This window comes from Argopecten irradians, chromosome 6 (genome assembly GCF_041381155.1).
Source record: "Argopecten irradians isolate NY chromosome 6, Ai_NY, whole genome shotgun sequence".
NCBI classification, from domain to species: domain Eukaryota; kingdom Metazoa; phylum Mollusca; class Bivalvia; order Pectinida; family Pectinidae; genus Argopecten; species Argopecten irradians.
In genome coordinates, this window is record NC_091139.1 from 34,367,778 (window position 1) to 34,472,148 (window position 104,371).

Below are 104,371 nucleotides of genomic sequence, written 5' to 3' on the forward strand. Positions count from 1 at the left end.
ACATATGTTAAGGGACATGGGCACTTTTGACGAGCTGTTGATGTGTATGTATCTTTTGCTTTGTTTTTGAACCTTAGTTCTGTAGTTGTCATCGAGATACATGTACATGCATGGTGAACTGAATATATTGCAGGATTCACTTACAGAGATACCTGTATGGTAAGTATACCTGCCTTTGATTACTTTTATTTTTGAAAATATTTACAGTATTTTCAACGCATGACGATTCATAAGATTTAATTATGCTTGATTAATATCAATTATTAAAAACCAATAAGACTTATTTGTTTACATTTTGACCGCATAGGATGGAATGAAAATCGATTTCCTTGAATTCAATTTCAGTTATTTCAGTTATCTTACAAACTTGCCTTATTAAATATTGCTTTTAATTATTTATGATGAAACCGTTAAAAACAACAAAATATAACAATTCATGTATGTCTTTGTTTCGGATTTAAAGAATCAATTTTGAGCAGCTGAAGTGTGTGTTATTAAAGTGTTTTTTTTCAATTGAGGCACACTATAATTATAAAAGTAAATATAATGGCACAGTCAACATACTGTAATACACACAGTCACTGCAGCAGCAAGTTGAGTTAGTGTATACAACTAGTCCACACAGTATTCTTAATTATCATCGATTCCATTATAGTTATCGGAGAAATGCATCTGAGACTATGTCCGTGTTTACACCGCTTTGTCAATATTGAATTATAATTACTAGTAGGTTCGACGGTTTGTGGATGTTTAATTGGTGTTTCATTTGTTTTTCTGTAGTCGGTAGATGACCCAATACACTGGAGATACGTTATATAAATAGGTCACCTGTTGGATGAAGGAGACATTTGGTGACAGAAGACATTATGGTGAAGTTTGGTAAACGTGTACTCCCAGGATATGTCAGTGAAATGTTAGAAGAAGAACCATACTGTATGGAGCACGAAGAAAGAATACAAGATGACGTATACGAGGTAGGTAAACACAGTGTAAATAAACAATATATTAGTTTGACATATTTCTAATAATCTGCAAAAACAAAACAACGAATGTCGTACTGAAAATAGAAAACTGAGATCTCCGATTTATCGAAAAAAACTGAAGTTAAAAACTGACTTAAAAAGAAGGTCACAATGACCTCGTAATTTATTTGTTGCATTTTAACATTAAGAATATAATAATTTTACTAAAACATAAGATTTTCAACCATTTGATAGCTTGCGATTGATGTTTAGTACTGCATGTGGATCTTGACAAGACCTGCATACGATGATTATATTCTTAAGTAACATTGACTAGGTCATGTGCATAAATTAGGTCATTCTATCCACTAATCATACGCTGTTTTACATGTACCATGTTTAAGGATGTATTCTTCTGTGGTTTCAGTCCCGTTGAAGTCTCGTTTCGACATAGATCAAAAACGTTATGAGATTTTCAAATACGATTTATCAATATCTGTAGCATGTGGCCTGTAGCAAATTTTGTCAAAAAAATTACATTTCTATTTTGAGTAGATTTTTTTACACAGTGATTTTAAGAAATGGCCCATTTGGCGGCCATTTTGAAATTGTGTCTTTTTTGGCTTTGAGTAGAGCAACCGTTTTCCCATTTATTACTTAAATTGTTTTTACTTAAATCATCACCGCGTCAGCATTTTCAGCTGTATCGAGTTAATTTTTGCTGTAAATCTTCACTGGGTTCATGTTAAGTAAAATATTGAACATTAATATGTGAAATGATACACTTTTGTCACTTTATTTCTACATTTAATGGTGATTTGAGCACTTTATTTTTTAGTCAAAAATATTGAAAAATAACAAATATTTAAATGGAGCAAAAAAGTAAGCACACGGACCCCCCATTTTTCTGCCTGATTTAGAAAGAACAACCCTTTCCCTATTGATATGCAAACTATTGACAAAAGTTTAATACCAGAACTTTTTCTATAAAGAGTTAAATTTGACAAAAATGGCTGAAAATGGTGTATTTTGGAGCTCAAAATTAAGGGGTAGGGGTAGCATATGTTGTTATTTTCAGAAAAAATATTACTCCTATTAATCATAACTGGTATATTTTTAATGAAGACTACTTAAAAATAAATTCTACAAACATCCATACATATCAAACACCTCATTAGGGAATTATGGCTTTAAATTCTAGTGTATGTGGTCAAAACGGCTAAATTCCAATAAAATCCACTATTTTGTCATTTTGGTATCTTTGAGTGACAATAGCTCAAAAACGAGCACACGGACATATGTGTTTTCTTCCATTTTCTTTCATGGTATGAACTCCTATTTCCAAAAATCTATATGAGAAAAAAAGTTTAATACAAGAAAATTTTGACTTCTCAGAGGAGTACATCCTTAAAGCAGGATGTTTCTAAATTATTTAGGCTTGTTTTAAAATGATTGTAAAATAAGACTAAATTAGGAATCTTAATTTTGTGGTACAGAGATGAAAACATTGTATTCTAATTTTTCGACCATTTCGAAGCTTTCTAGCACTTGATTTATATTTTGTCACGATCTACTTCAGATAACTACATCAAATGGTCACACTTGCTAGGTCACCTGCATAAGTTATGTCACATTCAATGGAAAGGTATCTTTTGTCAACTAAGTATCTTCTTGTTTTTCTATGAGTTATAGCTATTTAAATTTGTTTTAAGAGAAAATAATAAGTAACATCTACTTTGCACGGACGATGTTAGGATCTTTTTTTGTGCCTGCTACCTCATTGCATGTTCGGAAAAGGCGACTAAATCTTGGATCTCAATTCTCGTGGCAACCAAGCTAAAATATATTTGATTTCTGTCTCTATCGTCACATAGAGAAGGTTTCTTTCTCAGAAAGATTTTCCTATTACTACAAACCAGTTATTTTCAAGATAACACCCGCTTATAGTGAACGTGAACGCTAGATTTAAAATACATTATATTGTTTTTAAAGTCAGTAGTTAAAGGTTTCATCTTCACTCGCCTTTTGCGATCATGCAATGGGACAGCAGGCACAATTCTAACATTATACCTGCAGCGTAGGTGTGGCTTGATATTCTCTCATAAAACAAACTTAATTAGCTGAAACGCTTGCTTAAACATGGAAAACCCATAAGATTCATAGTTGACAGACGATACCTTTCATTGAATATGACATAATCAATTCCCATCACCCACTTCATGTGACCCTAAGATGCAATAATCTTAAGCAGATCATAACAAAGTCCAAATAAAGCTATAAACTAACTAGAGCTATGAAATGGTTGAAAACTAAAGCATTTTCAACTAAGTAACCACAAAATTAAGATTCCAAATTTAGTCGCCTTTTACGATCATGCAGAAGAACAGCGGACACAATTATAATATCCTACCTTTAGTGAAGGTATTGCGTGAAATAAGCTCATAGAATAAGCTGAAATAATTTTAAAACTTGCTTTTACACATGGGAGAATAGAGGATGCTTAGTGGAAAGATGGTATCATTTATTAAATATGACGTAATTTATGCACGTGACCTAGCCAATGTGACCCTATGATTTAATCATCTTAAGCAGGTCATGTCGATATCCACATGAAGCATTAAACATTAAATTCAAGCTATAAAATTGTTGAAGAATCTTAGTTTTCAGGAAAAAGTTTTTAATGCTTAAATGGAACAAATAATTAACTAGGTCACTGTGACATACTTTTTAGAATTTTCATCAGTTTTCTGAACTTAACTTCACAAACTCAATATTTACACGTAAAAACTTAAAAAATATCATCTCTTTTCTAATATTTAGTTAATAAGGACTTAAACAATGAAAATGTAAATTTTCACCCGTTGAATCCATAAAATTGCCATGAGCGCAGAAAAAATCGGATATTCTAAATAACATACAATATGCAGCTGACTCTAAGGTATCTTCATGCAAAATATTTTGCTTATCACTGAGTGGTCGTCAAACGGTCCAAAGTAAAACCCCTCCTTTCTTGATAAGTAGTTCACGTGGATTTCTGTCTAAAATGGCATAGGCCAAAAAGTGCAAACGATATTAACAATAGTTGTATGAAATAATCGTGGTTGTAAATCTGCATGCAATATAAATTTGAGTATTTCAACCTTTTCGAAAATTCTTCCAAAATTTGTAAATAGGCGTATTTTAACAAATAGCTGAGTGTTGAAATATAAAAAATAAACATTGGTTCAATATTTATAATTTCCTATTCTGTAATATAACTAAAATTAAAGCAATAACAAAACATAGGTTTCTGTGTTGAGTAGAGTACTGTTCTAGCAAAATTGCTAATTGCTAGCCTAAATATGTGTGCACTACGTAGCATCATTCGTCATGTCTACAATTCGAGATGATATCTGCTTTCTCTATATTTAAATGTCTTTTCTGGTGACCGAAGTAGATTTATTGGTTTGCTGTATGCAATTTAAAATGTCCTTTCTGGTGATAGAGGTAGATTTAATGGTTTGTTGTATGTAGTGTAAATGTCCTTTCTAGTGACAGAGGTAGATTTAATGGTTTGCTGTATGTAATTAAAAATGTCCTTTCTGGTGACAGAGGTAAATTTAATGGCTTGCTGTATGAAGTTTAAATAACCTTTCTAGTGACAGAGGTAGATTTAATGGTATGCTGTATATAGTTTAAATGTCCTTTCTAGTGACAGAGGTAGATTTAATGGTTTGTTGTATGTAGTTTAAATGTCCTTTCTAGTGACAGAGGTAGATTTAATGGTTATCTGTATGTAGTTTAAATGTCCTTTCTAGTGACAGAGGTAGATTTAATGGTTTGTTGTATGTAGTTTAAATGTCCTTTCTAGTGACAGAGGTAGATTTAATGGTTTGTTGTATGTAGTTTAAATGTCCTTTCTAGTGACAAAAGTAGATTTAATGGTTTGTTGTATGTAGTTTAAATGTCCTTTCTAGTGACAGAGGTAGATTTAATGGTTTGTTGTATGTAGTTTAAATGTTCTTTCTAGTGACAGAGGTAGATTTAATGGTTTATTGTATGTAGTTTAAATGTCCTTTCTAGTGACAGAGGTAGATGTAATGGTTTGTTGTATGTAGTTTAAATGTCCTTTCTAGTGACAGAGGTAGATTTAATGGTTTGCTGTATGAAGTTGAAATGTCCTTTCAAGTGACAGAGGTAGATTTAATGGTTTGCTGTATGTAGTTTTAATGTCCTTTCTGGTGCCAGGGGTAGATTTAATGGTTTGTTGTATGTAGTTTAAATGTCCTTTCTAGTGACAGAGGTAGATTTAATGGTTTGTTGTATGTAGTTTTAATGTTCTTTCTAGTGACAGAGGTAGATTTAATGGTTTGCTGTATGTAGATTAAATGTCCTTTCTAGTGACAGAGGTAGATTTAATGGTTTACTGTATGTAGTTTAAATGTCCTTTCTAGTGACAGAGGTAGATTTAATGGTTTTCTGTATGTAGTTTAAATGTCCTTTCTGGTGACAGAGGTAGATTTAATGGTTTGCTGTATGTAGTACTATTCATTGAACCTCATTAACCACACGTACGACTTACTTGATACTTCAGTGAGAATCGTTTGGAAAATCACTTCAAAGGTGATTTACATTGAAACTATTTCACATATGTTTTCAGAAATCAGCCAAATTATCTACATAAAAAATGCAATGTACTGTATTCAACACAAATACATTGTTATCTCCCAAAAACACACATACGCGCTACATTTATCATTTGATGGATTTATATTTCACTAAACTATCATTATTCTCTTTCTTCCGTTGACCATGTTAATTCTAGTCGTTATAATTATATATAGAGAGACAAATTTACAGCTCGCTTTACCTCGCTACAGTGATGAATTCAATAAACAACACTGCATCAGCCTTTCTATATGGATAGGTTGTATTAACAAAACTTGGCTATAACGAACTTCTGTGGATAAATGAAATCACTTCGTTATAAACATAGTTCGTTATAAAAATAGTAGAAATTTCATATTTGAACCTTCACGAGGGATGAATATTACTTTATTATAAACACAGTTCGTTATACATATGCAATACAAAGTTCTTATGGGAACCTGGTTATAAACGAGTTTTTATGTACTTCTTTTTTATAGATATAAACTTTATTTATTTTACATCGATTACGAAACAAGTTATACAACTTATGCAAATCACTCTTGACGACCCGGATGTAAGCGCGCGAGGGATCTTAGTGTGGGAGGAAACCGGAGTGCCCTAAGAAAACCCACGCGATCGGGCAGGTGACCCCTAACCTTTTCACGTCCATGCCGGGGATCGAACCACGGCCGGCTAGGTGAAAGGCGAGTGGCTTAACCACTACACCTCCCGATCACCCAATTTTTATGTACTTTGTGTGGTTAAAAGACTACGTCCTTCTCAGCTTAGATTCTAACGGCTATTGTAAAATAGTCAAAACGTACTAGTCTTCATAGTCTCTTTAAAACAAAGAATATATTGGGAAAAAACTCATTGCGTTTAATTACGATTACCAGACAAACATTTATTTTATTTTATCGGGTAAGTAGAGAGTGCTATGTTGCCCATCATATTATGTAAGCGCGGTAAGTAATTCCACTTTGCGACTTTTTACTTGGATTTCTTTCAAAAATATTAAAGGAAACGCCATTCAATGCTTCAAAATCATTCCGAAGTCATGTCTAGCTGAAATTCCACAGCACGTGATGAAAATTAAATTATTGTTTTTTATTAATTTACGGGAAATCAGTGCAGAACGTTTTAAAAACATGCATGTGATTCTACCATTTATTATTTCCCCATGGTATGAAAAGCAAAACAACAAAAATAGATCGTTACATTGGCATTCTGCACATAAACAAAGCAATATTAGTATATTGAGATAGTGCTTGTCCAATAGAGTCTTTTAATTACCTTCTGAGAGGCAAATTAATTACTTCTGTAAATATTTGTGTAAATCATTAACGCAGTCGAGACAAAACACAGTGACTGCATCACGAAGCCGTGTGAATATTTAGAACTAGTTACGTATCATCCTAATTCTTATCGATTCCATTGATGCTTTAAAGTTATGCATGTGAGGGTGAATATACGATCAGTCTTTACATTTGTTGTTTCAGCATTGGCTTATAAGTTCGATCGGGTTTAAAAGGTTTATTGGGCGTGCTTTAGAGGTGTCTATTTGGTAGTAGACCTCCTACTCTCGGGGTACATTATACATAGGTCTTGAGTTGATGCAGACCACATTTTGTGAGGACTGACATTATGGTTAGGTTTGGTAATCGAATACTCCCTGGCTACGCCAGTGAATACACAGAAGAGATCACAAACTATGTGCAATATGAAGAACGAGTCAAAGATGATTTTTACGAGGTGAGTTAATATAAATTACATCAATGGAATTTATTTCAATACTATGAAAAAATGAAATCAGCTGAAAGTATTTATAACATAAAATGTTTAAGATGTTTTAAAAGCGAATATTATGTCACGCTATGTAATAAATTATGATGTAAAGAAGTAAAAGTCCCGGTGAATTCTGCTTTACGACAATACGAATTTACCTTAGATGTGAAGGCATGGTTATTTCTTAAACAAAACGCTTTCGCAGCATTAATGGATATTTGGAAGGAAAGCTTGGGAAAACCTGATTTACTGCTTGTTTTGACGCCAGGTATAAAAAGTACTTGTATATAGATATGTTATAATACTAGACGTCTCATTTAGATTGTGATTTTTCTCATGCTCAATAAATTGTAATTCAATTTATATTCTGTACACCAAAATACTTTGAAGAATTTGGCTTAACGATTTTAGCAGATATGACTCAGTGGCGTAGGAATATGAAACGCCATGGGGGGGGGGGGGGGGGGGGGGGGAAAGGTCCTCAATATTTTGTAAACCCCCCCCGCGCCACACCTACAGGAGGAGATTAATTCAACTCCCAAACCATATAAAATATGCTTTATGTACATTTTTCATATATCACTAAATTTAATCCTTGTACACATTTATAGACAGTGGGGTCGCTAAAAGGAAATTGGCCAAATTAGCGTGTGAGCGTGGAAGGCGCAAGATTTTGGTGTTTTATTAGGGGTCTGAGGGTGACCCCCGGGATGAGTTTTATTTTGATGATTTTGCGATCGCCCGAAAGCACGAGAAATTTGGTGTTTGGGGGGTCCGGGGGTCTCCCCCGGGAAAAAATTACGATTTAGAATGGCTTAGATGAGTTTTACGATGCATTTTGATGAATTTGCAAGCGCCCAAAGGCGCGTGAATTCGGTGTTTGGGGGGTTCGGGGGTCTCCCCCGGGAAAAAATTACGATTTAGAATGGCTGAGATGAGTTTTACGATAAAGTTTAATGATTATAAAGCGTTCTTAACATGGTAATTTTTCGATTTAAAGCTACCTGCATTTAGAAATGATAATTGTGTCGTCATAACATTATGGAACCCTACTCGATCTGAATATACCGGCTTCACACCATCGGTACATTGTTGTGTAACAGAAAAAAATGAATTAATTGTCTCGCTAAGACATATAAACAAATTGATCTTTTAAGAGACATTTTTTAAATAGTACATAGAATCCCTTGATGGACATTTTTAGTCTAGTTTGTGTGTATTGAATTTTTACAATTTAAGGTTTGACATTATGTGCTTGAACCTTTTAGGAAATGCGCCGCGCAGCGGAAAAAAATTCTAGAATGAAGTACGAAAAATGTGCAGGAGGACCCTTTTTTCTTTCAAATAAGCTTTTTTAGAAAATTTCAGTCGGCGAAAATGGGGGGGGGGGGGCAAAAAGACATGTTTGCCGCCCCCCCCCCCCGTCCTGGGGAAGGGGGGGGGGGGGGGTTGCCCCCCCCCCCCCCCCCCCCCCCCCCCCCCGCTTCCTAGGCCCCTGTGACTTGACCAGAATAAGTTGTAAGGTCAAGAAAAAATGCATGAAATGTAGTATTATCTCATTTCAAAACATTCTTGAAGACTACAAGCATGATCTGTGTATTTAAAAGTCTTTTTGAAAGTTCCTATTACTTCCACGGAACCACTAACTATTACAAAGGCAAATAGTTGGAGGGATTACTTTGAAAGTTTCTATTGGGATAGCAACGAATATTTGAGAGATAACCATTATTGTTGTTTTACATTAGTTTTAACAAATAACCATTATTGTTGTTTTACATTAGTTTTAACAAAGGTCAAGTTTTAAAAATCTCAAACATAAATAGCTAGCGCAAGATCTCTACTACACAATTGTCATGCAAGAGGAAGATTCAATGTGCTGGCACAGCTATTTTAATGTCGGGAACATCTCTATAGTTGTTACATTATAATTGTTCTCAATTACATGGCAACTAAAACTACAAATTGGGAACAAATGAATCATGGATGCACAAAATATTTCAAATCCAAAAGTTAAATACCTTTACACATAGTTTTAAAACAATCGACGGATTTGGGAGTCAAAAAGGGCGTAAAACAATGTTCCATTGAATGTTTAACAAGAAATGTAATGTAGACATTCAAACTACATATTTAAGCTATGCCATTTTTACGAAAATGTAAAATATGAAACCAGTAAAGCCATCAACAATCCTTGTTTACGTCATGTATAAATAAATAGACCCATTTCCTTTTGGTGTTTTAAAAGTATCTTAGAGGTTACACAACAGACACCCTCTCAAAATGGTAGCCGTCTTGGTCAGTAAGCTACGCTGAAGTAAAAGATAGACCACATTCTCCAATAAGAGTCGTAATCATCAATGCTTTAAGCCGGTAATGGGACATTAATAAGACAAAACCAATTGCTTTCGTCTACAACGTGATGGTTTGTAGATTCATTTCGATAACGGACCATAAAACTACTTGGCTATATCCAATTAATGATACGCTTTAGATTGTTTTCATGTTGAAGATAAGATAAGGGTATTGAGCAATTATTTCAGTCACACACTAACGGCGGGTATTATCGACGTTATCATCAACAGTTTTATGTAAGATTTATGTGTATCTCGTGTTTTTACGACACCTTCATTTATGTTACTAACAATTGTCGTCGATAATAGAAAATTACATTTGTACATGACATTGAAACACTTCTGGGATTGTCTTGTTTGGTGCCTAAGTGATGTGTATTGAAACATATTGTAAATGTTATATTATCGTATTATCTGTGGAATTGACAAAACACGAAAGGTGATCTCGATTTTTATCATCACGTGATCAGTGTCATGTTTCTGACGTCAGATGCTGGATCCTGTCAGTACGGAATGCAGTTATCTGTTGTAGCTAAACAATATTGACAGATACTATTGATGTTCTACAGAAAACACAATTAGAGATACTTGTTATTTAAGCCCATTGTTTCATTAAGAAAGAATTGTTAAGCTTAATCAATATTTCGTAAATGAAGCATTAATGTAAATGATCACTGAGTACTTTAAGTACATTTTTCCGGGTCAGTGTGTTTAATTACCATTACATTAAGGTCTTCGTCATTCGGCACTGTACCCATAACTTAGCGGTATTACAATGCCACAGAATAGTCCATTGTAATTATTCTTGTGGCAAAAGGTGCATTTAAAGCTGAAAAAAATAATTCAACAGAAATCCACAATCGGTTAGCTTCATTTAATCATCCTTTAAGTCGATTTTGTCGTTAAGAAAGAAGCCGGAGTAGCAGAAACTGTTCGATCGACTTAAATCCTGCGGACACACTATTATATAAAAAGAAAACTATTAATCGTAAAGCTAGCTATAGACTTATCTCCCTTTTTATGTATGATTACATAGATGTGTTACAAAGCATGCGTCATGAGTAACAAGCCAGCATGGATTATAGAATTCGGATGTAAAATGAATGCATCAACTACAACCGATATCCGGATTTTAATTAAAATGAATGCGTACTAACACTAAGTGCCTAGTATTGACAGTGTAAACATATTGATAAAATTAATTACTCAGCTATATTTCTGTCTATTAAAGACATTGTGTGTATCTAAAACGTGTCTGGATAATCAATACTAATTAGACCAGGTCATGTATGCATTTCTGTAATTAGAACAACAGGAATATTTTTCCATTCTACATAGTAAACACCTGGCCAATCGGTAACCCTCGACATTTCCAGTAATCATTCCAGTTCAGGGAGTGTGCCGAAGGTTCCCGATTCATCTGTATGTACGATGCCAACTTTTGAACAAACATATCTTCTAATAGATTTATGTGTTACACGACAACAAAGTTAGAGAAGGTAAAATTAAAGATTAACATTTATCTCTCTTACTTACACAAATCTCTTTACCGTTTTTGTAGTTACATAGTTTTTTAGAATCTGTTGTTTCATATATTCTTTTTTCGTAGGTAAAATTGTAGGTTTAAACATGGTCCTACGAGCAGATATTAATACAATCCTTCAAAAACTTTCTCATTGATAATCTAAAAGTCAAATAAAAACACATGACTTTCATTATTTTATAAACGGACACGATATATAATTTCTCTGATACCGGACCGATACATTATTCGCACCAGGGCGACACAATACTTTTTAAATAGATCATAGACTCATATTATTTCTAAATTTTAATTCTAATATTTACCTTGTCGTTCACATGGGTTGGCTAGCGTAAGTTAATAACTAACTTTCCTTAAGAAAAACATTTTTTATTAAATTTATCTTGCTTCCATAGCCAATACTGAATAATTTATATATAGAAGGACAAAACAGCGATACAATATGTCTTAAACTTGTTAGAGACCAATTGTTTTTAATGGTATATATACCTGCTAAATAATTAACCAAATATACTTTTACTTATGCGGAGTTATCTCCAAACTTCCTCCAATATTTGATGTGATTTATATTTCAAAACATGCCCCGTTTACTTACCAATTAACCTTGCCTGCACTACGACACGACCGCCAATAAACCAGACAGATAACAGTACACTTAAATTCTAGAACTTCCTCCATGGATCAATAAAGCTGTTTACACTATTAAAATCCAGACAATAAAAGCTGTTAAAGATAGAACTATGGAAAGGAGACAATAGGTGTATGTGGTCCTCATTATTGGAAGGAATTATTTACCATAAAAACGTAATTACGGGTGTTTTATAACAGTTGTTTGGTGTAGCTGGCGGCGAATATTTGATTTTTTTACTGTTGGTAGCTGACATTAGTATACCAAACTACTAGCCCTCATGTTTAATTCCGTTTTAAGCCAAGTGTTGGAGTTTATGGGTGTCTCTAAACTAGCGTCACGTCAAATAAAAGATGGCGGAAATGACATTATCACTGATGGACTTCACAAAGTGTTTGAAACAGGAAGCGTTGCTTGGTCGATTACAGACAGACCATGCCACATCTTTAAGGTAATATTGTTCATTTCAAAATATTAATTTCAGTATCTTAAATATTGTAAGGCTATGTTTCTGTTAAATGTTTAAAAAAAAACCATAGAACAATTAATGAGATGAATGAAAACACCAGAGTTTGGAGGTAAAGAAAACGATTATTTAGGGTTAGTCCATCTATCTTCGCTAGCTATTAAGAGTTATTTTCCGTCGAAGAAGCGTAGACGGATGGTAAGACTTTGATAGCGAAGATGGAATACCCCGTTATGTTGCTGAATTCAGGGTAAGCAAAATATGGAAATTTGTTCAATAATCATGTTTCAATTATATCTGTTTTTGAAATTGAGTTGGAATATCAAAATTGACGATTGTCCACCTATGACCCTACCTTATGTAATCTTTGATGACCGTTAACTTATATTTATACAACGATTACGGAACATATGTCAATAAAGACCAAACTTTTTCAGAAATATTTAAAAAAAATACATTGAAGCGATCACGACGAAGGTAGGAACGTTGAAGCCTTCCATTTTCAACACATAGTCTATTATCCTCTTGACTTGACACAAATATAAATATCAGGCGTAATGCATGCCGTAAAAAACAATTTTCGTATCGCATTTCATTCCTAATACCTTATTTTCAATGCAATTAATTTCACCATTAGTAGCCGTAAATGTTGACTGCAATATCAATGTACTTGTGATTGAAAGTATTTTGTGTTGATTTATGTCCACTACATAAGCGATTGATTAATAACAGGTCCTTCAGAGTTACGTTTCTTTATTTAACTCTGTCAGAGTTACTTCCCTTCCTTTCACTCCGTCAGAGTTAATTCCCTTCGTTTCACTCAGGTAGAGTTACTTCCCTTCGTTAAATTCCTACGGTTTAAAATGAAGGGAAGTAATTGATTGATCAGGGCTATGATATCAATTATTAAATGCAATTTCGTTTTCCCGTATATAACCGTTTTTTTAGAATACATATAAAAAGATATAATATCTTGTATTAAAAACATTCTTAAATTACTTGTTGTCTATACTGAAGCACAATTAATCGTTTATTTTTTTTTATTTTAATTAAAAAAAATTGCTTGCATTTAACGGTTTACCTTCGAGAATAAGCTTAAACCCTTAAACATTTTTCATTATATTCAATCGATTTGATTCTGACAAATCAACAATTACTCGTAACGCTGGAATTATATTTGTCACCCTGAGGTACCATTATGGTGTCGAATGGCCTTCGCTAATCCTACAAGGGGGAACGGCATTAATCAATATCCAGTGTTGATGGCTATTCAGATTCATCGATTTCTAGTAAGGTTGGTCTATTAAAGTCACAATATCCGTAACTAGCCACAAAAACTTTAATGCCGATATTTTTACTATTTGTAGAAATAAATAAATAATGATTTGGTAGTACTGGTAACTTTGGTACAGAAATTATTGAAACAAACTGCTTATACTCATGTCTTCATACTAAATCGGTTGACTTATACGTATCATTGCCGAACGGAAGTAGGAAATTCATCGCCTTTTCTCGGGAGAGATCGGAAAGATTTCATGTAGCAACGGTAGTCACGTGGTCTTCTCGGCAAAAACGCTACAATGTCGGATAACTTCTGTTCGTTTAAAAAGCATAGGCTAGAAGACAGAGTGTTAATCATTATGGTCTATTGGTTTTTGAAGAAAAATATGACAAATTATATGGATATCTTAACATTATATATACACAATGTATATGCATATGGGCTCATTTTTTTGTCCGAAGACTCACTGCTAATGGCTTGTTTATTAATTAAACTATTTGTTACTGATGCTTAGTTCGGTTTATCGAAAAAGATTTTTTTATATTATTAGATGATGAATGTGAAGTTTGATATTATTTTATTGTTTAAAAAAATAAGCGGTTTCAATTTCATATATCTACCACCGATAGCTTCAAATGACTTGGTTCCGTCATAGATATATACAGGTAAGTTACACTTCAAATGCAGTTTAAAGGTTATACGGGTTTATTGATATAATACGAAATAAATCTATTTCAAGTTGTGTTATTCAGATTTATATTTAACCAATCGCGAGGGAGTATGTTGTCACACCTCGTGCTTACACACGCACGTGTTCCCATTCAATATCGGAGTAATGCAAGGTCAGCTGGTGTTCCGTCATTTAGCTAGCACATCGAGTAACCATAAGTAGCATAGCTAGGTAGTCATTGCATTCGAAACATGAATATTAACTATCACAGGCAAAATATCTTCAGGCTAATTAGCCTGTAAAGAGTTTGGCCTAAAATTTACTTGAAAGTGACCCGATATTGATGTCAATTTCGCATAACCAATTCCTCATGTAAATTTCAGACCAATTTCAGGCCAATTTCAGGTCAAATACCTTGAAATTGACTTTTTTGTTCTTAGCTGAAATCTATACCCGAAATAGACCTGAAATTGACCTGTCACCTCAGGCATGTAGCACTTATACTCCTTATCAGCAGGGGTGCTTTAGGGTAACATGGAATGGTCCAGAAAATCTAGATGAGTTCAAACATAAACAGTTATTAAAGTAAGAACTGTTACAAATATGGAATGTATAAAACCGTTTATATTGGTTTTTCGTGACAAACAGATCCTGACTTCCATCCGGACGTTACCGATATCTAATGCATGGTAAACACATTAACGTTATCAGATTAAAGTCGTTACTGTGACAGGGTAGGAAATCAATCAGTCCAGATAGTCAATAAAACATATAAGATGATAATATGGCAAACTATTGTAACCAATAAGGAGTTATAACCTGTGGGACGTACCGCATTGGTTACTGCTATAGCATGGCCGGCTAGATTATTTCGCGATTTCGTGTGTTATTGCAATGACCGCGAAATTTGGACGGCGAAATGTTTATAAGTTGATGAAATATATTTATCATTATGTGTAGTCGAATCGCAAAGTTGTAGAAAAGCAGAAATATAACTTTCCCCTTTTTTATACAAAATACCGAAATATTTGACCCGCTAAAATAACCGGCTGTACGATATCTTAAATAAAGACGCGGAATTTCGATCCATAATTCCACTTGAATGGGCAGAGTATGAGTGTGTCGTCTATTTGTGTGTTTACGATGTGCACGGCTGCTCTAGGTTATGGTTATTGATGTCAGTTAATATTGAGAATCTCTGTAACTGCAAGTTCGGATAATCCGACACTGATTTGAAGCCGGTTATGAAGTCATATAAATGTATCCCGGGATCAAATATCTATATGAAGTTATTATTCAATTTAACGTGTGATTAGTTCTTTAAGGTCGCTATACTGGTATGTACTAGAATCCGGATCGAAGTCGTTATTTTAGCCGCTATCCTGACTTTGAATTGTAAAATAAGTTTGCTTATAACATGAAGATTTCAATCTGGATTTTACTTTTGCGCGCTAAGGAAATAAGTCATTTCATGAAATCGCAATTGAAGTGAACACTGTATATATACATGTAATTTTAAGAATTATTTAGTTATTTAAAATAATTAATACTATAGCTCTACGCTAGGATGACCTTTCAGTTTTTATAAAGTTGAAAGTTAATAATTTATGTAAAAAAAAAGAAACCAAAATTGCATAATTCATCCAATGCAAGAGTCATCGAACAATTATGTGGATTTTTTTTTCTTTTTTCTTCCATTTTTAGATCGATCCGCGCTTACATCGGACCATCAAAAGATAAAAGTTGTGTAACTTGTTTTGAAATTTATGTAAAGTTTATAGACTTCATAGAGAATATCGACTCACATCAGTGTTGTTCTCTTCATATTGTTATGCATATTCTTTATGTAACTCCAAATCACTATACAAATTGTATAGCCAGGTAATATTTAGTGACTGTGCAAACAAGATCAAACGATAGCTACTGACGCTGATGTAAATACATTAGATAAATAAACGTTGTTGTCGGAATCTCCCAAGAAATTTGATGTTAGAGTCAAACACGCACTCTTAATGAAAACATGTCACCCCAAGTCACACTCGAGTTCCTCAGTACATGTGTACTAAGTTACGAAACCTCACCTTTCACAGCAGACCTCCTCCCTTAGGATTACTACAGACACGTGAGCTGATGCTGATTGGTGTAACGGATGTTTGACATAATGTCTTCAAACATTACAATTCCCCATTGATTGGTGATGCTTCACATTCAATAACGCGAGGTCACGTGAATGGACACTTCTTAATGCGTTTGATAAACTAAATATACAAAATAACTAGAAATCGATAGATGTATGTGTATATTCCATTCGATTATATAAGTGCACCTTTAGAATAAAAACTTAAAAGGAAATAAATAAATATAATTTTAATGAACCGATGCAAGTGAACTTTATTTGCATTACGGGGAAATCAAGTCTAAATACCGTTCCTGTCAGCAGTCGCACGCTAATATTCTCTAAAGACATTCTAATACATGATGGTCGCGCGAACAGAGCGAGCAAAATTAGCTACATCTGCAAGTCGACGGTAATAATTTCGGAATTTGTTTAACAATAACATCCGCCTGGGAGTTTAACCAAATCGTTATTCTGGATTATTATCAAATAGTAATATGTTATACAACATCGTCCTAGTGACCTAACAATGAGGCCAGTAAAGTGATTATAAAACACAGATGAACATTTATTTGTTTCAACTCTAGATATTGCCTTCACTAAAACTGTAATTATATAGACCTAATTTCAGATTATTTATTTATACAAAAGTCTTGAAAATTGCAATATAAAAAGGCGTATATAATGCCTTATTGTTCAGTAGTATTAAAGCACATAGGATCAATAAAAGCAATTAAAATACAAAAGTATAAATTGTTTCTTTTCATCGATCTATGACCTGGGGGTTTTAAAACTAATTGCTAAAAAAGAATGAAAACCATTGCACCATGTAAGGTACGAATCAATTGTAAGGGATCGCTTCACATAAGCCTCCGATGTTACCAAAGACTAACAGTGGTTGATTTACAATGACGTTATATATTTCTGTATATAAACGTTCGGCAAACGTACATTGGAGCGTGGCACAGAAGTGTCTATTTACAACATTCTCGAGTATTTGAGTTAAAGTTGTCTCCACATAACGACTTCCAGGTCAAATAAGTTATATAAACAATGTTACGACTGATGTAAACAAAGGATCCATATTAATCCCTTTTCAAGAGAAGCCAAGCTAATTGAAACGTAGATATCAAATATCTTTTGCAATTTTTTTCATCGGTTTTTTACGAGATCGTTCCGATGACCTAGGTCAGGGGAATTCTGCACTTGTGAAGACATCTACAACCTGAATAACTGTTCTATGTAGACCACCGAATGAGCGTAAATGTTTTAATTAACATAAATGTTGATGATATATGTACGCATATGTTTAGTTCTAATGGTATCATTGCGCTGAACCGAAAGACAACTATTCATAGGGTACAATGGTCTTACTGTCCTCAATATCTTTGAATGGCGTCTATGTTTATCCATACTATACATCGAACGTATAGGCTACTGAACTTAAGACACAAACTATTGAATAACTAAACCAATTTCTGGAGTAATTGACTTGATTTATTCTATCCTAAACTATGAATTTAGTATATTCATAATCGAAACTAAAGGGAAAGAAGTGAATAACTTAAACCAGGTAAACGCACAAATAAGATGACCGAGGGGAGTTATCAATACAAATACAAATGTATATAAAATGTTGTTTTTTATTGGGGGGGGGGGAGGTTCGTTACATACCTATCAAATCTAGAAAACTCTCAAAGATTCGTTTGTGAAAATGCAGATCGATATAAAAAATTGTTGAAAATACAGCAAAGCAAACCCTATAAATAATGTGCCAGTTCAGAAAAAAGTGGACAAATAAACTGTTTGTATTAGTTACTAATTAGTGTATCCACTTTTCATTCCATGTTTAATCCCTTCATGTTTGTCCAATAGTGTTTTCATGTGTTTTGTTCCCTGTACCGATTTTTCGTTCCTTAATTTGATTGCTATATATAAACGATCTCTTTAACTGATAATTAATAGATCAGTACCAGTTACGGAGAAGACTTGAGTAATTGATAAAGTAATGGGTCCGTCGATATTCATTAAACATATCGTTCTGTTATTTGTTGATTTACTAGCGCGATGTGAAGACAAACAAACATTGAGTGCTGGTTTAAACCTCGATAAGACAGATGGTCCTATTGGTAGGTCTAGGTGCTGCTAGCGGTCAAACGGATGGGTTCAACAGCCATGTAAATATAAAGGGGTTGGCAAAGTTCACAGATAGACACATAATGGTATTGTAATCATTAAAGACTCGTGTGATCGGAGATCGTTTAAAGATTTAGACCAATGAGTACACAACGTTACAGAGCGAGACTGCAATCGATAATCGGTGAGGCGCGTTCGCGCAGATTTCTAAACTTATTCCAAAAGGGAAAGTGTTCTCGAGGGGATGAAGAGATTAATTATGAATTATGTAATATGAAAGTGACACCAACAAAAACCCCTACTTTTGGGACAGATGGGGATAAAACGTCTATCCCGACGACACATGGAGAAGTATGTCTTATGTCAGCGAGTCCGTACAGGATCCACAAAGTGAGTACCAACGCATTGGAATGTTGCATGTCTTGTTGTGTGTAATGGTTGGCTGTCTCTGTGATAGTCGGGATGTAAGAGGCAGCTTTCATGCTCAAGACGTCAGCTGAACAATTGTATTGGTGGTATTCAAATGTTTTACTGAAGATTGATAAAAGACAATGTATTTTACTGGATTTGTATTGTGTTAGAAAGCTTTTGAGAACTACAAAGAAAAATAGTTACTAATAGGTACGCAAATAGCTCTTGTTTTCTACTCATCTTTTCATCATGGCTTGATTCATTTGTCTAGCATGCTTTGATTAATCTTAATGCAGTTGTCTATCCTTGTTTGATTGATCTTAATACATTTCTCTATTATCGTTTGATTATTCCTAATTTCTATATTTTGCTTTCCCGTTATGTACCGCGTATTGCCCGCGGGCAATACGATTTTTTTACATCAGAAGATGTCTTATGCGAACTATCCATGCAAACCATTACCAAATTTAAAAATTATACATGCTTTACACTGTATGCTGTTTCAAATACATGCTTGATAGCTGGTAAATAACTGAGTTACCCACTTACGATACCAAAGTATGTTCACATGTGCTAATTTTCATTAATTTCAACCTACCATCAAACTAAAAAATAAATTGCAAATGAGAACTTAACATGCCTGGAATAAATCTATGCCCCCTTTCCAAATGAAATACTTATTTTAATGAGATATAGACTCCAATGACATTATAGTAAATATTTTATACAACAATCAGCTGTTGCGGAATATCTAGAATTTATCTAGGATATCATAGAAATGCATGATTTTGCTTCCCACAGGCCATACCTTGATGGGGTTAAAATTCAGAAAATTACGGTATATAAATAAAGAATATCACTTGGAGTCTTAGAAAGGAATACTGGATGATTATTAATGTTAATGAAACATACAATTCTAAAAGATGCTGATAACATTACTAGAAAATAAACTCTTGACAGACATAATATAAACATAAATATGTAAATATTATTTCATTCTGCCATAGCATTCCTTGTCTTTATTATGAGTTAACCAGCCATGTCGTCCAGAAAGTATTCAACTTTTTCCGCATTCATTGTCATTAGATATGACATTTGCTTTTACACATATGATGCTTACTGTATCTACTTCATTGTCTATCAACACTTCATTATTTTGAATAGATTCGATTCTAGATTTAAGATATCGAACGAATATTTTATGCATTACACTTATGTAAAGCAATTATATTTTTGTGTGTTTTGTTCTTCCATTTAAGGCTTGCACTTCAGTGTATTCATTTTAATGAGTGACAACATCTAGGATTGAAAATCAATCCCTGGCGAAGGCCATTAAACAAGCAAACATCACCTGTGATATACACACAATGAACAGGTAACCTTAGTCGGTGCCACGGCGATTTAAGGACGTTCAAAGATAAAATGACAATATCTTTATTTTAACATAAACATAACACAGTCGTTGTTTTCGTCATGTTAAACCAATTGGAAAATATTCAAAATAAGTGTGCCGGAAACAATAAGTGTGATGGGTCGTGAGAGCGGTAAAAGTCGATGATATGATAGGACCTCAACGACAGGTAACATGTAAAAGTTTGCGCATTGCATGAAACTGCAGAAGAACTGCACTATGCTATAATGTTTACGGTCTTTGTCTATCTAATATATAAAGGAGAGTCATTGTTCCTTGATGAATGGGATGTTCCTTGATGAATGGGATGGGAAATTTGAGTTTTATCACGGCTGCAAATCTATTGTTCTTAATACTGAAAGTTCAATTTTCCTTTTAATGAAATATTTAGTTACTAGAGCTAGGATTGAAAAAAAAACTCATTCATGTTCAAAGAATATCAAACTGTTCACGCCACGAGAATGGATTGATGGATTGAAAGTTTGATATTTTACACTTGGTCTTTGTCATAGTAATACACCGTATGATGATTGTTCAATAGTGGATGTAATGAGCATCTCCGGGGAATGGATTTCTAAGAAAAGGGAGTCATACAAGAATTTAGGAATTTATTGAGATCATAAAATACAGATTTAGGATGGTCTTAGCTTTAATAGGTTTATATGGAATGGATGACATGTGCTACGACTATTCCTAATTTGATTTTCAGGAAAAATTTTTTCACGAATCGAAATATCGCGATACCGCTGTGATGGTGATATGAATATGGGGATTTCTAGATACATAAGCAACACGGGTAAATAATGATTTACCGTCAATTAGTCCAACCTTCCGGTGATACTGACATTAAAAAATCACGTCCAAACGTGATGTCACGTTTCGTCTCAACGACGGCAAAACGAATTTTACTTACATCGTTTTCTATCTCGAAATTGTCATTATTTCGAGGACAAAATTTTCACCTCACCAATGTGCCACAAAAATTCCTAAAATGTCCTCCCACGAAAATTACCGGCTAAACAGTGTCTAAATGTCATGTTGTGCAATCCTTTTTAATCTTACAGCGACTTAATGGTTTTTATGCCAAATTATTATCGACTGACTACGATTTAAAAATTTCGCTATCTAGGCTTGTATAGTTCTACTTTGGCTGTTTTTATTAACTTTTTTTTTAATTTACGGAAATTAACTTTTATAATTTCTAATAGGTTCTGAAAAATCTGACATTTTATCGCAACGGAAAAATTTGCTTTACGTTAAAAGAAAGCAAAATTTGGATCATGATTTGGGTCTTTTATATCAAATCTTAAACGACAGGTCGTACTACAAATGTGTTATTTTATAATAACATTGTAATGTGAATTCTTGTTGATTTTGAGAAATATTTGAACTTAAATATCAAAAGCAGACGAACATTTTTAATATAAAGACTATATACATTAGCATTAGCATGTTAGCATTTGCTTTCCTCTTGTAATCGACTATTCATTATCATTTATAATATTTATAAATGTGAAAAGGTCGTTTTTGTATCACTCTTGAATAAACAAATGCTGTAATTAAGATCTTTATAGGTATTAGTTTAATTTTGAAATCTTTTATAGATTTTAAATACTAATTAGAAAAATAGAAATCACATATATAATTACATACATTTTATGGTGAAATCCACCTAAAATTCCTAGCTAACAAAATATGAACATTGGTGTTATACACCAGAGCTGGATATTGCAGTATACTATACACGAAAACGTTGCGGAGAAGTGTCTGTTAGATGTTGTGATTTTGTGCCTGTGTTTGCACCACACTTAACCACAGCCTAGGGTATAACGGGGTCTTACCAGACCGACTGCAGGTCATTCAAGTTATATAAATAACATTAACACTGAATTAAACAAGAGATCTACATACTTCGTAAATATAACTCTTTAGTAAAAACACCAAAAATCTACATAAACATTTGAAGTTGGACAAGAAGCGTTACAAGATCTATCAACAGTTACATTAAACATACGTCTGTATCATACACATCGCTCCTTCTTGGTTATTACCTGATAAGTGCAGACAAACGGATGTATAGAATAACAAACTTGCCTCGTTACCGTCTGGTCATAGCGGCTTGATACGTAGAACGTTTGATGGTATTACCAATTCGACACAGTTAACAGGAAAAGTTCAAGGAAACCTATGTTGATATGATCCACTTTTTAAGGCGACGAAAACTATCAAAACTTACCTGTTTTGTCAGTAAGAAATTATAGGCTTATTTAAAAAAAAAGTTTAAATAAACTGTGGTATACCCTTACAATAGCCATAAAATTCGGCGTGGCTTCACAATAGTAATAAAATGCTCCTTGCGAAATAAACGAATATGCACTGTTAAAATATTATGAGAGAAATGAGTTAACATTCAGATGCTCTACCGCCGACATAGCATAAATGATATTCATCTTTTGAACAAATATTGGTGTTTAATTGTGTATATATGTCTAATTAACACAAAGATAATATACAATGATTTATTTCGCCTTTGGTACATGCACAATCAGTACTTCATTCGATATAGGATATAGTGACACGGAATTTTTTCGGGATGTAATTAATATTTTTCATATTTTTGACTTGAAGTAAAATTAGACGCTCAAATTTTTCATTGGTGGTAATGGTGTAAAGTAAGTAACTTTTGTGACTGAAGAAAAATACTAAATCGTCTGCTCCTGTTTTTGATTGTGATAAAATACTATTTGTCAGCGGTGGAGCATCTTTAATTCTATCAATTAACCCATACGAATGAAACTCAAGTGATGGGATGAATAACAATCATGTCACCTAAAGATGACTTCGGACCTCAAACGTCTTTCTCTCATGAGAAAATCCGAAGCAATGTAAAGTAACCATCAGGGATAGATGAGCGTTCGTCGCAACGTCAAATGACGTAACGCGACAATGTCCCTTCTACACGGTCATCAGTGACGAACATATTTTTTTGCAGGATTTCATATCATAAATAAAATTGATTTTGGGGAACGCATTTTCAAATTCAAACCAGTACTGAAGAATGCAGAGTCTGTTTAATAAGCTATGATGTAACATTCGTGTAGCAGATCATTTACACATGCAAAATGGCGGACGATTACAATGTTGAGAAGAACACTGTCAAGATTACTTTGCAAAGATAGCGGTGAATTGCGGCTCACTCTGAGAACTGTTCAAACGCGTCGTGAACACTGCTTGCTAGAAAAAGCTAAATATCGAGAATAAACGAGCGGTAAATATTTTTATTGTTATAGTTCGTCCACCAATAACTGTACCACATGTAAATTAATCCAGTAAAATGAGATCTGTTTAAATCATCACAAAGTAACTAAATCTGCTTTACTGCATATTTCAAACCTCTCACAAAGGAAACGTGTGGCCAATAAATGTCTTGCTACGACAGTTGACTCCACAATAAACCCCTTTCACGGCCATTCAGGATTACTTGACCATGAAAGGGACTGAATACCCCATTCATGACCAATCAGGATTATGACATGACCATGAAAGGGGCTGGACATGTGTGTCAACCATGGTAACAAATGCTGTAAGAGAGGAAAGATAATCATTACCCACATTGTTCTAATGATTTAATTAACCAATGCTGACAAGATTTTAAAAAATACAATGCAATAAGAAAATCATATTTATTTAAATATACATCAAAAAGCTTCAATAAATTATTATATAATAGCAAATTTGTATTGTAAGGAAAAGTTTTAACTCCTCATGAACCTTTATATTAACAAATGATGCATGGGTATGATATATATGCATTTCAACAATTGAAAGCACAGATGGAACTAATCTTGAATAAAATTTACTTACATTTAAAGTTTCCGACAATATCTTTTTTCATTAACTTATTTTTCTGTAATCGCTGAACAGAACATGATAATAATCCAACTGTTTCATATTGTACATAATCTCCTAAAAACATTTTGATGCAGCATTTTGCAGAATCAAAATTTTTATCTCTACACATAGCAAAATTCCTTGTGCTCCTTACGATGGACAATGACAAACGGATATAATAATATTGAGCAAAGAACTTCTAATACTGAAAAGTGCTCACAAACATAATAGGTACAGGTAAATCAAAACAGAGAACAATGGGAGAGTGGGGGTATAGGGATGGTAAGGTGTGTATTTTCAATCAACCTGTCTTTTTGTTCGAGGTTAAGATGCATGCAGTAAGTCAGTTATTGCATGATTTCTCGTCACCCGGGACTTATTACCCCCTCGCTTCGCTCGGGTGCAATAAATATAAATATAAACTTTATTTATTTTACATCGATTACGAAACAAGCTATACAACTTATGTAAATCACTCTCGATGACCCGGATGTAAGCGCGAGGGATCTTAGTGTGGGAGGAAACCAAAGTGCCCGGAGAAAACCCACGTGATCGGGCTTGTGACCCCTAACCTTTTCACGTCCGTGCCGGGGATCGAACCTCGGCCGGCTAGGTGAAAGGCGGGTGCAATAAATCCCTTACTACTCGAAAGCCATGCAATAACCTATACTTGTTGGTTATTCTTAAAGTACTATTAACAGTTAACAATAATTTATTATGACCGACTTCTCTTATTATATTACAATTTTGTGGCTCCTTGTAGTAGTGAGCCAGTTGGCCATTTTATATTGTTATATCTCTGATATATGCCGCCAAAGACAATATACAGCACACCTCACCTGATCACATATTCACGACGAGTAAATCATTTGTCCCAACCCTTTTATGCCGAGCGCTATTATTCTCTTTATTTCCTCCAATTTGAAGATTACATAAATAGAATAACATACATGTAATACAATATTCAACATGGCTTAATCTGTACAAAGAATAATGTAAGTGATGTGACAACTAGTTGAGTAGATGTACAAACAACTATTTTGTACTATCTATAGTGCAAACCATTTTATAGAAAATAGTGTGCCTTGGCCAGTGGACAGACGCCACAAGGGCGAACGCTCAAATCGATGCCAAAAGATGACAACTGCTTCAGTAAAATACACTTGCATATGTATTTAAGGGTAATTATAGTAACTACAGTAATTAAAATCACTTGCCAACTTTTGTTTTTCTGCTTTTAACCCAAGCAATTTTTGCCTTCTTGTCGCATGACCCATATCAGCCATTTCGGCATACGTGTGGCTTTTGAAACAATTAGCATAACATACCGATAACGAATTAAAGGGTGTGTGAAGTACAACTTTGGAAAGTGGAAAATACTCATAGGAAATGTCACCGGGACAAAATCAACAAAGATATCTTGTTACTACATTGTAGTTACCAAACCGGGTAGTTTTCTACAAAATATTTAAAAGGTTTAAAGTATCTTTGTGAAATACTCTCAAAATATCTTAGTGAGTACGAATCCACTAAAAGTATAATTGAAATAACCACTACAGCTAGCCGAAAACATATTTATGTGAGTGAAAAGGTAATAGTAAAGCATGTAATTATAAAGTTACTATAAGAATTATATTAACAAAATAATCATGTATTTGACCAAAACACATTCGATGTTATCATTTTGATATTCCCAAACTTGTTCCTTTCTTTGAATGCTACATTCAAGAAGCCATCTCAGTTGTATCTTTCTATGAAATGTAAATCTTTTCGTTTGAATGGAAGAGGAAATATGAAAAACGTCAACAACAAAATCCCTCTTTCATGCAATTATATTGTATTTGCCTGTTACGTGATCAATGTCACGCAAAATACTAAGATAAAAAAAGATCAGACCTAAGCCACAGTGAAGCTTTACAACCATCAGATGTGTACACAATTGACTGCAGTAAAACTTTGAAGAATATTTATGAAATCCCATTAAGGTATGAACAGCCGGTGTAATATAGGCCAATCTGGACATTGCAACTTCTATGTGATATCGCGGCGTGTCGTTATCTGAAACATCATGATTTAATAACTTGGCTTTGTAACGAGAGTGAGAAAACTACAGGAGATATAATATGATTGTACCACGGCACGGTGAGAATCTAACAGATGAGCTTCCCGACTTTTAATTACTTACGGAACGGTGTACGTTGTATTCGTATGGATATAATTAACCCGTGGCACTACGTCCCTTGAAGGAATTGAGTCAGGAAGGACACACAATTGCTTCAATTTAAATCGTGTTTTTGTGATTTAGATAAATTACAGATTACGTGGTGAAAAAATAGGACGACGATTTTTTCTGAGAGATAAAGCGACAACTTAGTAAGGGGAATAATTTACAAAAACATTAATGTCATTAATGAACAACTTAATAATCTAATTCATGTTTAAGAACTTTCGAGAAGTTTCCGCGATGTTCTCGATCGATAATTCTGAATGTCTTTAAAATATGGATATGTGACTCGTCAAAAATCAGCTTCCGTTGAATAAGCGTAACACAGATATAACGGGGTTCATTCAGGGAGGAGAAGCTACCTGTGCGGGTCAAAGGTCACGCTATTAAAAGAACCTCTCTCAGCGTGCCTCTGTGTATACATTACAGGTGGAAATTCGTCAATATAACACGGCCCACAGCGGAAGTGTTAAAACCACCATAAAAGAAATGGCAAAAGATAGAACTTCTTTTATCAAATGGATAAGGACTAGAAATAAGAAAAAGAAGAAAAGAACAGACGATGAAGACGAGTCCAGTAGAGGAAATCTATCATTGTTGGATGTAAATAGTCACGGGTTTACAGACGGTGATAGTTATAATGGATCATGTTGGTCTCTTGACAGTGACACATGCGTTAACGCTACTAAATTCATGTGTGTAAGTATTCAGTATAATTCAAAGCTTTTGAAAATATGCACAACGTTACTTTGTCGGTTGCTCGCTGTCAGTTATTTTTTTAATATATTTTAAATATAGGATTTAGGTTATGAAAGGTACGTAATGGCAGAAATTCGACGCAGGGTGGTATCTATTTACATGTACAGTGTATTTATATCTATGACTACGAAACCATTAACAGTATACTACAATATGCAAGGTGTGAATAAAAGTCATGGTCTGTTTATTGCACTCTAAATAAATCCTAATACCTTTTATTTGTGGCGACGCTTTGTTTATAAGATCAGGTTTATGGCATTATCAGACACAGACGATTGTATATACCTATATGTAGATTGTATTGACATTTCTGTCGGCATTCATACAGAAAGCATGAACGTCATTATTTATTCACGTGTATCCAGTAAAATTTCGGATGATTTACTCAAGCAAAACACACTGTAAAGTGATCCACATTCAGGCTTTCCACCAGGCGATAAATTACTCTGGTTATTAATTTTTAGTAATACTTTGATGTTTAAATGTATTTTAAATTTTAATGTAACTCTCGTCGACCCCCGACTGTATCACATTGATTTGAAATCGTGCATGGTAACACTGCAAACGTACATTATAACCCCAAATAATGATAATAATAGACTTTACTTAAACTTGATTACATAGTGAGCTTAGCAGCTCATCTCACACATGGTCAAGATGAATATAAAATATATAAAATATACAATATATACAATGAATAGTAGATGTACATTGTAAAGTTAGCTGAAATAATAGATTGCAGCACTGCAATATTATTGAGTACATTGTAAATATGAAAAAGAACATCGTAACACTGAAATATTACATTGTAACACTGAAATATTGCATTGTTATTTTATGAAATAATACATTGTAATATTCTGAAATAGTACACTGTGACTAACCCTGAAATATTACATTGTAACACTGCAAAATTACATTATAATATTCTGAAATAATACATTTAATATTCTGAAATAGTACGCTGTAATCAATTCTGAAATATTACATCGTAACTCTGCAATATTACATTTAAATACTATGGTAATTGTAATTATGAAATTGTACATCATAACGCTAAAATAGTACATTGTACAGCCAAATTAGTACATTCTAATGCTAAAATAGTACATTGCAATGCTAAAACAGTACTCTGTAACGCTGAAATTTATCTGGCATGAACACATCTACAACCATTATGTACACAGTATAACGAATGATAGGTGCGGAAGATGAAGAAGCACTATATCAACTTAATAAGAGGCCTCTTATCGATAAGACTAGATTCGAGAGATACTCGAGTATATTGGTTTATAACTTTATACCATTACACTACTAGTGCAACACCTCAGCCTAATGTAGATGGGGCACTGAACATGTAGCATTCCCGCCAGATATAACACGAGATGTACATCATTTACTACGTTTTTAAGTTATCTTTGTTAACGTTTATCAGTATTTTGTACAATTTCTTTTAGACATGGCATACATATACATACATACATATACTGTGGCAAATTGCCTGCCAATAAAGGTGCAGTTATTGTATAACTAGTATAAAAGCATGCATGGTACAGCTTACAAAATTGGATTGTTCAAGGGCTGAATAGAATTTAGCCGGACGGTATTGAAGTGTCAAAAGAGTTCATTGGGAAGACTGGTTCTTTTGACAGATGTGAGTTTTGTTTGATTTGATTTGTTTTTCATTGTCGTTGATTAAATGAAACAGTTTAAGATTTATCTCTTATTGTTTAAAAAGCTAGATAAGAATGACAAATGTGTGTTTCATTTTGATGACGTAAGACACGTACCTGTAAATAAAACTATGTACCTTTCTGTAGACACAAAATAATAAAAGTAATGATACATTCTTTTCGGAACCCATATCTCATGAATTTAGATATGGTGTTACATTGTAGCGCATATCTCACACATTAGCCGCAGGTAATTCTGAATAAAGGATATCAGTCAAAAGGAGGTACGTGATAGAAGGCAAATTAAACTAGAAATATTTGCAAGCAAAAATTAGAATTTTTGAAATAGTTTGTATAGGGCTTAACCGCACAATTGTGTGTTGCTGTAGAGGGTAAAATTGTTAAATGTTTTGAAAAAAATATACTGTACACATAAACTTCATTATCCCGAACTTCGGCAAACCTGTAAATCTTCGTTTCAAAGTCTTGGTGGTCAAACTTCGACGTAAGAATTTTAGTAATCTGGTTTCGAGATAACAAGGTCCACAACTCAATATGACACAACAGTGAGATAAAACGTCGTAATTAAAAGAAATCTCTTTGAAAACCAATTACCCGGAAATTTAGTTCACATCTGGTTGATTTAAGTAATGTATTAATTTGAAAAATCGAAATATTTGCTTTTAATTCCAAAATTATTGCGTTCCTAGCGTAAAATAAATAGAACATATTAATACTGTTTGGATAAACTATATATTTAATTAATTTAAAAGATTGAGTCTATGGTTTACTGGTATGACTAGACTTTATTTGAGTACAGAAAAAAAAATCTAGCATAAAATGCAATCAGGACTTTGATGATCTAGCTGGAGAGGGATGATAAAGGCATTGTCTAATTGGAGATAGAATATTACCTCATTGTTTGCTGTTCTATTGTGGCATCCACTGTAAACTGTCATAGATGAGAAGTGTAATGGAAAAGCAATATGGACCGGAAGGATTGTCAACAAAACGTGTCGTTCTAATAGAGATGTTTTAGCCACAAAATGGGATAGAGCTTCCCCTGAGTTTACACAGAGATCTGAGATAATATATCATGTTTTATCTAAAACGTTATAATAACATTGTTTTTGTGTGCTGGATACTTCTGTCTTTAATGGTTTTGTCCACAATCACCCGTAAGCTTTTTAGAACTATATTCCCTAGCGATCCAATGCAATAAAGACTTAGTCTGGTTACGTTATATCAAAGTATTACTTGTATTAGTCATATCCTAACAGGTAATATAATTAATATCTTTACAAAGGTGGGCTGTCACGTAAAATCATACAACGGAAATCGGAATATCTTTTATTCTTTTATTTTATCTGATGCACCATCAATTGTAGTTTTACCAATGTTTTCTCCACAACTATGACCCAAGCTTCATGTCAAAATATGGAAGGACTGACATCAAAAGCTTAAAGTTGCTTTAAGTGTTTCGAGCTACTACATGGGGATGTATTTAAGGCAATTATCTAAGACATTTTTGATAAGCACTGCACCGATTGATTTTCCGGTGAACATATTGATTTATTCTTACTAACATTTGTACAATGGTTGTCGGCTAGTACCACGAGACAGTTTCGGGACGCCAGGATCAGTCATTGTATATCTTCCCGAGGTACCACGAGGTTCTTTGTTGTAACACATTTATACATTAAAGAAGTATCATCAGCTAATGAGCATCATGGTCACATATCGAAGTATTTGCAATTGAATTAAAGTACATGTATTACTAAACAAATTGATAAAGTGAGTCATCTTTTTTCTTAAAAATAAAAACATGTAGTAGCCACAATATTAAATATTTTGTTTTACAAAAACAAGTTTGAAACTAGAAGCTAATACAATCATACTAAACGCAAAAGTCTGCTTTATTAATCTAATTTTGCTGAAATAGAAAGTAAGTAGTTATTTGAAGAGGGCAGACAAAAGAAAGTGAAAGAAAATGATACATTTGCACAAAACATTCTGCTTTAGGGCATTCATAAGTACGCAAGTACTGTGGTGTTGCATTTGTATCGTACCGGTATGTACGCTGTATGGTAACGACTGTGTTTATGTTACAGTTTGCTGCCAAAGGGAACTTGTCAGAAGTCCAAAGACTGTACAAGATAGACAAGAGTCGGATCTACATACAGGACTCTCGTGGCTTCTCAGCTCTACACCATGCTGCTGCCAACGGCCATCGTGATGTCGTTGAGTTCATCGTGACAGCTGGGGCTGGTAAGCCGCCATGTCAATTCAAAAGACAGTATAAACTTCGGTAACCTTCAGCACTTTCCGTTAAAGAGGAAATACTGGTTACGGAAAGTGCCGAAGGATCCCTATTGCATGAACGTAATTTCGATACATTTATGGCGAATCGTTGTTCATTAGCATTATATATTATTACTTTTCAACTTGAAGAATACTGATGAATTATGATGACATTGATTTTAACATCTAATCGATTTTGTAGAGGTTGTCCAATCATGAAAAATTAGCGCATTCTGAATAATTGCGAGATAGTTTACAAAAAACTATTGCAAAAGTATTCTAGAGCAATTTGTTCTGGTACGAAAAACTTTAGAATAAGATTACCGCTAACAGATCATACTTATGCACTTGTATATAATCGAAAGTTTTTTTACACAGTTAACATTATATCGTATGGTTCTGTTTCCTACAATGTCTGGTATTCAAATATGCGGACGTGAATACTTTTCTTCAGATATAAATTTACAAAACAAGAATGGGGACACGTCTCTCCATGTGGCCGTGGATGGTGACCACACAGATGTCCTCAACTGCCTACTCAAACACTCCGCCGATACAACCATCATCAACGAGGTGTTCATGGCGCCCATACATCTGGCGGTGGACGGGGCCAAAATAAAGGCATTGGAGGTTTGTGGTTCAATCATATGAAAACGATTCCTTAGCGACTACACCATGTTCAAAAATGATTTTAGCTGGAATGATTTGTTGTCAGAGTAGACTTAGTTATTACCTTTCGCTACAGAAGGATGAAAACAATAGGTTAGATTATACAAGGATTCATCTTTTATTATCAAATCAATTGCAAGACAATACTTGATGGCAGGTTGTATAATATGGAACGTCATAGCTGTCTCGTATGGTTCAAATGTAATATATAAATTTGTTTTTTTTTATATTATATTATAGTATAATCTTCTGCTGTTTAAGGACACTTTTATGTATCATTTTATAAACTATTAACGAATTTGGCAAAATTATCTCAATATGAAATATTTCATAATTGATATAATTATTTTTAATTTAGATTTGAACCTGAAAACAAAATATCTCAATGTGTATTATTTTTAATTAATTAATAAAATTACTTTTAAAAATACCAACACTATAAACAGAAATAAAGACACATTGGTTACATGTTCTTGTATTGTTCGGGATTAAATATATATGAAAACGAAATGAAATATGGGATTTATATTTTCAGACCTTGCTGAAATTTTCCGCAGCTGACATTATTTTGCCTGGAGAAAGTGGTTTTACTCCTCTTCACTATTGTGCGTATAAGGACAGTGATGAATGTGCTAAGCTGTTGGTAAGTATTCAGTTTTCCAGAATAAGAAATATGGAAATTACAAATGGTTTGATTTGCCTCCCTCCTTTATTTTAAAACCTGACCCAATTTTGACCTTGACTAATATGACAGTGATCTTTATAAATGTCTGATTCTTCTTAGATTGATTATTCATGTATTTCCTTTATAATGATGGTTTTTTTTAATATAAACATTATATACCTGTAATTTTTTAATCTGCAGTTGCAGTACGGCGCCCGACCATGCGTCACTTGTTCATATGGATTTTACCCGATTCACATAGCTGCTAAATCGGCTGCAGCAAAGACCCTGGAGGTGTTAATCAAACATGGTCTGTAAATCATTTCTATTTCTATTATATTCTATTTTATCATTTAAAATCTATTTTATTTAAAACGAGGTTTGATGCACATTAGATCGAACGTTATGAAAAGGATTTAGTTGTAACGTTTTGATATAAGTCAACCGTTAGAATATAATAAAATTCGGATAAAACAACTGAAAACAACAAAATCAGAATATACATGATCATTTTTTTCCAGTAAGAAATATATAATACATTCAAACCTTTCTATAAAGATCACTTACTGGACAAAATAAAAACGGTCTTCATAGCCAGGTGGTCTTTATAACCAGGAAGATAAAATTGACCGTTTGGGACCCTGAGATACTGTTCTTTTCAATGGTCTTTATACAGAGGTGGTCGTTTTCAGGAAAGATTTGAATGTATCTTAAACATAATATCGTCAGAATAATTGTATAGCAGATATATACAGGAAAGAAACCTTCGTATGGTTTTGTTATATAAACGCACTTAATCTGTGACCATTCATTTTATCGTTTAAGTCTATATACTCACTGTCACGTCCCCATGATAAACAAGTGATTGATTTATTTAGTAATTGACATTCGTTATAAAATTTCAGTGGAGAACTTGGGGTACACAAGAGAACAAGTGTTATCTTTCACCGACAAGGCAAACAACATGCCCCTCCATGCCGCAGTCAACGGCGGTGACATTAAGGTACATGTACTACCTTAAAGCTAATTATTCATTTTACCATGTTGTTCAGCATATGTTACATGCAGTCAAGGTCAATATTAAAACTTCAAAAGAATAATAAATTAAGCAAAATACAAACATTTGGAAATAATTGCATGTCTGGAAAGCTGTATCAAGATATTCATTCTATACACACCAATCTCTGTGTTTTCTCGTTTAAAATATATGAGTTTCAGTAAAGTTTCAATAAGCCTCATATATCAGTAAATTCGTTTCGGTATCGCAAAAAGAATATTTGCTCACAAAACATCTGTTATTCATTTACATGTAATTGAGATGCTAATAATTGTTCGTTTTGATTTCCGTACTTAATATTTTCTTCATAATAATTTTCAGGCAGTTAGAGTGTGTATAGTTGCAGGGGCTGCCGTCGATGCACAGCAGGTAAACAGGCAACATTAAAACGCTTCAGAAATTGACTTTTCAAAAATCCAAAAGCATAATATTATATCTATTAAAGCAAGTGTTTTTTTGTTTAATCGATAAGATTCATGTGCAGTGGGATATAACATAATAATGACACAAATATAACTACATATTATGTATATCCAATTCATTATCAATTTGGCTTCATCAATAAATCCGATTGATTTTCAACTGAAGGTATTTTTTTTTAAATATATTATGTTTTCTTCAAAATGATATATCTAAAATATTTTTTCACCTATAGGAGGATAAGTCGACGCCAGTACATTTTGCCTGTGCCCAGGGTAGCGTTGAGTTGATAAAGATAATGCAGGAACTACAGCCAGAGCGTTTCTCTAAAGCATTAAGGAGTTGTGATGTACTGAAGATGACGCCCTTACACAGAGCGGCACTCTTTAACCACGTCAATGTTGTAGAGTATCTTTTGCAGCAGGTGTGTAAGGGTCTGTAGATAGTACAAAAGTAATTATATGTCCCGACATATTACCACAAGCCCTCCACCTCTGGGTCGCCTCCTGGGCTTTCCTCCTCCAACAAACCTGACACGTCCTTAAATGACCCTGGCTGTCAATAGGACGTTAAACTAATAAAACCAAAGTTTTCATTGGCATAAACGCTATTTTGTTATATGTTTTCCATTAACTTTAACTTTAATTTAAAAATGGACAATATGAAAAATAAACAAAATCCACCAAAAAAACACTATCTTAATCGCACGGCGTTATCTAAACGATGTTATATAGATATACACTAGATTTTAAAATTTGGTATTATATATTTCCAGGGAGCTGATATAGATGCCCAGGATTCACAAGATAGGACGCCACTATTGATTGCGGCGTCAAAGGGATGCTGGAGGACTGTTCAATGTCTAATTGTTAACAACGTCAGTATCTCAAAAACTGATCGGGAGAACAGAAACTTCCTTCACTTAGCAATTAAGTTTGGTGGACGTCTCAATGAGTTCGGGGCAGGATTACTAAAGGTAAGTGTAACGTTACTCTTTCCCCTTTATTTAACCAATAGTTGGTAAGGCGGCTGTATTTAATACATCAGGGGGTTGTTTCTCGTCTGGAGCATCTGTATTCATTGATTATCCGTTGTGCAAAAAAAAAAAAAAAAAAAAAAAAAAAAACCAAACAAACAATCCTTTATATTACCATAAAATTATTCGATATTGATTGTGGTTTTTTGGTTTTGTTTATAAGTCTGAAATTTTAATGTTTTTGTCATGATTGTTATTTTTTGGAGATGCATACATATACATACATATACTTAAAAAGAAATTTGTGTATAACGTTGTTGAAATTCTCATTTGAGATGAAGGGACTGATTGATTTATTGAATGATTGATTGCTTGAATGATTGTTCGGGCTTAACGTCCTTGTTCCGGTTATAACCGTACCTAGGACATGAAGGTTTACTATTTCGTTATTGTTTTGACGTTGACCTATTTTAGGATGTGAAGAACCTCCTGAATGAGAAGGATGACTATGGTTGTACTCCTCTCCATTACGCATCCAGAGAAGGTCATCTAGTGGCTATAGACGATCTCATCAGCCTCGGAGCCCACATTAACCCCAAAAATAACAACAAACAGTCACCTCTACATTTCGCTGCAAGGTTAGCAAGCAATCACAGCAATTCTTCATTGTATATATAAGGATATGGCATATTTCATTGTCAAAATTCAATGGTACATGCATATTACTCCCATTCAAATTTATTTTAAAAACAAATCGTCGCTGAGCATAGCCTTAAGTTTTGTAAATTAATGGTTTTGGAAAACAACTTATACATGTATATCGGTGAAATATATGTCTGTAGGAATATATATCGATGAATTATATCAATATTTGATGCTTTACTTAATATTCTTTTCGGTCAATACAAAAGCATACGACCACCTTTGTGTAGGATTGATATAATTACCATTCCGTGAAAGAACTGTGTTGACATTCCATATTGCTTATTATTCAATCATGGACACACATATTAAGAAATCAACAGAACAGTCTTTTAATGCATTACTGCAATAGAATGCCTCATTCTAAGCATTGACTTTTGGTACGATATGTTTATAACCTGATGCCACTTCACCTATCGCTATTAAACATTACATTATTTATGGTCTATTTAATATCTCCCCTTTGTGGCCCGCTAGGTACGGTCGATACAACACTTGTAAAAGACTGCTGGACAGTCCTCAAGGAGCCAACATAATTAATGAGACAGATGGTGAAGGGTTATCGGCCCTTAATTTAGCGTCCTTGAATGGCCACACCAAGATAATTCACCTGTTAATGGAGAAAGGAGCTTACGTAACCAGGTCAGATATTAGAACGCTGCCTAAGTACCTGTGAATATATATGAATGTATAATTCCAATTGTAATACTTATTCTCAAACAAAGCATTTGATATCAGCATTGCCATGCTTCTTATTGCTTTGAAAAATCGTAAAAGACATTTAGTAATGTTGTTTGGCCTTAATAAGATAATTGCTTCTTGGTTATATAAATCATAGCACAAAACCACTGAAATTTCCAAAATGTCTTAAAATGATTGAATTTTGTACCGAGAAATTTTTATTTTAAAGATACAAGAAAATAAGATTTATCAGATCTTGAGTTTTATGGATGCGTGTATTGCCGAATGACTCTCAGTAAACATACTGTTTATTATATTATATAGAGACCATGAAGGGAACTCTCCGCTCCATATGGCAGCGTCTAATGGTTACACAAAGACGATTAAGATACTTCTTGGTGTACACTCCAATCTTCTGGACCAAACCAACCAACGCGGGGTAAATCCACTGAACCATTTAATTAAACACTAATAAACTGAACCATTCAACAAAACGTAATACAACTTTTGTTGTTAAATTTACTATCATTTCTCAAATAATCCCGTGAAGGCACTGCGGAAAGATATTGCAACACAAATATCCCTCATTTATGCAACGAGTGTAACAGTATTTTGATATGGGAATCAATCATTATAAGGACGAATTGATTTCATCTTTTCGTTGCATATTCGACGAATTGATTTCAAATTATGCTCATGAAGGTTATTTTCTAGTGAAAATCTTTTTGTGTGATCAAATTAGTGTCATGGTTTGCAGACTGACAATATCAAATTAATTTTGACTTCAGGAAACAGCACTTCATGTTGCTGCTAAGGAAGGGAAAACGTCGTCAGTTGATTTACTGTTAACGTTAGGGGCAAAAATGACGTGCGATAATGAAAACAAAACGTTCTTCGGGATAGCGATGGAGGCTCAGGATACTGACGTAGCTCTGACAATAGTCCGACACGAACGGTTGGTATATGGTTTAATATATCAAAACATTAAAAACAAAAAATAAATAAATAAAGATATTACTTCTCATTTGCATTTTGATATAAATTCTGTTGCTGCCAAACTATTCACATTAGATATTACAACTTGACTAGTTTTAGACAAAAAAACCCACCTTATAACAGTAAAGTGAACAAGTTATACAAGCCTCTATTTCTGTTGTCTTTGATTTAATTGATCAAACAAAACTGTTTATTTACTTGCTCTCGAATTATCGATATTAAGTTTAGATAATCGCTTTAAATATCAAAGAAACATAATTTAACAAAGCATGACAATTTATTGACTCGTGCCCTATCCGGGCCTCTAACTCACGATCTATGGCACCCAATCGCCGAGCCAAACATAGTTACGCTTCTGCCACTGCGCCACATCAACGTCCCCACGTCAAAGGGGACGTGGATACGTCCAAGGGGACGTTGCTTTGGCGCAGTGGTAGAAGGCGCAGATATGTTTGGCTAGGCGAGTGGGTGCTTTGTTTAATTGTGTTTCTTTGATATTTGATAATCGCTTTATTAATACATTTCTGTTTTATTGCTTTCAAAATGTTCTTCACCTTCAGATTAATATATATATATATTTCTACCACAATAGGCGCTGTTATTCAACTCTCAGGGTATCAAAAAAAACGATGCAGCTGTTGATTAGCAATTTGTTTATACCATACTTGGTATAAACTCTGTACGCATTCTGATTGGCTGGCACGATGAACTTTGACCGAACTACGTCTTTTTCAGTGTCGTACAACCTTTTGTCAACGTCATCAATAATCGAGTGACGTCATGCTATGCTGTGATATCGCCGCTTGACACCAAAACTGCTGTTGGATTGCGTACTTATCCTCGTCGAATTTTTATCTGCTAAAATCGGATATTATTGTGGTAGAAACAGGTCACACGACTCGTGGTTGTTGGATATGGAATTTATTCCACACTCGTAAGTTATTTTTTAAAAGTTACAAAAGACACTCGCTAAAGCTCGTGTCTTTTGTAACTTTTAAAAAATAACTCACTCGTGTGGAATAAATTCCATATCCAACAACCACTCGTTGTGTAACCTCTATACATATCATTGTGACCATTATTAAAACATTTTTTTAAAATTAAATATTCCATTACAGATGGCGTGAAGCAATGTCTTTGTGTACAGGGTCTACCTGTCCAATGTATGGACTCGTCCAGTATCTTCCCGACGTCTGTATGGTACGTTCTCGTGTTGCTGTAAAATGTTTAACCGTGTTCGACATACATATATTTCCTTGATCGTTTAGAAAGTATCCAGGGACCTGTGAGTTTAATATGAGACGCACCAAAACCATGGATATTTCAAAATGCATGTTTTAGATTTATAAAATGTTCCTATATGTTTGATGACTTACACAGCAATAAGCATGGTGGTATTTCATGAACAATGTTCGATGCAGTTATTTCCCAAAATCATGTTAAATGTTTCATTGTGTTTATACTTTCATGTAATGTTAAACCATATAATATGAATACACTCACTCTGTAATATACAAATGTATTTCAATAAGGCGGTGTGTAGAGGCAGATTTGGTAATTGTTTATGTAATATAGACCTAATTTATGCTAATGAAGTTCTTAATTATGGATAAATAATATCACATTTTACCTCGTACAGGTTGTTCTGGACAATTGTCTTATACGGTCAAATGAAGACGAAGCAAAGAATAGCTTTTATGTAAGTAGATACGTACATGAGCTGAGCTGTTGCAAATATAGGAATTGTTTGTCGAAAAATTCTGAGTGTCAAGTACCACCCTCTTTATAAATGTTAGTAAGTCCATATCTCATCCCAAATTGGTCATTGAGAATATCACAAAGGTAGCATATGAGACTTTAAATTATTGTGTCGATACAACTCTTATCTGAAACACTCGTAATAAGACACTTGGTATATATCATTTCAATAGAATGTGTTTACATTTATGTTAGAAAAGTCTGTGTCAACACAACGAACGTATATGGCAGAGATAAGACAAGAAACTGTTTGTGCAACTAAGCATATAACAGATCAATGTTAGGGATATTTTTGATGTTAGCTTGATTTAAACAAATGTGAAACACTATTTTCAAAGACATAATATGCACAAAACTCTAAATATATAAATCAATTAAGACCAGAGAAGTAACACTGATACTCAAATTTAATACCGATAAGATTTTAAAATGTGTTAGATAGTCAATACATCAACAGTGTAAATATGAATATGCCTTAATCATTCTCATCTTTATGATAGGTTTACTTGTTTCAACTTCATTTGACGTAGGTATCAAATTTAAATGTACATAAAATGAAATGTTCACAGTAGACAAAACGGCACCATATCTTACAATGACATCATATACAATCGCCTTAATTCTAATGCTTGATAAACCGTATAGATGTTATTAAGGCTCTTTTGTTGTACCATGATAACATATTGTTTACTTTTACCTAACAGGTAGAGTACGACTTCTCCTATCTACAAGCACCGATCAGCTACGTAAAGAAAATGGCCAAGGAAGAGAAGGAAGTCCCTCCGCTCTTTTCGTTAAATGTAACTGATTTTATTAACACACATGCGCTAATTACATTTTCTTTTATCATATATGATACAATGAATAAGTTTACCATAAAAAGACATGGATTAATTAATGAACATTTACTGCAAATACTAGAGGATGCAATGCAGTCTGCATAATGTTTGATTCAAGCGCTATTTCGGATGACATAAAACGTTCAACAAATTAATTAAAACCTTCATTAAATCAATGAAACATTCAAATTATGAACTTTTTTTTCTGAATCCTTACATGTTTTTTTTTTTTTTTTTTTTTTTGCATTAAATCGAACTGACCTCAAGATAAAAATAAAATGTGAAACGTAAAAACGTTAAATGCTTTTCTTCAGCACTATTCACTTGATTTTGGCACTATTCACCTTTGCGCAATATATTCTATACAATTAACTTTTTGTAGGCTATGGTGAAATTTGGACGTGTTCAGTGTCTATCCCACCCTCTGTGTAAGGCCTTCCTAAGCATGAAATGGTACGTACTGGTGTCCTGTATTGTCGTAATATATTCTCATTTCTCGTCAACATGATGCACTTTTGTTCATGCTAACAGTGGGATATGCGGGTTTTATTTCCTTCAAAAGAATCTTGCCCGCCGACTGCATCAAACGTCAGTTTGATTAGATACTGTTCCAGAATATCATTTTTGTTGTGTTGTCGAAATAATCAATTATTGTTATTCAGTAGTATGTTGTATGGTGTTAAGTACCACAACAGAAACAGGATATACAGTTTACATAGGACGATTGTATGTTTTGCGAAGTGAATTTTAGCTTTATGCTGTTGTAATATCATCTCTTTGTTTGGTGGTTTAGCTATAAATTGTAATTTCCTCTGACGGGAGAGAGTACGATCTATATCTACAGAGTAACGTATTGGTGTTGTATTTGATATACAGTACCTCGAGTTTAATCATAAATATTCCACATACCATTTGTTTCTTCGCAATGATAAATACAGTTTAACATCCTCATCTTCTTTCTCGTTTGTCATCATGCAGTGTGTTTAATTATATTTTCCTTTTACAGGAGAGCGTATGGTCTATGGTTCCACAGTACAAACATGGTCTTATATCTGATATATCTCGGACTACTGACCATGTTGGCTACCACCACAACCCTCTGGTATCCCTCAAATGATTCCAGCCTAAACAGTACTAATGTCAGCATAACCGATCAAAACTCTCATCCTATAGAGGTACCACCGACAATATTCTTTTGTATTTTTTTTCATTACATTTTGTCGTCAAAATAATAGCTTAAGAAGACATTTCAATTAAAAGGTGTTCCATATACTATATAGTAATTGACTAGTTCAAAGTAACATTAATGTCGTCATCAAATTTATCCAGAATGTTGTATTTCCTTTTTTGACCCTCTGAAGTATATTGTGAAACGTTGAAAATCATATTATCATTAACATTCATAGCCAAAACTGTATAGTGGTTATGACGATCATTATTTAAATATGTAATATTTATTTTCTGTTTTCAACATGCAGATCCATGCCGCAAAGAAAATGTGTATATACATAGTGGTAGTATTCACGGGTATCAACATATTGAAGGAGATGGCCCAGATGTATCAACAGGTAATTACAATCTTATACATAAAATCCAATAATCGATATAACAAATATATCACAAATAGCAATATTTGTTTCCATGCCTATTTATATGGACTTTTTTTCCGTAGCTCTAGACTTCTGATCTTTAGTGTCATTTTTTCAAACATCTCACACTGATTATTAAGAGGCGGGATTATAGTATGAGCGATGGCTGTCTCGTCACTTTTCTCTTTTAAGTTTGGAGGCTTGGCGTACACATGTCTAACAGATAATTTTAGTGTATTTTTGTTTTTTATCCTTTGTAGAGGATGAAGTACTTTACAGACATAGGTAACGCCCTAGAGTGGGTGTTGTACATTACTACTGCTATCTTCGTCATACCCATGGTAACCGGAAATACGTATAAGTTTCAAGTCGAGGCTGGTGCAATCGCGGTGTTCCTGGCATGGTTCAACTGCCTGCTTTTCCTTCAAAGGTAAAAAAGATTAGTAATACTTTATACCACTATATTTTTGCTAGATACAATATGCCGCGTTTCGCGATTAAATTGAGAAAACATATCTATGAATGAACAATTGTAAGCAAAAGCTATCGATAGCGAATGTATGCATTTGCGAATATGTTGCAATAACACAGACGAATTAAAGTATTAGCGAAGTGTTTTACATCGATGAGAAAGACAACGATCACAATGATTGAGTATAAAATGATGAACTTAATAAATGGATAAGTTTTGTACATATTTCCCTGGAAAGCCGTACTGCAAACATTGTCAACAAGATAGGAATTTATCAAATATGTTTGTTGTACAAAACACTTTAAAAGAGCATATATAAATCGAAATCTGGTTTCTGTATTTTTATGAGATATTCGTTACATTTTAAACGCCAACGGTCGACCTTGTAATTGGTCTCATTTTAATGTCCGATATAACCAATATTGACCGTGAATGAGTATTCATGATTTTTCTTTTATGAAGATTTGTATCATAAGAAAACACATTTTAGCGAAGCTTTACTATTCTGTTTAATAGTAGTTTATCTTAAACAGGTTTGACGTATTCGGGATATACGTGGTAATGTTCCTGGAGATCCTGTCTACTCTGATACAAGCACTCAGTGTCTTTTCCTTGCTCATCGTTGCCTTCGGATTTGCATTTTTCCTTCTGATGAGATCAGAGGTAAAGTGATTTCCATAATATGGCTAACTAAACTAGAATTTGAAAAAAATAACTTTAGGTTAGCTGCAAAGTACCTTACTAAGATCGACTACACAAGTTGTAATTCTTACTTACACTTACATGTATGTATTGTTACACATGCACTCCTTATAAATTACCTAGTAAGCTCTTTAAATGTCAAATACCTCTAATATCGTTTGCGAGAAACACATAGAGATATAGGTTTTAACAACCGTTGAATGTTAATTGATCATAGATCGTGATGACGAAAATGAATTCAATTTAATTATCAGAAAGTTTCGGAATAGGTAATCTGCGAAAGTAAAGTAAAAAGGTGTTGCATTTCAAAAAGTAATATCGCTAATTTTTTCTATAACTTTATCAGAGTAAATAAATAGTATTGTCTTTACTTACTAGGCCTCGCATGCGTACTCTAACCCCGGGATGGCGATCCTGCGGTCTGGGATGATGATGTTAGAGTTAGACTACATGACATCCTTTAATGATCCCCTGACGGACGGGGACGACACCACCTTGGGGTTCGGAGGTCTCACCATCTTTTTCCTCGTAATGTTCGTCCTCCTCATGCCCATCCTCCTCATCAACCTCTTGGTGAGTAAAAAAAAATTACATTGAAATATTTAGATTGATTTACGTTAGATATGTTGTATTAGTTATATTATGAATATTTCAAGAGCTCTGGTATTTATCAACTATGCAAATGGATATACATGTAGAGGTAAGGGCCATACAGAAATAAGAGGCAGTAGTGCTGTATTTTACCTCATCAAGGGAGATAACCGCGACTTCCTTACAGTTAAGAATATACATTGCATTAGATGCGATCCACTATAGCGCGTTAAATGTCTAAACTCTCCATTAATGTTTTAGCCATTTCATAATTTTTTGAAAATGGAATCTAAAGTATCAGTCTGACCAAGGTCCCAGGAAGAGTCTATAGAAACATCTAATAAGATTTTATTGTTTGTTTCCATACAGATCGGTTTGGCAGTCGGTGATATTGAGTCAGTTCAGAGTAATGCTACACTGAAACGCTTGGCTATGCAGGTATAACTATTTTACGTGCTACGAGTACTATAATCCACATTAGTTAATTTAGCACGCGATTTACTTTCACAAATTATGTAATCAAATACAATTTCGGGATTTCTGCGAATATATATTTACCTAGCTAATATCAAAAGGTCTATTTAAGCAATATTCTCAATATCTTTTGGCTTTTGAAGTCATATACAATAAACGGACGCACATTCTTTTTTTTAACGGAAGGACATTCGCGTCTATGAAAAAGAATGTCCGTCCGTTTTTTGTCTATGACTTCATAACCGCAAGGGATATTGAGAATAATGCTTATAATTTAATTTGGATAACTCACTCAGCTACTAATTAGGCATATATTTCCATGATTTTACTTACATTTACAATAAAAATGAGTTTAAATTTACCCGCGAACCGTTTTGTATATATGACGTCATAATACTTGACGTACGATTCTTTCGGTCTATGGAAAAATAACCTCAAAGATCTAACCAATAGAAATGAGATTAACATTTGGAATTAAATTATATTTAATTAATTTTTAAACCGGCGAAATTTTGGAAATTATAAAGATAGTAGTCGCGAGTTACAACGAAACTTTGTTTATTGGCAGTATGCTAAAATAATACACATTTCTTCCTTTCCGGTTTTAGGTGGAGTTACATACAGACCTGGAGAGGAGGTTACCGAAGTGGCTACTACTGAAAGTGGACAAAGTCCAGTACCGACACTATCCTAACAAATGTGGGCGTGGCATGGCGTCTGTGAGTACCACTAAATCTCGTGTAGTATTTACTGTAGGCAACATTTCTCATTTCAGAACATTTTATTGTCAGATGCTGAAGACAATAGGGATTTGGTATTAGGCAACATGCCTATATACTACAGCCATTCCTTCTCTCTACCGTATCTCATAACAGTGAAAATTAATGTTTTCATATCAAAAACGACTGTTCAATTATACCTTTTCATTTGTCATTTTATAATCACTTTGGTCCGTTTGCATAACATTCTAAGCAAAATTTGTTTTAACCAGGCCTAGAAGCTTGCAAAGTGTGTCAAGTATTAGTTGAGGTAGACATCGGTATGGCGTTATTGCCCGCTCACTCAAACGTCTCTGACATATCCTGTAAAGTAAAGTTAGTTCTTGGATATAGTCAATTGAATCGCTAAATCATTATTAATAAGACATCTATCATTATTATTATTAACAGTTTGTTAATAATCTATCCTTAACTATTGTTTTTGAAAAGCTTTGGAGTAAAATGACATGGAACAAAGGTGACGATTTAGGATTAGACGAGACGAGGAGACATGATGCATACCTGTATACAGAACTCCACAAACAGAAGCAAAGGTAGGTATATTGGTAACGTTTATTGTTGTATCATGGTTAATACCTGTATACAGAACTCCACAAACAGAAGCAAAGGTAGGTATATTGGTAACGTTTATTGTTGTTTCATGGTTAATACCTGTATACAGAACTCCACAAACAGAAGCAAAGGTAGGTATATTGGTAACGTTTATTGTTGTTTCATGGTTAATACCTGTATACAGAACTCCACAAACAGAAGCAAAGGTAGGTATATTGGTAACGTTTATTGTTGTTTCATGGTTAATACCTGTATACAGAACTCCACAAACAGAAGCAAAGGTAGGTATATTGGTAACGTTTAATGTTGTATTATGGTTAATACCTGTATACAGAACTCCACAAACAGAAGCAAAGGTAGGTATATTGGTAACGTTTATTGTTGTATCATGGTTAATACCTGTATACAGAACTCCACAAACAGAAGCAAAGGTAGGTATATTGGTAACGTTTATTGTTGAATCATGGTTAATACCTGTATACAGAACTCCACAAACAGAAGCAAAGGTAGGTATATTGGTAACGTTTATTGTTGTATTATGGTTAATACCTGTATACAGAACTCCACAAACAGAAGCAAAGGTAGGTATATTGGTAACGTTTATTGTTGAATCATGGTTAGTACCTGTATACAGAACTCCACAAACAGAAGCAAAGGTAGGTATATTGGTAACGTTTATTGTTGTATCATGGTTAATACCTGTATACAGAACTCCACAAACAGAAGCAAAGGTAGGTATATTGGTAACGTTTATTGTTGTTTCATGGTTAATACATGTATACAGAACTCCACAAACAGAAGCAAAGGTAGGTATATTGGTAACGTTTATTGTTGTATCATGATTAATACCTGTATACAGAACTCCACAAGCAGAAGCAAAGGTAGGTATATTGGTAACGTTTATTGTTGTATCATGATTAATACCTGTATACAGAACTCCACAAGCAGAAGCAAAGGTAGGTATATTGGTAACGTTTATTGTTGTATCATGGTTAATACCTGTATACAGAACTCCACAAACAGAAGCAAAGGTAGGTATATTGGTAACGTTTATTGTTGTTTCATGGTTAATACCTGTATACAGAACTCCAGAACATGTACGTTTTGTGTTCATGGTTAAAGCAAAAGCAGAAGCAAAGGTAGGTATATTGGCAACGTTTATTGTTGTATCATGATTAATACCTGTATACAGAACTCCACAAACAGAAGCAAAGGTAGGTATATTGGCAACGTTTATTGTTGTATCATGATTAATACCTGTATACAGAACTCCACAAAAAGAAGCAAAGGTAGGTATATTGGTAACGTTTATTGTTGTTTCATGGTTAATACCTGTATACAGAACTCCACAAACAGAAGCAAAGGTAGGTATATTGGTAACGTTTATTGTTGTATCATGATTAATACCTGTATACAGAACTCCACAAAAAGAAGCAAAGGTAGGTATATTGGCAACGTTTATTGTTGTATCATGGTTAATACCTGTATACAGAACTCCACAAACAGAAGCAAAGGTAGGTGTATTGGTAACGTTTATTGTTGTATCATGGTTAATACCTGTATACAGAACTCCACAAAAAGAAGCAAAGGTAGGTATATTGGCAACGTTTATTGTTGTATCATGGTTAATACCTGTATACAGAACTCCACAAACAGAAGCAAAGGTAGGTATATTGGTAACGTTTATTGTTGTATCATGGTTAATACCTGTATACAGAACTCCACAAACAGAAGCAAAGGTAGGTATATTGGCAACGTTTATTGTTGTTTCATGGTTAATACCTGTATACAGAACTCCACAAAAAGAAGCAAAGGTAGGTATATTGGCAACGTTTATTGTTGTATCATGGTTAATACCTGTATACAGAACTCCACAAACAGAAGCAAAGGTAGGTGTATTGGTAACGTTTATTGTTGTATCATGGTTAATACCTGTATACAGAACTCCACAAAAAGAAGCAAAGGTAGGTATATTGGCAACGTTTATTGTTGTATCATGGTTAATACCTGTATACAGAACTCCACAAACAGAAGCAAAGGTAGGTATATTGGTAACGTTTATTGTTGTTTCATGGTTAATACCTGTATACAGAACTCCACAAAAAGAAGCAAAGGTAGGTATATTGGTAACGTTTATTGTTGTTTCATGGTTAATACCTGTATACAGAACTCCACAAACAGAAGCAAAGGTAGCTATATTGGCAACGTTTATTGTTGTTTCATGGTTAATACCTGTATACAGAACTCCACAAACAGAAGCAAAGGTAGCTATATTGGCAACGTTTATTGTTGTATCATGGTTAATACCTGTATACAGAACTCCACAAACAGAAGCAAAGGTAGGTATATTGGTAACGTTTATTGTTGTATCATGGTTAATACCTGTATACAGAACTCCACAAACAGAAGCAAAGGTAGGTATATTGGTAACGTTTATTGTTGTTTCATGGTTAATACCTGTATACAGAGCTCCACAAACAGAAGCAAAGGTAGGTATATTGGTAACGTTTATTGTTGTTTCATGGTTAATATATATGTTCATGAACTTGCATTTAAGATATTCGATTCTGGCGTTCTAGCTGTTGTTTAAAAGTTTTACCTCTAAAAATCGACTCGCGTGCTTCATTTAGATAGCATTAAATGGGCACAAGTTTCCATTAATTATTACAAGGAATAACAACATACCGCAATCTCACAAACCAAACACATGCTGATCACATAGAATAATTGACATGCTTTGAATAAAATTATCTATGATGTTTAGATTACACTTATGTAGAACAATTTAAAATCCAAACCAAACCAATGCTAATGAGTTCTTTATATTACAGAATGAAGGATATGGGAGCGAAGCTAGAGAAGCAATACGATCTGTTGCGTCTGATCGTTCAGAAGATGGAGATAGTGACAGAAGAGGATAATAAGGATGAAGGCGTCAACAATACCACCAGTCTGGAGAAGATCCACGGAGCCAGCTTCAGTGCGCCATTCATCAAGAAAAACCTTATACGCCAGAATGCCATCGTCTCTCATTGGAAAAAGACCTCGGGCAAGATTACAGAAAATAAAGAGGAAGAGTGCTAGTCATAATCACGTTGGTGAGGTCAAATGTATTTAAATGTCATATAAAGATGCATTTAGTCCTATATTCGTGTTAGTATCATTGTGAGATGAAAAACTCTACCAAGATATTTAACCAAAACGTGTAGTAAATTGATAATCAATATCATCACAAAAACATGTTGATGTTATCTCTTTGACCAAAGTAGACGAAATATTGATCATAACTATTTTGATGATAGTATAAATGTATGTAATATTTACTGTGTGCAAAATTAGTCATAATTCTGTCTCATGTGGCTCCTTTACAGCATAGAACGTTTCATTTATTCATCAACTTCATGAATTCCGTCTTCGATTGTTTACTCCAAGAAAATTTATTCTCCATATTCAATAGATGCTGGTTCGTCATGCTTAATTTTACATCGATCATAACTATAAAATAATCACTTCCTCGTAGGATTCTTCAAAGAGCTTATATATTGTATTAAACATGTGTTTCATTGTTATGAGCAGTTTATTGTGCTGTTTGTTGTTTACCTCTAATAGTGTTATTGTTTGTTACCTGTTATTCGTGTTGGCTGGTGATTTTCCAGAAAGAACTACATGTTAAACGAACCAATATTGGTGGTGATCTTATTTGGTTGCAATTTTAACTTTTACATTTAATGTTTGAATAGGTTAGCAAGTCTCTGTTTGTCAGACACAAATATTGTGAGTAAAATGTATTGAGTGATATTCTGTGTTTTGAGGATCCATTTCATGTATGATATTATTAACCGCGTTGTGAATTTCATAAAATTTAATGTAAAATGAAGAGAATTAATGAATTGATATAACTGATATCAAAACAACCCTTTACCTGATTCTGAATTCCTTGTTACAATGTCTTCAATGTATGACGTCACGGCATTGTCCACAAAGCATACATTGGTAAATATAAGACTAAAAAATTACTGGACAATAACCAGATATTACTGGACAATACCCAGATTATGTGATAAAGGTCTCCCTTTCCAAGATGAGATTCCGTATTCAGCAAAACAAAACTTAGCCGATTGACAGCCTACGTATGAAATTACTATGGCAGATTATTATGTCTCATTATTCCTTGCTAATTTGAAAATATCGAGGTTTCGTGCCCTGACACAATCCGTAGATATAAACTACAAAGGTGTGTTAGCTATTCAGATAGCATAGTTATAATATTTTGCTATGTTCTAGATTTATTATCTGTATTTTCAGACAAAATATAAAGTTGCTTCTTTTGCAAACACAGTGTAATAATACCATGAACGATAATGCAATTTAGGTATTGTCAGCTGTCAAACGCATGACATTATTTTATGTTGCAAATTATCAAGATATTTCTTATTACTGTTAACCAAATGTTTTTAATTTATGACCGCTGATTAATATACACATTACTTATATTAATACGCAAAAGTTAAATGTCGCGACCTTGTGTTGAAATGGAAATTATGAATTTTCAAAGTCGTCGTTTATTCCATTGAAGAACAATATGTTGTAGTAGATTTAATTTACACAAACTAACTCGCTCCCTTACCATTGGCTTATTGCTGATTCATATTATACACTCAAAAATCAAATCCATTTTGTGATAAATTGGCTTCAATAGAAAATTTAAAAAAAGAATACTTTGAACACGTTGATACTAAAATTTTAGACATTTTGTAATTTTGATATTTTTGTAATATTGCATTATTTGCGTTATTACTAAGGGAAGTAACTGTTCTAGTTCTATCAACCATTATAAATCTATGTATATATACAAGGGAGTCGACTGCATGTCTTGCTTGCTTTATATGCAAAAGAAGAGATTTTGTTTTATTTTTTCTATTCAAACATATCACTTGTGTGATATCCAATATCAAATCGAATATATTTCTCTCGAGGTTCAGGTCTGATTTTTTTTAAAGAATTTAGCGTATATCTGTAATTACTAAAGAACAAAGTATAAAGATAAATATATTATCTCGTATTTTCATTCTTTTTTTAAATTAAAAAACGTGTACAATGATGAAATATTATGCACATTCACATGTCTTATCTAGAGCGTTTGTAATCAGGGGTACATGTCGACTTCCTTGTATGACACGTTCAATTGTCAAAAAGTTAAAATTCGTGAAGCAGAGATTGGGAATAAAAAATGTAAATATATGTACAACAGTTGCTTTGATTTATTTGTTCTTATTTGGAGTGGATCTTCATGATAAAATGTTAACTTCAGTAGTAAATACTGGATGCAAGTTAAACGCCATAGAGTTTTAGCCGGTGTGTGGAATTAGGGGTCATGCCTATACATATGTAAAATGTAACCAACGCAAACTGCTGATAGTGGACACAAATTAGGGGTCATGGTTAAACATATGTTTCATGTTACCAACGCAAACTGCTGATAGTGGACACAAATTAGGGGTCATGGTTAAACATATGTTACATGTAACCAACGCAAACTGCTGATAGTGGACACAAATTAGGGGTCATGGTTAAACATATGTTACATGTAACCAACGCAAACTGCTGATAGTGGACACAAATTAGGGGTCATGGTTAAACATATGTTTCATGTAACCAACGCAAACTGCTGATAGTGGACACAAATTAGGGGTCATGGTTAAACATATGTTACATGTAACCAACGCAAACTGCTGATAGTGGACACAAATTAGGGGTCATGGTTATACATATGTTACATGTAACCAACGCAAACTGCTGATAGTGGACACAAATTAGGGGTCATGGTTAAACATATGTTACATGTAACCAACGCAAACTGCTGATAGTGGACACAAATTAGGGGTCATGGTTAAACATATGTTTACATGTAACCAACGCAAACTGCTGATAGTGGACACAAATTAGGGGTCATGGTTAAACATATGTTACATGTAACCAACGCAAACTGCTGATAGTGGACAGAAATTAGGGGTCATGGTTAAACATATGTTACATGTAACCAACGCAAACTGCTGATGGTGGACACAAATTAGGGGTCATGGTTAAACATATGTTTACATGTAACCAACGCAAACTGCTGATAGTGGACAGAAATTAGGGGTCATGGTTATACATATGTTACATGTAACCAACGCAAACTGCTGATAGTGGACACAAATTAGGGGTCATGGTTAAACATATGTTTCATGTAACCAACGCAAACTGCTGATAGTGGACACAAATTAGGGGTCATGGTTATACATATGTTACATGTAACCAACGCAAACTGCTGATAGTGGACACAAATTAGGGGTCATGGTTATACATATGTTACATGTAACCAACGCAAACTGCTGATAGTGGACACAAATTAGGGGTCATGGTTATACATATGTTACATGTAACCAACGCAAACTGCTGATAGTGGACACAAATTAGGGGTCATGGTTAAACATATGTTACATGTAACCAACGCAAACTGCTGATAGTGGACACAAATTAGGGGTCATGGTTAAACATATGTTACATGTAACCAACGCAAACTGCTGATAGTGGACACAAATTAGGGGTCATGGTTAATACATATGTTACATGTAACCAACGCAAACTGCTGATAGTGGACACAAATTAGGGGTCATGGTTAAACATATGTTACATGTAACCAACGCAAACTGCTGATAGTGGACACAAATTAGGGGTCATGGTTAAACATATGTTACATGTAACCAACGCAAACTGCTGATAGTGGACACAAATTACATGGTTAAACATATGTTACATGTAACCAACGCAAACTGCTGATAGTGGACACAAATTAGGGGTCATGGTTATACATATGTTACATGTAACCAACGCAAACTGCTGATAGTGGACACAAATTAGGGGTCATGTTTACATATGTTACATGTAACCAACGCAAACTGCTGATAGTGGACACAAATTAGGGGTCATGGTTAAACATATGTTACATGTAACCAACGCAAAAAGTGGCAAATTAGGGGTCATGGTTAAATATGTTACATGACCACGCAAAGTGGACACAAATTAGGGGTCAATGGTTTAAACATATGTTTACATGTAACCAACGCAAACTGCTGATAGTGGACACAAATTAGGGGTCATGGTTAAACATATGTTTAGCATGTAACCAACGCAAACTGCTGATAGTGGACACAAATTAGGGGTCATGGTTAAACATATGTTACATGTAACCAACGCAAACTGCTGATAGTGGACACAAATTAGGGGTCATGGTTAAACATATGTTACATGTAACCAACGCAAACTGCTGATAGTGGACACAAATTAGGGGTCATGGTTAAACATATGTTACATGTAACCAACGCAAACTGCTGATAGTGGACACAAATTAGGGGTCATGGTTAAACATATGTTTCATGTAACCAACGCAAACTGCTGATAGTGGACACAAATTAGGGGTCATGGTTAAACATATGTTACATGTAACCAACGCAAACTGCTGATAGTGGACACAAATTAGGGGTCATGGTTATAAACATATGTTACATGTAACCAACGCAAACTGCTGATAGTGGACACAAATTAGGGGTCATGGTTATACATATGTTTACATGTAACCAACGCAAACTGCTGATAGTGGACACAAATTAGGGGTACATGGTTTATACATATGTTACATGTAACCAACGCAAACCAACGCAAACTGCATGTACCAACGCAAACTGCTAGTGGACACAAATTAGGGGTCATGGTTATACATATGTTACATGTAACCAACGCAAACTGCTGAAGTGGACTGCTGATGGTAACCACGCAAACTGCTGAATTGGACACAAAGGGGTCATGGTTAAACATATGTTACATGTAACCAACGCAAACTGCTGATAGTGGACACAAATTAGGGGTCATGGTTAAACATATGTTACATGTAACCAACGCAAACTGCTGATAGTGGACACAAATTAGGGGTCATGGTTAATACATATGTTACATGTAACCAACGCAAACTGCTGATAGTGGACACAAATTAGGGGTCATGGTTATACATATGTTACATGTAACCAACGCAAACTGCTGATAGTGGACACAAATTAGGGGTCATGGTTAAACATATGTTACATGTAACCAACGCAAACTGCTGATAGTGGACACAAATTAGGGGTCATGGTTATACATATGTTACATGTTAACCAACGCAAACTGCTGATAGTGGACACAAATTAGGGGCCATGGTTTTAAACATATGTTACATGTACCCAACGCAAACTGCTGATAGTGGACACAAATTAGGGGTCATGGGTTTATACATATGTTACATGTAACCAACGCAAACTGCTGATAGTGGACACAAATTAGGGGTCATGGTTAAACATATGTTACATGTAACCAACGCAAACTGCTGATTAGTGGACACAAATTAGGGGGTCATGGTTAAACATATGTTACATGTAACCAACGCAAACTGCTGATAGTGGACACAAATTAGGGGTCATGGTTAATAACATATGTTTTCATGTTACCTACGCAAACTGCTGATAGTGGACACAAATTAGGGGTCATGGTTAAACATATGTTTACATGTAACCAACGCAAACTGCTGATAGTGGACACAAATTAGGGGTCATGGTTAAACATATGTTACATGTAACCAACGCAAACTGCTGATAGTGGACACAAATTAGGGGTCATTGGTTATACATATGTTACATGTAACCAACGCAAACTGCTGATAGTGGACACAAATTAGGGGTCATGGTTATACATATGTTTACATGTTACCTACGCAAACTGCTGATAGTGGACACAAATTTAGGGGTCATGGTTAATATAACATATGTTACATGTAACCAACGCAAACTGCTGATAGTGGACACAAATTAGGGGTCATGGTTATACATATGTTACATGTAACCAACGCAAACTGCTGATAGTGGACACAAATTAGGGGTCATGGTTATATACATATGTTACATGTAACCAACGCAAACTGCTGATAGTGGACACAAATTAGGGGTCATGGTTAAACATATGTTACATGTAACCAACGCAAACTGCTGATAGTGGGACACAAATTAGGGGTCATGGTTAAACATATGTTACATGTAACCAACGCAAACTGCTGATAGTGGACACAAATTAGGGGTCATGGTTAAACATATGTTACATGTAACCAACGCAAACTGCTGATAGTGGACACAAATTAGGGGTCATGGTTATACATATGTTACATGTAACCAACGCAAACTGCTGATAGTGGACACAAATTAGGGGTCATGGTTAAACATATGTTACATGTAACCAACGCAAACTGCTGATAGTGGACAGAAATAAGGGGTCATGGTTAAACATATGTTACATGTAACCAACGCAAACTGCTGATAGTGGACACAAATTAGGGGTCATGGTTATACATATGTTACATGTAACCAACGCAAACTGCTGATAGTGGACACAAATTAGGGGTCATGGTTATACATATGTTACATGTAACCAACGCAAACTGCTGATAGTGGACACAAATTAGGGGTCATGGTTATACATATGTTACATGTAACCAACGCAAACTGCTGATAGTGGACACAAATTAGGGGTCATGGTTAAACATATGTTTACATGTAACCAACGCAAACTGCTGATAGTGGACACAAATTAGGGGTCATGGTTAATACATATGTTTCATGTAACCAACGCAAACTGCTGATAGTGGACACAAATTAGGGGTCATGGTTAAACATATGTTACATGTAACCAACGCAAACTGCTGATAGTGGACACAAATTAGGGGTCATGGTTATACATATGTTACATGTAACCAACGCAAACTGCTGATAGTGGCAAAATACATGGTTAAACATATGTTACATGTAACCAACGCAAACTGCTGATAGTGGACACACAAATTAGGGGTCATGGTTTATACATATGTTTACATGTAACCAACGCAAACTGCTGATAGTGGACACAAATTAGGGGTCATGGTTAAACATATGTTACATGTACCAACGCAAACTGCTGATAGTGGACACAAATAGGGTCAAACATATGCTGCAAACTGCGATAGTGGACACAAATTAGGGGTCATGGTTAAACATATGTTACATGTAACCAACGCAAACTGCTGATAGTGGACACAAATTAGGGGTCATGGTTTAAACATATGTTACATGTAACCAACGCAAACTGCTGATAGTGGACACAAATTAGGGGTCATGGTTATACATATGTTACATGTAACCAACGCAAACTGCTGATAGTGGACACAAATTAGGGGTCATGGTTAAACATATGTTTCATGTAACCAACGCAAACTGCTGATAGTGGACACAAATTAGGGGTCATGGTTAAACATATGTTTACATGTAACCAACGCAAACTGCTGATAGTGGACACAAATTAGGGGTCATGGTTATACATATGTTACATGTAACCAACGCAAACTGCTGATAGTGGACACAAATTAGGGGTCATGGTTAAACATATGTTACATGTTAACCAACGCAAACTGCTGATAGTGGACACAAATTAGGGGTCATGGTTAAACATATGTTTACATGTAACCAACGCAAACTGCTGATAGTGGACACAAATTAGGGGCCATGGTTATACATATGTTACATGTAACCAACGCAAACTGCTGATAGTGGACACACAAATTAGGGGTCATGGTCAATTATACATATGTTCATGTAACCAACGCAAACTGCTGATAGTGGACACAAATTAGGGGTCATGGTTAAACATATGTTACATGTAACCAACGCAAACTGCTGATAGTGGACACAAATTAGGGGTCATGGTTAAACATATGTTACATGTAACCAACGCAAACTGCTGATAGTGGACACAAATTAGGGGTCATGGTTAAACATATGTTTACATGTAACCAACGCAAACTGCTGATAGTGGACACAAATTAGGGGTCATGGTTAAACATATGTTACATGTAACCAACGCAAACTGCTGATAGTGGACACAAATTAGGGGTCATGGTTAAACATATGTTACATGTAACCAACGCAAACTGCTGATAGTGGACACAAATTAGGGGTCATGGTTAAACATATGTTACATGTAACCAACGCAAACTGCTGATAGTGGACACAAATTAGGGGTCATGGTTAAACATATGTTACATGTAACCAACGCAAACTGCTGATAGTGGACACAAATTAGGGGTCATGGTTAAACATATGTTACATGTAACCAACGCAAACTGCTGATAGTGGACACAAATTAGGGGTCATGGTTATACATATGTTACATGTAACCAACGCAAACTGCTGATAGTGGACACAAATTAGGGGTCATGGTTAAACATATGTTACATGTAACCAACGCAAACTGCTGATAGTGGACACAAATTAGGGGTCATGGTTATACATATGTTACAACCAACGCAAACTGCTGATAGTGGACACAAATTAGGGGCATGGTCATATGTTACATGTAACCAACGCAAACTGCTGATAGTGGACAAATTAGGGTCATGGTAAATATGTATGTAACCAACGCAAACTGCTGATAGTGGACACAAATTAGGGGTCATGGTTAAACATATGTTTCATGTAACCAACGCAAACTGCTGATAGTGGACACAAATTAGGGGTCATGGTTATACATATGTTTCATGTAACCAACGCAAACTGCTGATAGTGGACACAAATTAGGGGTCATGGTTAAACATATGTTACATGTAACCAACGCAAACTGCTGATAGTGGACACAAATTAGGGGTCATGGTTAAACATATGTTACATGTAACCAACGCAAACTGCTGATAGTGGACACAAATTAGGGGTCATGGTTATACATATGTTACATGTAACCAACGCAAACTGCTGATAGTGGACACAAATTAGGGGTCATGGTTATACATATGTTACATGTAACCAACGCAAACTGCTGATAGTGGACACAAATTAGGGGTCATGGTTAAACATATGTTACATGTAACCAACGCAAACTGCTGATAGTGGACACAAATTAGGGGTCATGGTTATACATATGTTACATGTAACCAACGCAAACTGCTGATAGTGGACACAAATTAGGGGTCATGGTTATACATATGTTACATGTAACCAACGCAAACTGCTGATGGTGGACACAAAACATTAATGTTAAACGCTGACAGTAATGGTAAATGTGTATAATTGATACATGTACATAATGAAGCAGTGATATGATGTTAACATTGAAGGTAGTGTGAAAAGTTCGCGAAACATTTAAACAGGTCATCCAGATCGAGCTTGAAAAAAGGAAAAACACAAACAACCGAACGAAGAATATTCGTTATTTCTTTGTTTATCAGTAACAAATTCTTATTCATACGTTCCAATATCAAAGATTTGCTGTCGAATTCATCAACATAACGATAAAAAAGGCATTTGCTTCAGTTTGAGGAGTCAAATTTTATACATTAAATATTTTGTACAACATTCAAAATAGGGACGAGTTTTCTTGTTTTTCGTGTACGGATATTAAGACATATTCCTATATAAACATATAAATACCCAAATAACGTCTTAAATATCACCGTTTATCGTGACATTACATGTTTATTATACAAATATTAATTACAGATGATAAATTCTTATTTACTCATCCGTACATTTATCAAATAAATATTTGCTCATCCGTGATGTGTATGTCATGACTGTTTATAATAAATAATAACACACGAAATCTGTCGTAAAATGATCTAGTATATCACGAGAACGAGTAAACCGCGGGGTCATGACCTGGCGAGCTGTGACGTCATACTACCATTACACATGGCGGTTACTTCCACTTCAATGCACCTGTAATAACTGTAGATTGTGCATGTACTTTAAATACTATTAGTAAAAATGATATTACCTAAAATCATTGAATGCAACAAGAAAAATAATGTTTTAAAGATATGGTGATTGCTAGAGGTCTGTCTAGCACAAGGATGAGCTCAACAACACGTAACCAAGGCAAGATTTATTTGATGTATTGCAAGGATAGAGAAATGACAAAACCATACCTCAGTTTCCTAAAACACACAAGACACTCTCACACGCAATACACAGCATACAGGGTAGGCGTTTTATTTATTGTGTTTAATGCTAAAGTTAAAAAATATGAAACCAAATCACAAAACCATTTCTGAAAGTGACATTTATGTTCCCTCTTTAATATTATAATATACTTTTAAGTACAAATATTATACACAGACTAAAAGAATCTTAGTATATACAAAGGTATGACCAAATAAATTGGAGTTAACGTACATACTTGTCTTTGTTTGCATCTGTATCGTACGTAACCACCTTGGATCTCGACTGCATGTGGACATCTATATAGCTACGTTTACTTAATGTGGTTTTCTTTGTGTCACGTCGTTTACAAACACGATCACCAGTAAAGAGGTAAACATTATTTTGATACATAATATATAGTCTTTGGTTGTGCCAGCTCGTATTTATCCACTTAAAAATGGTCACATAAATACAAATACAGAACATTGGACATTGACCTGGAAGCTGTGAAGTCTGTATCTTATGAATCGCATAGCATGTCAATATGATCACGAAATTTGTGACAAACATGGCAGATTTGTAAAGCATTAATCATTTATAGTAATATATCGGCATTTAAATCTATTCTATTTCGATTTCCTATGTGGAAAATAACCGGTTTTACAGACAAATACGAGAAGAGTTAACTGTGCATTATAAAAGATAAACAAAATGCATTATCTAAACTTTAGCTTTACCTTTGGCACACATTTCATTGGAAAGTGGAAGCTAAAAATTGATGCATTCATCAAAACCAAAACAAGGAACCGTTTGCAAATGTTTATACTAATAATGGTTATACATTTTAGCATTGTTTAATATTCAGACTATCTAAATGTAGGCAAAATAAACAACAAATAAACACCTTAGATGGTGAATTATTTTTTGCAGTCCAGTTTGAATTAGACAAATTCCAAACTAAAACGCGTAAGGTTATATTTGGTGGTGCAGATATTATATTTCGCTTCGAACTATGCTTACCACTATCAGCAATATTGCTTGTTCAGCATCATGAACAAAGCCTACAAGGATAAAAGATATGTATGGGATTGTTTAATGTGAATAGTTTGGGTGCATTTCTGTGCGAACATTTGTCAAAATTGATGGAGTCTGACTTTTGTCGAAGCAACACTACACGAATATGTCCTCTCTGTTCGTACTACATTATACCGCATCCTATATCATATACCACGTAGAAGTTAATGAATGGTTGTTGAGTTATAAATGTTGACCAAGTGAAAATACCTCAGTGTACTTACCCTCAGGCCACGGTACATTAGTATCTACTCATTCATAGTTATACCCTATAATCGTACTAGATCTCGTGCCTGATCGACCCTAATCTGTACTAAATCTCGTGCCCGAGGGCCGTGACATTTCTCTCTACAATTGTAACGCCTCGCTGGGAAAACAGTATCTACCTGAGATCGGAGGCTTCATAACTGTCGAAATGTTGTAGCTAGCAGGTGTAAGATGGAGGTACTGATGCGAGGGTTGTAGTATAAACAACCTTAATGCATTATAATGATAACTGAGGAATGAAGATGTAGCCACAATTACCACCATTTAAATGGGTGACATATTGTTCGGTTTCCGATTTGATCTTTATAGAATTTAAAACAGGTACATGTAGCAACCACGATGGTTGTCTTTTTTTTTACTTTCACAGGGATGAACGGGTATCGTAGTTATATTTTGGTATATTAATTATTTTTAATTTCACATTTAAAAAAAAACCTTTTATATCGAACTGTATTGAAAAACCTTCATTATTCAAAAGGAATGGCATTTCATATTCACAAACGACTTTAATGTCTAAAAAGTAGCTCTTGAATTACAAATCAATTTCATCTTACAAACGCAATTGTAACAAAATGTCGTAATATTAATGCGCTAATTCTGTTGGTTCTTTTAGTTATCAAAGCCGACGTTGACCTACATGTATATTCGGGCTTTTACTTTTAATGTCTTTTTACGAGTCGAAAGACACCACCATTAGTTATTCTTCGATATTCTGATCCGTTTTATGAAAGTGTGATTCTGGTTCAAACATGTCGAGCTCAATAATGGTGTCAAAGAAAATTCTTTGATCTATTGAAAATCATTAATATATTATTTGTAGACGGTCTGATTTTCTTTCCAGATAATAATTCAAAACAAATATTATAGTATCTATTTACAATTTCGCACGTTTCATTTATTTTTCATTGCCATTTTCTAGTCTTTTGCACAATATCGTTTGCTTTATAGCTATTGTTGCGATCTGCAGGTGTTGGAATCTTTAAAGATATCAGTGGAGTCCTGGTTTATCTCATAAAACGTACCTTACATCCTTTTGTTCCGGGACTACATGGCCTGGAGCACATAAAAAACCCTTAAAACACAAATTTGACCAATTTCTGTTTGATAACGTATGTACTGTAGGTGTTTTCATCAATATTCACTGTTGTATAAATGTAAGAACAATTTGCTTGCACAAAGGTATGGATTAAAAGTGATAAGCGATAGCAGCTGTATAGATAACATTCTTTTTAATAAGTTATTTCAATACAAAACATAAACATGCATAAAACACGGTTATCGATTGGAAATCGATCGGATGATAAATAAACCTAATTTTGAGAGGAATGTTAAAAGGCCGTATCCATCAATTTTGTCAGGGACTGGAGATTGGATACGGGACTAACTGGTCAGCGGATCTATCCGTGTTTATAATGTCAGTTGTGATGTATCGAGGACATCTGTCACGCGTGACGGATGTAATAGTCCCGCCTGATTGATCACGCATGCTCGGCGCCAAAACATACATGATATGTCGGCCACAACACCTCAAGTGTCCACCACGAGACGTCCACCCGATTTGGGGTTCATGAGACATCTACCCTTATATCGAGCTTCCTTATCACGATCAGTGTCTATACATGTGACGCCTCGTAAAAGTATCAAATTCTAATTTACAGTTTCAACAAAACGATCTGTCTGTATCCATGTCCATTAACGGTGTTTTGGAATTTTACAAACGTGATTACTTTGTAAATTACACTTCTTATCTTTCACACAAATATCTATTTATAATTTCTTCCACTTAAGTACCTCACGCAGCCATCAACACTTTTAAAAATATGTTTACAATCCTCTATCATTTCACCCAACATCCGACAAAGTCTTTCGTCCTATTGCTTGATTCGCGTATTATAACTCACACAACTCCACACGAGTTCTCACATGGCATCTATCAGGTCCTTATATGAACTCATTACTTTTCCACTTGATTCGCGTTACCGGGGACTTTTTGGTCGGAGGTGTTAGGAGAGAAGATGTCCGTGATCTGAACTCTGTTGTTTCATCAATGTCAGCTATGGGTGCCAGATGATTGGAGGAAGACATTGGAGACCCCGGCCGTAGGACGTCATCCAGGGACATGTTACTTCCGCTCATACTGCTGATGTCCGAACTGGAACTATGAACCTCAAACAGACACCGTAACTGTACAATGGTGGAGCGAAGGTCAATGAACTGCTTCATCAGGGATTTATCTTGTTCCTTCATTTCCATCTGAAACACATTAAATATAACGGTTGGTAAAAAATCGTGTTTGTCCATTTTCAAATGAAACCAAAAACATGATAACGTTTGTGACGAATGATATTCGGTTCAAAGTTACTATTCCATGTGTTTCATACTATATTGTACGTTACATAGAAATATTTAAAGGAAGACAATTCACAATGAACTACGTTCATAAATAAAAATATCACGTGTACATATTTCATGTTATTTTGTGGCCATTTATTTCAGAAGTCTAAACATGATCAGCGTCAGATATCTTAGTGTTGTAAAACAAAGATTTAAATGTCAATATAAGTCTAAATAAATATAATGATAAAGATTAGTTAAAGGTAAAACACGTTGATACTGTTTTGTAGCTTCATGTTTTACTATTATGTAAACAAGAATACCATTTCCTTTAGATAAGATAATAAATGTGAACATCTTGTTATTATGCCATGTTGCAGAACGAAACTTTGATGATAAAAGTAAAGATAACCTACACGTAAGTATGGCGTATGCTTCGGAATGCAGTAAATACAATGTAAGTGAAAACATAAGCACTGATTTCTCAGCTAGTCGTCTAGAAAATACTACCTTAGTGTAATTAACACGCTTCCATTGTTATGGCGGTTAAATGACTTTGTAATAGACAGATCATAGAGAGAAAGGTAAATAAATGTTCACGTTTTCTGTATTAAATATCGTCATGATGATTGTACAACTGAAATGGTCGACAGAAGAAGGGGAACTCAGTCATACATGTCCAAGTAAAAAAGTTTCAGTACGTAAATAGAAACCTAGAAATCTGAATAAATTTGATGGTTTTTCAAAGTATGTTGTAATTTCCGTTTTAAAATGCAATCATTTTGAGGTGTGCAGTGGATTTCGTTGTTCACGTTAATGTGCAGACCATCAACATAAAGTCGTTATCATATCCTCACAACGAGAAACCCTTTTTGTAATTCTAGACGCTTGTGATAGGAAATTCATGCCTGGATGCCGATTTTGTTAAATCTATGTGACTCTATCATCACATTCACTTTGGTGGTTTAAGAATGCTTTCTCGCGGGCTTCCTGATGGTGAACTATCAGCATTATCAAGGTCAGGATTGTCGCAAACAACAGCATGCGTTTCTTTAATGTTTTTAAAAGATCTAGGTTTCATTTACAAATTCCTCCCAGGGGGGATCTCAGTAAACATTCACGGTCCTCCCAAAGAATAGAGTTTGGTGTCCCGTTTATATTCCAACAATGACTAAAACGTGATTTCATTTCCAAGCGATCACAGATGAATAAGAATAGTTCACGCGTCTATTATATTTGAAATAACATCGTTAAATTAAATCGTTATTGTTACTGGTAGATATAAATAATGTCACTGCCTCGAGTAACATTCTTGATGACTTACCAAAAGAAATCATCAAGTTTAGATTTATTTAATCACAGCCGTAGGATGGGATGGAAATGAAACCTTCAGTAAATCATTAAGGTAATATCGTGCGTCTTTAAAAAAAATTAGATAATTGTGTTTTAAAAACTATAGGTGTAAAGACTGTTCTTATTCTCAAACTAGCCATCCATCTTGAAAAAACTGGCACTATATGACGACATTTAGGCCAGTGTATGAGTTAGCATCCTGTAACAGGTTATTTTTGTTCATCCCAAAGTAGATTTGTACATTAAATATAAGACTATTTCGGGATCACGATCTATATGACGAGTCATCTGTTTTATAGTTACCCTCGTCAGATTGTCATCGAATCTCCAAGATACACAAGTTTTATTTTGGTGATAACAGGGTAGCTATTGTCTTCTACTCGGTCAGGAATTCGCACATTCATACCATTTGGCATTGTTTTGATATGAAATGATCTACCGTCGGAGTTTTACAGTCAACGTCACACCGTCACAACCAAGACAGGTCCAATGTACCGTGCACTTCAAGCAATATTTATAAGTTTTCATGAAATCAATCTTACGTGATGGTATTATAATTACTAATCTATATTTCAAAATCATATAGGAGTTACTACTTTAATGCAGAATCTACGTGTAACATTTAAGTGAAAATAACATCACTGGTTGGTATTCAAAAACTACCTTTTGATCTGATAAATTCGTTTATAATCTACACGCAAAACCCTACATTTGAACAATTTGAGATAGGTAGTATTTAGTAGAGAACGTTCAAATGACCTGCATCACAATATTGTACATGTTTAAACGAATGGAATGGGTATACCGATATATGTATTAGCATATCGCTGGGGCTAATTTTCTTATTCTTATACTTAACAAATCTTAGAAATGTGTTAAGTCCTCAAGTTAAGATTATTATGAGATTTGCTTTAAGTTTTTTTTTTTTTTTTTTTTTTTTTGTGCACTCGTAACTACCCTCTATTACTGAAACAATTACGCCCCAATAACTTACATTCTAGGGGTTCCGTTTGAGGTACTTTTTCAAATTATCTTCCAATTTATATACAACCGAACTATATCCGATACCGGCCGTGTATGTGTTTTCTGCTTGAAGACCAGTCATTTGACACTAAGATTTCAAGTACAGTAAATTGGACCGGAGCTAGTTAACAGCGGGTGTAAGCAATTCATATACGATTTCGGACAATGTAAAATCGTCGTACATTTAAATACTTTTAGCCATGAAAATCACTATATATATAGTATGTCAAGGTCTTGACATGGGATCGTTGTCTCTTAGGTCGTGCCAACATATTCAATAAATCATTCACCATTTGGACCGAGAATCATCTTTACTTTTATATGCACAGATCATGCTGCCAGAACATACGCATTGCTATTTCTACGGCCTTCAACGATAAAATTGGTCGTAAACTGCGACCACATATATTTGTCTCGTTGATGCGGTTTATGTACACCAATGAGAGCTATATATTGTTGAGGTTTCCATGTACAACTGTAACCCATACACGAACGACTTTGGTCATAAAAACGTTTGTTAACATCTGTGAAGTGTGTTTTATCGTGTGTTGGCATGTCTGAAGTCAGAATGTTATATCTCAGACTTTACATGTGTGGTTACGTAATTGTCTTATTGGTATATGTTAACCTTTTTCATGTACAGACTGTGTTGCCGTTTTAGTTCTGACAAAAAAAAATACGAAATTCTGTCATAACCGAGCGTATTGAATTACAACTGTGAACAACTTGTGTATAATGATAGTCTGCCTCGCCATCTCCATACAGCAGGAAGTTTGGCTTAAACGGTGATATTACATATACATATGTTATTGCATTCGAATAGAGGTTAGGATTACATAAGGCCATGTCAAGTTAAACCAACATTCGGATTATCCAAATAAAGATTAGAGTCAACAACAGTGTTTGCATTGCCGAAGTGTACACGATATTGCGGTTAAGTATTTGAATAGCTCGGTCTGGCTTGGCATTTGTTTTATTTACAACCTGACGTATATTAGCTAAAACTGTTATTTACTCTGTTCTGAAATACTCTCAAGCTGCCCTCAAGACATTAGCGTGTTCTCAACAACCCATAAATATCACCCTGATTTCAAATCATGTCGATGTCAAGGTCTTCATTTTGTTACAATGTATTTTATGTGAACTGCCTGCCAAAGACCGCAACATTAAATTTATCTTCGGATCATTTTCCAGGATACGTTATCACAAGTTGATCTTCTTGATTAGATAAAGATATATTTAGTATACTTTGTTTTTTTACTTTATGCATTACATGTTTCTTAACTATTTCATACATGTGTGTTTTTAATCCAAAATTTACTTATGATGATATATGTTTTCAAACATTGATTGAAATTATATAGTTACAAGTATATCCTGCAATGCATACACATTATTTCTGACGCAAGAGTGTGTCCAAAATGATGTGTTAATCACAAAAAAATCCTCCCTTTTTTAAGCTATCTGTAAAAACTTACAATTTCCTGTTTGATCCATTTGAGTGCCGTGTCCAGATCTTTCTCCCTATTTTCCGTGCTGTCTTTGGTCGGGGTCGGTTTGTACTCACGATTCGCCTTGGCGTGGTACAGACGCTGGACGTAACGTTTAGGGAGTCGGACGGCGTCCTTAGTACACCCCAGAGGGGTCTCGTTAGACCCCAGGGTGGCAGCTTGGAGACAAGGAGGGACCTGAATGGTATCGTAATCCTCACCATCAGCGCTGATACTGATCTCAACGTCACATTTTATGTCCGATCTCATGGCGATTGTCTTAGTGGAAACACAAGTACTGTTCCAACAAATGTGTATATGTATTTTTAAGGCGTTGTTCGTTGCTTGTAGTATCCTGGTAGTAGCACGTTTGTGAATGAACAGGCCAAGCCCAATAGAAAGTCTGAATGAAAATATGTCAGCAGATAAAAAAAATCTTATCTATGGTATTGGCTATTACGCAAGAACATGTAGGGCGAATAAACCGCGATTATTCATGTTCAAATATTGACTTTGTAAAATAATCCAATATATTTATGTATAAAGTACGATTTGAAGGCTTATGAAAATGAGTCCGTGGTATTGAAGCACCATCAGAGACAGTGGCCAGACTATATCCAAACACGTGTAGTACAGGTATGATCAAAATACACACAGACCGCCTATTTAACTACTACACACAAAGTGAGGCGGGACCTATCATCAAGCAAAGCTTTAAAAAAGAGGCGTGCTCGATTGACAAGACTATGTCATTGATGTTACTTCACTCGTGTAAAGTGATTACAGAGTTTAAGATCGCCGGTATACAAACACATTGCCCATTTGCAAGGTACGATTAGATATATACTGAATATCACGTTTATTGTAACCAGCGGCTCGTGACGTCACGAACGGGGGCTTCCTCCTGACGAATCGTATACCAGTACTTGCCTGTATAACTGTCACCTGAGGGTCATTAAGTCCGCTATCATCACACATCAAAACGATTTGACATGTTTGATCTTTATCATTTTACAGGTAATACATGTGTTAGTGTTCGCCATGGTTTCACAGGTAAGGTATCAAACGTTTCACTAGGAGTGCTACATACATATTTAAGTAATGTATATAGAAAAAATCAACAACATCGATAGAAGACATAACTAATTAATATTCAATTCTACTGACGGTAAAGGTGTAAGATTATGCCAATCAACTATTCATTATTTGGTCGCCATAGTAACAACAGAAAACTGATACACTGTAACCCCTTAATACTTCCATACCTATAGCTATTTATTAGGTTTATACGTCTTTTAAATTAATTACTTAAATTGTTTTCACCTGTTGACACCGGCTTGGGATCTTAGTTCAAACTAAACACTTAGTTAACAGGTTATAGCTGTTACACTTCAATTATCAGGTGCGGAATTATCCGAATTGGTGTGTACATATCCGATCTCTCTTAAACGGATACATGTATGTATATATACATGTACATACTCTTTTTATCTGTCGATGAAATACATGTAGACGGATCGCCAGCTGTCAATAATACTTCCCGATTACCAAACGAAAATAATAACTTTCGCATTCTAATCTAAAAAAAAAAATATACATTCAATTTATATTTCTGAAGGGAACAGTTATACGTACAAGTATAAGAAAATACTTCCAACAAACAGAGGAATGAAACGGTCTTTACTTCGGTTATACCGACATATTGATAAATAACATTGGACACATCCATTTTTTACCTTGGACTACTGAGATGCTAAATTCCAAACCAGCTTTAATTAATACATTATAATTATATTTCCTGTGAATAGCACAGTTTCTATAAATTTTAAGTAATATTAGTATAATAATTATGTACGGGTGTGTATATAGTTCAAGTACGTGTTAATCTCGTGCCTACATGTACAAGTACAATGTATGTATATTATATCAATAATACACTCATGACGTTCTAATAAAATCGACTAGAAATTTATTTGTATTTCATAAAATGCATCTGCACAACGTTTTACAACGATTTGACGCAAAACCTACAGATCTATGCAAATTTCAGATACATGTAACTTCATGTGGATCACTATGAAGGATTTGTTTGTTTGTTTGTTTGTTTGATTATTTTAACGTCCTATTAACAGCCATGATCATGTAAGAACGGCCTCCCATGTATGCAGTGTGTAGCGTGTGTGAAGTGCGTGTTTTGGGAGACTGCGGTATGTTCGTGTTGTGTATTGTATAGTGGAACTGTTGCCCTTTTTAAATAGCTATAGCACTGAAGCATGCAGCCGAAAACATAAAACAACACACCACTCCGGTCACATTATACTGACAACGGGCGAACCAGTCGTCCAACTCCCTGTTTGCTGAGCGCTTTAAGCAGGAGCAGAAACTACCACTTTTATAGACTTTGTATGTCTCGGCCAGGGGACAGAACCCAGAGCCTTCCTCACAGGGGCGAACTCTCAACTGAAGGCCAAAAGTGAGGTGCCAAGGGAGGCATTAGGAAGGATAAAGTCAGTTAGGAAGAAGAGAAAAGATAAGATCCTAAATTTAGTCGCCTTTACGATCATGCAATAGGGACAACAGGTACACAATTCTAACGCCCTACCGGCAGAGCCAATTATGAAGGAAAGTGATATTCTACCAAAATGTCACAAAATGTTGTAAAATCCGATGCTTGCCAAGTATTTTACATTTTGTGATACCGAGGGTATAATATTACTATCCTTCATATCCATATATGAAAAAAGCATTTTTCTCTCATATATTGACGTTTTATTCCAATTTTACAACTATGATATGACGCCATTTTGAAAAAGATTCGAAAAAACGTGATTGGAAGTCAATTTTGCATGCATGAGACATGCGTGATATTTTTAACGCAAATCCAGTTGTTTGCCTCTTTTCTAGTAAAACCTGCCTAGTTTCTGAGAAAAAAGAAAATTTTCCCAAGAAAATAGCATTTTTTTGTTGACGCCGTGATGTCCCAGGGCTGTATTGCACGGGTAGCCATTAAATACAGCTACATACACTAGGAGTATATTGTGTAAGACCAGCTAGTATACCCACAGATAAGAGAGAATAATATGTTGTATTACAAGACTACCCATCCAACACAACCTAGTGACGTCACCGCATTAACAAGAAGAGTTAAAAATAACCCACGATCCTCAGGTAACTTGCCGTCGCGATTATGTCTACTTTTGTATTATTGCTTCTTTAAATTTCTTATCAACATAGCGGAGTATCTTCATCGATAAGATGTCATAATATAAAAATGTCAAATTATAAGAGAAAAATCATCTTTCATATATGAATATGACGGATAAGGATATTCTGCTCTTGGGAACACAAAATGTAGTAACAAAATGTCGTAAAACCCCGGTTAAGTTTCGGGTTTTACTACATTATGTGACACTCAGATGGAACATCCATATCCAATCGAAAGTAAGATTCAATGCTACCATGTATGTTAATGTTGCAACCAGGACAATATTACTTTGTGAACTCACATTGTCCAAATGTGGAGTTCCACAGGGTAATGTCCTTAGGCCAGCGTTCTTCTTTTAATAAACAAACTTATATAAATAAATATGATGAATTAGTAAGGACCTTAACATATGTTCAAGTGAAAATTTCAAATATATACAACATTTACAATTAAAAAGCATAAAATAGAATATGTGTATAACAAAAAAAAAAGTCTAATTCTACCAGTGAGGGCAGACGTATACCACCACATACATTGTACCGCCACATTGATCTTAACAAAGTTCCATAAACGAAAATAAAATGATTCAAAAGACGTGCTCATCGTTTCAGAAAAAAAGCACGGCAGTTATATTATTACGAAACATGCAGTCGGTAACCCACTATTTACTATAACATTTACTACTGGAATACAGGATAGTTATGAATGAACGTGAGAAAAAGCACGAGTGACACGTACACATCAACTGGTGTGAAATTACTCTATTCAAAACCTATCCCCGCTTTTATGGAAATGTAATGTTATTCATTCAATTTAATGGAAATAAACGACATCAGTCTGGTTACGGGGTGACCCTGTCTGGTCCAACAAATAGCATATTGACATAAGAAACTATGTACTTAACGTGTCGTTGTATGTCCTACGCACCGACACCTAAGTCATTACTATACATTGTACCGCCGGGAAAGATAAATACTTCCACCTGGGCCATCAAAGGGTCGGCCAAAATTCAAAACGCTTCATTTCATTAAGTCTTCAGGTGGAGATCAAATGTCATTCGTATATTTAAAACCGACGTATTTGTTGCTGCCAGTAACATTGTTACCGACATGTCTCTTTTTCCTATGATTTAAGAAGGATATTACATTCTTGTAATTAGACCATCTGGCAGTGAAAAAGAATATAGTTATAAACTTCTGTTATTTGTGTAATTTGAATTTCCTACGAAGCATAACGTAGTAATGTACATCATTATATCGTTACTACAACTGGAGAAAATAAAGCTTGAACTACTTTGAAACTAATAATTTCAAACCAACATATCAAACACCTATCAGTTTAGGATATTATCTAAATGCTGCCTTGTGTATCATTGATAAAGAGCGTGTTTTTAGTTTCGATTTGCACATACACTGTACAGTGAATGACGTATTTATGATGAACGTGAATCACCGCTAAACAAATTGGAAATATATATTCTATATAACCCTAAGCTAATAAAGGACTAATATAGGTTTAATTGGAAATGAATACGACTTGATTTTACTAAGATGTCATTCATGTCTTAAACATGACATTGGTTAGTTTAGTAGACTTCTTGTCACACATTTATTAAATGTGAATAAAAAAAATCTTGAATTTTGATAAGCCTCAGTTTATTAAAAATCATCAAATAATGACGGAGGTCCTCGCATAATGATATAAATATGTTTATTTACTGTTTACAAATGTAACATAAGCATCGGCCAAGGTCAAACCTAGGTGTATATCTACTTGTCGATACACAAAGCTATTGTTTTATCTGACAGGTGATACAGATACCTGTCAATACACAAAGATACCTGAGCCATATTTACCTGTACAGGTACAATACCTGGTTATGTCAAAGCTGCCGACATGGGGCTTCAGATAACAGACCCTTTGTTGTTCCGATTTCACGCGGAATTCAACGCGAAGACAACAACCAAAAAGTGTCGAACAAAGAGATTGTCTGTTCTTGTATTTTTCCGAAGGAGCTTAAAGTATTTAACTTTTCTGTGAGCCCAAAAGATTCTCTTTAAGATAAATCCTGACCTGTTGAACTGTGGATATGCCTAGGTGTGTTCTAATTCATATATGCACCGGAAAACTCCCCTCTGCTTGTATGTAATTTGTATTTATGTACGTCACATGAATTAGAAATCTCGTAATCCGGATAATATACTCTGTAAATAGAACATTAACCGTCAATGGGTTTTACTTACTTGTATTTCAGCACTTCCGGTTTACATACGGATCAAGTTTATTTACTTTCGTATTTATATTTAGGCGTCAAAACACACCAATGCCTATCGCACACCTTCTATATCTACATGTACTTTAAGATCATTTAAACATATACCTTAGATCATTAAAAGTAATGAATAAGTCTATGCAAACGTATGGTTACTTTTTACCGAGAATACTCGACCCTCTGGCAACGAAAATGTAAATGAAAATGAGAGAAAAAGACTAATTAAGATACCAGATGTCAAACTGAAAATTGAATATAGAAACAAATAATAAATAAAAAAAAGATATGCACAAAACCTTACGTAGAAAGGAAACGGAACGCGTCATATAAAAGACATAGAACAAACAAATTGATTGGTACACATCTGTTGTTTTTGACCAATGACAACAAATTTTTATAACTTTGAATTGAAATGCAAACGGCATTGCTGACTTGTAATATTCGGAACTAGGCAAAACAATGCTGATTATTTAAGCGAGCTAGCCTTGTAAATTGTGCATCATATTTAACCCGACAACAATTATCATAAGAAAACTTGGAACCAAGGGATCAGTTCAATGTCAATATGTATCCCTTCATTCAAACGAGAAACATATAAAACAAGGCGTTCCAGGTGATCAAACGGTATCTGTTCCAAAATGTAAGGCAAACCTTTCATAAAGAGGAGTGGAGGTGATAATAATGAAAGACGAAAGGAATTGGAGTTGTGTAACTTAGGTGTTGTTCGCCTTCGATGAATTTATGGTATTTTTCTCACTGCTTGAAATTCTCTCATTTGTTTATGAACTTTATGCACCACAATAATACCGTTGCACAAAATAGATATTTAAGTTAAAAAAGCATAAATACCTCTTCAAAAATGGGACCTATGGAATTTAAATGATTAGAGTTGGTTTGAATATACCAGCTACGATTAGAGTTGGTTTGAATATACCAGCTACGATTATTGGACGACGGCCTTCCCTGGATGCGTGTGTCAAGTGTCTGTGTTTTAGGAGGGTGCGGTATTATCATGTTGTGTCTCTTTGTTTGTAATGGTGGAAATTCTTGCCCATTCCGTAGTACTGTTTCACTGAAGATGCTGCCAAAAAGACACCAAACAACACATCCCACCCGGTCACATTATATCAAAACCGAAAAAACATTCGTCACATTCCCTTTATTCTTAAAGTGAAGCAGGAGCAGAAAATACCATTTTTATAAAAAATATAAATCATCTACGCAAGGGGACGAACCTAGAGCCTTCCATCTAGGATTGAAAGTTCATCTCGAGGACATAAAGAGAAGTATCAGTAAGGATAAAGAGAAAATTCAAAATTAAGTCGACTTTTACGATAAAATGCAATGGGAACCTTCAGTGCAATGATTTCATTATCGATATTTGTCAAAGATCAAAATGAAAGGTACTGTGATCTAGAAATTTCCTTTTAAATGACAAACTTTATACAATTTACACCAGTTCTGTAAAACATATCATGATTTAAAAGAAGTTACGTCTATAAAAGCGATAAGAAGATCTAGATCTGTGCCAATCGTACGATCACGGTATATCCGGATATTTTTGGAGTTGTGAGAACGCCAACAAGGGTTATAGGTTTGCTATGGACGTCTGTCTATGGTGGAGCAATTACACCATTGTCTTGATGACACCCATATCAAACACATTCAATCAGGGAGGGATGACTATCAAAACCTATTCGATAAATAGGAACTTATCTTCTAAAGTAACAAAGCATTACAAATTCTTTTATAATGTAATCAAAACAGAAAGGTTAATTGACCAAATTTAATTAACCATTTCAGTGAATGATTTGACAAAAACATATTCATTTAGATAACTATATGTACTGTACCTGATCAATATATATTGACCAAATTAATCAAGACGATGTTAGCTTGATTATCGATATCTAAAAGGGTTTAATGAACTTTGGAAGAAAAAATAAAACATAGACTTTAGTACAAATCTGCCCATCTCGACATAGATCTGTTTTAGTTCACGTACATGGTATGTCTTCTATGTAGGCGTAGCGTGCTGTACTTTAAGATTAGCAAGCAGAAGTTGGCGCGCAATTTTACATATAAGATTTTGTTTAAGTTTATTTGTTTCCTCTATTTTCTTTCCTCTATTTTCTTTCAGTTTTTCGAAATTTATCTGTTTACTGATCAATGCAGAAAATAAATGCCCTGCAGGCAAGATGTTATAATTGATGTCCTCATTGGATATACAAATTTGGGGTATTATCTTTTCCATTTCCCCTCTAACTTATATTCTTCTCCCAAACGTCTTTTTGATCTTGAGTTGAGCCCCTGTAGGCTTTGGGTTCTGCCCATTGGTGAGACAAGCCATAGTCTATTGACACCAACGTCTGTACAAGAGGTAGGTTGTTCTACATAGAGCTCAGCATAAAGGGAGTAGGACGACTGGTTCGCCCGTTTTAAGTATATTGTGACTGGGTGTGGTGTGCTGCTCTATGTCTTTGACGGAATGTTTGGATGAGATAGATCTATGAAATGAGCAAGACTTTCACTGTTGCTAGTGGATACAACACGAATATTCCGTAATCTCCCAAACATTCAGACATTTACGTACGCACCACATGTCCCATGCTATATCTACGCCTAACATTACGACGCAATTAAAGAAGTCTTCATGTTTTGGTAAATCAAGTAGCACTCATTAATGCGTTCACCTGACACTGTCTAGCATATGCTTGAATAATTCTGAGTTTGGATCGCTTGAGCGCGTTAACATTCAAAATAAGTTAATAAAAGGAATTTTTTGTTGGACTTCATAAGTCGCAGATCTGGCAGCATACAAACGTATTGAAGACAGTCTTTGGTATAAGTAAAAATGACTGACGGGGTAGTCGGCGAGGCTGAAGTGTGAACATTAGACAAGAACCAAAGAAGACAAGAGCCCAGAATAATTTAAAGACGATCACGAAACTCACCGCTTTCTTTTGGAAGGCGGATAAGTTTTAACACATAACCTCAGAAACGATTTATTTTCGTATTTGGACGTAAACATATGTTGCATCTCGACATTTGTTGAATATCGCCGCTTTTTTAGAATTTTTAATGCGGCAATATACACTGCACGAAAACGATATTATTTATTTACAAACATGCTACGATTTGAGTGACAGTTTTGTTTTCATACATCACAAATATCAGTTAAGGTAATATTTCTGCTGTGTAGTGTAAGTGTAAATATTTCGTATTTATTTTGTAACGTACATGTAGTCATGTACACAATACATAGAACATTTAAAACATTACGTACTTTTAGAAATTGTCAAGGTGTCAGAGAGTAACGGTTTTATCTTATTCCAAACGCATAAATAGTTTTTTCTTCATGAAATAATGACATTGAAATATAATTCATCGTTGAATAAAGGTTGGTTAATTCCATTTATTTATGGGTTCTGTCTTGCAGATTGGCCTTTAGAAGCGTACCTGCTGCTCCTATTGCATGATCGTAAAAAGCGATTAAATCAAGGACCTTATCTTTTCTCTTCTTCCTATATGTAACTGACTTTGTTCTTCCTAACGTCTTCCTTGACACTGCCCAACTTTTGGCTTTCTGTTGCCTGGTTGCGACACACCAAAGTCTATAAAAGTGATAGTTTCTGCTCCTGCTTAGCGCTCAGCATACAAGGAGTAGGACGACTGGTTCGCCCATTGTCAGTATAATGTGACCGGGTGGGGTGTGTTGCTTGGTGTCGTTGGTAGCATGCTTCAGTGATATAACACTATAAAACGGCAAGAGACCCACTTTACAATAAGACACAACATGAATATACCACGGTCTCCCATAACACGCACCACACACTTCACACACGCTACACACTGCATACATGGGATGCCATCCATACATGATCCGGCCTGTTAATAGGACGTAAACCAATCAAAAGAAGCGTTAATAGCCAATAAATAATGGATTTTATCTCCTTTCAAACCGTCTTTATTCTTCGAAATGTTCCCTCTTATACGTCCTAACTTTTGGCCTCGAGTTCGGCATTCATCCTTGGGGTAAAATTGCCTTTTTCGTCATAGTTTACAACCACAGTAGTCTCTTCTTTTGTTTAAACTTCAGCATGAAAGGGAGTGGGGACGACTTGTTTTCCCATTGTCAGTATTACTAGACTGAGTAGGGTGTGTTCTTCAATATCTTTGACGATACTGAAGTAGGAATATAAGTCCCACTGTTATATCAGGCGGTATTCCAAAACACCACGGTATATCAGGCGGTATTCCAAAACACCACGGTATTCAAAACCCTCACTCCCTTACTACACTCAACATATCGCATGCATTCCCTCCTATGTATTTATATTACTTCGTAGTACTTATTGTTTAGGGCTTTACTCTAAACCAACAAACAAATTCCGTACTGGCTAAATCGCCACAGAAAGTGCTTTCTTTGAAAGGTTTAAAAGAACATTCATACATGTGCAAATTTGTATGAACACATACATGTATATGTAATGTACATATAATCATTTTAACGGAAGTAAGTTTACCCTGAAATTGTGAATTATACGACGCCTGCTATACTAATATCGAAGATAAGAAAAATGAAAAATTAAACGAGGTACCACACTACCATAAAGTTCCATTATTGATAACCAACTTCTTTTCAATTACGATTTAATTTCATAAATGATGCTGACGATTTGAATTCACATAGTTTAATCACCGCAAAATTATATTCAATCTCATATCAAATAAAAACACTTTAATATAAAACGAAAAAAATACATAAGCATGAGGAAGTTGTGCGGCATGAAAGGCGAAATGATTCTATTTGACAGTTAGGACAATACTAATATACAATGTGTGATTATGGTATGCTAACCATCACATGTACATAGGTCCAAGTACGTACGAAATTTGTTGATTTGTCAAAAGACAACTCGTACCGTATAAGTGCGACAGACATGAATTGGAGAATTGACAGCGATTAGGACGCCATTGTCAATGTTATCCCATGATAAATATCAAAACAAAACTTAACGCTGCCTCCGTGACAGGAGATCGCGATTCTTGTCATACCTGCACGGAATAGGTCCACTATAACACGTTAGTTAATCCAGCCAGGTGTCAGTAGAGGTTGTCGGGTACTTCAGAAGAGTTCTGTCAGTGCATAAACACTAATAAACCACTTTCTGTAAACATTTTCTAAATTCGTTTTTCAAAGATCACTAAATTAGCTGAATGAATGTTTTCATGTCTATTATATTAGCATTAGCCGGTATTCAAAATGTTCAATAACTCGATGAAGTTTATGGAGGGAAATGAGTTCTATATCCGGGAGTGAGTAGGTTTAATTACCCGTAATTGGTAAATATTGACGAAGCGGTCAGCTTTTATTTTTATTTTTTTTCTTCAGTTTTTATAAAGTAGCCTATTTTATCGAAGATCTTTATAGAAGTTTTAAAGGGTATTTCTGAAACATGTATTGTACGAAAGGCTTGTTTAATAGTATATGTAAAGACATGCATACTTTAAGATATAAAACGTGAATAAATAGAAAAAAATTGATGAATAAATAGAAAAAAATTGATGCTATTTATATTACAGTCACTTTGATGTTAAAATAAACATGTTTTGTTACGCAAAGTTTATGAATCAAGGTTATATGAAGGCCGGAGAGCCAGTCAGTCATAGAAGTAATACACTATAACTACATATAAACCTAGAAGCAAACCAATGACAATGAACAAGATTAAAATTTACCAAAATGGAATTTACATGAACTTTCTAATCGCCATTCTTAAAAACCCTTTTATGCTGTGGCACCAACAACATTTGAATGAATTTAATCTTACGACTAATGAGTTGCATGTATTTACATATAAAGAATCAGGTTATCAATGGAAGTTTTTAACATTCAGAGAAAGGAATTTATGTTATAACTAAAACTTAGATATAAAGACGCATACCAATCGTATGTACATATTTTATATGTATTATGAGGTTTTCATTTAGTGTCATTCGGTAACTATGGATAACAAATGATTCTTGATCTCGGGTATAACAAGTCCTACTTAACACACAAATTGTATTCCAAATTTAAGTACACATTGATAATGGAAAAGCATTGATGAAATAGATATGATTTGATGTATAAACTGTGTTCAATTTATTTTTGATAAATAAGAAGAAAGCGAAATTGAAATCCATGCAAAACTGAAATAATGTTATGGATAGAAGACATAAGAGTATTAAAGGAAAGTTATTTTAATGGATGATCGAACCATATTTCTTATTCAGCCATTTCACCCCATAAATAATGACAAATACCGAGATAATATTATCTAAATTCTACTTGATGACATCTTTATATAAATAACAGATACTCTTTTATGGCAAACTTTAAACATATCGTGTTTCACGCACCATCACCAACACATATCGTGTTTCACGCACCATCACCAACACATATCGTGTTTCACGCACCATCACCAACAATATCTTATTACGATGCATTAATGTTTATACTGATTTGTACAGTCGTGGTTCCGGTTCTCAAAGACGAAAAGACAATTACGGATATAGGTATTGTTTTATCTATAGCCAATCGTCTGGGGGTGTAAACAGTTCACCGAACACGTGGGGACAGATCTATCAACCCTTCTATCAAATCTACCGGCGCATAGACGTCAAACTTATATTAATAATTATTGCCATCAATGCATGTTATTAATCTATAAACGTGTTACAATGTTTAATTAAATAAGAAAATCAATACTTAATGATTGTGATATGGATCTTTGGAATGTGATTATTATTCTATATAGTGTTAAATCATTTCATGTCAACTCTATTATGTCAGCCGAGATCTTGATTATATTTAATCTGCAACATAACTTGTCATACAATGTACCTGCTTATTGTTACATGGAAATTGGATGGCGAGTATACAAGTGCATGAAATTTAAAAAAAAGAAGATATCGTTGCGTTGCATGCAAAGAAATGAGGTAGCAAAACCTTGATTGATATGCACTTTGCAACGTCAAAACCTTTTGAAATCATGTTAATGAAGTCATGTGCTACAAATTCACGTGTTCAAATGCAAGATTAAAAAAATAAATGGTAATCTAAGGATATAGATATAATGATCACGTGAAACTTGTTTTGGCTGCATTAAAATCCCACTTGTGTAACCGATATTCTTAAACTTTTCCCTGGATATATTTCAAATTGTGCAGGTACATTTGGACCTCTACTTATGGTTTCAGAAGGTATGCGTCTAATTAAAACAAATCATACAATTTGGATTTCAATTGAATAATATTTTGATGCTATGCTGTGTAGCCGGTTAAATTTGCAAGAAAGAGATATCCGCGATTTTGCGAGACATTACTTTTGTCAGCGAATTTTATCATCGAACTATTGAAAAAATGGGAAGATATATATATATAAAGCTAAACAGCCAAATCCCAAATTTTCAAACCCGCTCAACTTAAATATTCATGTTTTGTCAAAATTGCGAAAAATTTAACCCGTAAAAATTTTCAAGCAGTTTTTTACTTTATTTGGGAGTAGTCGGCTACATATCCTGGTCAGCAAGTTTATCATGTGCATGTATTTGATTTCAAGTTATTGTGCTTCCTACGATGGCCCGTTTGAGCCTGTCAAATTACAACTACGTTATTGAATAAATTGTACATTTATAAATTGACAAAGTGTACATGACCATTTACTCTTTAGAAGTTGTACATTTATAAATTGACAAAGTGTACATGACCGTTTACGGTGGGCAGGACAAGGAATCGGCGTGAGTTATTGGGAGACTAGTGAATTCCAACTCTTGACTTTGAGTTCAGCTTTGATTAATATTGCAGCGATAATGTGACAACAATAAATCGAAGACCACGTCCACGGATTGTTTTCTATATACAGACAATTATATCTGCTGAAGACATGTTTTCAAGACAACATCTAAGTTTTACTTGTATGTTTATGCGTTTCATTGTTTGTAACATTATCGCTGCAATATCAATCAAAGCTGAACCTAAGGTCGAGACTGGAATCTAAAACTACCCATTCACCTGTCTCGCAATAACTCACGCCGTTACCTTGCTCTGCCCACCGTAGATGGTCTTGTACACTTTATTAATTTATAAATGTACAACTACTTAAAAGTAAATGGTCATGTTCTATAAATGTACAACTTATTTAATCAGGCAGTTTTAATTTGACAGGCTCAAACGGGCCATCGCAGTTTCCAATATTTCTTTCATTTACTTCAACTTGATTTTTGGGTATACATGTTGTGACATAAAGTAACTTTTCTTGATATCTAAATAACCTAAACAATCCATTTATACTGAATTCCCTCCTTCCCATTTGAGATCAATAAATGTTTGCTTTCAGTTCTCTTATTACAGATGGCCCTTTTTATCACAAATGAAACTATTGTCAATAGATAATCTTGAATACTTGAATAAAACGTAGCAGAAATAGACAAAGAAGAGATGATAACCATTTAGAACTTGCAGCAAATTTGAATCATGTTGAAACATTCCCAATGCTGCTGTTTATTCCAATTAAAGGCTTTGCGAAAATATTCGTTTACCCAAGAATGCACTTTATTGTATATGTTAGCAGTCAAATCAGATTCTTTGTCAATAAGGACGTATTATTTAAACAGAATTTTAAACACATTTATTACATGTGAAAAAAAATAAAAATTACAATGATGGTCATTTTTCCCCTTATAAGTTTTGTGAAAATATCATGTAACCTAGGAATACATTTTACTGTACAATGTATAAACAGTTTAATCAGATTCTCACACAATAAGGACATATTCTTTTGTCAACCTTATAAGGGCGCATTACTTAAACAGTTTAACCTTTCCCGGATTTAAAACAGGAATTAATTGTAAACAAGTGTATGTGAAGTGATATAACGAGATGTCACATGCACTTGTAACATTTATCTTACACCGGTACATCTAACATATCTGATAAAGACTCAAACACAATTGATGGCATTTACAGATAGGTGTAAGCTTAATAAACACTGGTAATATAACGGATCAACGTCTTGGCTTTGTTTTATATGTGATCCCGATAACACCAGTTACAGTAGTACAGACCGACACAGTCCGTGTACTGTACGATTAGTTGTGGACTACACGAAATCTTATTGACACAATGGAGTGTGGGACTGATCTCTTCATGTCAAAATATGTTTACTCAGTATGATATAAATTCTTGTAATCGCCACTTGAACCAACCATTTATATTTTATAAAATGTAATAGATCAGGAGCGATCAGTGTTAGAGTGCATACCGGTAAATAAGCATTCACGAGAATCAATTAATTACAACAACTTCATGCGAATTGATTGATTTTTGGGAATAGAGTACAGAAAAATCTTAGATATGTAAACTTTGACAGTGATGTATGTACTGCAAGGTTGTAAGGGCAAATTGTAAGGATCGGAAATAATCGGAATATGAACTTGGTATTTTCATAAGACAAATCCGCGTGATCTATGGTTTGCTTTCCGTTCGTTTTTGTGCCTTGGTCGATAAATTCTTTGTATTCTGCTTTGTCATTGAAAATTATTACAAAAAAAATGAATCTTGGTACGATTATTTCCATTTATGAAGCTCTATCGTTTCGACCTTCCTGTCTTTTTGGTACATTGTATGTAGTTTTTGTATACCGTATAGCCGGCTATTTATTTAAAAATTTTCGCAATTACAATTGTATAACTAAATCAAGAAAAGGAGTTAAGCGGGATTACTTTCGTGATCTGCCTTTCACATTATACATATGTGTATATGACTCAATAATTCCTAAATATTTCACTGGTCAAATTATCACGATCATAACATTGTCCCGCTAAATCGCGAACATATCTTTCCCGTGAAAATAAAAAGCTGAATGCGATATTTATTAATTTGATCTACGTTTATTTTTATACAATATGAAAAATGAAGAAGCTTGTAGTCGACGAAAAATGAAGAGAAATTCTGCATATGAAACTAAATGTACTTTTGTCTCGCATCCCAGACATAAATCACCAAATAACAACGACAAACAACTTGGAGAGGCATTTAATGTAAATTTTTAAAAAAAAGAAAAAATAAGTGTATTAAAAGGAAATGACACATATTTGTGTGTTTTAAATTACAATGTATATAAATGAAACGTCACAGCCACAGTAAAAGGCAGCAGTATGTATATCATGCACTTCCCTTACCAGTCAGTATAATTAGATGAATAAATTACGCCTTTTCTGGTTACAAAGAAAACTACTGCGACAATGGTGTCAGAGAAATTCGTGATAGGTTAAGGGAATTGTTTCCCAAGTTAACCTTTGATAAGCCGAAGCCAGGTGTAAGATGCCCACTATACAAAAATACTAGGTCTATTTGAAAGGAAAGTGGATATACATTACAACTTTATGCATGTTGTTTACGCCTATTTTGTAAAATAAAAAGTAAAATGAAATAAATATGATAAAAATGTTTCTCTCTGATCCAGGCCAGGTGCATTGAAGACAAACAGACTCGGGGCTCTGCTATGTTATACAGGCTAGATACACATAGTCACGATTATTGGCTGTCTATGGTGAAAAAGCATTTAAAACTTGCATTTTATTACATGTAAATCTAAATGTACACAGGTAAAAGTGCAACGCACGAAATACATGTTTGAAACGCATAATTTTCATGCGAAATTGTCATGAGTGTATTAGCTGAAAAGAGCACATCCGTATATCATGCCTGTATGTTTATATATCTTATTTTCAAATTTTCTGTGAAATCAGATGTTATTCGAATTATTATATAAAACTTAAAATTTCAATTCACAATTATCATTAAGCTCCATTGATCGCAAATTTGCTGAAAATATCATAGACAGGAAAATGGTTCACAGATGAAGAGGGAAGCCTTCTAATGACTTTACAATAATCACATTATTTTTATTCATTATATTTCCAATTACAAATGTTGGTTGAAAGTAGAACCACGAAATGAAGCAAAATTATTGGTAACTGGAGTGTTTTGCCTTACTGACACCTCGGGAGAATATATCATTTCGACATACTCTGAAATGAAAATTAGTCTTATAATCCTTTATAATTTTCAACCTCCATCTTTCCTCTGTGAATTTGAAGAATTTGCGATCGTCTTAGATATTACAAACAATCCTCAAACTGAATAACATATTTTAATTATGTTTTTTCTTCATTACAGTATCATTGCGTGATCTGCATTGTATTTATCTTGCTTATGTCAATATGTAAACAAAAGCTATGATAAACATTCAAATATTTATTTAATGCATTAACGCCTAACATTATGGCCGGGGATATTGCCCATATAAGTACTGCACTGACCACGTATGCAGTGAGTAGGATTGTAAGTTGTCTGATCATTACGTACCATATATGTACCACCCACAAGGAACAAGTGTTACATTTTTGACACAGTTGTGGAAACTTAGGCCTGCTTGGCATGGCTGACTTTTTATAGAGTGTTGATTAGATAACGCTGTGTGTGTGGGTTGTGTACATAATAACTGTGTCAGTTATAGGGCATGTACAGCTATTTTATCCATCGGATCCCAAAGATAAGGAAGTGCATTTTCTTAAATGGTAGTTTTTATACCACGTAACAGCCGACACATTTGTGATTGTTTATCATTAGGGCGCATACGTAATTTAAATGACCGTACTATAAAGCCTTTTACATTGTTATTTTATATCAAATATATACTTATTTTTCATGTTTATATCGCACAAAAGACAAATTATTTATTATTCAATTGAAGGTCGCATACTTAACATAATTAACATCACACTGTAGTCTTATATTATATTTTATTTACAAGTATAAACATTTTATTTTAACGTAAATATTTTTTTGTCAACTGGAGGATTATATCAGGTCATAAAAAACAAAAGAAATGCAAACTTTATAAATAATGATTAAATTAAAACAGTAATCATATACAGCCAAGATAGACAGAGACGTACTGAAGTCATTTCACAGGTAATTAACGAAAATACATAATGTATGTTATATATGTTGTTTACTATAAAACAGACAATAACACTTACTTATCTATCTAAACACATCGTCACCCCGAGTTGTTTATTAGAAACTAAAGGCATATCAAATATCTAATTAAACTTTTGACAACTGAACTTTAACGTCCATTGGTCTTTTCAGTTTCGTAAACATTTCGGGGGGTTTGACCTCGGATTCAAGAGAGATCTCTGACCCCTAACCAACACGGACCTCCATAGGAACAATACATTGACTTCTAGCTACCTTCATAACCTGTATTACCCTATAAGGACACGTTATGTATTCCCTGTGACCTTGGATGTCATATTAATGCGGACATTACCCCTGACAACAACGACTGAAATACAAAGCTTTGGCTGAAAGCAAACGACGCTGTTATAAAAAAAAGAAAGAAAAAAAAGAAACAACCTAAAAAGCCTCCAAAAAACACAGCATTGATTTCATAAGGATTATGAATTCAATATTTTTAACAAACTTCACTTTGCACGAAACAACACATTTGCCATTGTGATGTAGAAATGAATTCATATTTATCGCAATGTATATATCGGACTCAGACTACATATCTGAAAAAAAAAAGATATTTTAAGATTTTTTTCTATAGATATATGTTGAGGAGATACACTAATTATAACATAATATTCTTTAATGCTAAAACATTTTTTATACATAACTGTAACTATAACTACCATACCGGATTTATTTGGAGATGGCTAATAAAGTCTTTGCCTGATGGCAAATCAATTTGCATCTTATTTGCAATACAATTTGTTGAAATAAAAATAACACATTTAATACATTTTAAAACTCTCGGATTACTTTTTTAAACATTTTCTTCATTGCTCTTCTGTTATTCTTTTCTGTCCTTGGCATAAAGGTTGTTCATATTGACGAGAATATATTACGTGTCAAAACATGAAAATAAGAAGACCGGCAAAAATGTGAAATCAAAAAGAAATTTATAATAAAATCGGTTTAATAAAATGAATTAAAACATCGCACGGCGTTTAAAGCGGAAAAAGAAAAAGAAGAGTTTAGACAGAAAAGTAGGCCAGCTTCGAAGCAAATAGGTCAGAGTGTGTTCAGAATGATTGAAATCTTTGAAATATAATGAAAAATCAAATTTAACAAGTTTGAATACTTCCATTTATATTGGATTGTAAACTGAATGTTATTTAAATATTCTCTCTTCACAAATTACAAATAGAATAGTAAAACAAATTATCCTATGTTTTACAAATCATTAACCGTCAACCATCGCTTCAAAGACATAAGCGCGTTCTATACGAGTACTACTATATGCATTAAGAAACCACAACGGATTTCCCTTTGTCATCTTCATTTACATAACAATAGGAACAAAGATTTGTCACGTAACTCCGACCTATATCAATGTATTTCCGCATGTCAATATTATATCATCTTAACCACTTATGTGATTTGATATATTGACATTCTGTACACATAACATCCGCAAGGGTGTGTCCCATATATTGTCCAATATGATGAGGAACTAGCGGTCTGGGTAGGGGGCACAATATGTATAACTTATATGTGGAGTCACGATGAAGTGAACACCCACCTGTATACACTAGTTCACCTGTATCACCACAGGTACTAATTAGCTCTGTACGATATCACGGTACTGATGGATGAGGAATAATTAAAGGGAGGAATGTTAAAAATATTAATTAAAGAAAGGATAAATACGACAATCAATCAATTGAAGCATTCAACAAATAGTTCAAACTCGGGTTAAAACAGCATGACTCTCATAGCTTGAACTTTACAACAAAGTGGATAATAACTGCGACTTAATTCGATGCATAACTATGACAGGGAGATAACTCGCGTTTTCTTGTGTCTGATAATTACAGAGAAAACTATGTACTCACTGCTACAAGTATAATGCAATTTAATGGTGCAAACAGTTAAGTGCAAATTTAGCATGTTGTAACTTAATCAATTTCCTTTCTATAAAAGTATCTTTTCTCATAAAACTTTCATTTAATTTTGGGGACATTAAATAAAATGTCGGGGAAATTATAATTTGTTACAATTATAAGAAAGATGGAAATCTTTAGAGATGTTTAGTTTAACCCCCTTCTGTCAATGTCCTCTGTTTGTTATGATATAAATTGTTTCCTAATTCCCATCCTCCACAATGATAGAAAGCGTAAAAGCATAATTTGTTATGCTCACTTAAAGTGATTAAACCGACAGGTATTTGCCCTTCGACGAAGATTGTGTCATTAGGTTGGCCGATGAAGGAAAATGACTTATTCTTTTGAATATGAATCAGAAGAACCGCTATGCTCCTTTAATCCTTTTAACATTTTATCATTATTCAGTACTGTGCATACCCAGAGGTGATTTACAGTCTATAGAACAATTTGATTTCAATCAACTTCTTAAAGTTACATTTAACCAAACAGGCGGTGCATATTGATATCCACTTTTGAATGACAATGCTTTTTCTATGAATGAGATTTATTGTTTTGCCTCTTTATATGGCATTCAGTTAAACAAGTCTTTGAACCACAGAGTGAAAGGACATTAATGCTGTTAATGAAGATGGGAGCCGAAATAACAACAGGAGAGGATGTATTGTTTTCTTCATTATCACCATTGATTTTTTTCAAAAAGCAATAACCAGCACAATTATTAAAAAGGCATCTACTTGGGCATACCTGGTATTGTAAGTAACATAGTAATATCAACAGAATAAAAAATAAATGTTACAATATTTGTTTTCACAAAATACGCAAAGCATTATCGGTTTGATATAAAATGTTATATACAATCAATTCCGCAAAGTAAAATAACAAAACTTTCTTTATTAAGTAGAATGTTTTGTGTAACAGCCTTGAACATCAATGATTGATAAATCAATACTTAGTATAACCGTTATTCTTCTGTTATGTCGTTCGAAAACTATGGAATAAAGCTTTTGACTTCGACAAAACACAAAACTGATATCAACTTACTCACATGGGATTTATTTGAAGCTTTGCAATTAAAAAGAGGTTGCCAATTAACAACTCGAGTTCCTTATCTGGTATAACACAAATAAATTACCGACACTGAGCGCCAGAATAGAGTAAGCATAAGAAGAGACAACGTCGGTTACAAGTCAAAGGGAATTAACTCTTCCCTTAGCATATACAAAGCAAACTAAATTACTGAATATATAAGAGAAATTAACCACATACTGTATATGTTTGTGATTTTGCGGATAGGAATTTTCGTGATAATCACAGTATGCAAGCTATAGAATGAAAAGGAGTACTTTATGAGAAGCTATAAGAGAATATGACAACTACAATATACGTTTACAGTAGGCCCTGTGTAACACAACATACTGTATAGCCGTGTATTTTTTTAGTAATTTTTTTCGCGATTCGATCGTAAAACGGGAAAACCTTATGTTAGCATTTTCATTTTTTTTTAATTTTCTCAATTTGGATTAAATGGTATACATCATTCAACAATTTCTAAATATTCCGCGAATCATATTTTGCGATCATAGCAATGTCCGTGAAATCGTGACATTATCATCCCTGTGGAAATTACTGGCTATAATATAAGGTACTTGATCATAACCTGAGACTACCTTTTAACAATAAAGAATCAATTGTGTCAGTTAACAGTCCTGCTTCTCTTATTGTGGGTATCTGCGGTTCACTTTCATGAAATAAAGGTATGTAACGCTCTGAATGGTGTAATTCGTTTAGGACTACAATACTCGTGGATTGTTGGCGTTCAATAGGTCACGACTTTCATAACTGATAGTGATTTCCTTTAACACGATTCTTACCAAAACCACTGGTTAGTTAATTACTTTCTTTATGCATTATTCTTCCTTTTAACATCTTCATGTTCAAAGATTTGGTACAGAAGGTAACTAGGCATTCCCCATAGAAAAGTCATCAACCGACGAATATTACATTGTGTCCACATACGTCATCAATTTACGTCTTGGAGTGAGGAGCGCAAGTGGTGGAATGCTATATACCTAAACATTTTTTCGGCTAATTCCTAAATCTTCCTTCCTCATTCAGAAAAATTCTGTGAATTCAAATTAATTCTATTAGGGGTCAACAAAGGGTTGTGAAAGTTGTCACGATAAGGCTACAGGCAACCGTAAAAAATTCTACCAAACCCAACAAAATACATAAAAGTCAAGTAATGAGATTGAAATCAACCGTAATTTATATTGGTTCTGCCATATGCTTTATATTTCTAATCAACGTTGTAATGTATTATCTTATCGTCGATACTTTGACCGCAGGACACAACTTCTGAAAGGACTATTAAGCTAATGTCTCTTTGAAATAAAACTTTCATCTCTCTTAAAAAAAAATCGAACGCCAAGAGCTCAACTCGAATTGTTTTATCAGAAAATGAAGAATCCCTTGATGGGACACAAGACATCGGATTCTCTTTAGATTTATTTTGGTCTTGGTTTCAACAGGAGCATGCTCATTTTCCACAATTGACTACCAATATCTATCATTTTACTAGATATGTAAATCAATCAATCACCAGATAATACAAATACATAACTACCTTGATCATTATTATGACTTATTATTGCGAGCTACGGTGTTTACGAATTTGAAATCAACTACATATATCATGAACACATACTTTTTTTCAGTTAAAACAGTGTAAACCATTTTAATCACTTTATGCACATAACATTCAAGCTTGGCAGGTTTTGTCAATATCAATGAATTCTATGATGTGATAAACGAGAACTCCTGCGGCAGTATGACGCACTGACCTAAATTATCACATTGCATCACAGCGGAGTTACATGTAGCATTCGACAAACATATTCAGTTAAGACATCAAACGAATCTAAGCCATGGGACAGGCTCCACATTCGCTTTAAAGACAATAATTCTTAATAGTATTATCGGGCAAGGTAATGTTGCATTTGAGTTTAATGAATACCGCGGTAGTTCAGTTCCAGCAAGGATTTTTACCTTTTAAATTTTATGTTAAATACGTGCGATAGGTAAAATGTTATCCATATAATGACGTGAGATACTTATTTCCGTATCAGAGATAATAACTACAGGGGAAATACTACGTAAAATAACGAACATCTCGTGTTTAACCTAGATTTCAGTGGACATGCAAAACGACATCGGTGATATCTGACTGCATTTTCCACGTTCATAGTGAAATAAAGGTATGTTAATATATTATTTCGTGTTTCAAGTTGTGTTTTCCATGTCGAAAATTTATTTAAATATGTACATATTTATCCATGTTTGACGGAATACGGGCGACTTTTGTAGAGGCAGTTGTACCTCTTCCAAGCGAGCCGTTGGTTCCCTTGTCTTTTTATATAGTATATAGTACACATGTATACACAGCAGACTTTCTCACAACCTACGTTACAAGTCCCTGTGGTGTGACCCGTGTTAATAAATCACATGACTATAAGTAAATGTAGTTGCCGTCAATTTAGGTTGTCAGTCTGTCTGTAGACACAAAAATCGACTGCCGCACCCCCTGGACTACTGGAGGGATTTGAACGAAACGACAATAATCCTTATACAGTGTACATGCGTGTAAGCGTGTTATCAGTAACAGGACTAGACACACCCACCCTTTTCAGAGTGATGCCTCTTTGTAAAACGATTGAACAGCTAGCTATCCTCCACTACTAGAAAATTTTTAGAGAAACTTGGTGGAAATCATGCTTATCCAGGAAGACGTGTGTTATTTATATTGAAACGAGTTCCCTCAGCATTTTTCAGCAGAGTTATGGTCCTTTGTTTCCAAGTTACCAACGGACGTTTTAAAAATCCGAAATCTGTTTATCATGTGTGCAAGGTTGGGTGGGGTATAAGTTGGCCTTCTGGTCGACTGTTTTAGTTGTTTGTTTTACAATTTAAAACACCATATTATAAAAAATGATCCCCACATGCAGTTTTTAGCAGGTTTATGTTTTTGATAACAATCGGTATGCTTTTGAAGTGCGGTCTATTTAATACCTACTATATATAACTTATTCTCGCGATATGATGGATAGCTACTCAAACGTTTTAGCTGCGAATTATTTTCCTGGCGTTTGCGTACCCTCATCGATACGTGAAATGTTGTCATGTGCGTAAACAAATTGATTTACAGTTTAGCAGATGACAACAAGCAGCACAACCAACTCGGTCACATTATGTCGACAAAGAGAGTCAGTTGACCCACACTTTATTGCTTGACGTCAATCATCATTGCGATCGAGAATACAGTGCATTATTACTAAATATAATATAAAATTAAAACCTGGGAGTGGTTTGTATTGTTCTGGATCCTTTAAATTCGCATTTCTCAGTTACAATTCTCATCAGTTTAATGATGTTATGATTGACTAGTAAATGGATAATGTTATTCCCTTTCCCAATACTGATTCATATGATATTTTAAAAACAATACTGCTGGTTCCAGTGTTATTGCATTGTCGTATAGCGAGTGATGCCGGGACGGCCCTCTGTTTGTCTCTTATTGAGTACAAAACTAAAAGCTGGTTTACATACACATATACATGAATCATTTAAACACCTAATGAAACATGCCGCTGATGTCATATACAGTGGGTGGAATTATAACAATGAATTCAGTTCAGATACTGATAATTCGTTTGTTTTTTTTACAAAATATTTTTCCACGGAAAGGTATCAGCAGTCAATACTTTTTATCGATCAATGAATTATCGGGATATTTTATGTTAACAATGTTTTGAATTTACAAGGTACTGGTTTGGATTGTTTGATGTAACGTCCTATAAACAGTCATGGTCATTCAAGGGCGTGTCAGGTTTAGGAGGTGGAAGTAAACTGGAGTATCTGAAGAAAAAGCATCTACTTGCTGTCAGTGCCTGGCAACTGTCCTACATTGGTCTTGAACTCGCTACCCACTTGTGTGAGGGCTTGTGGTAGTATTTCGTGACATTGCGGTACCACAGGGACCTCGTCGAATTAGAACACATTGCAAGAAGTCATTAAAGACAATTTTAAACATTATCAGAAGGTAATTTGGCATTGATTGAAAGGTGAACTAATTTTGAGGATGAAATAAGGCGTTTCGTAAGAGTGAGCATTCTGTTCATTCCTATAAACATTAGGAATCTGGTAGAGTCAAAAATCTGAGCTAGATTAAGGTTATCATAAAGGAAATACTAGTACATGTACTGTATATGCGGTAACTTATACTCATTTAGTAATATTGACTTCATACCACACAGGGAAAGAAAGAAATGTCAACAAAATTCAACCGTAAGACTTTCCCATAGTTTTCATTTACTAAAAGTCATTATTACGTTATTTAATTCGCCGACAGCCACCAACTATGTCACAATTGAAGCTAAAACCTCATTCAAATATATATGGACATGGTAACAATACATGCGTTAAAGAAAATTCATATCTAATAAATCTTCGATTGTTTTTCCATTAGTTGTTTTTTTAATGAAGGTTCGATACATAATCACCAATACATGGTTTATATATCTGTAAGCAAGTATTAGTGCAGAAAACTAGGAAAGAAAAGGAGATGACCAGTGGGTATTTGGATTATGTTTTTGTTGATCTAGCTTCTTCTGCATGACCACACGAGAGTTCATACTATGAATAAATGAATAGATGTCACAGATAAATGCATTGCTTTGACGGTGTAAACAAATAAGTTGGACAGGCTTTGAAAACTTTATTGTTTCATACAGAATGGTTACTTGGCCATATAACAGAATGTCGTACAAACAATATACGAAACTTAAACTGGAAATATGAAATTTCAGCTGAAAATACCAAATGTTAATTTGCATTTCTACAGTATTAACTTAACTTTTATATCATCAGTGTTTTCGCTGAAACTTACCTCGTCTCACATTCAGTAATACAACCCAAAGCTGTTTGATATGAATCAAAGGTTAATATTGTCTGCCAAAAGCGTTACAGATATGCCCTAATACAACGTGCAATTGAAAAGTAATTTTCTAGACACGGCCTACATACACTGTAATGTTGTTTTGTATTCAATTGACTCAGAGCGTATACATATGGCATCACATCAATTAACTTTCTGGAGAAAAACAGAGACCTAGATTGAAATACTTCGGCAAGGAGTAATATACAATGAATTTCGACAACGTTCGACAGAGGGAACCATAACCCAGGTCATTTAACACGAATCTATTTCCTTATAACTGCTCCTGAAAACGACGCTGCTGCGGAGACAACGCAAATAAATGCATATCAATGTCTACAGAAAGGGTGTATTGGAGCATTCAGTGCCATCTCACTTGTTGTCATCCAAATTACTCACATGCAAACCCAGCAACGGCTACAATAACGATTTTTATTATACAGCGTCCCCATGTGGGTTTCCATGTGTTACTAGTGCAACGAGAATGTGACGCCAACAACCTTAAATCTACAGAAACGAAGACTGATCAAATCTATTATATTTACTTTCATTTAAAGCTGAATAAAGATACAAGTTTGAATTCCAATAAGTTCGGTAATTTTGAAATACGTTATGTGTTGTAAAATGTTATAGTCTATTAATATGTCTGTCAAGTGTTTGATATGTTTCTGTTTAATGCCAACATAGTTATGACCGATCATCCAATCTCTCATGTATTTAAGATAAATATGCACCAATCCAGATTCTCAATATCTATTCGACGTTTACAAATCGTGTCTAATGCTTCCCCCAACTGTCACTATATCCGCGAGGAAAATATCCCCTACTCACAAAGTCAACATAATTGAGATTACTGAAGTCTCATGTCCATATCACACAAACCACACATTCATACGTTTGTTAATACTTTCAAGACAACCTCTAAAAATGATATCAATTGCTGTAAATGAAGAATGAAGATAGAATAACCGCTATTGGTCTAACGCGCATTCTTTCCATTTGGACTATTGCCCAATTAGAATACTAACATGCAAAAGGCATGATTTTAGATAGATTGTATACACTATGTAAACTGATAAGGATCAGACTAGAACAAAGAACAGTATTTAGAGAAATTCGTTAGCAAAGTCGTGATAAGAATCTAGCATTAACCTTATGGGAACATGATGTATAGTTTACTTTTATTGCAAAACAAATAAACCAAGGCATCGAGCGATAAAAAGGCACGGTATCCACGTGTGCGTGTGAAGGACTTGGGAGGAGCAGGATTTGTCTAGTAGAACAATAATAAAAACAGCAACACAGCCTACTTTTTCACTAATAGGAATAATCATACAAGACTGGCAGATAAATATAAATTTGTATATACACATCAAGATGAGGCCATGGAGAGCATGCACGCAATGATTGTAAAACATTCTTACTGAGATTGTTTTTTTCTAAAATGCGGTGGTTGTAGAAGTGGCATGCATCTAGTATCATTTTAGATTCAGAACTATAACTAAGGGTGTTTTTCTCTAAAATAGATAATCGTTGATCAAACATCATAATAGAAGGAACCATTAGAGATTGCATCAGACAACTCTATCGTAATTCTAGGACACTTAAATGGTGCTAGTATCCCTGTATAATTACATTCTCTTATAACTACTGGCGACTACAACGAAACTTTAATGAAGTTAATCATGACTTAAGTATATGACCTTCAATGTCCTTGTCAATGACATGATTCAATGCAATGGTCTAGACATTTGGTCAGAAGTAACGTCGAGAGCCAGTATCGCCGAAGTACATTTTAAATCAATATATTTCAATTATGACTTTAGGCAGCAGTTTACAAACTTAAATATAGAATCAAGGAAATTCACTGAAATATCCCTAGTTCACATTTGACATATCCATGGTAAAACTTCATCCGAAATCCTGTTATTACCATGAGTTCGACTTAACAAGGTTCAAATGAAGAAAATTACGAGCAACTCAAAGTTATGTAATAGACAAAAAATCGTTTGAGACACAGAAAATGGTTGTAACCAGGTTTCATTCGCCTGATGATGTAACAGGCACACGGTAGACAGTACATATATCTCCTTACATGCCAATCCGATTTAAACCTAATGACAGGGAGACTTGGTCTCTGCCGTGACGTGGTGCGGGGGATCTAGACAATCATAAGCACTGGTCACGAAGGCTTGAGAAACGGGATCAACCTCTAGACAGTTATACGCTTTGTCCATACGCCATATAGCTGATACATAGAAGAAATTCTTAGCACGAAACATGCATTTGTTTTTCATTTTAACAAGTTTTTCGTTCTGTAAGAATTGGATTGAATTTTGAGTCCCCACATGAAACGCAATAGTAGGAACTTCCATATAGCCGGATACTTACTAGGGTCTTTTTTTGTTAAGTTAATCTAGAAAATACTATATTAGCGGTTTCTGGCTTTCAGGGTATGTACGATTCAACTCCTAGATATTTAGTGGATCATTGTTTTATGATCATATCAATGTCCCGCGAAATCGCGAATACATCCCCGCAAAAATATCCATCTATACGAATACCTATAATATAAATAATGTATAATCTGTCAAAATCGTTTTCTAATAATCACTCTAACCAGTAATAATTTGCAACCCGTTATATCATTATTTTACCACAGAAGTCTGAACAATAAACAAAACAAACCCCCGATAAATCAATAACTCCATTGAATGTGTTGTTATCATAAATGTTCCAACGGAAGTTACTAGTATTTAATAGTTGTTTACGCAGTGTCAATATAATGACGAAATCAACATGTATAATAAATAACGCTGAAATGACACAACGGTTTTAATTGGTCCTGGTTAGGGACCATTAACTCATCTGATCCTTAGAGAGTTATCAATCAAATCGACGTGATCGGAGGTTTATAAGTCTTTGGCGTTAGTAATCATGGTGCTGATCATTAATTCATCAACGACAATGTTTTCTGACCATATAATATGTTTAAATGAAAAAGAATAACGAGTGCAAATATTGCACAACACATTTTTTAAATTACAAATCGATAACTTTCACTTCACAAATACAAAATGTACGTATGCACTCAGTCACGTTCGCATGGGGTTTGGTATAAATATATAAAGGACAATAAATCCAGTTAGAGGAAAAACCAACTATGGTATTCGTAACAGTGTACTTTATTGTTTATTGCAAGATTTATATATGCTAAAATAGGTCGACTTTTAACTTATTTCTGACTTTACACGCGAGATACAATTTGCAGAAAGCACTAAAGGGAGCGCGATTTCAACAATGAGGCAACACGGATATGCAGCAGTCTCTAAATCATGCAAACATCCATACAACGGAACACGAAGCCGTCTTAAGATCACTCTGGCTGTAAATAGTACGCTATAAAATGGGCAAGAGTTCCAATATTACAATGAGAAACAATACCCCCAGACTCCCCAAACATACAGATATTCACATATCGAAACACATTGCACAACTTAGAGGTATTCCTTAAATGACTGGTAATAGTAAGTTAACCTATTAAACCAATTCGAGGATCATCACCATAATTATGGCTGCCTTTTTGCCACTCAATCATCATTTGAGATTTTGACTTGACCCGTATGGAACTATGATTTCTCTCGTACTTACATGTCTGTTACTGGTTTATCTCCTACGGTATAACAGTTAGAACTGTATTGCATGGTTTTCGAACTAACACAGTCACGTGATTTGATTATGTCATTGCAAATAAATATCAAAGAAAACAAAAATCCGATAAATCAATAATTCTATCGAAATCCCCGTCAGGATTTAAAATTGATTTCAAAATATATTAGGTTTGAAGAAAAGAGCGGTAGATATGATATTTCTTCTGAAATGTTAACACAGTCGTAGGTTTCCTTTTTTATTCATGGAAAATTCATTTTCAGTCACAATATTCTTTAAAGATAAACCGTTTTAATTGTTAGGATTGTCTAAAATGGTGGAGTATATGCCAGTATCATGTATCAAGTTACAATATCAATTCTTAGGCTTGGGAGAAAAATATACTTTTCCACTTAAAGGTACATGTATGAAGAATAGGGATATTCCATCTGATTGCCATATGATATGATAAAACCAGAGACGTACTGAAAGTTGATAAAGATGAGAAGGATCACTCTTTCTAGCATTATTCGTATTACGTTGGGCACACCTTTAATTTATTGCATTCGTTATCATTCGTTATATTATCTGTGAATGACAATTTAAAATTACATATTAATCAATTGCAATATTTGTTCATACCTTGAAAAAACCGATAGATTTTGAACGAAAGTTCCGTATCATATTTCTCAGTCATATTCAATAACGAGTACACAAACTTTGTTACGTATGTGCTTGTTAATAGTTCCTTTCATCCATCGCCCTAATCCTTTTGTCACAATGTGTGGACCTAGGGTGGCCCGGATGTTTATACAACTTCTAATTGCATTTGTAATTAACCAGACATGACTGTTGCTGTCAATGTCCTTTGTACATATGCTTGATTTACAGTTCTTTCTTTAGTTATCAGTGTTTGCTCTTATGCACCAGGGTACTGATCAATCGGTACACTTCCCATAACGTATTTAATGAGTTCCAGATTTTCCTCGTTTGTATCCGGAACCAATCCTGTGCTTCCTTAATCGTCAACATTTCAAAAAGAAAATGTATAACCTAATAAAAAATAAAGGGAAAGAAGGAGTGATGCAAGGAGACGATAAAAATGATAACGAGGAATAATTGGAAAAGGAAAGTCTGTTGTTTCGTATAATTGGTAATCCCCTTTGATGTACTGTGACCATATTAGAACGCTTGTCAATTAGACATACAGACTAAGATACAAAGAGAAGGATTTCTTAGTGCTGTTTTGCTAAACGTCTCATCAACAGCTGAGGTTATGCTAGAATCGTGTCCCCTTCACCCCTTGACAACATATGAAAAGTTTATGTATTTATTCTGAGAGCTGTTGTTTGTCTCCTAATGATAGTAGGAAGCTTGCCTTCTTTATAGTGCCACATTACTGAAACATACTGATAAAGATATCAAGAAGTACATCAAATGGCTAAATTCTGAGTATAAAGCAAGATCAGAAACTAAAATGTACCACATAAGTACAACTATATGTACAGTACAGCCGGTTATTTTCGTTTGGATGATTTTTCGCTATTTCGCGGGACATTGCTACATTGTATAATCGCGACATATTAAGTGGTGGTTGAATTATATATACCTTTAAATCCAGATCGCGAAAATTTGAAAACGCTAAAATTTCATTCAGCTTAACGGTATTAGGTCCGATAACAGAGTCAGAAGTAAAGTCTTCATCGGATCGGTAAACTATAAAAACTGTGTTTGACTAAGTAGTTATTGACTAAGGCTATGTAAAGGGGTAGAAATAGGGCGAATGTAGTGTGAAACAAGAAAATAGTAAACCAAATTTAGTCACCTTTTGCTGTCGGCCAAGCATGATTTAAGATTACGCCCTCCATTCATGACAGCAAAAATTGTACGCAATACAATTAAAAATCCGATGTGTTAAAATGTGTGAGATCTATTTTCTGAATGTCCCTCTAAGAGATAACAGATACTGCTGTAGTGTATTTTATTTGAAGGGTCTATGTTTTGTCACTGTGTTATGACCACTTTCTACAAAGGCTATTGTGTGATTTATTGTGGTGTGATGATCCTCTTAGTAGAATTTATCACACTGGGAACCCACTTCTGACCTTTCAAATGGTTCAGAATAAGTCACACCTTTGATTATTAGCTATACACAGGGACCAATATCGACATAAAAAGAGGTAACAATGGGACAATGTGTTTTACAAGTATTTGATTAGATGTACGATTGTACGGGGTAATTGGAAATTGGCAGTTCAGGATTCGTTTTGTTTGAACAATTGAATTAGTACACACGCCACGGCAGTGTTATAGTCATAAACCTTTGAAAAAAATTGTCATAGAATTCATGACATTATATGACATAAGGGAAAAATTTACAACTGATAATGTACAGATCAATATTTCCATCCTTATACATAAAGGATCTACGTATGTAACTGAGAGATTCTACCGATTTTATGTAGCAAAATATTATTTTCATACCTTTCGGTATTTTAAATATCATGAACACGTATAAAAGCAGATGGTTTATTTATCAATATATTCAATTTCCCTTTCCACCATTGGGGCTTGTTAAAAGCGATCTGGGGGATAAGGTCCACGCGTACTTTACATGTTACGTAGACTGGCCACCAGGCCCTAAGTTGCTGATAAGACTTTCTCAGCAGAGTTCTTTACTAGATTATTTCCCCCTTGTTTTGAATCAGGCATATAGTAGAGACAAAAATTATCAAGCCAAATTTTAGTGATATTTTAATATTCTAGAGTCTGGTGGCCAGTCTACATGTTACGGTACGCTGGTGTGTCTGACTAAACCGCCAGGTGTTAAATTCATATACGTACGTGCCCTATTACCGCCATACACTTCCGTTTCGTCATCACTCCGTGCTGTTTGCCTATCGATACGTTAACACTGGTAATACCACACACTAATGAGCAATGTAAACACACATACCTTCCGTGTATATTGTTTTAACTTAAACACATCCCTAGCAGGAGGGATAAACGAACACTTAAGATGCTTCTACAAGTAACACAAACACACAAGGAATAAACAAAAGCACAATATAACAGATAAGGTTGAAGTATATGCAGTATCCATTAGTTCTCTCGTGTGGGCATGAAAACAGATAGTATTGAAGCATTCTATTTGGCTTTCTTTGATATATGCCAATGATAACATAGCGGTATGTGTCTGTAGCACTATTCAATTTGTCAGAAGGTTGAGCACTTTGATATATTGTGGATTTTCTCTCTGTGTGCTTGTATATGTTCCCTGTAACCCAGCTATGAAAATAATTACAAAACATGTCGGAGACTTGTTACGTCATGTAGATTCCATATGTATTAATTGATGTATTTTAGTTACCTACTTATATAGAATTTTACTGTAACATTACAATCTTCCCATTCTTGTGAATTCCAATGAATCGTCTATTCCTTATAAATATTCTACTACCTTTCTATCCTCCAAGTTCTTCCTTATTCCCATAGCAAACACCATTTGACACTTCAAGTATTAATATTTTAAAGTGCATTCAATCATTATTATGTCTATACGAACACCAACTTTTGTTTGCATATTCATAATACACTGTTGTATGAATTACATCAAATTGCCTTTTTAAAATAATTGTAATAAATAAAGTTTTCGCAAAATGAACCTTTCTTACGAAATTTACGAGAAAGTTAATCGTCAGTTGGTTTAAATTATATCAAAATTGAACAAAAACCTTATTTCTCTTGAGCGGTGTTTATACGCAAGAAAATTAAAGTACTTTGGTTGGGAAAACCAGCGTTAACGCGGGTAAATATAATATATAATTCCTTTCCTATTCACGTCTTATTGAAAATTAAAAAAAAAATTATTATCAATGCTCAGCAGATTGGGCGTTAGAATTACATCTGCTGTTTCCATTGCGTGTTCGTAAAGGCAGCTAAATTCATAATACGATCGTTTCAATTCTTTCTAAATAACTTTTATCTTCTTAACTCTCTATTTGACACCGCCTCACATTTGTACTTGAGATGCGCGCTCGTCTCTGTGGTAAACAATCTCGGTTGTGACACTGGCCGAGACACAATGGAGTCTATAATTTGATAGTTTCTTCCTCTGATTAATGCATAGCATAATTGGAGTGGGACGACTGGTTGTGCCCGTTGTTATTATAATGTAATAGGGAGGGTATTAGTCTGTGTCTTTGGCGGCATCCTTCAATGGTATAACACTATAAAAGGAAAAGAGTTCTATCATCACAAGGAGACACAACATGAACCTACAGCTATGGCTAAGTAAGAATAAAAAAACCAGGTTGATATAATATTTAATCAGATTTTGTGATTTAAATCAATTTTTGATGAGCTATTTTTAACTATGTTTCTTTCAGAAGATCGTATGCTGTTGCAACGTATCTGGGGCAACATGCTCGGTCGATTCATATTGTACAACGTTTTTGGCTGTGCATATACGTACACCTAGAGGGATAACAGAACAAAATAATATGCTCCTGGGTGAAATCTTAGTCTTCTTTACTGACAATACAGACATGGAAATCCTGTCATGTCCAAGATATATCGCAGCCATAGATGAGAATAAGTTGCAGGGAATGAAACAAATCACTATGCAACTAAGCAGCGACAGATCGAAAGGCATTTTTTTCTTTCGCAGAACACTCGCTGATCGTGCTGGTCTCATATTTCTAGAATTTTGTTCCTATTTTGCTCTTGTAGTTTTAGTCTATAAAACTGATTTTGTGTTTGTTTTATATTTCTGTATTCGAAAGATCTAGTTTAACAAAAGAAACGAACGCGTATGTAATTTGTTACATTATATTTTTTCAAGGAAATCAAAAATACTAACAAAACATTTGAATCTTAAAGACAAAAAATGGAAGGATATTTTAAGGTCATTATGCATCAGTGATTAGCATCAGAATTCGAAACAAAGTATGTAAAAGAAAAAACATACTTGACGCCAAGAAACATGACAATATAAAGAGCTATTATTATTTTCCATGTATTTCTGCTTTATTGATGGATGTGTTCAGTAAGCTTCAGTTATCAATATGGTTTAGCTATATAAGCGTCGCTGACAAGTGACGCAATGACAGACCAGCTGTATGTCGCAAATATAATTCAACAGAACTTTTTTTATATCTTGTATAATGTTGGTTAATTCTTATTATATAAGGAAAAGAGAAATAGTTTATTAATAGACGACAATTTCGTCTTAAAATTGTGTATACGGTCGGTCTAATACTGTTGTAGGAAAGGCACCGGTGAGAGGTCCACTGCTTCATATGTACTTTTAGCTTAAATTAATTAAAGTTTAGTGGTTATTGATTACGCTGTACTTTGATGAAATTAGTTGATCAAAGTAAAGGTTACGTGTGGAGCACATTAAACTAGCAAAAATGATGACTTATAATAGATTATTTGTCTTACGTAACTAATTTCCCCAAGAGGGATCTGCTCCTTTATGATGACCCAAGCGGTATTGCTGTGTTGTCGACCACAATGGAAAAATCATACATACCAGACACGTGCACAGATGACTCGGCCACCAACGTTATATATAGCTCGTCTGAATGATCAAATTGGTATCGAACGCGCCCGCCACGGGTCTTACACATTGTGACCGTATCGAACAGCACCTCTCTAAAACAATGACTGTGCTATCTACTCCGACAATCATTTATATAAATGAGTTAAGCTCTGGGTCACGCGCGTTGTTTTCTCTGATCCTAGACTACAGATGTCAAAATCTGTGATTAAATGATACCCCAGAGACTTTACCTTATCCCATAGATAGGCACAAATATGATATCACTGTTCTTATGAATGTTATTACGTGTTATATATAGGGTGCTATCTAGTAAAGATAAGACTCCCCGAGGCAAATTATAGCACATATAAATAAATAAAAACATCATTTATCGATTAATATTATTTATCTAATAAACATCATTAAAGCAACAATATCAGATGACACATGTCAAATGGACATTACCTACTTTATATTGCATAAAGGCCTGTTGGTCATCAAATATTCCGTACTGGTGGTGAAAAACAAAACTAGCACCAACATAAACAACAAAATAATGACCAAACTTTCAAATGCGAGGTCAAAATATAAATTAACGAGAGCCGTTCCTTCTAAGGAACACAGGTCATCAACGACAGTATTAAGCAATGGTTACCATTGAAAAGCCATGCCCGTGATCAACAGTATCGTACACATATAGACCCGCTCATATACGAATATGTGTTGTAACAATCGTTTTAATAAACTGATTGTCTTGCAGTTTGGTGCACCGTACCTACATTAACATTTAATCTATTCTTTTAAGACGACTTCTTTTAATATAATGTAGTTTTTCCCCAAACGTCGATCAGATGATTCCTACATATATGAGCTGCATGACTGATCTGACTATTAATTTCTCTTGATATTATGAGTAGAACGTGTGTTCATATAAATTTTGATAAAATTCAGCATGTCTGATATATATAATGTTTTGTATGTGTGTCGATCATAACGTCTATATATGCCCAGAAAGTAACACTAAAACGATTTGTTAATGGTGTGGCTCACAAAACACAAAATGAGTTTAAAAGTTGTTTTCAAAGAGCTTTAACTGGAAAGCTGTTGTAGGAAGTGCGCCTTTTAACGCCTCAACGCATCTAAATGTGTCTTCTTTGAATCGCCATCAGTTAGAAACTCTAGATTTCACACTTGTAGAAGATGAGCTCAACAAATATAACATTGGGAGATTAAAAGTCAATTAAAGACAACAAAGACTATACACACAAAGCAGCTGAATGGATAACTCGTCTTGTGAAATGTGGAGGAAAAGAATCCGTAGCTTGCTATGCTTTAATCTGGTTTAACGAGACATTTAAAATGTCAAAACTTTTTCCGTAAAACACATTAGAAAGAGAAATATACTATGTATTAAAGATGTTTATCTGGCATCAGTTCAAGGCCATTGGCAACATAATAAAGGTGATATTAAGATAAGTAGCACAAGCATGTGTATGTTGATGTACATTTGTTGTACATTTGGTGTCCCTTTCGGTACTTGTCAAATGAATAACTTTCTTAATATTATTCTTTTGAAATAATAATATCGAAACATCTACATTAGGATATAGAAATCTTTGTATTGTAAGTTCCGGTTGATGGCAAAACCCAATTACATTACGTAATTAAAGCAGAAGTTTAAAGTATTTATTTAATCAATTTCTCGGGTTTCTCCTAGTTCTCCTAATTGATTGACAGTCATATAGCAGTGTAATGAAAGGAATATCAACAGCAGAACTTGTTACCTGCTTGCCGTGGGTGTAGTTGGTGCAATTTATATTTCTTCAGATATGTTATTTATAGCGTACACAACAATCAATGAAACTTCATACAACTCGCTTTATGTCTTTTTAATGTTGCATTTTCCTTTTCGGTTTGTGATCATGTAGCTGTCTGTAATTTAACAAACTTTGTGCCAAACTATAGTGATCCCATGTCGTTTACACACTAAGCAGAATGTCTGGTTTTAAGGTATAGCATGTCAGTGTACCATGACCAGCAAACAAACGACTCCCTTTGGTACCATGATGATCACTGAACGACCACTAGTAGAAATTAGTTGTAGAATATGTCTTCATTTGTTCTTTCAGAGACTTTATATGTTCGATTTTTTAAATATAAAAATTAAAAAAAAAATGTCGTGCAATCAGTAATTCTCCGTGCCCAAGTTTAACAATTAGAGCAGATCTCTTCTCGTTGAATGCGGTGGCTACTTAACATAAAAATATACATTAAATCCGCATGCAATTATTTTTCCATTGTTCAAATGTGATATAACCGTTGACTGGTTCATCAAGATTCCAAATATCATAATTTCTTGTTTTCAGAGATGTCAGCCTGTAAAAAAAAAAAAAAAAAAAAAAAAAATAGCAATTCAGAAATTGTATTCCAATTCTTATAATGTAACGACAAAAACTGAAATAAATATTGCTTCAAGCAATCAAAACACCAAGACAACTGACATCATTTTTTTTCTTATCACGGCGTTCTCACACGACCATGCGTTGCATTAATATAAAGAATAACATATTTTTACCCTTGATAATTAGTGTTTAGAATCATTCCATGACACCTTTGTTATACGTCTTTTTGTCTCTAAGTTTTTATCTATAATTCTCTAGTTATATTACAATTATAAACCTTAGATTTAAGTTTTAATGTTTCTGCCTTTCTTCTTCTCTACTAAGTTATCTCCCTTTGTCCTCTTAATGTTTTAAGTATACCTATCATGATGAAAAAATGTGTTCTATTTTCTTTGTAACGTTTTCTTCCCTATTATGTCATTTTTTTCCGCCCGATATATTTTCTATGTTTCGTCTTATATTAGTTTATCCAGTAATGTCATATTTTGCAGGATACATTGTTGATTCCAATACCTCCTTTTCCTTCGCCTTCTTCCTCACATCCGTCATACCCCGAGGTTTATTGTCACTGTCAATATATCCACTATAACGACAGTGATTATAAACTCTGGGATACCGATGATGATTTTATCTCTGTATCCTTTGTCACACTCATGTTACGTCGTGTCTCCTGCCATGCAACTCACTCCCTTTCCCATATCCTTCTCTATCTTTTCTGTTTCGTCATTGTATCCCGTACGCATCCACATAAACGTCGGAGTCGCCTTGTCGCTACATCACTGGTTTCAATAGTTATCATGTCCTATCTCTTTCTGGACCATCGATGTATACCCACCATATCTTATTCTTGTGACGTTGTATATCCTGACATACCACTACTTTCCCTTGTTTTTCTGTCCTACTTATTTCTGTACCATCCACTATTGTACCCATCCTATCCTATTTCAGTGACGTTGTACGATCCTGCCATGATACTACTTTCCCTAGTTTTTCTGTCCTACTTATTTCTGGACCATCCATCATTGTACCTATCCTATCCTATTTCAGTGACGTTGTATATCCTGCCTACCACTACTTTCCCTAGTTTTTCTGTCCTACTTATTTCCGGAACATCCATCATTGTACCTATCCTATCCTATTTCAGTGACGTTGTATATCCTGCCTACCACTACTTTCCCTAGTTTTTCTGTCCCTCTATCCTACTTATTTCTGGACCCTTCATCATTGTACCTATCCTATCCTATTTCGGTGACGTTGTATATCCTGCCTACCACTACTTTCCCTAGTTTTTCTGTCCTACTTATTTCTGGACCATCCATCATTGTAATCACCCTATTCTATTTCAGTGACGTTGTACGATCCTGCCATGACACTACTTTCCCTAGATTTTCTGTCCTACTTTTTTCTGGACCCTCCATCATTGTACCTATCCTATCCTATTTCAGTGACGTTGTATATCCTGCCATGACACTACTTTCCCTAGTTTTTCTGTCCTTCTTATTACTGGACCATCCATCATAGTAACCACTCTATTCTATTTCAGGGACGTCGTATATGCTGCCTACCATTGCTTTTCCTTGTTTTTCTGTTC

General features: G+C 34.4%; 2 protein-coding genes across 3 annotated transcripts; one reads left to right on the forward strand and one right to left on the reverse strand.

Annotated features, from left to right (window-relative positions):
* Nucleotides 1–12,112: 12,112 nt before the first annotated feature.
* LOC138325708 (transient receptor potential cation channel subfamily A member 1-like) lies at nt 12,113–50,407 on the forward strand. 2 transcript variants are annotated; one of them, XM_069271544.1, is made up of 26 exons: nt 12,113–12,349; nt 31,049–31,205; nt 31,693–31,868; nt 32,443–32,550; nt 32,773–32,881; nt 33,477–33,574; nt 33,950–33,997; nt 34,284–34,472; nt 34,824–35,024; nt 35,499–35,662; nt 36,204–36,368; nt 36,732–36,846; nt 37,196–37,362; nt 38,522–38,603; nt 39,043–39,102; nt 39,866–39,961; nt 40,383–40,453; nt 41,007–41,175; nt 41,479–41,568; nt 41,850–42,019; nt 42,595–42,724; nt 43,142–43,336; nt 43,724–43,792; nt 44,437–44,547; nt 45,037–45,140; nt 47,991–50,407. In XM_069271544.1, exons 1-26 carry the CDS (start codon nt 12,179–12,181, stop codon nt 48,241–48,243), a joined length of 3,468 nt encoding a protein of 1,155 aa, XP_069127645.1. In that variant the 5' UTR covers nt 12,113–12,178; the 3' UTR covers nt 48,244–50,407. The 2 variants fall into 2 exon arrangements, with proteins under 2 accessions (XP_069127645.1, XP_069127644.1); XM_069271543.1 differs by lacking the exon at nt 12,113–12,349 and adding an exon at nt 26,796–27,204.
* A 10,312-nt stretch (nt 50,408–60,719) lies between these two features.
* LOC138325710 (uncharacterized) lies at nt 60,720–66,530 on the reverse strand. The gene is made up of 2 exons (XM_069271545.1): nt 65,696–66,530; nt 60,720–61,760 (listed from the first exon to the last, which is right to left on the reverse strand). Exons 1-2 carry the CDS (start codon nt 65,975–65,977, stop codon nt 61,449–61,451), a joined length of 594 nt encoding a protein of 197 aa, XP_069127646.1. The 5' UTR covers nt 65,978–66,530; the 3' UTR covers nt 60,720–61,448.
* Nucleotides 66,531–104,371: the final 37,841 nt, after the last annotated feature.

Excerpts from the sequence above, each read along its gene's own strand:
- LOC138325708 (XM_069271543.1), top strand. The coding sequence starts at position 26,995 with ATGGCAAAAGATAGAACTTCTTTTATCAAATGGATAAGGACTAGAAAT. Across the intron at positions 36,847-37,195 it reads ACCAAACCAACCAACGCGGG|GAAACAGCACTTCATGTTGC; the intron begins GTAAATCCACTG and ends TTTTGACTTCAG. Across the intron at positions 43,793-44,436 it reads TGAAACGCTTGGCTATGCAG|GTGGAGTTACATACAGACCT; the intron begins GTATAACTATTT and ends TTCCGGTTTTAG.
- LOC138325710 (XM_069271545.1), bottom strand. The coding sequence starts at position 65,977 with ATGAGATCGGACATAAAATGTGACGTTGAGATCAGTATCAGCGCTGAT. Across the intron at positions 61,761-65,695 it reads AATGGATCAAACAGGAAATT|ATGGAAATGAAGGAACAAGA; the intron begins GTAAGTTTTTAC and ends AATGTGTTTCAG.